General features: G+C 37.9%; 1 protein-coding gene across 8 annotated transcripts; it reads left to right on the top strand.

Annotated features, from left to right (window-relative positions):
• The first annotated feature begins 16,399 nt into the window (after positions 1-16,399).
• On the top strand, positions 16,400-97,850 carry RGS12 (regulator of G protein signaling 12). 8 transcript variants are annotated; one of them, XM_069856409.1, is made up of 17 exons: positions 16,400-18,339; positions 33,380-33,499; positions 53,667-53,688; positions 61,359-61,528; positions 64,483-64,575; positions 65,676-65,819; positions 70,406-70,585; positions 71,722-71,875; positions 73,107-73,183; positions 74,764-74,964; positions 75,871-75,944; positions 78,012-78,138; positions 79,494-79,590; positions 80,947-81,023; positions 81,536-81,689; positions 84,290-84,910; positions 95,707-97,850. In XM_069856409.1, exons 1-17 carry the CDS (start codon positions 16,483-16,485, stop codon positions 96,069-96,071), a joined length of 4,533 nt encoding a protein of 1,510 aa, XP_069712510.1. In that variant the 5' UTR covers positions 16,400-16,482; the 3' UTR covers positions 96,072-97,850. The 8 variants fall into 8 exon arrangements, with proteins under 8 accessions (XP_069712510.1, XP_069712511.1, XP_069712512.1 ...); XM_069856410.1 differs by lacking the exons at positions 84,290-84,910; positions 95,707-97,850 and adding an exon at positions 82,766-84,140; XM_069856416.1 differs by lacking the exons at positions 16,400-18,339; positions 33,380-33,499 and adding an exon at positions 34,598-34,671 and having other exon boundaries at positions 95,707-96,279.
• Positions 97,851-110,017: the final 12,167 nt, after the last annotated feature.

The raw sequence follows: 110,017 nt of genomic DNA, 5'->3' as shown, positions 1-110,017 counted from the left end.
ACAAATAAATTGTAGCACAGGAAAACAAATTTCTGATTTTCAGGGCAGTAACGGGGTCAACACAGTGTGATATCGCTTTCACTAAATGAAGCGCCTGTACTGCATATACACACAGATGGTGCAAATGGAAAAAATAAATAGGGGAGGAAATACACTGCCTGGAGGCAGGTGACTTTGTAAGTGATGTAAAAATAGAATGAAAGGAACCTGAGGAGGCAGATGAGAAGATGAAGCACTAACAAACATGCAAAGCAATTGAGGAAAAGTGGATTGTGATGAAAGCAAAGATAGGAAAAAAATATGTTGGGCAAAGGGGTAAAGTAAATGCCTCCAAATAAAGCTAGTAGTAGCAGGGATGAGAAAGAGCACATTTTAAATGTGCTTTTTTAATTTTAAAGTGAAAATGGAAGAAAAACCATAAAGTTGAAGGAGAAAAGTTATCGTATAAAGAGCTAACACTAATGAAATTCTGCATATTTTGAATAGACAGCTCCTACAGCTAGCCTGGAGAAGTTATAAACAGTATACAGCAAGTAGAGATGTTTCTTCCCACTAGAGAAAAGTAAGATTCTGGGCAAATATTTGCAAGCAAAAATAGTCTTCACAGGCTACAGAGGTTAAGTAAGTTGTAAGGAGATTCCATTATAATTAAATAGGGTTTATCATGTTGCTAGTAATAATTTGCTGGTTAAAATAGTTTGTAACTAATTTTTTTTTCTCCTTGACTTCAAGTGGAGAAGCATTTTAAGATTTCAGTTTATTTCAGGCTTGGCCAAGTTTAACGGATATCCACAAAACCAGGCAATATATTTATAGATATTGAATGTCTTCTAGAATTTTCTCCATAAACAGCTGTCTCTTGTGCAAAGTACAAAACCAGCAGAAAAACACACATACAGAATTTTTAAATTATTATTCTAGACTTAGTCTGCCTAATTCAGTGTAGGCAAAAGTTTACATCTCTGTAGGCTTATCCTAAGTTGACAGCCTGGTTCCGTGAATAGTCTCTTGTACAAAAGTTAATGGGACTCTTCAGATAAGTAGATTTATTGAACTGTGCATGTATATATTTGCAGGATCAGTTCCTATGCTGATACTGTAATGTGAAAGGCAAATTTGAAAAAGAAATTGAGGAACATTTGGTGGTGTTATGTCAGCAAGTAAACACTAACCATCTGGTCTCTTGATTGCTAATCTATTTCCCCTGATCTTATGAGTAGCAGACTTCCTGTGTGTGCAAGCTTGAGACTATATCATTAAACTTTTGTATTGATCTTTTTTGAGGGTTTTAACAGAAACATTGAAATTATTTTGCCAGTTTTGGGGTGAAATTTTATTTCTATGCATAATTGTTCTAGTTGGAAATTTTTCATTCTACAGCTTACTTTGGGGTGTTTTATTGAAACACATTTCTAATAAGGGTGAAGAATTTCAAGTATGTTCTTTGAAAAACAGATCAGTCACCTGCAGTAAATGACATCCAGTTATCTAGAGCTGAATAATTAATACAGATAAAATCTCAGTTTGATCCTGGTTGAAAGTTATGTCTTTGTAAAATATTTGCAGTGTAGCGAGGGGTGTTGATTGTATTCCAAATCTCTTGTTCAGTACTAAAATATTTTTTTAAAGAATGTAGCTCGTATGAAAATATCCTTCAAATCAGCTGCCTTCAGTCATCTGAAAATGAATCCTTTTATAATTCTGTTTTCTTAAACAGTGCTTCTTCCATCAGGTTCTAAGAATTTGGCAAATAACTCTTAAGATGTTTAAGATGTCAAACCATATGTATCTGAATTTGGATTTGTAAAAGTGTTGTTAACATTTTACTTCTTGACTATATGTTGTTTATCTTACGGGTAAGTTCTGAATTGCTTTGCATTACAAGAAAAAAAAAGAAATTGGTACGTAGTATTCAAAGTATAAAATTTGCTACATACTTAAATGTTGAGAAGTACTTATCACAGCTTGAGAAAGGCTTGTTTCACTGAGGGAAGCTATAGGAATATCAATTTTCTATGAACTGCAAAGTAAACATATTTAAAAAATTAATTACAACTACTTTAAAACCTCTCCATGATCCACATTCTTTCCCCTACAGGTTTATCTTTAATTCAATGTAATTAGATCAAATGCAGTCTCCTTTATGGATGCATAAATCCTTGCCCACATGAACTTGTCTGGTGTTAACTGTAATGGTATACTTTCTTTAAACTTACTTTATATACTTCTTTTTTAGTTAGCTTAACTGGGAACTTGAATAAATGAAGATTAAATACACCACTGTTAAATCTTAAAAAAAAAACAACCCATGGTTGACATAGGGTTTAAATGTACATCTCATCTGTCTTCAAGGATTTAAGCCTATTTAGAGCTGGGTCACATTGGTTAACATTCAGTAAAAACTACAACTGAATTTCACCACAGTAGAAATGGTGTAATACCATTATGCCAGATTACGTACCAGATTACACCAGAAATGATGCACTTGTTTCACCTCACCTTGCCAGCAGGAACTTCTTATGATTTGGTTTATACATTCTTACGTGAATAAGCCTTGACCTTGTTTTAACAAGGTGGTTAAAGAAGGTACAATATATGCTGAAGAATTTTATTCTCAAGTAGACTTCTCTTCTGTGTGACTATCTGACTGTATGTGTTCACTTGCACCCTGAACAACTTCACGCAACATCCCACACGCATTGTAGTTTGCTTACAGAAAAATACCAGCATCTTCAGCTGAAGACAGTCATCCCATGTGCTGAAACATCAGGAATGGCATGATGCCTAGTGAAGGTTTAAATTGCCTGAACGCTGGTACAGGGTTCCTCAGCACTAGAGGAAATTAATCTCTGATAGTCCTTATAGTCAGTCATCGGTCTCCATATATAGCTACACCTCTGAATCTCTTAGCTGGAGACACAGCTAAGTTTTTTGATCTTGCATATTTGATGTGTACAGTATGTGGTTCTCATTCAGTCTTAAGTATAATATGGTTTATGAAAAAAAGCATAGGCAAATTTTTTGTTTCTGATGAAACTGGGTTGTTATGCTAGGCAATAACTTGGAATAAGACAGTTACCAAGGAAAGGATGTTTATGGAGAATCAGCCGTAATCACCAGGATTTCAGCAGGAACCACATGGATCACCTGGCTCATGAAATAGCCACCCAGTAATGTTGTATCCTTAAAAAGGTGAAAGAGGAAGTTGGCTGCCACAAGGTCAAAGAAACAATCCATTGACATTCAACTTCTACCATGGAATACAAATTTTAGTAGGAGGCAAGACCTTAACCTAGTTCTGACAGGAACATTAAGAAGCAATGGTAAGAGTACTGAGAAGATTTCTGCACGTGCTGTCAAGGCCAAAATGACTCTTTACAAATGCACTTAATGGAGAAATCCATTCCAAAGTGTCATTTAGAATAACCTAAGTTTTGGCGGAGCACAAAGACATTATTCTACTTCGAGTAGGTACATCTCATTCGAGTTTTTATACTAATAATCATGTTGATGTTTACCCAGAATGAGCAGGTACCTTCCAATCTTAAAAGCCATTCAGAATCTATTTATGGGGTGGAGGAGGATTAAGTAAGCTGGAGTTAAGTCAGATTTGAGAGCTAGGGCAGAATCCTGTCATTCTGTGTTATTAGGCATGGAAGCTGTTAGCATCAAAACTGCCTCTGCCAAGGCAGATGTAAGCGTCACTGTGGTCGTGTCATTCCTTTTCAACAGAAATTCAGGAGAAGAGATTACCATGAGCAGAGCAGTGCTTCTGGCAGGGATCCTAAAGACAGACCAAACTTGGTCCAAGAGGACCTTATGTTTTCTTCAAAGTTTAGAGATATAAAGTTTGGATAAGGGAAAGAGGAAATGCTTGGAACTGACTTTGCCACATGCCAGGTGGAGAAATGGTAAAATGTGTTTTCTGATTCCAGGATTAACTACAGGGAGTAGAGGAGCCCTCCTCCTCACTTTAATGCTGCATGGTTTGTCTTAGAGTCAGGGTCTAATATAGAGGAATTATAGTTTATTACTCAAGTCACCTCTTCAGTGCCTCAGGCTCTCATTTTCACTCAGTTTCTTTTAATGGAATCATGTGTGAACTTGAAGAACTCGGAACTCCTAGCATGTCTTCCCTGATTTTTAGGGATTTGAGTGGCACTTCTATACTGACATTCGTGTATCATCACTTAGGAGATGTGCTTAGCAATGAACTTAGCCAGCAGAGTCCTGATATGTCATCCTTGTATGGTCTGTGAGTCTGAGAGCCACCCAAAAATGGCTTCAAAGAGGAAAATAAGGCGCACACAGCACTGGGGGATGTCACTCATGATCCCAATTCAACTTGCTGTTTAGATGCAAGGATAGAGCTTGCTGGCTCTGTGAGAAGCTATTGCTGAATACGATAATTGGATTTTTGGCATGGTAAAGCCTCAAGGAATACCTCCCTGAGATACCCCTTTTCCTTACAGCACCAAAAATATACAGTGCCTCCTCAGAACATGTAAATGAAGCTGCTAGATGATACACATTTTTAAGCCCAGTGGGACTGAAGACACTCTGCTTAAATGAGCCCAATGGGACAGAAGACACAGCTTAAAGGGAGCAGCAAAACCAAGGCAGTTTCATTAGCTGGGCGATTTTGAATTGCAAGATTAAAGCTCCAAGGCTTGAATAAATAACCCAAACCAAACCCTCCAGCGATGCCTCAGAAATATCCCTTCAGAACAAAAAGCAGAATGAAATACAACATCAGCAAGATATTCCTCAGGAACTGAGGCACTTAGGTTATACGGTACTTGCCCACAAGAAATGGCGATGTAGAGGTTTCAGTGTTTCCATTGACAGCAGCAAGGCCAAACTCAGTTCTTGGATCTCCAGTTCTTGGTAGAAGTATATTAGGTATGCTTGTACATTTGAAGTAGATATGTTGGTTATCTATCTTAAGCACTGGAGGGTTAACATGACACCAACTTTAGTGACATCTACTCATAGGTAAGGGAAGAAAAATGGAGATCAGTGAGCAGTAATTTGTGTTTCCAATTTCTGTATACAACAAAATGTTTAATTTGATTAATGTTAGTGTACTCAGGAAAATAACTATAGCACATTCTATTGCAGGGAAATAACTTTTCTCAAGATACTAAGTAATTTTATTTACAGTGCTGTGCAAAGGACCAGTCAGGACCATGGCATAGCTGTGCTTATTCTCACACAAAGAAAGATGTTCCAGAGTGCTTACCTTGTAAATCCTCAACTTTGCAATGGTGCCATTGACATATTTAAGTATATAAGAATCTTTCAACACAAAAACTATTTAACTATATTTTAATATTTAATTAAATAACATATAAAGTAAGAATACAATTACAAAGCCAAGTAGATGCTCAAGGTATATAGGTATATAAAAGGTATAGGTATATAAAAGGTATATAAAGGTATATCCTTTTATGTCTAAATAGGATTTAAGAGGATTTGTTCTCCATTGGCCAGTCAAGGTTTAACAAGATCATTAGTCTTACTGCTACTACTTCACAGTCCCTTGTAAAGAGTTTTTGTATACATTGTTATGCTAGGGTGGAAAACACCATCATACAAACCAAAATGCATTTATATTAAAATATTTCCTTCATTTTCCCACTGTCAAGAGTGTCTCCCAGTAGGGAAAAGACTATGTTTAAACTAAAGGAAGAGGTAGTTCCAAAGATGAAATTAACTAGTAAATCAATGGAAATATTGATGGCTGCGTGTTCAGCCTGCAGTCCTCAGTGCAGAAAACATTATCTTCACTGATCGTTTGGATTGGACTCTGATGGTTAACTGAAGGAGGATGAGCTTCTGGAGTGTAAGAAATCAGTTGTCTAATGAGGATTTTGCTCCTAACCATGTATTAACTGGCCAATACAAGCTAACTATAATGTATATACTATATAATCTTTCCTGATATTCAGAAAAAAAATAAACTAGGAAAACTGGAATAAAGTTTATATACTGAAGAAACATTTAATGCTGACAATAATACACAATTTATTATTTTGAACATGTTGAAAACATTAAATGAGAAAACTGACATTTATGTGAGAATATTTCTGTATGTCTAAAATAAAAAATTTTTTTGGAGCAACCAACACTTCCATTCCTTTAAACAAGGTAATTAAATAATGGGAATTAAAACCATAGACTTTGCATCAGATGCTGGACTAAGCTTATTTTCTGACTTTTCATCTGGTGTTTGTGACAGCAATAATCACACTCTATTACAGAATGCATTGTAAACCTCTCCAGATCAAATCCAACAAGCTATTTGGTGACAACCTCCCTCGGTGTGATTGAGATGTCTGTACACCCAACATTAAGCTACTTAGACTTATAAGCCTAAGCTTTCACAGCCCTAAAGCCACGAATCCTTCTCGCTTTGTTTCACACCCTTTCTTCCTTTATTGTCTCCAACACTGGTGAAGACAGTAAGAAAAGTCACAGGTGACACCTTGTGTGGAATTTTGAGGGACCATTAATCACTTTGTTCCAGATTCTCATGCAGAGTCGTAATCACCATTTAAAAAAACACTGAAGAAAAGCACTAAACTGATTCACAATGAGTTGGGTATTTCTGACTGCAAGTAGGCTGTAAGCACACCAGTTTCCATGTTGGTCTGGGTGATTACTTCTTCCTCGCTGAGCAATACTCATAGGAAATTCTGCTCTGCTACAGAGAAGTCTTCTGTGAAATCTGACTAATTATGAACTCCTGTGCTATTGCAAAAGTCCAATCAATTCTGTGTGCTATCACAAATAGAATAGGTTCAGCATCTGTGGAAAAGGTGATATGAGGCTGCTACAGAGTAATTATTTTATAGTTAGTAGATGCTGACACGACTTCCTAGTATCCCTCCTCTTTGAAACAAAATAAAGCATAATTTCTTTGTATTAACTTCATAAAGGCTCAAGGGAAGACCTGCAAATGCCTCTGTGGAATAGTTACAACTCCCCTTTACTCTACTACTTGCCACTTTCAAAGAGCTTTTCTGCTACAGCTTTTCACAAGGTCAGACTGAAATAGATGGTTAACCAATCTTCCCTTCTGTAGGCAAGGAAGAAGTGCAAGTCTGGGAAACTACCTGGCAGAAAAAGATCCCGGGGTGCTGCTTGACAGCCAGCTGAACATGAGCCAGCAGTGTGCCCAGGTGGTCCGAAAGGCCAACAGCATCCTGGCTTGTGTCAGAACTGGTGCAGCCAGCACGACTAGCAAAGTGATCGCTCCCCTGTACTCAGTGCTGGTGAGGCCGCACCTTGAATACTGTGTTCAGTTTTGGGCCCCTCAGTACAAGAAGGACGTTGAAGTGCTGGAGCACGTCCAGAGAAGGGCAATGAAGCTGGTGAAAGGGCTGGAGTACAAGTCTCACAAGGAGTGAGGGAACTGGGGTTGCTTAGCCTGGAGAAAAGGAAACTGAGGGGAGACCTTATCACTGTCTACAACTGCCTGAGAGAGGCTGTAGTGAGGTGGGTGTTGGTCTCTTCTCCCAGCTGACAAGTGATGAGAGAAAATGACCTCAAGTTGTGCCAGGGGAGGTTTAGATTGGATATTAGGAAAAATATCTTTACTGAAAGAGTGGCTAAGCATTGGACCACGCTGCCCAGGGAAGGGGTGGAGTCACCAGCCCTGGAAGTAAATGCGATGGTTCTGGACATGGTTTGATAGGCATGGTGGTCTTGGGCTGACAGTTGGACTGGATGACCTTAGAGGTCTTTTCCAACCTTAATGATTCTATGTCAATGCTAGATCTGCTGAGGTACCATGGGCAATGGAAATAGTGGCAAAAGACAAAGTCTTGACAACCTCATATGGAAGCTGGAAATCCTTGGGCTATTAAGGGATAGCAATGCGAAACACCACCTTTTGTTTGCAGAACATACTTCTCGCCCCTGTGAACAAGAGTGATGTTGGACTGGATGATCTTAGAAGGGTTAAGGCTGGAAAAGCTCTATGATTCCATCATTGCTCAGCGCCACTTCAGAGCTGCAGGGTATTTTAAGGAGCCTGTCCCCTTCCCAGTTGATATCATTGTTGTGCCTATATGAGGACCAGCTCCACTTCATCCTTCCAGAGCCAAGAGGACTGAATGACTTGTAGTGACCCAGCACTTCATAGAATCACCAGGTTGGAAAAGACCTCTTGGATCATAGAGTCCAACCATTCCTGTCTGCCACTAAACCATGTCCCTGAGCCCCGTCTACCTGCCTTTTAAACACCTCCAGGGATGGGGACTCAACCACCTCCCTGGGCAGCCTGTTCCAGTGCCCAATGACCCTTTCCGTGAAAATTTTTTCCCAATGTCCAGCCTGAACCTCCCCTGGCGGAGCTTGAGCCCATTCCCCCTTTTCCTGTCCCCTGTCACTTGGGAGAAGAGGCCAGCACCCTCCTCTCTACAACCTCCTTTCAGGTAGTTGTAGAGAGCAATGGGGTCTCCCCTCAGCCTCCTCTTCTCCAGGCTAAACAACCCCAGCTCTCTCGGCCGCTCCTCATAAGGCCTGTTCTCCAGCCCCTTCACCAGCTTTGTTGCTCTTCTCTGGACTCGCTCCAGAGCCTCAACATCCTTCTTGTGGTGAGGGGCCCAGAACTGAACACAGGATTCGAGGAGCGGTCTCAGCAGTGCCGAGTACAGAGGGAGAATAACCTCCCTGGACCTGCTGGCCACACCGTTTCTGATTCAAGCCAAGATGCCATTGGCCTTCTTGGCCACCTGGGCCACTGCTGGCTCATATTCAGCTGCTGCCAACCAACACCCCCAGGTCCCTCTCTTCCAAGCAGACTTCTCCTGGTCTGTAGCGCTGCACACGGTTGTTGTGCCCCGGGTGCGGGACCCCACGCCGCAGGTCTCGGTGCAGCCCGCTCAGACTCTGCCCTCGCCCCGCTCCCCCTCCCGCCGCGAAGCCCCGTTCGAAAGCGCGCGGCCAGCACGCGCCTGCGCGCGCCGCTCCCCCGCCCGCTGCCCACCGCGCCCCGGAGCGGCGGCTGGACGAGGCCGAAGAACTACAGCTCCCGGCGTGCCTTGCGAGCGACCGGCTCGCTGCGGTCGCAGGGATCGGGCCGCGCGGTGCTTGCCGGGATTTGTAGTTCTTTAGCGCTGGGTATTGTCTCTCCCCTTTCTCTGTCCGGGAGCCCGACCGCCACCCCTGCCGGGTTGAGCGCGGTGACTGACAGCTCCTCGCAGCCAGTGGCCGGAGCGCTGTGTGGCGGAGCCCGGCGCCCGTCTCCTCGGCGACCGGGGAGCCGCTGCCTCGCTGGAGCAGCCGGAGGTCCCGGGGGACGGAGGTGAGCGGGTCTGAGCCCGGGGGGAGGCGAGCGGGGCGCCGAGGGGGGAGGGGAGCGCGGTGGAGGGAACAGCGGGGCGGGCGGCTCCCCCCACGCCCCCCCGCGCTGCGACCCCCGGGGGTGGAGGTGGGGGCGGGAGCTCCTCGTCCTCTTTTCTTTTAGCGCTTCGGTTTTCCGAGACCCTGCGGGCTCAGGTGCCGCTTCTCCCGGCGGCTCCACCCTCCCGGGATAAGGGGCAGCCCGGTGGGTGTCCCCTGCGCTCCCCGAGCGGAGTCCTCGGTCCCTGCGAGCCCCAGCTGTCCCCAGCCTCTCCCCAGCCTCTCCCCCAGCGGTTTTATTCCTGCTTCGGGCTGGAAGGCTGCCCTGTAGTGCTGCCCCTTTGAGCGGCGTCCCAACAGCTCTGCAAAGTATTTGCAAGAAAAGAGGGGAAAACAGCTCCCAACAAACCATTTTCAGGTTTTAAGTGCAACAAGCTCCCAACGAAACCTTTTCAGGTTCTTAAACGCGACAAGCTCCCAACAAAACCTTTTCAGGTGAAGTGCAACAAACTTATCAACAAAACCTTTTCCAGATTCTAAAGTGCAACAAGCCACCAAGAAAATCTTTTCAGATTCTACAGTGCAACAAACTAACAAAAGCCCCTTTTCAGGTTATTAGATGCAACAAGCTACCAAGAAACCTTTTTCAGGTTTTTAAGTGCAACTAGCGACCAGCAAACATTTCTCAGGTTCTTAAATGCGACAAACCACCAACAAAACCTTTTCAGGTTCTTAAAGAAGAACAAGTCTTACGAGAGAAATGGGGTTGTTTAGCCTGGAGAAAAGGAGGCTGAGGGGAGACCTCATAGCTGTCTGCAACTGCCTGAGAGGAGGTTGTAGTAAGGTGGGTGTTGGTCTCTTCTTCCAAGTGAGGGGAGGAGAGGGAATGGCCTGAATTGGTGCCAGGAGAGGTTCAGATTGGACATTAGGAAAAATTTCTTCACCAACAGGGTTATTGGGCACTGGCACAGGCTACCCAGGGGGGTGGTTGGATCACCGTCCCTGGAAGTACTTAAAAGGCGGGTAAATGAAGTGTTCAGAGATATCATTTACTAGCGGACAGGTGCTGTTGGGCTTGATGATCTCAAAGGCCTTTTCCAACCTAGGGATTCCATGAAATACAATAAACCATCAACAAAACCTTTTCACATTCTTAAATACAACAAATCAATTAATTGAATGTGTAAACACATTTATACAAGAGCTTTAGAAAACTTTGCCCTTAGTCTCATTAGTCTTGTCAGAGCAAATGTCTTATTTGTGCTCTTTACACTTTGTACGTTGCCTTCAGTGTGAGTAGAGTACAGCTATTTTTTAGCTTGCTGTTACTAATTGAGGTCTGTGTTTTTTGAATGATGACGCCAGGTATGCCTAGTTGTTTTCTGGCAGAGCAGTTGCTGCTTGTAGAGGAAACATAATGGTATGTCTTACTAATTGTGAAATTTATTAAAATATTGTCCCACCCAAATTCTCAAACAACTGGTAGCTGTCTTCAACAGGTTGTGCTGTTATATTTCTCGTGTAACTTGTCTATAAACATGTACTGCATTTGAATAGTTAGTGGAATTCAAATTTTATAACTTCATTTCATCTTTGTAGTGGGTTCATTTGTGAAAGTCGGTTCTGCCTTAATGAGTGGTGCCTATGCTGAAGACTCTTGCATTACTTCAAGATGTGTGTGAGGGATGAGGGAACAGCCTCTTCCCTCTGTGCTTCCACTTTTCATGCTTTATCCTCTTACAGTCTCACTCTTGAGAAACAAAATGAAGCAAACCGGTTCTCTGCTTTTCAAGAAAAGAAAAGCACCTTAATGTGGCTGTTGTAGTGCTGAGTATCAGGTACATTTCCGAAGGCTTTTCAGGACGAACTGATGGTCAGTAATGTAGTCTTAACCTTCACCCCCATGCTCTCTGTTAAGTTTATGGTCTAACATAGTGTGTAGCAGGAGTATGACTCCCGTTTCTGTTTGCTCTTTTTGTTGCCATGAGTTAACAGGAGCAGAAGCAGGAAACAAACCACCTCTCTCCCCTGAAAGCAGGCAAATAAGTATTATTTTCTCTATAGCAGAGGTTTTGAAAATAACATGAAAAGCTAGTGTGGATATGTAAAAACTTTACATAAGGAAATGCAGTGTTTCTCGCATCAAGTACAATTCCACCATAACTGGTATTTTTGGTGTTTTACACTCCCCAAATGCTTGAAATAGTAGACTAGAATGTATGTTGGCAGAAAACTCAAATGTTTCTTTTGTTTTGCAGTTCTGTGAAAAAGCTAATTATATGGGCAAATTATGTTATTTCATATACTTGAACAACTCATAATTTGTATATGTTACTGTCTGTCTGAAGTGTCCTGTGAAATATTCTGTTGTTATTAAACTACTAAATTTGTTCTGTGTCATATTACTAAGCTGTGTTGGTAAAAATTTTTAATGAACTTTCTGAAATCATGGCAGTTATTTTATGTTTGCAATGTTTTTCAAGTGATAGTAGGAATTCTACATTTTCAGTCTTTTTAATGAGTATATTGAAAAGTCACAAAACTGTATTATTTGCTTAAGACTTAGTTACTAGGTAGGTATGTTTTCTCTTACAAAATGCATGCATCCTTGTGACTAATACTCACTAATGTGTTTTTGGTAGTGTACAGACTTTTTTCTTTAAAACTTATTTTATCGTATTTAGTGATAGCAGAAAGTCAAAGTAAGCTTGGCCACATGTAGTATCACAGTGTAACCATTTTTCTGACCTACTAGATATGACATGCAGATATGCTACCGGATTAATAAAGTTCAGTCCTATAATTATTAGAAGTAATTACAGTATCATAGAATAGAATCGTAGAAAAACCAGGTTGGAAGAGATCCACCGGATCATCGAGTCCAACCATTCCTATCAAACATTAAATCATGCCCCTTAGCACCTCGTCCACCCGTGCCTTAAACACCTCCAGGGAAGGTGACTCAACCACCTCCCTGGGCAGCCTGTTCCAGTGCCCAATGACCCTTTCCGTGAAAAATTTTTTCCTAATGTCCAGCCTGAACCTCCCCTGGTGGAGCTTGAGCCCATTCCCCCTTTTCCTGTCCCCTGTCACTTGGGAGAAGAGGCCAGCACCCTCCTCTCTACAACCTCCTTTCAGGTAGTTGTAGAGAGCAATGGGGTCTCCCCTCAGCCTCCTCTTCTCCAGGCTAAACAACCCCAGCTCTCTCGGCCGCTCCTCATAAGGCCTGTTCTCCAGCCCCTTCACCAGCTTTGTTGCTCTTCTCTGGACTCGCTCCAGAGCCTCAACATCCTTCTTGTGGTGAGGGGCCCAGAACTGAACACAGGATTCGAGGAGCGGTCTCAGCAGTGCCGAGTACAGAGGGAGAATAACCTCCCTGGACCTGCTGGTCACGCCGTTTCTGATTCAAGCCAAGATGCCATTGGCATTCTTGGCCACCTGGGCACACTGCTGGTTCATATTCAGTAGTATATTGTTGTTCAGCTCAGTAAGATTCAGTACTTACTTTGAACTGAAAATCAACAGTGCAAATAATTTTATCTTTGGTTACTCATTATGATTATCACAGGCTGAAGAGTTCACTAGAAAATATGTGTTTTAGTAACCACGCAGACACCTGCAGAGCTTTCTATCAGTGCAAATAAAATGGTGTCTTTGTTCCACTGGATACACTACACATTTTGTGATCTATTACAGGAAAAGAATATTCTGACATAAAATTGCTTTGAAACTGGAGAAGTTTGTTCCATTTTTGTGCCACATCTCTAGCTCCAGGTTTCAAATCTGCAAAGAAATTAAAAAAAACCAACAAACCCATAAGCAATTAGATAATTTGATAATTTAGTTTTGAACTGGTTAACAGTTTGTAACTCAAGTGATCTGGTTATAAGAAACACTGTTTTCATAGTTTTGCCATTTGCCTGTCATGCTGTTGCTGTAGTAAAACGTTTGAATGCTGAGAGTTTTTCCAGAAGAGCTACATTTGTCCTTTGTCTTGAGGCTTCCTTGATAAATTCAATAAGCTATTATTTGTTATGAGTGTAAATGGCACAAAAAGTTCACAATAATATTCAACTACTGCAGGAGGGAAGACATGGCTTTTCCAATGATGTAACAGAGTTTTGTTTGTTTGTTTTTTAAAAAATTTGTATATATACATTAATAGCAAACTGTCTTTTACTGTTGTTTTACTTCCTAACTTTACACTCAGAAATTTACACAGATTAATAGCTACAAGTCTTTATGCCTCTGGAACTTAACAATTAGAAAAAAGTGATGTATTAGCAGCCTACTCCTTTGTTACAATGGTCAGGATTTGGAATGATGGTCCTTTATCTGTGGTTGTCATTTGGAATAAAAACTTGATGTGTAAGGGGCACAGGTTAGGAATGCAAATAGATAAATTGGCTTGTGAACAGTGATAAAGGGGATCCTCTTGTAGCAAATGTGGAATCATGAGGTAAGACAATGTAGTGGTTTTCTTCTTCCCAAGAACAGCCTAACTACACTTTCATTGCGTGTTTTTGGTGGTTGCCTTTAGGGTACCTTTTAATCAATTAGAAAGATAATTGGAATAGATGGGTACTTGGATAGTTTTCTTATTGACCACTTCAATATTACAATATTGATTTTTTTTTTTGTCACTACTGTTTTTTATTTTTTAATCAGATTATTTATAATCAAATGCTCTTCTAATTGTTTCCTCTGCTCTTGCAAGCTAGTAGCAGACTTCTGAATGCCAGATACTACAGCGCTTCATGTGACCAGAGAAGCAGTGCAGGTTTGCAGTGTACCCCAGGGACACATAAGGGAACAGAAATATTCAGTGTAAGGCATGTGTCTATTTGTGCTCCTAGATGGCAGGGTGTTAATTACTGTTGGATATTTGTTTCTTCATTATTTTTGGTTGAAGAACTATATCTTGAAATGTTTAATGATTATTCTCAGAAAGTACCAGACCAAATTATAGCTGAATGCACTGTGATCTCTTGGTTTGAAAGTTTGGCCTCATCAGGAAAAGGGCAGTCTGTTTAAGGCATGAGATTGGATGTGAGTTGACAGGGATCTTTTACAGCAATGCCTGAGTTTGGTTAAATGTTTGCAAAGCATTTCTTATGTTGTGCTTTCCATTCAGAGGTTAAGTGTGAAGTTTAAGCTTCTTAAAGCTAAGTTATTCTCTCAAATAACTGCTCTCTGTTGTTATTGAAGCTAGGTAATTGCTATATTAAAACAATTTGCAAAAGCCATACTACATTGGACAGTCACAGCTGCACCACAGTGACATAAAAATGTGGTGTGATGTCCCTTTGTTAAAAAAATGCAAACTACAAACTTGAAATAAATCTGAGTGAATGTCTCTTTGTAGTATCTTGAAAGCTGTCTTATTTAGGATTTGAAAGGGTCGTGTAGTTTTGTATTTAGCAGAATATTCAAGAAACAACAGTGTCTTTTTAAATTTGGTAATCAAACAGCACATATGTAGTTAAATAGTTGAGACTTTGATCCTAAATTGTATTCTAGGGTGTTTTTTTTCTTGTGTGTGGAACTTTTGATGTTGTGGCCCCTCTGTTTGTTCTGTCCTGGGCAGAAATATTGTGAAAGTAGTGTGCTATGGATTGCATCACATTCTGAATGCAATTTTTTTTGTTATTTCTGTAGCTGAAGGCAATGTCAGATTTCTTGGCCATTTTTCCTCTATGCAAGTGGTAGGTTGGAGACTGCTCATTTAACACCTTTGGTACAGTAAATGAACATGTTTGTATATGTATCCATTAAATCTATTTTTCTAAATTGTTTTCTGTGTTTTGCCCACATATATATGATACTTGCTTTCAAGTACCTTATACACTTTAATTATGTTACAGAGTGACTGAGTTATGAATAAACCAGAGGACCAGCTCAGAGAAGTAGTTATTTTCAGATTAATTCTCACTTGCTCAGACTCAGTTTATTGCAATTTTATGTAGCTGCAGTCCTCCTGTTACTTCAGTCAGTCATCCTCCAGACCTCTGGAAACAAGAGTTCATGTTGTACAAGAAGGGGATAGTTCCAAAAGTTGAAGAAGGTGTCATATGTGTTCTTTGCATTAAAACATTTGAATGCATTTTAACATGCTTAGTAGATGAAGCTTCTCTAGAACAGTGGAATTTACCCACATATAGTTAGAATGAGACATGCAGACTTCAGTGTCAATGCAAAAATGTTCTGAAATCTGCTATTTATTGCTGTTCATATAAAGCTGTTTTATTTTAAATGTGAAGTTATGACTAGATTAATACTGGCAGCCTGTGGAGTTCCTTCTTTTTTCCTCTTTTTTTTGTACATTTTTATCTAAACTAAAACACATGGATGTAGGAATGACTGAAATGCACTTTTTTATAGTGTTTGTTTTCTGACAAGTTATTTTTGAGTAGATTAATTGATTGGTGTAACAGAGTAAATCTGATTTTGGATCCCTGTGGTCTAGTGCATGACTAAATGTTCATTTGTTGTTGCATACGGAACTGAAATATATGCCTGAAAGTTGAAGTTTGAGATACTAATTTTAACTGCCTTTACCTCAGTCAGTGGAGAGATGCAGGCAACTCTCGGGGTAATTCATCTGACCTGTTTTACATAAATCTGTTTGGTACCGGTTTCTGTGCATTGAGTATAAAGCGGGGGTAAGCTATAACTGAGTAGATACACATAAGCTCTAATTTTTATGTTATCGGGAAAGGGTAGGTGAGCTTCATCTAGGAGTTTCACTTCGCTGTAAAATGTGTAGTAAACCAGAGGTTAACTGAATAGTAGGTAACATGGTGGGTTTAGGAAAATGTAGCCTGCTGTAGTATAAGAACACAGGCTGTACAGAAGACTTAGATTATCTCCTTTGCTTTGCCATTCAGTTACTTTGTCATTTTGGACAGTCAATTTATTTGCTTTTGCTACTGCTTTCTCAACAGTAAAATTAAGACTGTGTTATGTGTTCTTTTTCAGTTGTTCACTAGCAATATTTCTGAATAGTAAAGATAATTAAAATGTCTTTTTCTTTCTTTCTTCAGAGTGTCACTGGATGAAGGAGTGATACTGTGGAACATGATAAAAAATTGGACTAATTAAAAGTTTTCCTATTTTGGGAAAAAACCCAAAATGTATAGACCAGGGGAAACGGTCAAGCGTCGGCTCAATGTGCATGCTCCTCCTCGGATAAGAAGTGTGGAAGTTGCAAGAGGAAGAGCAGGTTATGGGTTTACCCTTTCTGGACAAGCTCCTTGTGTTCTTAGTTGTGTTATGAAAGGAAGCCCTGCAGATTATGTTGGACTGAAAGCAGGAGATCAGATATTTGCAGTTAATGAAATCAATGTGAAAAAAGCCTCTCATGAAGATGTCGTGAAACTTATAGGAAAATGTTCTGGAGTCCTGCACATGGTCATTGCTGAAGGGATTAGTCATATAGATTCATGTTCAAGTGATGAAGAAGTTGGTTTTTATGATGGGAAGGGATGGCTGAAACCCAAACCTGACTCTAAAGCTCTGGGTATAAACAGAGCAGAGAAAGTTGTTGAAGAAATGCAGTCTGGTGGTATTTTCAACATGATCTTTGAGACTCCTGCTCTTTGTGCTGGTAACGCAGATAATTGTGTGCCAAAACAAAGATCGTTTTCAGATTCTGCTGCTATTAAATTTGAAACTGGAAATGAAAGTGTGAGCAGTCCAAACCTACTGTCAAAGGAGGAAATATCCAAAGTTCTGAATGATGATTCTGTTTTTAGAATTGGACTGGAGAGTGCAGAAGACTTTGGATTAGATGCAAGCATTTTAAATGTTGCCATGATTGTAGGTTACCTAGGCTCAATTGAACTTCCTTCAACCACCTCAAATTTGGAAAATGAGAGTTTGCAGGCTATTCGTGGATGCATGAGACGTCTGCGGGCAGAACAAAAAATACATTCACTAGTGCTGATGAAGATAATGCATGACTGTATTCAGCTCTGCAGTGACAAATCAGGTGTAGTGGCAGAATATCCTGCGGAGAAACTGGCATTCAGTGCTGTTTGCCCAGATGATAGAAGATTCTTTGGACTAGTTACAATGCAGACAAATGATGATGCAAGCTTGGCTCAGGAAGATGAAGGGGTTCTGAGGACATCTTGCCATGTTTTTATGGTGGATCCTGAATTATTTCATCATAAAATTCACCAGGGTATAGCAAGACGTTTTGGACTGGAATGTACAGCAGATCCAGACACAAATGGCTGTCTAGAGTTTCCAACATCATCTCTACCTGTTCTTCAGTTTATTTCTGTTCTGTATAGGGATATGGGGGAATTGATTGAGGGAATGCGTGCAAGGGCTTTTCTTGACGGCGATGCAGATGTTCATCAGAATAATAGTACAAGCAGTAACAGTGATAGTGGAATTGGAAACTTTAATCAAGAAGAAAAGAATAATAGAGTTCTGGTTGTTGATTTAGGGAGTAATCCGAGCAAACACATTCCTAACAGCATATGGGACAATCCAGTAGGAAGAGGACAAAATCAGCCTGTTTCCCATTGGAATGGCTTCTGTCATGAACAAGAAGGAAACATTCCTTTAGAAGTAATTCCCAATGATAAGTCCCAAAATGTGAACAAACACTTGAGCCCTTCTGCTCGTATTGAAGTTCCACTAGTTTCCTCCCGAAATTCTGTACCTCCATCAAAGAAAAACGCTGCAGGCGTCGGCAATCAAAGGTGGTTGCCTGTGCATGTTTTACAAGAATGGCAGCATGGAAATGCTAGCGATCAGGAGTCTTACACCGATTCTACAGATGGCTGGTCAAGTGTTAACTGTGGAACTCTTCCCCCTCCAATGAATAAGATTCCAGCTGACAGATACAGAGTGGATGGCAGCTTTGGTCAGCCGCAGTTAAAATCTCATAAAAGTGAATGGTCTAAGAAGATGGTTTGCATGCAGAACAAATTTGGCCCACCGCGCAATATTAGGAAGGCTAAAGAAGATAAAAAGGTAAGAATATGTTGATACTGTTTCCTAAAAAACCAAAAAGGCTACAGCTTACAGTATTATTACACCATGATATTTGCATACTAAAATTTAAACATGTATTATATAATTTACAAAATCTCAGATGAAGAAAAGAATATGTTTTTTTATCCTTTGCAGAGGCTTTACATATTCCTGTTTAATTGAATGCAGCTCTGGAATTGTACTTCTGCTGAAAGTGTTGTCTGTTAGAGCTTTCTCATATTTCTTCTTGTCTCTTCATTGTTTCCAAATGTTGCAGTGGCATGGCAATAAAAGGAGACATGACATTCTAGTAACTTCAGTTCTTTCTGACCTCTGGCAGCAAAAGAATGAAAATAGTTTGGATCTTCAGTCTGGTTCCTTTTTTATAGAAGACTGGATTGCAATTATTATTTTAGTGATATCTGTTTTTATAGATATATAGCCCAATCATTAGTCAAAAACTTGTGTTAGACACTTTTAACTTTAACTAAATAAGACACCTCTCCTACAAGAAGGGTTAAACTGACATCAGTGGATAGTCATTAGCATTGATTATAGAGTCTGCTATTAGGTCAAAAATCTAGCATTTTGCCGGTAAGCTGTAATTCATATTTTATTCCAAATTACTGCTTCATCTACTTGTTTTGTCTACTATTAGGCTTCTGTAAACCAAACCAAGAAGATCTAAAAAAAAAAAAAGTGTATGAGGGGTATCCAATATAATTACATGCTGTTCCCTTTGTCACATACACATTTTGCTGTTGTAGGAACTAATCTCATGGGTGTCTGTTGTTGATAACTTGAATTCTAGTAAAGTGGAGGTCATCGGTCATACAACTCTGCTACTAACTCTTTTATTGTATCTAAAACATTTGCTGACTCCAGGGAAAGGCAGAACTTTATACTCCGAGTAGTCTTCAAGAAGCATTGTCCTTACATGAGGAAGTATTGCTTATGTGATTGATTCAAGTGTCCATCATGCTATCTAAATCTGGCTTTGAACAAATGATTAAAAAATCCAACTGCTCCTCAAGTGGATCACAATAAGGTTCATTTGTTGTTTCATACTGTTATAAACAAAATCTTTGCATTGGTATGACCCTCAGGCATAGACTTCTGGGGGAATAGAATGCAGAACTTCAGAATGTTTTGGTTTTGGTGTGGAGATTACTTTTGATTATTTTCCTTGCACTGTGAAGCCAACAATATTCACATACATTCTTTTGTATGTTTTTTTGTGCTGAAAATAAAAAAAGAAACCCATAAACTAGCAGATATAATAGTTACACACTAGTGTGTTTTTAATATGAAGTGGCTGCTGCAGGCAGCAATGTTTTCCAGACCCACACTGGTGTATTATATTTCAAGTGATCTTAAATACAAAGTGATTAATACTTTTCAAAAAACAAATAGAAATTATCCAAACAGAAACACCATATTTGTAAACATTGCCCACCTAACAATCAGTTCTCTCTGCTGTCTTGAACACTACATGCTTCATGATCTCTGTGCTGATGGACCAAGGAAAAGTCCTCTTTATATGCAGTACCTGGTGCTGGTTTTGGTTGGAAGTGCTCTTTGGAAACAGGACCAGCTGCATGGGATGCTGTTGAAATTTCCTCAGACCTCTGCACTGAGTTTGTGTCTATAGCATTGCCCGTGATAGTAATATGATGTAGATTTTTTTTTTGATATTTGAAACTAAAAAATATTTAAAAAAATCTTTGAAACATTCATTTCATGGAAGTCAAGAATATTTTAATGAAAATCTCATGAGATTTTATGCTTAAGATGAAAAATGTTCTACGTGTGGATAGACAGTAATGATATTTCATCTATTGCATCACTCACATCTGCATATACCAGAATATATGTTCCAACACCAAATATCTCAATCTTCTCTTTTAAGTCTATTTATTAATAAGCATTCTGTTATTTGATTAATAACAAGTTTGTTTGCATGACTCATTTGAAATGTTCCTACACAGCTTAGGTTTTTAGGCTTGTTAAGGCCACAGAGCCTCTTCTGCATTTAAATTTTGTTTGTCAGTATTACTGAACAGTATTGAAACGGATGAGAAAAGCTCATTGAGCTCTTGAAATTGTTTGCAAGTGTGAGTTGCACTAATCTGCTTTTGTAAGAGAATGATATTCAGGAACTCAGACTCTCCTTTTGCTTTGTGTGAAGACAAGAGGTAAGATTGTTAATTCCAAAGCATTATTCAGATGGGTTAGATGCTGCTATCTAGGAAACTATACATCCTCAGCTGCCTGTGACCTTTTTAAGTGGTAAGGACTGATTTTACCCAGCATGCTCAGACATATTCCAGTCCTGGAATAAAGTATACGAAGTGGCCCCATGGGATTACATTCGCATTTTTACAACCTAGTGGCTGAGTCTAATGCTTCATTTGGCATTGCAGTCCTAAAACTGCTTTTTAATTAAGGGCAGGTTTTTTTGTCTTTTACTTTACTACTGAATGGTAATATATCCTACAATTGGGAATGTGCAGAAGCCCTAGAGGGAGAAAGGGCTACTAAAGCTGGAGGGGTTTTTGTGATAGGCTCTGCACATCCATATAATGTACATTCTTCCTTGGAGCTTTTGTTACACTCTGGGGAAAGGACATGAGTTCCTAGATGCAGTTCTGACCTAGCAGAACTTCTGTGCAGCTGAACAGTGATGATCACAGCATGTAATTCAGGATAATATGCAGTACTGTCCACTGCTGGTGAGCGTAAGAGGAGCATAAAGTCTTTCCTGATTTTATAGCTGCACTTGTGAATTGTACAGAGCACAAGAGCAGATGTGAGAAAGCTCTAAGTGAACGTATCTATTTAAAATTGCACTTTCAGAGCTGGACCTGGGAAGCATGTCTTGTGGGTAGGAACGGGTATGGCATTTCAGACTTAAGGTTATGAGGAAGTAAGCACGTTTTTCTGAGCTTTGTTTTCCCTTTAGTGTTGTAGTCCTTTTAGTGATCATGTTTTCATCTCACATTTCTTTTGTTTTTTGATCTTTGGCTTTTAAAAGGGCTTGGAACACAAGAACCAAATCAGGGAAATTTTCGTTCTACGCCTCCTCTTCTGACTGAAATTTACTGGAGGGCACCTCGGTCCCTGTGCACCTCTAGTATTATTTCCTGTACTGAACTTGACATTCCCATATTTCTTGAAAGTTTCTTGTGAACAGGTTTCTATTGAAGTATCTTATGAGATTTTTTGAGGGGGGTCTCTTTGACTAATGGGAGGCCTGATGTTGTTGCTGAAGTTCACTGAAGAGGAAGATCATGGAAGGTGGCTTTGAATATTGAAATGATTGAGGATGATTTCTGGCAGCTAGAAGCTCCTGAAGTGCTATAAGCCTGGTACTAGGTAGGAGTGTGTGAGCTAATGATGTCTAAAAGGCTAGTGGATGAAAAGACTGGTTCATGGTTTTGTTGGGAATGGAATAATTCTGGATTTTTTGTTTGTTATTCCTTTTGCACTATGTTACTTCCTTTGCTGATCCCTTAATATTTCTACCTGCTTCAGCATCCCACTGAGTTTCAGTCACTTGCCTACTCATCCTTTCACATGATTTTGGGTTTCATGAAAGAAAGGCACCATAACCAATATGGAGACAACAGGGAATGTTAGGATTGGCAAAGGACTTGAGAAATTGCTGAACAGGGAAGCATTCCTTTCCCCCTAGACTAAATTAATCTAATAAGTCTGATTTTGTTCAACCCTCACTTCTGTTTTCAGGCTAGTGCCTGGCCAAAAATATGTCTATCCATTACTGTTTTAAATTAAATTTTACTGGGAAAACACTCCTTTTTCCTCTGGAAATCTTCATAACAGTGAGATTAGTCTTTGAGTTTTTTATCCATGAGTACAGAAGCCTAGGCATTGACCTCACACCGTTCTTCTTTTTCAAAAAAGAAAGTATGTTTTAATATTTTGCAGGGAAGTATGTAATTTAAGATCACAAGAGGTTTTATAACCTGAGCTTAAAAACTATTATTTGAGTTCTGGGTCTATTCCCTATGAATATGACAAATCTATTAAAATATAATTAAAAACCCTTTAAAAATTTTTGCTGTTGATTTTTAGAAACTTTTCTGCTTCACATTTGTTGTAAGGCTTCTGTCTTAGAGCATATTATTGTTTGTGCTTGTGAAGAGTGTGAATTTGTAAATGGATCCTATTTGTAGTTATTAGTGGAAGAAAAAACAGATAATCTTATTGTTGGAGGCTCACTGGACAATGATATTGCAAACAATTTTTTTATAAACCAAAAAACATATCAACTGCTTTGTAACCTTAACCTCCTTTGTGACTTAACCTCCAGAAAATATGAAAAATATCTAGATGAAAGAAGACAGGTAAGCAATACCATAGGGCTCACCAATGCATCTTTTCTTGCTAATGTACTTTTTGGGTTGCTATTGTGGTTACTCTGTTTTGATCAGAAGTTTAATTGTAACTACTTCAGAAATGTCTATGTTTCCAAAGTAAGTTTTAGTGAAAAAGATATGCTGTTCAAGTTAAAAATGGAATAGGGTATTTTTTTTTTGTGAAAATTTGTTATTTGCTACAAATCCAAGAATTGCAGTTTTTGATGTTGGTAACTGAATTGTGCACTAACTGAAAAGCAGATATTTTCAATGCAAAGACAATGTTGGCAAAGCTGTGTGGTTCCCATATTTGTTTTTTGTTGTATAATTACATGTTTTTTTCCCTTTTCTCTACAATACTGTTTGCTCACTAGCTTAAATTGTTCCACTCCAGCTGTTTTATAAAGCAGAATTAATGGCAGCTGGATTGCTATTCTTATGCAGTACAATTTAATGTTAACCTTTGGAATTATAGGGTTTGATCTGCTTTGAGATGTACGTATATACCTTAAAAAGAACTCAGCTGATATTCCAAACACCAAGCTTGATCTGAGAATGTGCTAATGTGAATTAATCTGCAAAGAGGCAAATAGGTCCTCTGGTACATTTTGCTATAAGAAAATGAAAAGCAATTATAAATTTAGTGATTTCAGACAGCCTTTTCATATGTATTATGATCTAAAATAATTATGTTAAAATGGTCATTCTATGATCTTTAAAAATGTATTAAAGACAGAATAATGCTCAGTGCTTCTCTTTGAAAAAGAAATTAGATACAATCTGGAGAGTAAATGTCTGTAGAGCAGTGCTGACTTTGTGAAATTTCTCATTTCAAATTTGTGTGCTAGAGACTTAGAATTTTTCATTACATGTGAATTTTAATGTTTTCTGTACCAAGTGTAGGTTTGGACTCCAATTAATACCATGACAATTTTGGGGAGATTTCTAGGAATTTCTGAGCTATCTTTGAGTTGCAAAGTCGTAGGAGAAGGTAGCATCTTGAGAAACAAAGAGATATAATGAAGAAAAGAGTGTGGAGAAAAATAATGAGCACAGAATGAGTTGAAATAATGAAAAATGACTTTATTTTAAGTTTTAAATGTAGAAGCTTTGATACAAGAGATTATAAAATTAGTGCCTGAGCTTTCAGTTATATGAAGATAGACCCCAATCCCTTGCCTCTAAGAAAATTAGAGAAGAAAAGGAGCTGTAAAATACCAGTTCCTCACTGGAGAAGCAGTAGATCAATATAAAATAAAGGTCTTTAATTAACAAAAGAAATGATGGAATTGCTAAAACTTACCTGAAGTGTCTAAGTAGAAACATGGAGAAATGAAGCATCAAGAGAAAGACTTGAAAATTTATTCCATCAATAAAATGGCCATTAAGATATCAATAGGTTTGCAGAGATAGACCACAGAAGGATCATTCTAGCTCTTCTAGGTAATTGTGTCTTATCATGCCTTCCATATACTTAACAGCTGTACCTTCAAAAAAGGTGTGTTTGCACCCCATCTTCTACAGGAACAATATTCCATCACTATTGCGATGTTAGAAACTTTCATTTATTTTCCAGTCTCAGTTCTAGTCATGGCCACCTTATACCCAGTTCTTCTTCTGTTAGTGTCTCCTTTAGTACTAGTGTCTTTTCAGTGTCTACCTCTTGGTTTACGCATAGAACTCATATTTTTGCTTTCTTTTTATTTGATATAAAGCCATTTTTCATTATTTCAATTCATTCTGTGCTCATTATTTTTCTCCACAGTCTTTTTCTTCATTGTTTTTCTTTGTTTCTCTAGAAAGTTCAATATTAAGTGTCTAGGTCTTCTGGGAAGTAAAGTTTTCATACTCTTGATAACTTCAGTAGCCCTTTTGGGAAACTAATCAAGCTTAAATCTTCTTTCTTGGAGCTGGGTGACCAAAATTTTATGCTGTTATCCTGATCAGGGTTTTCTATAATGGTGGCATACATTTTCCTGTCTCTGTTGTAAATACCTCATACAATACCTCTTCATATATTATTTACTTTTTATTCTTAGCCATACAGCTTTGGCTAACCATAATCATTGATAGATAATACTTATTTTGTAATCAATCATCCATGTACCCGATGAGGTATCCAGTATTGAAGTCAATATCAGGAGCAACTGCTTTGAAAAATCTTGGAAGAGCAGTGAAAAATACATCTTTTTAATTTTCAGCAGTGTGGTTTAGAGGTTTTTCTCAGGTGCAGACAGCATCTGCATCATTGTTTGTAATAACCTTTGTGAACCCTGGTTCTTCAATTTGTTGTTTCTTAAACTCAGTTGTACTTTTTGCGTTCCTGGTATCACTTGACTTACATATTCTGCAGTTTAGTAGTGTGAAAGGAAAAAATTACATAATTGAATTTTCCAGATAGTTTAATTTCATACCTCCTAATATTTGTCATGAAAAATACTGAACAATCTCATGCCCTATTTATTTTCTCTTAGTCATTTTATTCTGTCTTAAACATCAAAAACCAATCAATATGGCCAAAGTCACTTGGTCCGTTCAGCCTGGAGGAGACTGAGGGGAGACCTCATTGCAATTCACTGCTTCCTCTCAAGGGAAGGAGGAGGAGCAGGTGCTGATCTCTCCTCTCTGGTGACCAATGATAGGACCCAAGGGAACTGCAGGCAGGGAGGTTTAGGCTGGATATTAGGAAAGAGTTCTTCACTCAGAGGGTGGTGGAGCACTGGAACAGGCTGTCCAGAGAAGTAGTCATGGGGCAGAGCCTGACAATATTCAAGAAGCATTTAGACAATGCCCTCAAACACATGTTATGATTATTGAGGTTGTCCTGTCCCTATGCAGGGACAGGAGTTGGACTCAATGATCCTTGTGGGTCCCTTCCTATTCAGGACATCCTATGAATTATTTTCCAAGCAGAAGTTGACATAGTCTCTTCCCATACCAAAGTTTTTTTCATAATTGTAATCTTCTTTTCTTGCTTGTATTGTATTATTTTGAGATGTGTTGACCAGAACCATAGGCTGTTTGAAAATACATGAGCAGACAATATATTCATCATGCTAATTCCTTGATTTCCTTTTCTTGTGAATCTTCATTTGCCTTTTTGATTCTTACTGATTATGGGGCCATACTGACTTAATGTTCCCAGCTAATGTCTAACTAATGTTCAAGATGATTTGGAACCAATTTTTATGTGTGTATTTGTAATTTTCTCCATGTTTTCCCCTAGTTGCTTGGTTTTTTCAGCTCCTCTGCAATTTCCTGCTAATAGGATTTCAAATCATACAAGAAATTATTATCTAGTTACACTGAGAGAATGATTCTACTATTCTATCTGCATTAATATAATCAATATGTGTGGGGTTTTTTTTAAACAGTATTAGGATAGTACTGAAATGTAGGTAGTCAGTGTTCTGTGCCTTGTGTCTGTAGTCCAGGATACAAGCAATACATTTTATTTTCTTGTATATCCAGTGCGACAAGACAACCTCTTTTCTGTGTCTTTTGTGAGCGCGTAGAACTTTTACATGAAGTTTTATGTCATTCTTGGTTATATTATTGCTCTAAATGCCATTAAAAATGCTACCGTAATGGTCAGAAGGCACTGAAATATGTCATTATCATCTGATTAGTAAAGAGATATTCTTACAAGTGACCAAATCCATTGACTGGTAATGGTGAATAATACCATTTCAGTCCTTTGTCACACTGGTGAAAAAAAGTCGTTACAGGAATTACAATTAATTGTAATTAAAGCCTGTGGAAAAGCTGTCTGTAAAGTCCGAATGATGTCAGACCTTTTGTAATTAGCCATCCCCACCTAATGGAATTTTGTGCAGTGTTGTCAATACGTGTTAATGGCAGTAGTGTAGGGCAGCCTGTTCTCAGGACCCTTAGAACCTTCCTTTACAAATCCTACAAGTCAGAATTGTTAGATTGTAGGTGGAGAAGCATGTGATGCTGGCTGATAGGCTAAGGGGTAAAGGGACATCATGATCTGTTCTGCATTGCTGTAGCAGGGTGCTCGCTCCGTTGACAGGGCCCGGAATCAGGAGAAGGGAACTTAGTCATGGTAGTGGATAACAGAGGAAGATAAAGCCAAGTGGTCCAGAGCAGAATTTGAGAAATGTTGCAAGAATATTAGTATCAACTACTTTGTTTTGTCATCCTTTAAGACCTGCAGTATTTTCGTTGAGATTTTGTGTACTGACTATAAGCATTACTATGGAATCCCCGTTTCCCATCCTTTTTCAGAAGCATCTAAATTAGGAACTTTCTATCTGAAGTCTCAAACCTGCATTTTTTGTAAATGAGCTGCTGTAAGTGTGCTGCTGCTCCAGACTGACTGTTGTGCTGTCAGCATCTGAGAGTAAATTTGGCACGATTTGGATATCCACAGAAGTTTCAAATTATAAGATCTGTGTATCTGGGTTCTGAACTATTATGCATTTTACCATAGAAAGTCATAGAGCCAAATCTAAGAGCAGTGAGAGTTTTTAAAAGCTTCAGTAAATGGAAATAGGAGTAGGACAAATTTAAATTTTTATGATTTTATAGTTAGTATCATCAAGCTCTGTAACACATAGAACTTTGCAAATTCTGTGTTAGTTGAGCTCCTTACACTGAGACATTTTAAATGGTGCTACTCCCTTTTTCTTTGCAATAAAATCTGTGAATATAAGCATCTTTCGTTATGTGTTTTTTAGAGGCAATTAACCAGAAATCAGTACTCAAATTGAAGCTAATTGTACACAGTCATAGACAGAGATTTTGTTAAAAGATTCTAATTTATTGAACTTTTTAGTGAAGGGAGGTGCTTACCTGCGGAATTGACTTTCTGGAGCAGGATGGCCAGTTGCTGTCTGAGCGATGGGTTGTTTCTCTTGCAGTCGTGGCGTAGCTGGATTATATGAGACTCCCTGCATTACTGTTACGGTGAATTTTTCTAACCCTTCTGGCTAGCAGTCCTACATGACTGTCCCAGCATGCGCGTGGTCCTTTTGTATTGCTATCTTAAATGGTCTGCACAGAGGATAGCTTACCCGTTCCACCTGGAAAGGAGGAGAAAATAATTTCTCTTACATTATTACATATCAGTAACTATATTTTTGTTTTACAGCTCATAGAACTTTGTATATGACATAAAATTACTTTCTATGTCTTTTTCCTCAAACATTAAACAAATTATTTCATTCTTCTGCCTGTGAATGTTATGAGAATAACTTTCACTGTGAAACAGTTTTGAAAGCATCCTTCTGTAAGTGTAGATGATCAGGTTTGTTAGAGTAGATTTTTATAAGCTGTTTAGATTACCTCCTCTTCCTGTATTTTATCTCTCTCTTCCTGCTCTTTCACAAAGCAGCCAGAATCTCTGTTCCATAAGTTTCAGCCCCTTTAGTTTACCGTCAAGGCCACAAACTGTAATTTTTTTTTGCATGAGAAGATTAAATTTGCTAAATGTTGTAAAGCTGGCCTGAGTCTCATGGTTTTTCTTTCTCTTTTCTGTATTCCTGCTGCCAGCTCCCTGTATTTTGTTGTCGTCAAGGATCCCTGAACACTTAGCAAAAATCTCATATTTAGTCTCTTGTACTCCAGGAGCTGCCAGTGTCCTCTCCTTGCTATTATACCTCCTTCTTGCTCCTCCAGCTGTTATATCAGAGGAAAGGAATCTCATTGTTCTAGAGATGCACAAAGACTATGTATTACAAAATGGGAATTTCAGGTTGTTATGTATGACAACTTGTTAAAAAGTTAAAATACTTGATATTTGCTAGAGTATGAAAGAGCATGATACAGTTCATGCTATACTTGGGAATTTCGGAATTTCTTTAAGCTAATTGAAGATGTTTTCTAAAGGTGTTTGGTTTCTTTGGGTTCTGAATAATTGACAAAGTTTCACCAACGTGCTTCTCTGCCCTCTAGCTCCAGGTTAGAGTATCATATTGAGTATCATAGTTTCAGGTTTCATTTCTTTGGTAGTACCAACTTAAAGAGTTCGTGTCACTCTCAGGTTGGAGTTGGCAGTAAGCATCATCAGTTAGGTTGACATGACTGTGGATCTGTGCTAGAAACAGGATTATTTCATTTCACTTCGCTTATTGCTAGTGGAGATGAGAGGGAAGCCTGCTGCAGTTTGGGAGCTGGCATGAGCGGTCAGAGGTACAGGTGAAGTCCTTTAAACCAGCACAGCTGCTGAAAAAAGTGTTATATGGAACTAGCGCCTAACTTAATAGTTAAAATTACTTCTGAGAGCACGTCCTTTTTCTTTCTGTCATTGAAGAACTAGATTTGTGCAAGTCAGCTTTTGTTGGATCTTTTTTGTTCTTTCTGTCCTTCTGTTTGGAGTCTAAGGAGTCAAGTGCTTATTCGTTTACTCCATCTTGCTGATACATGAAGTACAATTTCCACTTTCTCATTGATACTTATATTGTACACCATACTTCTTATCTGACAGAAACTGTTCTCACATGGACACATTCACAAACCGCTGCTATATCAATTCTATTCTGGTGTCTTCTGTTTTTAATACCTTTCTTGTCAAGCAGATTAGGAGGTAACATCCACAAGACCAAATAAACAGTTTAAAAATGGAATTTAAAAAAATGTATTTGAAGGTAAACATAGACTATAGTTTGGTCAGTGATTGATGGTTATTTCAGGGGAATGTATTTGCACTTGCCGTTTCCTTTTAGCCTAAAGAAAAGAAGTGATCTAGTCATACATTACAAAAATTATGCAGACCCATTCATTGTCCTGCTTTTATGATTATACATTTAACTGGTATTTCAGGCCATGCTAGTTCATAATTTTTACTTTGTTATAAGAACACAAAAAGGAATGGGTTTTTAGAGCACCAGTGTGCTAATTCCTTTAATCCTTTGTTTTTCCTCTCCATCTGCCAAATCTCTACAGGATGAAGGCTTTTAGAGATCTACTCTTATGTGCATTTAGCATGATAGGTAACAGTAGCAGAGTTGTAAGTATCTGTATGGCAAAATGCAGAGGATGTATCGTTGTAGCATTTGCTTTTCACAAAACATCTTGTTTTCACAAATTTCTGTGCTTCTCTGTTTGTTTCTGGGTTCTTAAAATGAAGCCACTGAAGGAAGTATGAAGACTTTAGTTTCTAATACTGTTCTGTGATAGGATTTCTTAGATTTTCTTGACCATCTTTATATTTTTCTTTTTCTTTTATAGATTCAGCAAAAGGGTGTTTCCAGAAGATAATCTTTAAGATATGATAGTAGATAGTTCTAGGGCTTATAGGCAATCTGAATTTTAAAAAAACCCATCGCCCAATGTTCATGTAGCAAAATTCAGTGATTTAGTTTGGCAGCCAACAGTGAATGAAATAGCATTTTGTTGGTTATCTAGAGTACTGTTTTGAAATTGTTTTAGGTTCCTTTAATGTTTTTTACTATCTGTTTAATAGTGTAATAAAGGTGTTTAGAAGTATGATCATGTATTTATGGCTAACAGACTGCAAAATTTACATTAGTATCAGTCATGCAGTAACAATCTCTCTTTGCTCAAATACTATGGATTTCTTTAGCCATGCTGATTGGTACATTCCAGTTGCACTGGCTGTTCTCTCTTCAAGTTGTGGATGCTTTTATTTCCAGCTGTTCAGAGTCTCATGAAAAACATTTGCCAAAATGTTGCTGCTATTTGCTTAAGCTGTGTGATTCTTTCTTTATTTGTGTGGGTGTATGTGTGCAAGATTTGCAGAAGAAGGTCTGCCTTCATAGTCTGAATGTCTGGAATAGAGTCAAGACAGGATGAAAAGGGAGACTTCTCAGCACCATTACCAGGAAATTAAATACTTTGCGAACTGAAGCCTTTTTGGTGGAGCAATGTCTTCCTTAATTTCCTAGGTTATTAATTTGATTCTTCAGAGCAAGGAATAGATTTTCATCAGTTGGAAATGTTTTCCTAATTGCAATTGTTGTCCAAGTGGGTCAGGGAAATGGCTAGATCAGTGAATGTTTATATTTTGTCATAATTTCTTAAGCTCTCTTTTATTCTCAGGGTATTTTTATTTTTTTTTTCCTCCTCTTATCTTTTCCTTCCATCCAGAGCTTAGTAGTGAGCTTTGTATAAGAATTTAAAAAAAACATAAATGAAAATTTTGATTGGATACTAATTTACTGTTCTCTTTCCTGCTATCACACAACTTGCATGTGGGTATTGTCAAGTCACCCTTTATATCTTTGTTATCTTTCTGACCACAAATAGAAGCATCTACTTCTAGAATGTGGCATCTGGTGATAATTAATCTTATCTAGAATCTGCTTCTCAGTGGAAACTAATTAGTTTTGTCTCCAGGCACTTTGTTGCTTGTCCATTAATTTGCAATGTTACTTTTTTGAGTGCACGTTCTCTAGTTGTATGTCTTAATTTCCCAGAATTGTACATGATAATCTCCTCTATTTAAACATATACTGGACACTTTATATCCTTTTGGGGCTGGATTAGAAAGAAAAGGGAAAATATATTCGTTATTCAACATAGGTATGACTGCTATTGTCCTTTGCTTCCTTTTACCAGTTTTCTTTTGCAAAAGCTGAAGTTCTATGAGGAGTGCATCTTGATTTGAGAAATACAAGATTAAGCAAAATCCACACTGTATAACACTTTCATTAGCTTCAAAATACCCATTGTGATCCCACTAGTGATGTCATTAATTTCACTAGCCTTAGAATTTGCTGAACTGTTCATAGTCTGATAGGTTTTTCACATATTCATGGATAAAAACTTTAAAATGGCATAACTAGTGCCATAACTAGATGTTCAGTGACTGACACAGGCTACTGCATTAAGTGTAAGTTTTCCATTTACATGGGAAAGACTGCTGTGACTGTAGGGTAGGAGCCAGGTACATATCCCTTTAGTGGTACCTACCTGAATGAACAATTATTTTACAACTGGCTCAGAAAGACCAGAACTGTCCTCATTCTGGTCACTGCTATCTGTGAACATTTACAGAGAGAGACTTTCCTGTCTTCACATTTGGTGATTTTAGCAAGAGCCATTATAGGTTGTTAATGCTACACTTTTATATGTTCTCTTAAATACCCTAAAGCCTAATTTCTGGATTTCCTGCCCAGTTTTCTTCTCAGCCACTAAAAAAAACCCCTTAGTAAATTGAAAATTGGGAGGGAAGGAGATTTCATATAAAAGTGATCACTTTTAATACTGAATGCAGAAGCCAGAGTCTCAGACAGTTGCAGTGATGAACCCTCTGCAACATACAGATTTTTGTATACTGTGTTACATCTTGACATTTCTAGGAGCTTGTAAATAGAGCTTGTTGTGAATACTGGTGACAGTCAGAGCCCTGTTGCTAAAGAATAGTGTTGACTCCACAGGAATAAGCACACAAGCAAGCATCTTCCATTAGGTACCTTATCTTTTCTTGCTGAAAGGAGGCATAATATTCTCGATGCTCTTCTCTACTCCCTATGAGTGGTTGTTAGCATGAGATTACAGGAATGGGAAATTTATGCTTATTCTTTTAGTTAATGTGATCAAAAGGATACCAAAATATTTCAGAATTGAGAGCACAGCAACTTGCCCAAAAGATATAAAAGCAAACATAAAATCTAATGTATATTACAAAGCTGCCAATAAGGAGTTATGAAAGTCCTAATTAATATATATTTATATATTTATATATTAATATATATAAAAATATATTAATATATATTTAAGCTTACTGTGATGAAGATAGATGCTGAAATTAAATAGAAGAAACTTTACTCTGAATTAAACTATTATTTTCTAAAGTGAAAAAGCACCAGAAGACAGGGAGGAATTTTCCAGTTTTCCCATTTCCATTAAATGTTACAGTGAAAAGAATCCAGAATTTCAGGCACATAATCACAACTTTTTCATAATGTAGTGAGTTTATGTACATCTGCTTAGCACCAGGCACTGACTGTGTGCCTACTCTTAGGTTTAAGCTTACATTTTGCCATTTGGCATAAAATAGTTGTGTGCATGCTGAGCTGTTTTAGCTTAACTGACATCTGGTGACTTTATAAGGAGAAAGAGAATTATTATAGGGAAAAGAGAAAGCCATTCCTTTTAATTATTGCAGCACCAGTTCTAGTCATGGAGCATCCAAACAAGGTAGCTTGTTTCCTCAGAACAAAAGTACCTGCATTTTGAACCGTGTGATTTAAAAAGTTGGATGGTAGCAAGCCTTTAAAACAAAATGAGGGCTGAAGTAAGATTTCTAAAATTGTGCGGAAATTATTTCTAGGATGGTAATTTCCTATAGAAAGAAAATAGTTTTTGTCATTGTAAGTATGTTCCAGTTAAGACAGTAAAGATCTAGGATTGCCTTGCTTTTAACTAAGCTCATGTGTACAATTCAGCGACCTAACTGATGACTCCTGTTTATACAGTACCTTAATGCTGAATACAATGTTTATCTTGACACTGGAAGAGTCATAACTTCAATGATTTTAATACATGATTTTACAGGATCATGGCAAGTGACCAACTTCTGTTGAAACTGTGGTCCTTATACAGGCTTGCAAATCCACCTCTTTGAACTTCTCGACTTGTCAATGCTTAAAGTTCAGATGGTCTCACTATGATCAACAATGTACTCTAATTAAAGAAGTAAAAAAATAATATATATTTTCTGTTTTGTTTAGGGTGCAAAATTTGGACATCCAATGGGACTAAATCAGGCTCCTCCCCCACGTTCTTCTGTTCGAAGATCATTTGGAAGATCCAAGCGATTTAGTATTACTCGTTCTCTGGATGACCTTGAGGTAATTAACTTTCACTTAGAAGTGAGTCCTGGAGAGGAACTTACAGCAGTCCATGCTGATCATTAATGAAAGAAAGTGAGTAATATCTGTAGTGTAATAAAGTTACTAATCATCGTATGACATTTATGTGGGAAGAATACAGATTTTGGGTATCGCCTGTGATTTTCAGTGTTACTTTACTAGTTTTCATTGATGCCAGCATTGGCCATTCTTTCTGTGGGGAATTTTGACTCTTATTTTACCCATCATAGTTGTCATGAAAAGCAAAATAATATGGTTTCGCTGATCCAAATATACATCACATCTTAGAAATCACTGTATCATGATATATAAAAAAAATCAAATGCTCATCATGTTCTTTGTTTTACTCAGCTGATGATCACTGCATTGAGAAAATTTTTTGGGGTCAATTTTGTTGCTGAACCAGGTTCTTTACATAACTTCCTAAGCAATGTAGCTTGCTGAGAATGGAAAAATGTTTTAAAAATACTTAAATATGTTTCCTCTTGCTCTATGTCAGCAGTTGAGAAAAAAGAATTCCCAGTCAACTTGATGTTGGTCATTGACTATGGTGATTTTTTGATAGAACAACGCTATTTCACATCTGGTATAACATCAGCTGATGCCTGAACCTCAGTGGCCAAACTGTATTAGTTTTGGTGAAAACAAGAAATGAAAAGCCATCTGAATGTAAAAACCTGCTCCTGCATCTCTGCTGAGAGCGTCCCTCAACCAGCTGTGTAGGAATGGCTTTGTTATATCTTCTCTTCTAGTGTGCTTCCTTGGGAAAACCTGACCCATAGTGCTGTGAAGGTGAATGGAGAGATTTTCCCTTACCCCTTTATCATGCTTACCTGGAAGAAGGTTTGTCCTTGGTGGGAAACAGAAATATGTGCGGAGCTCTTGGCGTAGAACCATGTAATACATATTATTCAGCTCTTCAGCATGGGAGGGAATGTGGCACACTGATTCCTCTAAATGGGAAGGAGGTGTTTGAAAAGTGTTTGAGATGGGAGGAGGAAAGAGGGAGATATTCTGAGTTTCCTGCTGTGGGAAAAAGTGGGAAGAATGGCATTTCACTGACTCTTAACTAAAGGACAGGGCAGCTCACCACACTGGATTTCTAAGGAAAAATATATGGAAGGAGCTTCTGGCGTGCTTAGGGAATGCAGGTAGGAACTGCAGTTACTCATTTATTTCTCAGATGTTTTAAAGGACGTTTTTCATGGCTTTCCATTTCTATCTTGTCTGAAGCTTTTAAATGTCTTACTTTTTTTCTCATCATGAAAAATACTTTTTCATTTCTTTGCACTCATTACTTTAATACAGTTAGTGCATAACTTTAAAAAACAGAGCAAGAGCCTCTAGATAAAGCTGTTTGGGAACGACGTAAATACATCTTTCTTCATCAGAAAATGGTGATTCTTCTAAATTCAGAAAGGCTTGCTGCTATATATTATCATTATCAGTTTTGACAAAATTTCTGGTCACAGTAAGAGAGAATGTCTGAGATTATAGTGCTAGTGATTCATGTGTACTAGGAAAAACACAATTCACACTCTGTTCTTCCAGATTCAAATTTCCTAGAGAATTACGTGCACATCTCACATTTTGAAGACTGAGAATATAATTTAATGACTGTTGTAGGAGCTGTTTTACGTTGCATAAATATTCATTAAAATAGGGACTTGGTACTTACGTTCCATTAAGTTCAGAAAGATGGTGTAGTCACTGGCCTAAAAAGTCCACTTTTCTCTCATTATGTCTTAGTTGGTATTTGTTAGTGTATATAAATCGAGTAGCCCCAACAGGAGGGATTGTGAGGATCTCTGTGTTACCCCATGTCTTAATTCTTAAAGCTGTTACTTTGGGTGGGGAAACTTAACATTATTGGTCACGATGTAAACTGATCAAAGAAACCATCTGTATTTGGATGAATGCCCTTACTACATGTAGCTCTTTGGGTGGGGACTGCTCCATGTCAGTTTCTTCATTTCACTTTGAAATATCTTTTTCTCCCTCTACATGCTGTAAGAGAATGATATTGTGGTCACCAGGAGGAATACCTGGCCAGAGAGAATTTTAAAAAACTTATAAATCAAAAAAAAAAACTTTTAAAAACTTTTAAAAACTTTTAAAAACTTTTAAAAACAAAAAAAAAACTTTTAAAAACTTATAAATCAAAGTTAAAATAGTGTTGAGGTGTTTCGGTTGTGGTTCTAGCTTTAACATCACTACTGCAGCGCTTTTCCCAAGCAATGTTGCACTCAGTGTAGCAGAACACAATGTTATTAGTACGTGCTTAGATTATTTCAGGTCATCTATTTAGAGTTGCTGGAAGAGGAAATAACAATACCAGGAAATTCTTAGAGACTCCACCTTTGGAATAATGATCATGAACATACTATATAGGCTACTCAGTTGGTTTTGCGTTCTTTCCAGTTATCTTAGCACAAAAGATAAGGTACTAACCTAAACATGAAGTTTGAAAATGAATATGCTTCTCTGATCTTGTGGGTTTTTCTTCCTGCTGGCATCCAACTTAGTCTTCTAAATTAAGCAGCGTAAGTAGGTTCCATGCAATTTCTCTTGTGGGCATAGGCTGAACAAGGTTCATTTGCTTATAAGTGAGAAGAAGGCTGTATTTTGATTTTTGATGAGAGTGTGAACTTGCTCTTGTCTTTGGAGCTGTTTTGCTGTCTTCTACCATAAGGTGGCGTGGTTTCTTTGCAGTTTTTTGAAAAAAAATCTATCCAAGAAGAAAACATATTTTTATATATTTTATTTTAATAAATAAAAACAATGATTGAAAGAAAAGAGTTTTAAATATAAATAAATTGTTTTAAATATTACATTATGGCTGTCTGTACATGCACAGACAATATTATTTTAAGGTTAGAATTAGCTGTAATGATACAGTTGCCCCTCCTTAAGCGCTTTCCTCTTACCTGCAGAAACTGGTTTATACATGGAAGAAAACAGATAAGTTTGTAGGATTAACCTCTAGGTGCTGTATTTACTAATAGGACGTGTATACAAGATAATTTTAAATCTTCAGGGTTCAAAATACAATGAGAATGCAAAATTAATGGATGCAGTTGTGCTATGACTGTGATACAGCAAATCTCTGACAAAATACACAGTTTTATTAATGAACTGTGGAAATTGTGCTTGTTCACACCAGAGCTGAATGTGATTACCTTGTAAGCTGGAATTGAATTCAGAAAATTAGTGTCTAGTATATGCCTTAGTTGTTTGTTTTCACAAGAAATACATTTAGAACTTTTCCTGTATTAAATTAAAAGAAATCTGTTTTTATTAAGAACAGATTAATATTTGTATGTAGTAATACACTTTACTATGGGAATAATTTGTTGTTAAGAAGTAGTGCCCATTAACAACCGTGCTAAAATTCTGTGATTTCCACTGATTTTACTTTATAGCATATTTCCTGGTTCAGATTTGCAAGGTGTAGCTTAAGCTAAATGGATCTTGCTGTGATTTAGAATTATTTAATATATGGACTAATGAGAGAGCATGATCCTACCTTTCTTCCTGCTTCTCTTCCCTGTAGGTAAGTGCCACTGCTCGTCCTCTTGCATGATTCTGCCCTGGCAAAGATATTGTTTATAGATTTAGAAACATTATAGGTGATTCTGAGACTGCAGAGACTAGAACACTGCCTTTGTAAAAACCGATATTGAACAGAGTAATCCCTTTTCTCATCAACAGTTTTGGAATCAGATTCCATAACACTTTCAACTGCAGCTCATTACATTCATATTTTATTTTCAATTGAGGTCTGTAAAAATGGGTGACCCTTGCAGTATTCCCTTGAAGTCAACAAATTAAGGTTCTTCCTCACCAAGGAGAGCATTCAAAGCTATTGTTTCCTGAAAATCATTGTGGCATTTGCACTTTTGGTATTTCTCTGTGGTTGGAGATAGGGCAGGGTAGTATCATGAGAGCCATAATATCTTAGGCAAACAAGTGTCAGGCCCTCTGAGTATTGTTAAATAACCTTTTAATGTAAAGATCTGTTTAAAATTAAGGACTATTTAATTCTTTTAACTAACTATCAGGACAAAAAAGATGGCTGTTGCTGCTTTTCTTCATGTCCTCATCCCATTTTGGAAAGCTTAAAACTAATTCCTGTATGAAAAAGAACATTTGTTGCATCAAATTTCTGTGTTTAGTAGTGTTTTCAAAGTTCGAATGTAACACACTTAAAAATCAGTGTGAGGAATTTTATTAGCATGTTCTATCTTAATTATAACCATTAATAATATAGTATTATTGACTGTTATTACAGTTAATAATACTTGATTTTTTTTTTTTATTTTGTTAATTCCACTGAAGGATTTTTTTTTTTTTTTGCATTTCATTTGCTAATTGAAAGTACACAACACATCTCTCTGGTATGAGGTTTTTATACTAATGAATGACATGCCTCTGCTGGATATTAGCTGTGGCATCTGTGGGTGGCAAAACCCCCTAAATGCTCATTTGACTTAATAATGAGTTTTTAAGTGGGTACCTGTCTTTGTTTGACTGATTTAAATAATCAGACAAAGCTTACACAAGGAGATAATAGCTTATATTACACCAACTAGTACACTAGAAAAATCAGACAAGAAGAGCTAAACATGCCCCAAACTTTTCCCACCCTAATGGTTGGTCTAATAAAAAGTATTAACTCTCCCTGCAGAGCTTGCCTTACTGATGTGTTTACATCATCGGCATGGTGACAATGTCACCACTATGGCTAGTATAAGTTATTATGTAATTTACATCAAGAGGCCTCATAATTCTCAGCTTATAATTGTGAATTTAAAATTTGAAAAGAGTATATACATTTTTAAGCTATGGTAACTTGCCATACACAGGTTCCACCATATAGTCCTTTAAGGACTGCATCTTTTGCTTGTATTTTGTCCTCATTTTTATCTGAGGTATAACTGACAAATTGACAGTTTTGCTGTCTGCTTTCGTGAAGGTGGAGGAAAGGCCAGTTCTGAAATAAAACCACATGAAAGAATAAAATCTCCATTGTTGTATGTAAGAGGTAGTTCTGTACTTTTAGCATATTATTAATAGAGTTCCTAAAGGGGTGCTCCTTTCTCATATACAGATATTCTGGAGTCTGAATGCTAACACAGTCTGACTCCTAGCACTGTTGTTCTGGAAGCCTAATGGATCTGTGACCACAGCCTGGGTTCTTCGTTTCCCTTTTCCCTTTGCTAGAACCTGTCTAGTGTGGCTGGGTGGAGTGGCAGTGACTACCATGTCCTATTCCTTGGAGTACGCCACCAGGGTCAGCTTTTGAACCAGTGCAAAGCCTAAAAGACGTGTCCTTATGGGTTTTACAATCACTTCTTATAGTAGCCGAGAACCTCTTGCTGAATAGTAACATATAGCTTCAAATAGTGTAAATTCATCATGACATTAAACATTGATTTCTTTACCATGAATTACTGTAGCATATGTGGTCACGGAGCTGATCAGTAAGGCTTTGAAAGCATCCAGTGGTGTCTGCCAGGCATTCTTTTGCTCTGTTCAAACCTTTGACTGTTCCCATCCTGGCTGGAGTTGTTCACCTGCTGTGCAGCGTAGAGGCTGCGCACCTCTGCTGGTAAATGAAGGAGTGCCAGAGCATGGAGGCAGGCAGAGGACTGCAGTGTTTGTACTGCCGCATGGCTAGGGTTGTCATTTGTGTGGCTTTGTATGATTTCTGGACATGGTTTAGGCATTAACCCCGAAGGGTAGCATCACTGTGCGCAGCAGGCAGTTTGGATGCCACCAGCTTTATTGCTAGGAGGCCGGGAGAGCTTGGCAGTATGATAGTGACCAGAAAGCGCAGCTGGCTTTGGAACTACACAATAGCTTATGGTGTTGTTTATTTGACTAGTACAGATATGGCCAGTGTGTCTCTACGTTACTATCATCCCATTGTGGATGATGCCTGTGTTACCCCTTAGGCATTTTTTTTTTTTTTTTTGCTTTCATCGTTCTTAGGATGTCTTAAAGACTTCCAAGAGCATCACTTTTCACATTTGGTTCTCTAGATTACTCTATTAACAATTTCAAACTCTTCTGGGCATCCTCTACAGGATCTTCTTCAGGCTTATACTTTGGCATCTGTGATCTTATTGGGTACTTTAGTTATATCCATTGTTACTCCCTAAAGAAATAAAATGTCACGCTAGCAATATACTTTTATTTATTTTCCTCCACAGATCATGCACAAGCAATAATGTTAAGCCTTTGCTGGTATTTTATACTGTAACATAATTTTTAAAACTTTGCCAATATGTGCTCTTCAGTTTTCCTTACTTTTATAGACTTTATCATGGAAAGTTCTTACACTCTTCACACTGTTTTGTAAAGTATCTAACAAAGGTGGGTTGGCCAACAGATGAGTACAGTTGCATGTGACCTCTTTATCATGAAGTGGAGACACTTATTTCTAGACACAATCCAGAATGTTAAACTGTGTGATATTTTTTCCAGACACCAAAAGTAATGGTATTTGTTTTCTGTTATTGCAATTGGTAAAATGACCATACTATTTTTACTGTTTGCCATGTAAATTTGCAAGCAGAAAGCAGACTAATCAGAGAATATGCTGAGAGCTGGATCTCATCTCAGCTTTCTTAGAGAGCTGCGTATGGCAGTGCTCATCACGGTAGCGCTCATCCCATACTTTGGTGCCTGAGAAGAAACCAGCGGTGTTGCCTAGGATGGATTTCATAGGGAATTAAGTCCCCATATGTGCAAAGACAGTTGGCACTGAATGGAAAAATTTCTCCCTGAGGAAGAGATCAGTACTTTGTCTGACCCTGCCACTCAAGCTCTGTCCAAGCTTTCTTGCCTCTGGGCTTGGCTCTCAAGCACAAGCCAATTTCTGTTACAGATCCAGAGACACAGTGTGTGCTTTCAGGGACTAGACACAAACTTGCATTCTGCTTAAATACTGAGGCAGCAGGCCTTACATCTTCTCAGCAATGTGATTAAATGGACATAGGTGAATTCATAAGCTGCCAACATCTCTGATGCAGTCACGTTTGTGGAATTAGAAGTGTCAACCAGGGTGAACGCATTACAGTAACCACCTAAAGCCACAAAGAAGTCATATCCCGTAGCTCAGCAATATAAGGTATCAGACCTTGGGTTTGGCTCTGTTCTTTTGGTTCTGGTTTCCTTGTGTAGTGACAAAACACAGTGCTTGCAGAACTGGGACTCTTCATAGGACAGCAGCCTCTCAGGAATATCTTTATAACCTTTGGTACCTGGTGTTATTTTGAAACTGGGCTTGGTCTCTTTGAACTAAAACTCTTTTCTCTCCTGGGTCTAATTCATGAGGTATGTTAACCCTCTGATATTAAGGCAGAGTAATAGATCACAGCACTGGGGTCTGTTTCTGAAACCCAGAATTATTTAGTACTTAAGGCTGGCTCTTGCTTCAGTTTCTTGTGTTACTGTTGATTCAAGAGCATCTTTTAAGGCTCCCCCCAAGAAGGTGAGCAGTGAGGTGAACTTACGCAAGGTAATAAGGACAAGAGCAGTCTCTGAAGATGAAAGCAGGCTGCTTTTATGGGACTGGATGACTGGAGAACGAAATAGCAGGTGAAAATGTATGCAGATAAATGTAAAGCAATGCAAATGAGGAAAAATAGTCCTAGCTTTATACATCAAATGATATGTATGCGTCTCTGAGACGACTGTTTCCTCTCGGAATTCAGGTCTTTGAGTTATAAGAGACAGTTGTGTGAAAACATCAACTGAGTACAGTCGCAATGAAACAACAGCTTACATTATGAATTCTTAGGGAAGGAGAAGAGGAAAAAACCCAGTGATTCCATTGTACAGATCTATGATTTGACCACACCTTGAATATTATAGTCTGGCCTCTTTATTTCAAAAAGGTTTTGATATATTAGAAGTAGAAAAGGTTCAGAAAAGCCTAACGAATACAAATTCTTCTGTGGCATTGAAGTAGTAGTTGGGATTGACTGCTCATTGTCCCCTTCAGGACAAGAAGTCAGCATCATTAATTAAAGGTAGTTGGAGCCAGGAGCAGAACAAACAACACGATTGTTCATGCAGGAGGTGAGTCTGTCTGTGGGATGCCTCAGCACTGAGTGCTGTGGATTCAAGAAATTTGCATGTCCTGGGGGAAAAATGGACAAGTATTTGGAAAAGACAGCCACTAGGGCTTACTTAGGAGAAAAGCCACACCAGGTTAAAGTAATCTCCTGGACTAAAAGTACCTGAAGTCCGGGGGAATGTCATCAGGGAAGTGTCCTGTGCTTCTTGTCGGTAGATATCTATGCATGGCCACCACTGGAAACTTAATACTGGCTTTTATAAACCTGTGTTTTGAACTGATTCTTAGACTCAAGGATGGATGTTACTTCTCCTTAACTGTGGGATTATGGATTGTACTCTCAGTATGGGAAGCTGCATTACCGTTCACTTGGTGTAAACTTGTTTGTTTGTGAAGCCAAGGGCTCGCTGACCACAGCATCTCCTGGTGCAGTGTACCTGCCGTGGGCTCTGGGAGCATTTACTCTTGGTGCTGCAGCTGTCAATGGGGAGGGCAGCCGGAGCTTTCCTGGGCAGAGCTGCTGCTACAAAACCGGTTGCCGGTGCAGTTCCTAGGTGGGAATGAGGAACTGGGTGACTGGTTTCCTGCGTCTGTTACTGCCCTCCCTTGGCTGCTCTTTCTGTTACCTGGAATGTCTTTTTATCGAGTCGTGTGCTACATGGTGGTGAGGAGGGATTTTGGCTCTATATGATCTGGTTAATGTTAGGGAATGAATTAAGGCCTTGTTGAATTAACTGATTTGCATCTCTAGAGTAGAATCACAGCACAAATGATAGCACTGTAGATATCCTGTGAGATGTTTCTGACACTGTCTCCATGTTTAAGTGCTGAGATTTTGGCTAGGAGTTGGTACCATTTACTTTTCACCATCCTCATGGATTTATCAGTCCAGTGAATTTTAAAAAATTGACTGATCTTCTCCTAGACAAGCTGCTGCTTTTTGTTCAATATTAAATCCTCAAACCATTTCATTGTTCTTTTGATATTTAAAAACACACAGTAAAAATCCATCCTCTTTCACTCTGGACCAAGAAACTGCAGAAGGATGGAATTTAAGCATTACTTGTTGGGCAGAAAGTGTGTGCATTTCTTTCTGAATAGATGCAGATATTGTTGGTCTGTCTGGAGAGTAGGTGTGGTATTGAAAATTACAAGAATCATGTTTCTCTTGGAACGTGATCCTTGTAAATGCCAGTGCCCTGCTTACTCAAAAGAACACAGAGCGTTTTGGTAGGATGGGATAGATTGCATAAGATGTGTACATGTGATTGTAATCGTACTGAGACACGTACCTACATGCCAGAAACTGAAATAAATATGCTGTGAAAAGTTGTAAAAATTTTTTTAGGAATATTTTTCTGTTATATTTTAAGTACTTTTAACAGGGATAGATGACCTACTTCATTCAGGTAATGCACTTATCAAAGAGGAACGTATTAAAGAAGAGAATACTTTGGAGGAGAAAATGATGTCGACTCCATGCTTGAACAAGTTAGGACAAACGTTTAAGACAGAGTCCTGTAGGCCCTTACCAAATGCATTTTACATTAGCAGATTCCTCAGCAGCATGCTGTTGTCTTTCAGAAGCTGTATTGTTTCACGGGACCTGCCTAAACAACATTTTAAAAGCTGCCTGTTCCTTTTGATGAGAAGATACAGAACCAGTATTGAGGGCGGAGAATGAGCTGGGGAGGGAGGAGAATGGGAGAGGTGTTGATAGGGCAACAGACAGAGAAGCCTCATTTTTTTACTGGACGCTGGAAGAAGTAAATATGTGTTGAGAAAGAGCGTAATAATAAAGTTGGAGGGACTGTTTCTTAACAATGAACTATTAAACCATTTATACATGGAGAAAACTTTTACTGATAGTCAAGTGTCTGTAAGTATAAAGTTTTGTTTGTCTAAAGCGAACAGAAAACAGGAATATGGTTTAATGAATAGCCTTCCGAGCTAAGAAATCTTACAGTGAGATATGATAAAAATGCTTCTAAGGATTCAATGAGGTTTTAAAGAGACAAAGTTTGTAAGTATAAGTATTTAAGTTGACTTTCTATATAAGCTGCGTTATGAAATTAATAATACAACTTTTATATATATATGTTTTAAATCTGTCTTTAGCATTGTGTTGTTTATAAAATGTGATGTGAGTTTAGTAGATATGCATCTACTTCTCTAATAAGGTTTTTAATAAATCTTTCGTTATTATTCACTACATTTGCACGTGTTTCCGTAAAGTAAGAATGTCATGTTAAAGTTACCTTTTAATTGTTACAGCATCTTTTTAAGGTATGCATTTAGTTCTTTTTTTCTTCCAGATGGATTTTTATCCAGTAAAACAGAATCCAGGTTGTATGAGTTATTCAAACAACTGAAAATAAAAGAGAATTTATACAATACAAAATTTCTGAGGCTTAAAGACTTTAGACCAGCCTTAGCTTTTTGTTGCCCAGAAAACACATTTTGTAAGTAAAGGTCCTAGCTGTGTTATCAAATTTTGACGTTACAGTCTTATTCTTTGTGTCTATATGTCTGAGAGTATAATTGGCTTTAATGCTAAAAGTATAGCAGCAAAACTATCAGTTTTTAAAATGACAAGGAAAGAAACTGTTGCAAGGTTTAGAAGATATATATGCATTGCTTACTTAATTAGTAGTTTCCATGCTCAATTTTACATTGATTTCCTCAAGACCTATTGATTCTTAGAGGCTCCATCTACAGCAACAGGAAATTCAAAAGTGGCTTAATGTGTTTCAGTGATCTGTCACTTAATCATATCCTTCTTAATATGTAATTTAATTTTAATTTACTATTGGGCTGCAAGTTGCCTTCTGTCTGGATGTGCAAGTTATACTGTTTCTGCATGTTTTTCTTAGTGGGAAGAATTCAGTTTTCTTAAAATGTTGATCAGCAGGAAAAAAATAGTGATTATTTAAAAATTATTTGTTAAAAAATATTTTTTATTATCAGGCTCTAAGGAAGTGTTTTTTGAGGTTTACAATATGGCTTTCAAAAACAAATATTTGTTTTTAGAGTAGATTTCTGGATAACAAATCTTCCTGAACTTGATGCTTTGCTGAGAATTTCAGTGTAGGCAGGCAGCAGGGGGCACTTGGAACAGTGCTTTGCATCCAGTCTCACTGAGTTTATTTTATGAGAAGTCTTGGTATTTAACAAGACGGCTAGTATTTCAGTTATTTATACGAACAAATTTTTGGCTTGCAGATATAATTTGTTAATATTGCCATGGAATAGGAAGGATGTTAATCTTTAAAATTGACAGAGGGGAACCATGATGCTGTAAATATGAGAATCTTCCCTTTTTTAATCAGTAGTATGTCTGGGATCTGTTTACTGTTGTGTTACTGACAAATCATTGACAAGAATGAATCGGGTCAGATTATAGAAAATTTGGAGAATTAGAAAAAAGAAGTATTTTATAGTAAAGTTTTCTTAATTTGTGTGTGGGCTTTTTGATACACCTGGTTTTTATAATACAGAAAACTAGGGTCAGTGAGCTAAATCATTTTCTTAACAGGTATTTTTTCTCTGTCTTTCATGTAAGTAGTTGTTACTTTATTTAATATGTGATTGAAAAAGGAAATACTTGATATTGATGAAGTTTAAGATTTTTGATGCATTCTGTTAATGTCAGACTTACTTTAGTAATTTGTATGACCAGGAACTGGTCCAGAGGATTGCCTCTATTTTAGTTGCCTGGTGTTTTTTGTGTGTGTTTTCATCTTTTAGGAGTCGGGGATATATTAAGTCCTATCCATATTTTGACAAATTAAAACTTATCCAGGCTTCTTGTCATTCTGTCTTTCTCTTTAGCTTTTTCTGCTGTGAAAACAAATGTATAAAAGAAAATAGGAGCAGGAAGTGGAGGGAGGGTAGAAGAGAAAAACAGTTCAACCATATCTGGGGTCTTTACCCCTTCCCACAGTTTAGCTTCTAAGCAGATGGATGTGGGTTTATAAACGTTGTCTTTGGTATATCTGAATAAGGTTTTTAAAGCTGTTGTGTCATATTTTAACACCTCCCATTAATAGTTTTGCAAATTAACATTCCTTCTGCATTTGACCTTTGAACTTTAAGTTGCCTGCCTGGTTTACAAATATAGTACACAAAATCACAAGATTCTGAATCTGGCAGCTGCTGAAATAACCTGTGAGAATGTAGAGGGACAATTCTTTAAAAGGCTTTCAGAGCCACAAGGCATTTCATAGCAGTTATCATCGACTGGTACTGTATAATCGGTAGAGCTTATGTGCAATGCTAGTAGAGTCACTGGAAAAAATGTAGACGTGCAATGCTCAGTTCAGTGAACTAAAATCAACAACTCTAAAGGTCTGTTTAAACTAGGGGATTATTAGGTTTATAACACCAAGTATGAGTGCCTAGAATGTATAAAGCATTGCCCACACACAGTGTTCCTATCAGTGTTCGCAATTGTTGCTCCAGTGAAGGGCTAATCTTGCAGCTGCATCCCATTGCATGTGGGGTTATTTTCTTCATCATTCTTATGTTCTTGTGGTTAACATCTTCACCTGTTAAAACTGTGCTTGTACATTTGATCTTTCTAGGTGACTTCCAGGGGACTTAGGACTTTTATCAATAGTGTTGACTTAAACTTTTTTTGGGTTACCCCAAGGGGGTGTTCACAGGAAGGTTCTCTAGCCATTTCTGATCTATTTGTGCTTTTTACTTAGCCAATGGAAGGATTATAATGCACCTGGTTATCTGCCTGTTTGTAATGGTGTTAATGTTTGGTTAAGGTATTGACATCCTGCATCCCACTTGGTTTAGTGTCAAACAAAATGTAGTATTTAAACGCCTCTGTTTTGCATTTTTTCTTTATAAAGTTATAAATTTTTAATACTTATCTACACATAGTGAACTTGTTCTTCTGTGCAAGTATTGTAGAGTATTTCCTTTTTAAGTGCTAAAATGGGGGGATGTCATTTGTAAAACACATGCCTTCCTGTCTACCCACCTATTTGTGCCATTGCATTTCTTCATGGTGTTAAATACTTGTAGAAGACAGCATTTAAAAAATGCAGTGGTGTGCCTATTCAAAGAAGTAATCAATCATAACATGAACTTTGTCCATTGCAGCAATTTGCTTATGTCTCTGGAGTGCTTGTTAAAGCTCCATTTTCATCTGCAATTCGCTTAAGATTTCTCCTCTGGTCACTGTAAGACAGGCTGAGAAGACAGATATTTTGTGTTAACCAAGTCTCTTCATCCTAAATCCAGAAAGGGGAAGATGTGTGGACTCTAATTGTCTTTTGCAAGCCAATCTTAGTGTGAGATCTCGAGTAAAGGATCTTCACTTCTTTTTCCTCATTTTCTCTCTGTGTAAGTTCAGAGTAATGTTTGCCTTCTTCATAGGGTTGTTTCTGTGTTAGTGGCTTAGCCTAGGAACTGTATGTATGTAGGGGATTCCACTTGCTGCATTGAACAAAGGAGGAGATTCCTCTTTCCTAAACTACTACTACTAAGTCCACCTTGGCTCTAAGGACATGCCACTAGCATAAAAATGTCCACTAATCATTCTCAGTTTGCAATTCTGATGTTTATTTTTAGCAGAAAATTGTATCCTGATTGCTTAAAAAATAACAGCAATGAATGCTTTGGGTACTACCGCTATTTACTGGTGGATAGCTGCAAACTTTGTGAAATCCTGTGCTTTCCATATACAGTTCCTTGAAGACACTGCTGTCATGGGCAAGGTAATAGCACTTCCCTCTTACATTACAAGTAGCCTAGTTTGCTCTCTGTTCCTGAGGCACCGTGCACAGAACTGTCTTGACATCAGTTGAGCACAGGGTAGTGAGGAAGGAAGGGGAGAATCTCAATTGGTTTCTGAAAGGAGAATTTTGTCTTTAGTGACAGCCAGCTGCACCTAGGTTTAACCAAATATGCCAGGTTTTCTTGTACTGCAGATTTTTACATGCAATTTAGAGTGTTAATCCCAAAAAGATAAGTAGAATAGACCGTTTGAGGTCCTGCTTTATTCTGGCTTGCATTATGTAAACCTCTGAAAATAGTGGTTTACTATGTAAATGTTTCTATAACTAATGTTAGGGTGATTAATTAATGTTTTTCTGAAAACGGTCCTGGAAATCTGTTTTATTGAATACAGGACTATAACACACTTCAACGTCATTTTATTTTCTGATTTTTTATAGGAAACGTTTTAAAATACAATCAGCATGATTTATATGAAATGATCTAGCTTTTCTGGTGAGAGATAATTGAGATCTAATCTGAATCCCTGACGAACCACAGCTTCCTGCATTGGCCTGTTGCTATGGGTAACATAAAGGGAGTAAAATAGAACTTCATACGAAATGCCTTTAAACTTTACTGGCATGTACAGGCATGGAACAAGGTTGAATTTTTGAGTTTAATCTTTGAGAAGCTGGTGTGTTAAGGAGATGCTTTTTCCATACTAAGTGAAGATGAATTTAGGAAGAGTACTGCTAGGAAAAATAACTGCTGTCTCTTACGAAGAGCGGGTAAGTGATACAAATTATATTTAGCTAAGGCAAGGCATCCTTGCAGTGAGAAATTAGAAGAGGCTATTGTTATTGGCAAGAAATTAGAGTAGAGTGTTATCAGCTTCAGAATGCTTTTTGCTTAGCCTTTAAGCTTTTTGACTTTAAAGTATTTGAGTCAAAATTCCTTTGTAAATGCAAACGTTGGATTTTATTATCAGAGAAAAGGGAATCTTATTGTAGTAACTAACATCCAGATTTTGAGATGAATTTATGAATATGTATAAAGCTAGAAAATCAGTATGTTTATAATCTGTGCCTGTTTTTTAATTCTGTGCAATGTATTTTGTATATGCTTTCTGTACCATTATATAAATGTTATATATTCAGGTAGAAGTGTATATATTTTGTATATATCTTTATCATAATTTTAGGGATTGATTTGGCACTTAAGGCACTGTGTTTAAGTGTGATAAAATCAGTTTTGTTTGGGGTAAGAAGTTGAACAATTGTTTCTTAAAGGATTTCCAAATGTCACATCATTTACTGTTCATATGCTGTTTTCATAGAGTCAAATATTTGACAAAAATATTTAACCTTCAGAGAAAAATGTATTCTGTAGAATTATTGTGCAGTAGTTCTACTGTATTTTTTTTTCTTGGGAATTCTTACATCTATAATACTTCTGTTTTAGCTATTATAAATGGATCTCTTTAATAGCAGAGAATTGAAAAGACAATTTCTGTAATACTCCTCCTTTAAGAGGCACTCTTAAGGGTCATTCTCATGGAATTCTAAATCATGAAATTAATTGCAATAATATTTTGATATGAGGGTATAAGTGCTGTAATTTTACTCTAATACTTAGATGCGAAGTGCATTTGAGATTATTTATTAGAGGGAAAATTTAGCAATAGTTTATAAGTAATATGGCTTTATTTTTTATTTAAAATGTTAGAACAGTGTATACCATATTTTGAGATATGATCTCCCTTCCAGAGATCATTGGAGTTCATGGCACTTGTACAAAGTTAATGCTGTAATGTATTAAGAAGGATAAAAATATATGTATGCAATGTAAGTCCTGGAGTAATGTGACTGAAGATCTAGGGATCCGCTCTTAATTAGTACCTTGGCAAAAGGAGAAGTTGCTTTGGGGGATTTAGTAAGGATTTTGAACAAAACTGGATGCAAGCAGACAGTCGACTGAGTGATAGCTTTCCCTAAGCTAGGTGACAGAACATTTGAAAGTTGGCTATTTGTATTCAGTGTGTAAATCTTTGGTGCTTCATCTCTTAAAGAACACAAGTTTCCCAAACTTCTTTTGTATATTAAAATCATATAAGAAAATAAATTTAGAGGTTTGGTGGACTAGGTATTCTATTCCCAGCTCAAAGGCTTAATTAGAGGGGCTTTTGTAAAATAGAGTGGTGTCTAATATTGTGTAAGGTAAGCCTGACAGATTCTGAAGGCAGCAGTCAGAGAATTCTTTGGATGCAGCAAAAGTTGATGCCTGTATTGGAAAAATGTGCCTTAGAGAGGGCACATCGGGAGGTCATTTTTAATCTCTTTTTCTCTCAATTTTTCTGGATGCCCAGGAAAGAAGTGGATGTTTCTGTTTAATCTGTGATTTTTATCACTGTTAGGGTAGGAGATAGGAATATGTCTTTTCATATAGGTTTTATCCCTCCGCATTTCATCTCAGAAGGAGTTGGCAATAGATAGGTCTTTTTTTGACTCAGGAAGGCACTCACCCACATTTTATTAGCACAGATGATTTCATGTTGCTTCATTTTATTGCTAAGGCCTGGCGTTTCCCTAGTATGTGTCACTCTCCTGGCATCCCCGCTTTCTCTTTGTTCTGCTCAGGTACTTGAGCATGACTTTGACTTAAATGACAAAACTTGAGGTGCAGAAAAAGGACATTTTTGCATTGTATTTTCTGGGTAGTCTGTACACAAGGATTTATTTGTGCAATGTAATGTCTGGGGTATGTATTTTGGGGTTTTCTTGGTCATGGTATTTTGGCAGAGAGTATTTTGGGGTTTTCTTGGTCATGGTATTTTGGCAGATTTTGACAGTACTTGATTAGTTTCTTGATCCATGTAAAGTGGAACATGTAAAATGGAACAAAGTGGATTTTCTGGATGAGAGTTTCTGTCGACTGAAAGATGCCATCACACTAGTTTCATGCAGTGGTGCATGAAACTAGCAGGTTATAGACCATGAAAGCTGAAAGATAAAGCCTCTTTCAGCCTTATGAATTATTCTCCTTCATGCTCTTTCTCCTTTTTCACCCTGTCACTGGTGCAAGATAGTCTGTTGTTCATTTCTGTTCTGAAGAAAAAAAGTTTATGTGCAAAGTATTTTTCTCCTTGTTAATTATTTTAAGCTAAACCTCAGATCCTGAATACAACATCAAAAAAACTCATGGGCTCTTCTGGTTCTTCCACTAGAAAAGAGAGACAGTACAAAATGAAATTTGGTATGTTTTTTCCTAATCAGAACTTTATGCTGTCTAATACATGCTGAAGCATTTGCCAGTTTACAGAGACCTAGAACATCTTTTGTGGTGTATGATAACTGGGAAGTCATGGCTCAGCTTGCTGACCCTGGCACTGAGCTCCTCACTTGGATCACAGAGATCGAGATCTTGCCCCGAAGTCTAGGGAAGAGAGTTGCATTCTCCACCTTTGTGAGGTGTGTGTGTCTGTGTATCTCCGCTGCTAATCCAGCTAGATGAGCAGACAGAGTTCCCATGAAGAGATATACTGGAAGACATTTTGGTTTTCCCAAACTAGATTTATTTTAAAAATCTTGGTAACTTGTTACCATCAGACTCCTGGCATGTACCATGGGCATTTTCCTAGCCCAATTTGGAAGTCAGAGTAATTTGAAGAACTAATTTCAGTTCTTATCTGGTTGTTAAAGATTTGAGAGTTGAATAAAATTAGATTTTATCTCTGGGTGATAGTTTATATGTACATTTGCAAAGTGAATACATATACATTCTGTCATTTGGAATGAGATGCTTAAATACTTTTTCAGTCTTCACCTTAGCCCTAACTGGCATGGGGGCATACCCTATTTCTCCTCATCTTTCAGAAACGGCTACATGCAGGAACTGTTCAATTTTATAGCTTTTAAATATATATGGTTTTTAATAGGTAGCTCTTAATACGTGTGCAGTAAGTGTTAAATTTCATCAAACAATCAAACTTTCTAAGTTCAGTAGATCAAATTTTGTCCTGAAGAGCCTCCAGTGGTGGTAAGCATGAGTGCTGAGGAATGAAAACCAGCCCCCAACATATAGTGAATTTTTAAAATGAGATCATCATAGTATTCAAAAAAATCTGGTCTTGCAACTTATACCTTTGGACAAATCTAGACAAGTTTCAGCTGAACAGTTTAGAAGAAAAACTGCTTTGTCTAAGTATGGACTGCATGCAGTTTCTGACAAGTTTATGTTAGGGTTTCTAAGTACTCATAAACATGTTTTGAACATATTACTGCAAAGTCTTACATAATAGTTACAAGCTTTAGTTTCTACCTGGTTTTGTTGAATTAAGTGGATTAGAGTTCAGTTACATAGATGAATTTAAAGAAAAATTCTTAAAATAAATCTTACTGTCTCATCTGCAGAAGTAAACTGAAAATGATTGGAATGTGTTGTGTAGTTCTTGTAATATAAAAAAAATTACCATGTAGTTGGATATATCAAAACCAAAGGGAAATTTATGTGGTACTATTACTGTAACATTTGAGCATTTCTGTGAAATCACATCATTTTTTCTTAACATGATATTTTACAATCGTTAACTCCCCAGTTTTTGAAAAACGTAAAGATTCTTTATACCATCATGAAAATCCTGTTCATTTTATTTGATACCTTTTAAAAACATGAAGGAAAGTTTTACTTAGTGTGTGAATCTAGCTTCATGCAAGCTGCCAAAGTAAATGACCATTCAATAATATATGTATTTGGAATGTATTTTTTTTTCCTATCTACTATGTAAACTGATACAATTACTTTAACTTGAGTCATCCTTTTCTTCATTCTTTGGAAGTGGCATTGGAGTTGTTTATTCATCAGCTGTTCTGTACAGTATATGAATAAGTAATTAGAAGCAATTATATTTATAAAACAGAGTTCAGTAATGTAAATTAAATGTTCTAAATTACAAACATAAATTAAGTTATGGCCTAACTGAACATATAATATGCTTGCTAGACTTATGTGCAAAACAGAAGAAGAAAAGAAGTCCTAAGTTTGCCGAAGAACTGTACCCAAAACAGAATTACTTTTTTTTATACCTGAAACAGCGCAATTTAAGAAAGTGAGAGGCCTGGGTACATTGGTGTTTATATTACTGCCCTTCACAGATGCAGAAGCATTGATGTTTTTGTGTAGCTGAACAAGAAGTGCCATCATTTTTTTTATCTTTTCCATGGAAGATGTATTTGTATTTAGCTGAACTAGCACAAGAAGAATGAAGCAATAGCGGCTAGTTTAGACTTTGAAAGTTCCAACATACTTGTATTAAAAATTAGATCATGTCCTCTGCTGTTGAGTTGTGTATAGATGTATGTTTTTTCCTTCTATTTGTATTCCATCTTGAAGACACAGTAGGTACACAGGGGATTCTTCTCTAGCTTTTTAAAGAACAGTACAAAATAAGAGTTTCTTTTTAACTATTTATAAAGTTATTTAAAGGTTCAAGGACACTTCAGTTTACCAAGAAAAGATTCCCCAAGTTAAAATAATATTTTTTAATAGCCATTAACACTCAATAGAAACTTAAATCTAAAAATCAGCTGCCTTTCCAGTTTTTTCACTCAGCTGAGTGTTAAGGTGCAAGCTCTGGAGTACATATTTGGGAAGTGGTTAGCTACTTGGTTTTACAGAAATGTTAGCTTCCTTGAAGTAATTAGTCGTCAAAGATGAGAAGCTTTGGGTAGATAAACTCCAGAATTTCATTAGAGACTAGTTGTCCTTGAAAATTTGATGTAAAGTAGTGGTAGAGATGCTGAGGAGTTCTTACCTAGCTTATTGGAAACAATCTTAGATCTGTTTGGCTGTGTGGAAGTCAGAAATTTTCAGAGTCATCTGACTGACAAAATGTCTAAATTTAAATTGTGATTACAAATATCTCCAGGTATTGCAGCAAGATAAAGTATATGAGGTGTTATTTTCATGTAAAGTCTTTGCCGATCACAGTTAAGAAACCAGCTTTTGCATGTGTACCAACTGATAGACTCTATTCATCTTAGAAGGACTGCTGGAATCAGTGTAGCTTCTCACAGGAGGAAGGGCTTTGTCCATCCAGTAGATGCTAGTGGGACCAAGTTCCAGGACAGTGGTCAAAAGGCCTGGAGTCAACTTTATGGCAGGGAGGTAACACCCTTGGAAACGGCTGGCTTCTTTAGATTTTCCTCTCTCATGTTACCTGTTGTTAATGAGATGATAAAAGTAGCTAACATTCCAAATATGATGTGAAGCTCAGAGATCTCCAGTACAATGAAACTTAAGTAACACTTCTTTTTCTTTTTCTTATTGCAGTCAGCAACTGTTTCTGATGGAGGTAAGCTAAAGCTTGTTTTTACTTTTATAATGAAAAAGAATCAGTTTTTCCCATTAAACAACATCCTATGCGGTAAATAAGGTGATATATTAAAAGATGTGTGTCCAAAGTGATGCAGAACTCTGTGGACTCTTTGGGAGCTATGCTAAAGAAAATATTGTGGTATTATGTTCACATACTTTCACTGATTCATTTGTATGTTCTTTTTGTGGCATATCTCTCTCTCTATATGCACATTTTAATTATAACCGGTCTTCTTTGTTCACAGTAATAAAGAGGCAGAGCTGGTAGACTTTTGTATAATTGGATGATTGCAAATCTTATTCTGCATTTTATTGTCCTTTACATACCCTGTTTGCTTGTGAAGAGAGATGCTCTAGTTCCTAGTTTGTAAGCTATACTGGTGCGTTTGCTGAGGGTGAAATTTCTTTACAGTGTAGTACATTTTGAGAAGGGGGTAAGTAATTTGATATTTGTAAAATCCCAGCATGAAGCTTTTGCAGTTCTGGAGTACTTCTATGTCAACTCCTCTTGATGTCACCTAAGCTTCTTGGTTTTGATTTTAACATGGCTTTAATGTTTTAAAGGATGTCCACTCTTTGTTAAACGTTAGAAGATGATTTTTCCGAACCGTTGAAGTTAATTGAAACATTTTAAGTATGCTTCCTTAATGGAATAAAGGAATTTGTGTTGTATAGAATGTACAAGAGATGGCTTTTCTCAGTTGTTGTGCTCAGTAGGAGTTGGTTCACTTGGTCCCACAGAGAAACTCACATATGTATTATTTCTTTTGCTATTCTTTGACAACAGTACTAGACAATTTTATTAAATTAAAAGAAGTCAAACTGTGTTGCTTTAGTTAGTGCAGTGAAATTGAAGAAATATTTTGAATGCTAATTATAATTTTTTGTATTACATGTAAATGCAAATGCAAAATTAGCAATACTATTCACAAAACTCCATCATGTCCTAATTTATGATTCCCTGCAAAACTAAAACTACAATTGAGAGAAACATTACTGTTTTTGTCCTTTTGACAGAGCCATTTTCCAATGGCTGGCTACCTTTATCAGGTACTTTCCTTCTTAGTTGCTGACAAGAGCCAACAACTTTAACAGTACTTATGTCTAGATGAGAGGATAGACTCTACGTTGTATCTGTCTTGTCTACAAAGTGACAAAAGAACGAAACAGAAAATAGTTGCATCAATTTTATTCTCTCTTTTTAAATTGTCACCTATGTTTATGTGGGAGAAAACAAGAAAAAGTGTAGACTTTTTTTGGTATGTGTATGTAGTTGAACTAAGTCCCAGGTGCTGAAGGGCAAAAAATTTTGTTTGACTTGCATCTTGTGTCCGCAACGGTTCTTGTTCCATGTTAATGAAAATTATTGCACTTCTGTTGCCCATCTAAACTTGGAGATCCCTGTGATAGTACTCATATCATGCCAAGCTTTTTATGCTTCCAGCTGAAAATTTATTTTAAAGATCTTGCTTATTTTCAGTTCTTCCAATATGACTTTTGTATTTCATTCAAATTCCATTGGTAATTGTTCATTCACAGTTAATTCTATACAGTTTTGTGAAGTCATGAATTCTAAGGATCATGTAGATTGCAGAGGTGAAAGAACAGACAAGTAAGTTACATGGATTTTTTTTCTGCTGAGTTGTATGACCTTCTCAGCTACTGCTGAAAATTTAACATGGACTCTCTTTATATAGTTAAATGCTACTCAAGGGGGACTGTGTAACTTATGTAAAAAGTGGTAGTTGTACTGAGTAAAATTGAATCAATTTTTAAATAGCTAGAAAGTGGACTGGAAAAATAAGAGCCAGAGACTGTAACCAGAAGAAGTGAAATGAAATAAAATCCTAATTCATTTCATTTAGAGTTGCATTGATTGGAAAGCTCTGATTCATGTCTGAATTACATTTTCAGGCTTTCGTTTTTATTGACTGTGTCACAGCACTGAAATTTTTCTAGTCTTCTCTAAATACAGTGATTCATTAATAGATCCAGAGATTTACAGATGTGGATAAAAGAAATCTGACTTCCCTTCCTAGATTAAATTTTAATGTTAGTATTTGTATGTATAACTAGATAAATACTAATAAATACTGTTGTTAAGCTTTAGTCTGGGGAGGGAAATTTATGTGTAAAAAGTAATTATTATGTGTTTATATGCATCTCCTCAGTGTAACTGTAGGCATGACAGCTCTCTACATTTTTTTCCCAAGGTCAATGAAGCCTCATGTCATATAGCTTCTATTACATCAGAGCCAGGCACTGGAAACCATTTATTTTGAATGGTAACTTAGCTTGTGCAAGGCTGGGTTGTTCTTTCTAGCCAAAACTGTGCACTTTGGCTGTATAATGTAGGTAATGTATTAAAGACAGAGGTACTTGAATTAGTGTTTATTTCCAGAGATGCTGACCAGTAGCGACTTTTAACTGTGATTTGCTAAATGAATCGCAGATGATCAGAATGCAAACTGTTTAAATGCTTAGATGCAAGATCACTGCTACAGATCAATTAATCTGAAGCACATATGCTCTAGGAATAGCATAAAACATTTTATGTTACTACAATGGCCTGTAATTAGCAGATTTCTCCTACTTCCCATCTTGGAAGCTGTCCATTCTTGCTGACTGTAGGAACAGTGAGAGCGCGTACACAACATGCAGGCTGCGGCTGGTGTTTTGAACACTGTGCAGCCTAAATAATCACAGGGATGATCAATAATCCCCAGCTAATGTCTGACTTTGCCTATTGATACCTAGATGGAACTTTACAAAGGGAGAACCTTAAGGTCAAAGAACATATAGTGGAAGAACATCATCATTCATCTCCCAGACAGACAGGCAGTGAGGTGTCTGAGCCGTTAAGAATCTCTAAGGCAGTTCTTACCTGCTGCTCCCTACTAAGATCAGTTCCACAAAGCTGAAGTATATTAATTCCAAACACTTAAGCATGACAGATACTATATACATGTTTTTTCCCTAAGATACTATTTTGCTATTGTTTCTGCTGATTTTTTATTTCTTTTTGTGTTCAAAAACCTGGAAGGAATTTTTATAAGAGAAACTGACTTTTTTGAAAGGGATCTGATGTTTGCCATAATAAATAATGTAAAACAGTATTCTAAAATGTAACTAAAGAAGGGAGAGCAAAAAACCCACAATGAAATCCAAAATAAAACAGAGCACTGTTGTTTACACTATAAATACTAATGAGTTATTTCCTTCAATGGGTATAAAACTTATTTTTCAGCTACACTGGCAACACACGCTTGCTGTAGCTATGTTCCACTGTCACATAAATAATTCAAGTTTCTTTAGCGGCAGTGGTGAAAGGTCCTTTCTTTAAATTATTTATGTAGCATTTTATAATGCTTTGTGTTAAGTATACTATTCCCTTCCTCTGCTTGAAGCCATGTGAGTAAAGAATCGATTTGCTTAGAACGGTGTTGGAGGCTACCAGGAACTGCTCAGGGGAAATGCCTTAGCTTCCCTTATCCCAGAGTTGTGGGGGAATAATGTGCCATATAGTAAGATTAACCTGCACCCAATGGGTCCCGGGATGTTACAGCTGAACTTGGTATGGATTCAGAAGGATGGCTTTCAGTGAATGGCTTGAAGTATTTGATTAAGTGGCACCACAGTGGTTCTTATCAGCTTTATCCAGGTAATGTACTTAGTGATTAACTGGAATATCTTAACTGTATGTGCATTTTTATGATTACAAGGAATACATGTAGCTTCTCATGACAATAAAAAATGTTCATAGGTCGAAAAGTACATACAGATTTTATGAACAAATGCATACAAAAATATCCTTACGTAATTCTGCTCAGACTTACTGCTTTATCTTATTTAAATCAAAAATTTCAAAGCTGTCTTATCCTGTATACTTTCAAGATTTTAGCTGATTAAATGCCTCCATCTTCTTATGTAATGCTGGTTTTGTAAAACAAAACCAAGAACCTCTACAGAATGTGTAAACACAAAAGATGTAAAAGATTGTTTTTCTGTGGGATTTTAAAAAAACATTCTATGTCAATTCTCTATTTGAAGAAGGTAATAAATAAAACTGGATGAGTTTGAAGAGAAAGTAGTGCTTCCTCACAAGGTGCAGTGGTTCTTGAACAGAATAGAAATTTTAGTTCCCCAGGATTCAGGATGCTTGAGTAAGGAGCTTCCTTTACTAGGTGAGTGAATGCTTCCACACAGTGAGGAGAAGGCAATGCAGACATTAGGAAACTTCACACACTGCTAAGTCTTCTGTGCACCTGAGATGGAGTTTTCACGGTAAACTCCTTCAATATCCTGAGATTGCCAGTAGCTAATCTTCCTTTTTTAAAAACTTAACAAGAAGGGGAAGGCCACTCTGCACCACAGCCTTGCAATAAGAACATTTGAGGGTAGGAATCAGGATTTCCTTTGATGTTCATCACAGAGGGCTTATGAAATGAAATATATGACTCAGTTGGAAAGTTTCTCCATTCCTGCTTTACAAGGTGAGCTGTGTGTACCTAGGGATTGCATGAGTAGTGAGAGTTGGGGAAACCTGACACTGAAGTCTTACATTCCTCTGCAAGGGGAGTGGAGCAAAAGTCACAGCTTATACATTCTTCACTTAAGCACAATTTGGATAAATTTTGTACTAGTGTTCTAGTTCATGGGCTTTTTTCTTCCCATCTGACCTTTCTTTTTCTCTTATTCTAAACAGCACACCTGCACCAGGCTGTAATTGTTCTAATTGCAACTGTTTGTATATTATATATACATATATATAAAAAAGAAACTAGAATAACAAAGACATTTCTGGGAAACAACTTTGTTCTGTATTGTTTTCAGGCTGACAAATACCTCAGCACAAATCAGTACAGATTTTAAAAGCAAACTGACTGTTTATGTTTTAAGGGAAGACAAAGCATTGTCAGCGTTAAGTATGAATTAAAATTATTCTTTCTGGAAAAAAATCTGATTGAGAAAAATCCACCAGAACAGGGACGGTTTACTGTCAATAACTAATCCCTTAATGCTGCGTTAAGACTTTGGAAGACCTGTGCCAGTAGCTCTCAATGTTGTTGAAAAAGCAGTCTTATTTTGGTTCCCTTGTTTTCATGGGACCTCCAGAGTCAGCAGCGTATCAGAGGAAAGGGAACTCAGTGTAGTTTACAGCAAATGTAACTCTGACAAGCTGGAGAGTGTGAGCAGCTGCTAGCAATTACAGGTAGTTAGCAGTCACCCACTGGTGTAAACACTCAGAGACTGTAATTTTGGATTGGGCTTCCTGCCTGCCCTAGGGAAACGGAACAGCTACCACTTGGAGGGAGGAAGGCAAAGCTGACCCACTAATGACTGCTGTGCTTACTATTTTGCAATCCCTTCTGAGCCCTAAGGCACTGGGACTTTTGGATTTAGGGTTGAGCGCTTTGTGTGGCTACTCCCTCATTTCCCTCAGCCAAGCAAGTTTAAACTCTTTGGTTTTGGGTGAGTTTACCTTTCTGATTCTGCCTGGAATGAACTAGGAAATTTTCATTGTTTGTCACTGGAGAATGCTGGGGACTGAACCCTCTGAGAGTGAGGCAGTATCTGAAAGCATTCCAGATATATCAAGAAGTGGATGTCTATTTATATCCTTGACTGTAAAATAAAACGTATCCACCTGCAGAGTTAAGGCAAAATACTTCAGATAATAAATTTAGATACAGTTCTCTTCAGAGTCACATTAGCTTCTTTCACAATAGTTTCACCGTGGTGACAGGTATTCTCTAACGAAGCTAACAGTTGGCTTGGTTATGCTTTTTCATATGTCTGAAAGAAAATAGCAAATAAATATTCCTTGTAAGAAAACTTGGCATTATTTGCTGAGTGTTTTTAATTATCTTTGATTAATATGATAATTAGGCAAAGAAAAATTATGTATCTTATGTGTTATAGTCCTTAAATGTTATCATTTTTGAAAATATAAAGTTGCATTTTCATTTCTCTCTAATCTAATTCTGTATCTTTGTCTTATTTTGTCTTATTTTTCTTTTAAAACAATACCTTTGCTTACAGAAATTTGCAGTACTAAACTGTTACTTCATAGTAGATATTTCTAAGCTACAAAATACGTTTGAAAATGAAGTTTCAAGACTATTTTTTCTTTACTTTTTCTTAAAACTATCTTACTTTCTTCATAACTATCTTTATAACTCTTTACTCCTTGCTTTAGTTAGTCCAGGTGGTTAACTGAGGAAAATAAACAACAGTAAAAATGTCCCTGTGAAGAACAGGCTATTTCTTGCTGGTTGTGAATTCAGTTTTCTCAATCAGTTTATATTTTAGTGAGCTATATGTTTGCTTTTCCATCTGGCACAGAATTATTGAAGATATAGTCTATTTTATTTGAGGATATTATTTTCTCACATCTATTGCTGCTAATTTTTCAAAGACTTGAATATCTGCGTTTTTATCCCTTCAGCATAGGATCAGTCAGATTGGTGTCTCTCTAGTGCAACCTCCTGCTCAGAGCAGGGTCTGTTATGATATTAGATCGGGTAGCCCAGGGCTTAATTTAGTTGTGGCTTCACAATTAATTAATTAAACCTCAGATCACCTCTGTGAAGTGGGTATCTGTGAGTACTACTATACCAATTTTAAATTTATGTAAGCTGAGAGATGGAGAGAGTGATGATTTGTAAAAGGAGATGCAACAACTAAATGACAAGTTGGTGAATAGAACTGTGTTGTATACAGTTCCCTTTTTCACTTAGACCAGCCATTGCTTTTACCATTCCATTTCTGTGAGCAAGTGGGCACTTCTTTATGATTTTTTTGTGTGTATTCTGTTTATTGATATCTGACAAAGATCACCTGGGGTTAAAATTTGAAATTATTAGTCATACTACTACACAATGTTGTGTTCTTGTTAAGTTTTTCTTTCAGAATACAAAATTAATCCCTGGGCTTTTTTGAGACCTAGAGAATCCTATCATTTTTCAGCTTGAGGTTTCCAACTGCACTATGTTGCTCATGTCTGGAACAGATCCCTGTTTTTGTCAAAACCTTGATAAATTTAGGACTTACGGTTTGGTACCTCTATTTCTCACAGATGTGGAAAGCATCCATTATTAGCTCATTTTCCTTGGTATTTTCCTTGGTTGACTCTGTTCCTAAATTTTCAGCATCTAACAGGGATCACTCATTTCTATGAAAAACTTCAGAATCCCTGCCTACAGATTGAAGCGTGTATTAGATTTTTTGTCTCTTATCACTAAAGAGGATTTTGCCCACTTTCTGGTGAACAGTGGGTTCTTAAATTCTACCTTCCTTGGATAATGTTATAAAGGATTGCATTCCATGGAGTGAGGAATGTCAGCAGAAAATTTTGTCCAAAATATTTATTTTGTTGAGCAAGAAAAGAGATTTCTTCTTGTGCCTGCTTCTTTTGGTTCTAGGTGGACATTGCTCTTTAAGTTACTTTGCAGTGCAACAGAAGAAAATTGAGAGATGATTTGGGTACCTTTTTCTATGCAGATGCTCCTAATAAAAATGGGGAGGGATATTTTGAAGTCTGCACTACTGTCAGCTTCAGCAGGTTTGATAAATCAAGTAAGCAATGCTTAAGAATAAAGCTGAATAATATTTTATTGACAAATTTGTTCTTTTTCTCTTAAACAGAGTTGAATAGTAGTGATTTAAAAGACTGCATCAGTGAGAATAGCCTCAGTAGCAATGCTAGTCTTCCCAGTGTACAGAGCTGCCGACGACTTCGAGAAAGAAGAGTTGCAAGCTGGGCTGTTTCATTTGAGCGTCTTCTTCAGGATCCTATTGGTGTTAAATATTTTTCAGTAAGTTTTGAGGGGCGGTGAGAGGTCTTTCAAATTACACGATATTACTGCAGCAATTTTTCTATATTCTTTTTTCTTTCTTGGCACTATACTTACACAGGACAAGAAACAGGAGTTCATTGTTACACAGTTATCTGAGTAACTTTCTAAGTTTAAACTGGTTTGCATTTGAGTAAGATTTCATACTAATACACATATTGTCATGCATTTCTGAATAGCAAAAGTTTCAGATAAAAATGAAGGCTATCCTTTGCTTTGTATCTGAATTTCTAGAAAGCTTCTCCATTTTATAGAACAATTCCATTTTGTTTTATTTGTGTCTGTGGCCTTTGAAAGAAGAAAGAGGCAGTAGTTTCACTAGTTTCCTAGGAACTGGTAATCTATTTGCTTTTGCCTTCTGAAATATTGGAAGCAGTGTAGAATATTTTTTCAATGCTACGGTGGCTTATCCTACTGCAAAAGGTTTTTTAGATGTATTTTTTGGAAGTAATTAAGGTACCTAACAACACTTGTTGAAACTGCAACTTGCAGGAGTAGTGTTGAGTGCTTGCAAAGCATAACTTATGCTTCTTCCCAGCACATTTATGAAGTTTTAAGTAGTATCATCTGTTTTATGTGTGAGGAAATACATGTTTATAGACTTCTGCATTGTTGCACTAAAAGTCTGTTGCTGAATATGAATTACAAGCACATTTTGTGCTGCCCAAATAACTTTCACAAATTGGATGTAAAGAAACCAAGGGTACAAGAGACTTACATTGTTGGAATCTGTAGTAATGCAGACTCCTTTACTTGATAGAAAAGTACATTAAAATATCTATTCCATCTTAAATGGTGTAGGAACCCAAAACCCCATGTTAAAAGGGGATATCTATTTGAGGAATCAGAGGAGATGAAAGGAAAATAAAGTATCCTGGATATTATGTTCCCTGTTTCTCCATTTTTCTTAGGATAGTAGTCTAAAAGTTACTAGCTTTTATGCTTGGATATCGAGACTTCTTCTCAGACTGAAAGAAAAACTAGAATTTTAATTTGATCTTAGAATAAAAAAATAAACTATGTAGTTTGGGGAAAAATTATGTAGTTTGGAAGAATGCCTCTGAAAATGTAGTTGTTTTTTCTCATTACATTTAAGCCACCAGTAAACTTACATAAACATAAGAGTGTCAGCTCTGGAATCTGGCATAACGCAGAGTCATGATGCCTAAAAATATGACTTTTCAAGTGATAGGTTAACATTCAAAGAGGAACTCGGAAATCCCACAGACTGAGAAGGGAGGAATCTAAAACTAGCCATAAGATACAGATTTCTGCCAGTATTCAAGAACATGGGAGCATGAGCATTTAATTTATGATTGCATAGTAAGCATCTTGGTGAATTTTGAATTAGCATGCATAGGCCTTTCCTTAGGACAACTTTGTCACAGAGCAGGAATTACTGTTTAAGAAGAAGTGTTTTTGCATATTTTGCAAATAGTCACATTTTGCATAATAGTCTGCTGATTAAAGCAGTCATCCAGGAAGTGAGGGACCTGATTGCAAGTTCCCTCCTCAGGTGGTTCAAACCAGCATCTCCAGCTTCCCAACCATGTGTGACAACTGCTAGGCTATGTAATGTTCCAGCCGGGGCACCATTTGGTCTTCCTGATGAAGTTGAATTGTTTTACAGCCAGCTGTGCCCAAATTGTGTGGCCAAAAAGAAAGCAAACAGGAGATTGACTAAAGATTCATAGCGAAGACACTGAGTGGGGAAGTAGGCAGTTGGGTTCCAGTTCCTGCTCACTAATTTATTCTCTTTTTATCTATAATTACATGTAAAATGCAGAAATATTCCCTGACTACTCTCTTGTTTGTCTTTGGTACCTGAAGGACTTCTAGTTTAAGTTGAGAGCTTGCTAATAAATTTAGGCCCCCTATTTTGTAGTTTGTCTCAATCACTTCCTTACAGTTGGACTCCCTAAATTCTGTGTAAATCTTAAAAGCACAATTAAAATTAAGTTTAAATTATTTCTGTGAAGATTCCTCTTAGACCTTTTTTTGAGACTGCCTTGTATGCTAAGGAAGCTTGAATGACACCAGTGTGGCACTTAAGTAAAGGTTGTGGCTTGTGGGCTGACTTAAAGTAAAATTTCAAGTTAAACACTAATACCTAAAGTATAAACAAGCATTGTTCCAATTATATGAGTGCTCAGATAATTTTTTCTGAGGACGAAGTTAATTTTTTTCATATCTAATGGTTAAAAAGCTTTCAAGAAAAATATGCTGAGAGAATATTGAATTATACAGCTTTGAATCAGGGACAGTTGGTCGTTGTACAATTTCCCAACTGAATGGGATCACAATCTTTGCTTCGACTTTTGGATGCTATAATATAAATATCCTGATGATTGTATGTTATACTGGGAGATAATTTTTCCCCTCTAAGAATATATTTCCGAAGGAGAACTCATGTAACCATATCAGCAAGTGGTGGTAAAAGATTTCTTGTAGTTGCTATGTGACGCAGAAAGATGCTGTAAGGAATACAGAATTGATTATGGGCACTGCTCAATAAACATCTGCACTATTATGTGACTAGACCTACAATTAAAGAGTGCAAGTTTACAGTATAATTTTTTAAAATATAATTATAAAGCATTTAGACTTTTATTAAAAGTTTAATAACTAGTTCATGTGCTACTTAACGTGAAGTTTCAAACTTTGTGCATGCAAATGATTTAATTGTAACTTGGTAGATTCTTCTCAATTTTATACACTTAAAAAGACATGAGAAACTGGAGAAGCACCAGGCATATACTGGACACACTGACTTTCGCTTTGGAAGAATACTGGGCTGTGAGACTGATTGAAATGCTATTGTTATGCCAATTTATCAAACATTATAAATACATTGTTTGAAATGGCAAGTAGCTTCTGTTTTTTGAGGCATATTTGTTTATTTATTTTCCATCTAGGAATTTCTACGGAAAGAATTTAGCGAAGAAAATATTTTATTTTGGCAGGCCTGTGAATATTTTAACCATGTACCTGCACATGATAAAAAAGAGGTAAGTCAGTGTTGTATTTCATTACGTGGTGCTGTTTACTAAAAACTGTTAATTCTTCAAGGTTATTGAAATTATTGGAGCTGTGCTTGGTCTTTGTACGGTCACTTCACTAAAGTAGGGTAGGGTTGGAGCCTCCGTCCAATTTTCTCAGTCTGATGAGAGCACTATCCCAAGTTTAAGATGTTGGATATACTTAGACTGCAGTGGAGTGCAGAGGTAGTTCTGTAAAAGTGAGCTAAGGTATACTCAATGTTGAAAAATGGCTACCTGGAGTAGCCCACTGCAGAGCAGTGCAGACCAACTTAATTTAATATATCCACTAGTCAACATAATGAGTTTACAACTGATTCAAAAATATCTGCTGCTGTAGGTGTAGTCATTGTTCACAAATTACCCCTTTAAGACAGTCCTATGTTGGTCAGGCAATTTCAGTGAATTTTGTGCAGGTTGGCAACAGTTCTGTCTACACCACAGCCAAATATAATCAGGTTTCATCTTGGAAGTTCCTCTTGCTCTTTTGTGTACCATTGAGGTTTTTCCTATATTCTTCTGTCTTCAAACAGTGTGTTTTCTGAACTCTTCCCTTTAGGACTGTGAGAGCAGTTTGGCAGTTGTTTCACTATTTCCAGAATGTGGGTGTTTCAAAATAAACAAGTTGAAAAGAGAACGTAAATGTTTTTAACAGTAAATATTCAAATATATGTTTACTTATTTCTACTTTCTAGAAATTGAAGCTTAGAGGATTTACTTAAATAGTAACTGTTATGTAAAAGGTCCAAAATCTAAAAAGAAAAATCTCTTCTCATTTGTAGGAAAGCATTTGATGTGCTTCACCTTTATTTTCATAGTCTGATTAAGTTTTATTTTGATGGCAACTTTTACTGCTTAAGAACTATCTGATGAATATTTGTAATTTTAAAGGAAAACACCTGCCTATATGTCTGAAACTTAACAAAAGCTATTAAGTGAAAAACGCTGATATATTAAGGAAACAAGAGTGTCTGTATATTTTTGTATGGAATACAGTAGTGTGAAAAAAAATACCTGCATAAAAATATTTTTACAAGCCAAAGAGAAATTTAGCATTTCTTTTTCTGTAGCTTTCTTACAGAGCTCGGGAGATCTTCAGTAAGTTCTTGTGTAGCAAAGCTACAACTCCAGTTAATATTGATAGCCAGGCACAACTGGCAGATGATATTCTCAATTCTCCACATCCAGATATGTTCAAGGAACAGCAACTTCAGGTAACTGCTGTAGATTTTATGTCTATTATCTTTTCATCTGAAGTGCTTTAAAATCTATAAAAGTGATTTCACATGCTGTATAGCTTACTGTGCACAAAAAGACAGAGAAGTCAAGATCATACAGATTCTGTTAGCTTAGTAGAAAGAGGCTGTATAATGGAGTACTGCTTGCCTGTTTTTCTGTCCGTTTATGTATGTGTGGAAAATCAACAGTAACTAACAAATAATCTGAAAAATACTATTATTGAAAGGAAGGTTTAGTGCAAGTAAATAATGCCACGTGGTGCAACAATACTGCATGTGGTGTGTGCATATGGTTGCCTATTCTTTTCTTTAGTGGACAATTGTGTACACAAATAGTGTCTAATTTTGGTTAAAGTGGTTTGTACAATATGTCTGTTGTATTGAAGGAGCCTTCCCTTGTGGTTTAATAGAACTGTCAAACAAAGATCTTGTTAAAACTGTTTGTATCTGAAGACCTCTAAAGTGGATGCGTTTGAAATAGTTTTTCATGTGCAGAACAGAACATTTGAGTAACAACAGGATACATTTCATATTTTCTGGAGAATTTAGGTTTCTTCTTTTTCGTCCTAAATAATCTCAGAAACACAGAATCACGGAATAACCAGGTTGGAAGAGACCCACCGGATCATCGAGTCCAACCGTTCCTATCAAACACTAAACCATATCCCTCAGCACCTCGTCCACCCATGCCTTAAACACCTCCAGGGAAGGTGAATCAACCACCTCCCTGGGCAGGCTCTTCCAGTGCCCAATGACCCTTTCTGTAAAGAATTTTTTCCTAATGTCCAGCCTAAACCTCCCCTGGTGGAGCTTGAGGCCATTCCCTCTTGTCCTGTCCCCTGTCACTTGGGAGAAGAGGCCAGCACCCTCCTCTCCACAACCTCCTTTCAGGTAGTTGTAGAGAGCAATGAGGTCACCCCTCAGCCTCCTCTTCTCCAGGCTAAACACCCCCAGCTCTCTCAGCCGCTCCTCATAAGGCCTGTTCTCCAGCCCCTTCACCAGCTTTGTTGCTCTTCTCTGGACTCGCTCCAGAGCCTCAACGTCCTTCTTGTGGTGAGGGGCCCACCATCTCTTTGGTAACTTCACCTTAACAATTTATTAGTAAGTTTGTGGGATTATGTTGTTTAGAAATCAAGGATATAGCTTTAACTGCATAAATGAAGGAGGTCGCAGCCTTACTGCAACCTCAAATGGAATGTTTTTGGGGTGTAAGAGCAGATGGGGATAGTATCTTCCTTCATCTGCAAAGTGGAGATAGAAAGGTAGGTCTAACTGCTGCCATGGTCTTCCCAGGTATTTTCATGCATTCCTTATCTTGACTTTGTGGAGCCTGTACCTGAAATCTCTCCCAGTTGTTTGGTGGAGCAGATAGTGTTCTTACGAGTTTCATGGCTGGGCTAATGCAGGTTTTCTACCTTCTTTGAAACACTGAGTCCTTAGGTTGGAGGGCTTATAAAGTGTGTGAAAATGTTGATGTGAAGTCTAACCCCAGCCATGTGGCCTGTCTGAACCTCAGCTGCTTCTCTCCAATTATCAATGCCTCTGTATTTCTCTCATCAATCAGACCTATTCCTCCCACTGAAAAATAAGCTGAAGCAGGTTCAGAGTTACTTCTACCAGAGTAAGCAGCCTTGGAGCCAGGTGTGCAGCTGAGATATCAATGGTGTGTTGCCTGGCTGAGGTCAGTGCTGGGTAATCAACTGCCTTGATGGCCTTTAGTACCTCACTTTCACTAGGTGGTGGTTCCACAGTATGTCAATTTGTGGTCCTGATGGGTGGCATGACCTCAGGAACACAGAGGTGTAGGTGTGTGTAGTTATTGCAACGTACCCACAGATTTTCAAGCTCATGGTGGTCGTATCATCTTAATAATGGGAATGCTCTTCATTTGTGGTCTTTCACAAGATTTTTAAGATTTCAGCACTGAGCATAGAGTGGAAGGGTGATGATCTGTGGTGGTCATTTGATAAGTGTTACGTGATACTGGGGAACAGTGAGTGTTGCTGTAAGGCTGCAGTGAGGTTGCAGAAATCTGCATGGGAAAGCACTGCTTAGGCTGTTATCTCTCAGGCACTGCTTGTTGGGAGTGCTGCTGGAAGTTGCTTGCTGTCCATAGCTTGACATATTTGCTCGTGAGCTTCTTGTGAGAGGTGTAAAAGGACTATGGGGATGCAGCAAAAATACCTAGTTAGGATTTCACTGTTTCTTATAATAGAACGAGAATAAGCTTTTTGAGTGTTTCCAGATGCAACACAATATAGGTCACTTGAAGATACTAAAATAAGAATAAAATATCATTTATTTCGTATAAAGTTGTGTAAATGGATGTAAGTTTTTCTACCCTTGTTTGTGTGAAGTTCAAATTATGCTTTTATAAGCTATCTTTCTCCTTCTCATTTGTAAGAAGAAGAAATAGTATCTGCTATATTTTTACAAATAAGTAGAAGCTATTAACATGTGTAAATTAATATGATAATAATGCTAAATATAGGAAATTGAGGATGTAGTGTGGGCTAGCAGTGTGGCAGGGCAGATGCTTATCGGCTCAAGGTAAATTAGTTAAGCTGTCATCACTCTGACCAGCAAAGTTAAAAGGATGGAATGTTGTTGCTGTATTAAGTATATATAATCTGCAGTGTTCAGCTCTGCAGTAACTCTCTTTGTCTGTCTTAGTTCTCTGCAATATTTTCCTTTATTCTTCCTACCAAGCATTGAATAACAATTTCATCATCTTTCGGTGCTAGATTCTGTGACAAGAGGCAACTCTGAAAAGCTTCGGTTTTCATCCTGATACTTTATTAAATTTAAGGTATTAGTGTTGCCTGTGCTGCAGAATAGCATCTTACATTCTAGGGGCACAAACTGCATTTAGCTTAAAATATTGTGATTTGTTGTTAAGTGTAACCTCAATACATTTCATTTCCTTAAAAATGTCAAGGACAGGTGAAGTATTTTGTATTTTCAGTTTGCAGAATCTTGGTTTTTGCATCTGTGTTGGTGTTTGCAGACTGCACTTAGTGTTTTTTCCTAAAAAGCTTGCATTGGCACTGCATCTGCAAGTCCATGAGATTGAGGCATTTTAATTTCTTGTACTTGCTCCTCTGGTTTTTTTTTCATAGTGCGAGAGGGAGAATCTCCTTTATGAGCAATTTTTCAAGTAGGAAAAGTCATTGACACCGGATTCTCTCTTTGACACTGCGTTAAGGTCACATCTGACTTTGTGCTGAGCTGTTTCAGCATGTTACGCTGGCAAAACTAACCCTATAGAAGTATTTTCTTCCATAGCTTAACAAGTGCAAAACAGTGCATTAGAAGGCCCGACAAACACGACCACATCTAAGTGGGAATGGAGATATATGGGTGGAAGGCAAGAATGTGAAAGTCAGAGTTCAGTTTGAATTAGGTTTCTCTGATGCTGCAGTTCAAGTTCTCTCTGTGTTATCGTGCTGTTTGGGCTAGTGCTTGTTGAGAAGGGTGTCCGCACAATCTGAAAATTTGTTTCATTATGCAATTGGGCCACTGTGGCTTTGTGATGGACTTCCCTATAGACCCTTGGGAATGTCGTAACCAGTTGAGTGGTGTATACTGTTCTTGCTTGTAGGGAATTTGTCATGTCCAAAGAAGATGGCATTCATACTGTTTTTTTCAGATCAAGTGAATCACTGGAGAAGATATAAAGGTAAAAGTATAGACTCACTTAAAACTATAGGTTTACGAAAATGGAAGAAGAAATTCAAACGTTGTTTATCATTTCAGAAAGAACTTTTCTTCATTTAGTTTTATAAATTTAGCTTTGGCTAAATTGGCCTCTCATATTTGCTCCAGGCCTGTTACAGTGCTGCTTCCTTCAGATGTAAAGATAATATGTTTGTCTTACCCAGAGCAGCCATTTTATGTAAACTGTTCTTTTTCAGGATCTTGATTTTATGGCACCTTGATTATTGAATCTTTCAAGGATACTGATGTTTTTTTCACCTTATGATTGGGTACATGAACGTTACATATACTGTAAAGAACTTCTTTGCTTCTCCCTACATCAGTGATTACCCTTGTGTATCTTGTACAACGGCATGCTATTGCACATTGTGATTATATCACACTCGTGAGTTTTAGATCATAAATTTTTTTCTTATTCACTGCTCCCTTAGAACACGCTTGTGTAATTTAATCCTGTCACATATAGTACTGATGTAATAATCTCTACAAAAATATTTAAAATGGCCAGCTCGCTACACGCTTTGCATAGAATGTACAAAGGCACAAATGCAGTAAAAGGCCAGGCTATGAGAATGGTTTTGTCAAGACTCTACAGTATCTCAGCTTTTTGTGCACGTTGTACAAATCATAGCGTTTTTCTGAACCTGTTCTAAGGGAATAGTTCAAATTCTGTTTCATCTTAAATTGGTGCGGTTATTTAACTAGATCTAAATAGAGTCGTGCCCACTGCTGTTTACAGGTTGATGTCCTAAATTTTGTGGGAGTTGGCTGTTGTGAAATAGCTTCATTTTCTCAGTGTGTTATTTAAGCTTATGTAACCATTATCCATTGCATTTTAATTTCAGATATTTAACTTGATGAAGTTTGATAGCTACACTCGCTTTCTCAAATCCCCCCTTTACCAAGAATGCATCTTATCTGAAGTAGAAGGACGTCCTCTTCCTGATCCTCAGCGCGTTCCCAGCAGCCCTACTTCTAAACACAGTATCAGTTCAGAGAAGTCCAATATCTCAACACCAAAAAAGGTTGCCTTTTTGTTGTTATCTGAAAGCTATATTCTTAAATATTGTTTTTCAAGTTCTTTGGAAGATCAAAGATAATACATAAAAGCAATATGAATGTTTGTTTAGTGGGTCTGGCAAATATAATTACAAAATCTTTATATACTCAGGAAAATACATTTGTTAAATCCACACCTTTGAATCAAATTTCTAGTTATTGACTTCCTGAATATAATTTTAAATCTTTGTTATTATTTGGAAATATGTGTAAAACCCAGTTTATTTTAATGCATTTGTTCAGAAGTTTATTTTGATTGAATATTGATATTAAGATGTGATGTTTTAACCTTTGCTGAGAGCAGACATTTTATCAAAAGTTTTTGGAGAAAGCTTAACCTAATCTAACTTATCTTTGCAGTGGATAGTTTTTTTAAATTTTGTAGACCCTACTGAAGTAATGCTGGGTAAAACAGATACGTATGTTTAAAAATTAGACCGGTAGTCTTACTGATCTCCTAACATTACGTGTGTTCTTCACTTAGATCATGCCACCATAGTATTACATAACTGTATGGGTAAATTATAACTTTGCATTTTTCATGTCAATCACTACACATTAGCCCATCTGCTATTATGTATTTTTATGACTAGGAGCCTTTATAAAAGTAGTGTTTTAAGGAATACTCTAATAATCTAATGAGAATAAAAGCTTGGTAAAAGCAAGTTATGTTTAATAACATAATAACTAATTAATAAATACTTTGATTATACTTGTAAATGTTGAACAATAACTTGTCATTGTCTTTAAATGCAAGTTCAAGCCTAGTATAGAAAAAATACACGAAATAACAAAAGCGAGGCAAATGACCTTTCCATTTTAACTTAGGCATTACAAGTGAGTTGTGGAGAGTTCTTTAATGTTTGGAGGAGCTCTTTGTGGCTTGTTTCCATCTACCATTTTGTACTCACCAAACAGCACATTTCCATCTTTTTTTTTTTTTTTGATTGCCACTGAGAGGGATGCTGGCATATGCACTTGTGAATGGGGTAAAGAAGACAGCTAACTGACTTTTATTTTTGGAAGTGTGGGAAGATTTATTTTAGGTAATATACTTAAGACTTATGTTCCAACCAATGATTTACTTGTGTTTTGGTGTTAGTTAAGTGGTAAATCAAAGTCAGGAAGATCTTTAAATGAAGAGTCAGGAGAGGAGGACACTGAGAAGAAAAAGAGGGGAACATTTTTCTCATGGTCAAGAAGTAAGAGTTTGGGAAAATCACAGAAGAGAAAAGAAAATGGTGATTATCCAAATGGTGAGTATTCACATTAAGTTTTGTTGAAAAGTTGTTTCAGCAATAGTTGTGACCAATCTCATTGTGTTTGTTTTGCATCTAAGTGCATCCCTTAGTGTGACAGAAGGAAAAGAAACTGTCAAGTCAGGAGGCCATAGCGTGGCATGGTTACAATCACTGGAAGTTTTGTGGAAGCAGATGTACAAATAAATACATAAAAGTATGGGAATATTTAAATTTGATATTAGTAACTTCCAAGAGAGGTTTTTTCTCTACTTTCCAGTAGACTCTGCTTTTCTGTGTGCTGGCATTTTCTTTTTCAAGCTGAGAGCTGCTACTTTTATAGTAAGATAATTTCAGCTTTTCACAGAGAAGTTCAGGAGCTGCACAAGCAAATGGTGCCAAATTTACAGCTTAAAAAAAATTCCTTCAACTGCATTATCCTACCTTTATTTCTTTTATTAGTATCATACAGGTACGTTCACTTTTGAAGACACTCACTGCCTGTTTCTACCTTTATGACTCAAATTGAAAAAGAAGAGTCAGAGTTGTGGAAACCTTTGTAGTCTGCTGGTTTGTTACACGTTTTTGAAAGTTTAAGGAAGAGTTGCCCTATGAAAGCATATGTACATAGCGTCTAAATACAGACATGAAAGTTTTGCATAAATTCATTACATTGAGTTAAAAGTAATAGAGAAATTCCACTGAAGCACCAAATTTGGACCATATTGTTAAAGGGATTTTTCCTTCTCTGTTTTCTAGTAAGGGCCCAGACCCACAAGATACTTCTGGTCATATGGATAGTTTAAGTGTTCTTGTTATACTCATATATGAAAAGACATCAGAGGTATTTGCTAAGATTATAAACTTGAAGTTTTAGAAGTGACTAGTAATTGTCTTGGATTTTAGTTTTCTAACACCATACTTGCACTTTAAAAATATGTATTGCCCTTCAAAATATCTGAAGAGGCAGAATAATTTTTAACTTTTAAAAAAAATCTCAATATTAAAGAAAAAAGCTTTTGTTTTCTTTTTTTTATTTGTAGTAATATAGAAGCAAGTAGTATTATCCAAGTATGTAACCAAAATACACCTGACCAAATATTGTTTTGTTTTTCCACGCTTCATCGCACAGTATGAAGATTTGGTGGTTTTTCTGACCAGAGAAGCTAATATTTGAAATAGCTTTACGTATTATAATAAATAATAAAAGTAAGCCTTTTCACTCATTGCTGATTCTTTCCACAAACAGATTCTGTTCAGTCCAATGGATTATCATACAGGCGGGAATCACAAGGCTCCATGTCATCAACTGCTAGTCTTGACTTGGTAATGGCCAGCTCTTAATAATTAAGAAGTGAGGAAGCAGTGAAAACAGTTGATCACTAATTTTCTTAGTCATATGAAGTAATTTGTTTGAAGTAATACTTGTAGAAAGGGTGATGCAGATAGCGGGCAAGATGTAGCATTAAGCAATTTTAGAATACTAGAAATGTAATTGAGATTGTATTCATATATTGCTTATTTAGTCCTTGTAACAAAAAGTTATCCTTTGTATCTTTTATGTCTTAACTTCAGGCACCAGTAAACTTCCAGAATAAAAGTTTACCTTTCAAAAGGACATACTGTAGTTTTTTGCACATACCAGAGCTTTGAGGCTGTTCTGAACAACATGTTAAAGCTTTCTCTATGCTTGAGCTGTAGGCAAGTTGTGTTGGGCAAGTTCTGTGGTACCAGTGTATGTCGTGCTTATTTCCCCTCTGTTTCTTTTATATTTGTGAGTGTTTCTTCTCATCGTTATGACTTAAGTCTGCTCCTAGAATCTGAGAAAAGAGGTGTCAGGAATTTCATTGCAAAGGCTGTGATTTTGTCATAGTATGTAGTAAAATAATCAATGAAGATGATTTCTAGCCATCAAAGTCTACCTTTGCAGTGTAAAACTAATGAAATGCAAAATTAAAACAGTATTAATTAGAACATAAATATAATACTTCAAATTTATCTTAAGAGTGTTGATCTAGAGGAAGAATATAGAGAAATTTTTAAATGCTTTTTGTATCCCTCTGGTAGACTAGATATCAGAATATTGATAGGGGAAGCAAGCATGGCCGTCACGATTATTTCTGTTGCAGAGAAGTCTTACCTAAAAAACCCCAGAAAACGCAAAGCCTCCCTAAAGCAACAACCCCTCTTTTCTCTCCTACTCCAACTGATCATTCAAAAGTTACCGCAATATGGATGAGAAGTAGCAAGAGAAAAAGCACGTTGCGTACCCTAAAAGACTGTTGAAAACAGTATTTTTGTACTGTCCTTTTAAGTTATAAGTGAGCTTTTCATTAAATTTTTAAAGAAACTTTTGGTATTTTGTAGCAGTATTACTATTCTACTGTTACTCTAGAATAAAGGTTAATGCTGTGCCCTTTAGCTTCAACCCGTAACATTGTATTTGCATGGGTAGCATTCATATTATGTTAAAAGAGGACAAAATTTTGTTTGAGGGACCTACTGTTTAAAGGTGTTCCTCATCACTTGAATGCTGATGTACCAATCGTAATTTTTAGATCAGATCATTATTAGGTATAGACAATTAACAATTAAGAAGCTAAATAAGATTTTATTTATTTATTACACTTTTTGATTTGGAGTTGTGATCTATAGTTTGAGAATCTTGTAACCTATGTTTACACTTGTTCTCTAAGATTTCATTTGTGCAGTGCTTGTTATCTTTATCCAAAGTTTTTTTTCCAAGTTTTAAATTTATTTGATATTTGTGATATTTGGAAGGATTTCTAAACTGTAAACATGGTAGAAAGGATACTTCTTGGATTGGTTTGATTTGTACAGACTCTAAAATGCATATTCCTAATTTTCCCATTGGACTTTGACTTTTCTTTCTTTCTCTTGTCAAGTCTGAAGCCTCAAGACTACCTGCATTTGTACCAGATAAAGATAAATCCCCCAAATACTGCTGTATAAACCTTCCAGATGGTTCATCCAGCAAAATGGCTGTTAAATCCGGATTCTCTATCAAAGAGGTGCTATCTGGGCTCTGTGAGAAGCACGGCATTAACATAGCTGCAGTGGACCTTTTCTTAGTTGGAGGTGATAAGGTATTGCATATTTCTGTGCTTTTTTTAAAGTGCTTTCATACTTATTATGCTAATAAGGAATTCTGTTCGCTCAATGGTAGTATGCATCTCCTAGTTCTACCTCCAGCTTTACATTGGCAATGCTAGTTAATTGAAGGAGAATTTTGGTGAAATTAGAGCTGTTGGAGTGCTGTGGTTGTGGCATCTACATTACAGAAAGCAGGAGAGAGCTTAGGACAAGGATTTCCCTAAAATAATGATATAAGTATCTAGTCCATATAGTTTTTCTGGGGGAATGGTTAGCTTGTTCTTAATTGGAAGTATCCACAAAGAAAACAAACAAAGAAATATAATGATATTCAGTTGTTCAAAGGTGAAGTGAGATGAATTCACGCTAACGTGCGTTTTAATATTGAGGAAAATTTCCAAGACAACAGTCTGTGTTGGTGGAGGGTGATGGCTTTTATTCCTACAGAATTAACCCCAATTCAAAGAGAAGCTGTGGCTGTGAAATATTTATTGTCTGAAATTTGTGCACATGATCTATCTAGATTATTACAATGACAAAAATCAATGAATGTGCATAGTTATATGCCTGTTCTTTTTAATGACTGTTAACTTACCATATTTTCTCACACATCATTCTATGTAATTATTTATTTAAGTTGAAGGACCTAGGCTTGTTTTAAAACACTGAGTTCCTGAATACCTGCTGACTCCAGTGGAAGTTGAAGTTTGGTCATTGCCTCACAACTAGCCAAAACAAAATACACTTTAATCATGTTTATATCCACTAGAATGCACACAACAAATATTAATAACTTTCTGAGTAACTGGAAAATTTTTTAAGCACTCAATTGTTCCTTTTTTACGCATTTTAAAATTAATTTGCTCTCTCTTATTTTGTTCCTGATATGTGCTCTGTAGCCACTTGTATTGCACCAAGACAGTAGCATCCTGGAGTCTCGGGACTTACGGTTGGAAAAACGCACTTTATTTCGGTAAGAGTCAAAAATAGTATCTTCCTCTGGCATTTTCCACCCCATTTTCCAGTTTACTTTTTACTGTAAGTGCACTGCAGTATATTGTCAGTTACTTGTGCGGCAAACCAGTATTTAATGCCGAAAAAGAATTTGTCTGAATCCAGTAAAAAATCCAGTTCTCCATGCAATGCAACATCTTAGATTGTAATCCAGAATCTAGCATTAGGGGATCTAAGATTCCTGTTCGTTGTAGAGACACATGAGAAGAAACAAGGTCATAGAATAGTTTGGGTTGGAAGGGACCTTAAAGATAATCCAGTTCCAACCCTGCTGCCAGTGGCAGGGTCATGTTCCACTAGATCAGGCTGCCCAAGGCTCCACCCAATCTGGCTTTGAACACTTCCAGGGACGGGGCAGCCACAGCTTCCCTGGGCAACCTGTGCCAGCGCCTCACCACTCTCATGGTGAAGAAATTCTTCCTTATGTCTAGTCTAAATCTGCCCCTCTCCAGTTTATAGCCATTGCCCCAGTTCTGTCACTACAAGCCTTTGTGAACAGCTCCTCCCCAGCTTTCTTGTAGCCCCTTCAGGTACTGGAAGGTTGCTATAAGATCTCCTTGGATCCTTCTCTTCTCCAGGCTGAACGAGCCCACCTCTCTCAGCCTGTCCTTTTATGGGAGGTGCTCCAGCTCTCTGATCATCTTTGTAGCTTCCTCTGGACCTGTTCCAACAGCAAGGAAGTAGGGCTAATTTCTTTTTAAGGGTACTTGAGATTCATAAATATGTTACAGCACATTGAATTTCAAAATTGCGATTGAGCAGTCTTTTATTAGGTGTGAGTGTGTTGAGTTTCTAGGTTAAAAAGGAACTTTAAGTAGGCAGTACATATGTTATTTGTGTGTTAATTAAAATTTAGAAATGTTCTACATTGTTTGCTTCTGTGGGTAGACACGGTGTAAGCAAAATATTTTCAGACATAAGACAAATACTATGTGGAGATAATTGATTACCTAAATGTGTGCCACTTATGTGTCAATTACCAGTTAATGATTAAAATGGATCATTTCTATTTAGTAGCTGTTGTATTCAAAGAAAATTTGAAATAAAAAGTTTCAGTTATTCAGGTTTCTTGTGGAAGGGAAAAGTCAGTAAGACCAAACACCTCATATATAAGTAATTTGTGCGAGAGAAAAGATGAGGTTTACGTTTAAACGTGACTGACAAAATCAGTAGTAATTTTCCTTTCTTCTGCTGATGTACATTTCTTCTGCAAGTTTTGGTAGTATAAGCCTGCCCTTGTTATCATACTATAGTGCCATTGTAGTCAAATGTGGCTGTTACTGAGAAATCAGGACACAGATGAAGAACATTTAGAAAGAACAATTAAGAAAACCTAGGCATAGTTCTCTGTGGGGAAATAGATGTGAATGGAATAATTGGGTTTTAAAACATTTTTCTTGTTTAATTACTTTTTGACTGTTTTGATGAAATGATATAAAATTGCATAATAGACTCCAAAGAGGGCTGAATTCCAACTGAATTGCTTTTACAGCTTTTGCGTGTAAGTTTCTCTTAAAGCAATATTTTGTGATAAGGTAGCATCTAGCTGGAAATTAGCATCATCTGGAATTCCACTGTGTTCATTCCTGTGCTTAAAAATAAAAATTCCTGTCCAAGCCCATCTTGACTAATTGAATGGGATGTTGTGAGTCTCTCTTGTGGAACTGGGAAGAAATATTTTTCTTGCAACCACGGCTGTAGTACAGCACAGAGTCAATTTGGAAGCACTCCTGGACAGTATGGTCAGAGCAATCACTGTCAAGTTGAAAGTGCTATGGGATGTATCTAATTGGTGTGAGGCTCACCATGCAATTACATTGGCTCATGGGTTCACTCAGCTCTGGAGAGTGAAACAGCAGAAGCTTTTTTTTGTTCTAAATGTGTGTAATACCTTCAGGTTAGGATAGATTTGTGCTAGTGAAGTTTCAAGGCTACTAGCTGTGAACTGTTGATGGGATTTTATATATTATTTACATTTTGTTTATTGGAATATTTCATACTTCATGTTACAATTGATGTGTTTCAGGCTGGATCTTGTTCCAATCAATCGCTCTGTTGGTTTGAAGGCTAAACCGACCAAACCAGTAACAGAGGTCTTAAGGCCTGTGGTTGCAAAATATGGTTTAAATCTTAATGAACTTGTGGCAAGACTAGTAAGTATCTTTTGATGTAATTCAAGCTGCTCTATTTTTTGTCAGGAGAAGATCATATGATTGTCCCTGAAATTATCCCTATCCTTATAATTAGTCATTAAAATCTGTATTTATAACTACATGTTGAGATGAAAATGCACAGTAGTCATAACCATTATGCTTAATAGTAACTATGTCAAAGCTTTAGTCTGCATCAGTTTTATAGTCTCCTTCAGAACAAATCCAACAACCTAAATAACAGATACTGAATTTAGCTCCTTCCAGGACTCAACTTTTCCCATTATTAGTCAGGGAAAATTGATTGACATTAAAGCTATTAGAATCGTAGAATTATAGAATCCCTAGGTTGGAAAAGACCTTTGAGATCATCAAGTCCAACCCTACCTGTCTGCTACTAAATCATATCCCTAAGAACTTAATCTGCCCATCTTTTAAACACCTCCAGGGATGGGGACTCAACCACCTCCCTGTGCAGCCTCTGCCAGTGCTCAATAACCCTTTTGGTGAAGAAATTTTTGAAGAAATTTTTCCAAATGTCCAATCTGAACATTCCCTGGCACAGCTTTTGGCCATTCCCTCTCATCCTATCACTTGAGTAAAAAGACCAACACCCACTACCCTACACCCTCCTTTCAGGTTGTTGTAGAGAACACTAAGGTCTCCCCTCAGCCTCCTCTTCTCCAGGCTAAACAACCCCAGTTCCCTCAGCCCGTCTTTGTAAGTCTTGTTTTCCAGCCCATTCACCAGCTTCGTTACTCTTCTCTGGACACACTCCAGGACCTCAATGTCTGTCCTGTAGTGAGGAGACCAAAACTGAACACACCAGCGCTGAGTACAGGGCCAGAATTGCTTTCCTGGTTCTGCTGGCCACACTGTTTCTGATACAAGCCAGGAAGCTATTGGCCTTCTTAGCCACCTGGGCACACTGCTGGCTCATGTTCAGCTGGCTGTCAGCCAACACTCTGTGGTCCTTCCCTGCCAGGCAGCTTTCTAGCCACTCTTCCCCAGGCCTGTAGCACTTACACAGAGTGGTTGTGTCCCAAGCGTAGGACTCTTCAATTAACTTGTTTAAACCTCATCATTTTGGCCTCAGCCCACTGATCCAGCCTGTTCAGATCCCTTTGTAGAACCTCCCTACCCTCAAGCAGATCAACTCTTCCTCCCAGCTTAGTGCCATCTGCAGAATTGTTCCATTGTCCTGGGAATCCCCTCTCAGAAAAAATTCTGATACATTGAGCATACATTGAAATGTAAAAATGGTTTGCTCATTTTCTTTCAAAAAAATGTCAGACTGCATAAATGTGTTCTGAAACCAGCTTTTTCTCTATTATATACAAACTGTGATTCGACTTTAGAATGGTGAGCAGGAACCACTTGACCTTGGTGTCCCTATATCTAATCTGGATGGTCAGCGGGTTGTTCTAGATGAAAAAGAGCCAACAAAGGGTAGAGGTAAGTTGACACGAAAGCTTTTATTTATGATGTCTAGTCGGTTTCATAAACCCTGACTTTGGTTAGTTTCTTCTGTTGTTGCAAGGGTGAGGTAAATGTGATTAGATCTGGATATGTTACATATAGCATATATTCATTTTAACTGAAATGGAGTCCAATTTCTAAAGTTTTACTATAAAATGCCAAATAACTTCTGTGAATTTGGCAATTAATTCAAATGAAACATTCTGTATGAGTAAAACAGATGTTGTTTGTGCAGCAGCTATACGTATTGCTGTGATAATCACCACCTTTAATGTGAGAAAGTAGCAGTGTCTACATCTACAGTTTTAGGTGATAATTTCTGGAGATAATACTAAAAAAGATATATATTTTTTTATTTCCCTGGACAAAATAGTTTGAAAAGTAGAAGTTGATCAACTGACCAGCTGACAATCTTTTGGCACAATTAACATGCCAGATTAATGTAAGCAGCCTTGAAAGTAAAGGTTCAGTTTTATTAGGAGACCTTTTTATAGGCATAGAACACTTTTAGTTTTAAAAATGAAATTAGATGCGGTTAAATTAAATGGACTTGGAACAGTGATGGTCTTTGAGGAAGACCTAGGAAAAAGCAAGGAGGCGTTTTTTGAGGACAATCAGATTTGTCATTTTTTCTAGGAAACAGAACCACTTGTCATTCTGAAAAAAATGTAAATCTAAATACAGTCACAGATAATTAGTTTAAGGATTAAAAGTAAAACATTAATCCTGTGTGCTGCCGGCTGCTATAAAATCATTCTAGCAGTAGGCTGATTCTGTGGCAATACAGAAACCAGTGAAAAAGGGCCATGATTCTATGTTTGCAGCTCAGTCTTTGGTTAGTGTGTTTGTTTTAGGCAGATGTAATTTGAAGGAGACATTTAGTTACTTAGAAGTAGACAAGGAGGACATGGCAATGTCTAGAAAACAACTGATGCACAAAACAGGTTGGAAAAGAGTTACATGACCTTTCAAGGGTCTTCTCTGCTCAATTGTTTTTTTCTTGTTTAAATTCTAACTTTGAGAATTATAAACTGAATTATTTGCTGAGATTTTAAAAACTATTTGATCTAAATCAGCTGAAAATTTAGGAGAACTTAAATGAAACTTTAGCATCTTTAAACTTTTGAAGTATTGCCAGCATTAGGAAAATTTGAATGAGAGGAAATTTTGATTGAAAGTATCAAGGATATCAACTGTGCTCACTCTATTTTGTGTGCATGTCTTTGAGAAATTTTAAAGCAAAAACATCTGTTTTGTGCATCATTGTCGCTTAAATATGACTTCTTTGGGAATTTATAACTCTGTAGTTATAGAAGGTATATTTATGTTCAGTGTTTACAGATAAACAAAAAGGTGCATCAGTAAAACAGAGTGCAACTGTAACTACTTCAAGAAATCAAGTATCTACTGTAAGTCTTCTGCAATGATTTTTGTCCCTTAGATCATCTTTTGTTTCCTTCTGGAATTCTATGCTAAGAGCTTCATTCATCCATGATTTTGAATCAGCCAAATTATGTAACTAGATTGAGTGTAGCTGTAATTCATCTGATGTTTTTCCACTGTCAACAGCATTTGCTTGTGAGAACTTTGTCTTTTTGATAAATCAAATAGGTCTTTCACTGTGTTGTATTTGTTGTTTTGTGTGTCTCATTGTCTTATCTATACTTGAAAATGATTGAATTACTCTGAAATTCTGTAATGTGAATTCTTCAGAGTAAACAATTTTATATTTATATATAAATTTTTGAATAGTACTATGACAAATGTTCTTTGCAATGATCAAGATTAAACTAAAACATTTATTGTGGTGGTGTTAGAGAAATGTGTTTTCAAAATAACTTTTTTATTCACTTAGACCATATTGTGTACACAATAATATAGCCCAAATGTAAGCAGTACCTTAACTTTCCTTCTAATGCAGGGAGAGGGAAGAACTCTAGGAAAGTCTAATTCTATCAAAATGAAAGGCGAAAATGGAAAAAATGCTAGGGAAGGCCGTCTATCAAAGAGAGAAGACTCTATTGCAAAGATTGGGAAAAAAAAATGTCAGAAAATAAATTTGGATGAAGCAGAGGGTATGTGAACTTTATGTATTAACATAAGTAGTCTTAGAAAAATGAGGATTTTGTATCTGTGTAGGAAAAGGTATTGTGTGTTTGATACTGCATTGTGAAAATCATGGTCATAGTCCTCATATTTTTGTTTGATACTGTGTTTGAATTGTAAAGTTTTTGAAGCTGAAGGTAAAATTTTAAAAATATCCAAAGATAAACACAGCTGCCTAGTGGGATTTTCAAAAGTGAAAGGTACCTAGTTCCAGGTAAAATAAAAGGAGTTAGTTACTCAACTGCAGTTGAATATCCTATTTGATCCACTTTGCAAGCTGTGTAGAATCTTGCCTTTCTGTTCACCTTTACGTAAGAGTCTTCACCCACTGAAAGGCGTTCTGCACTATGGTGTAGACCCTGACTTACTCAGGTAAGAAGTTTTGAAAATGTTATGATAAAGTCTATAACAGTCAGGGCAGTACAATGTGATGACTGGAGGAACTGTGATGGGCAAGAGTAAAAGCTTAGTTTACATTCAGTAACTGCTCTGAAAAGATGTTTTGAAGTAGAAATAAGCAAAGAGATTATTGGCAAACTTGTATGTGGAGTCCTTTTTTTACCTTCCTTTACATCTTAATAGTTTTGGTGATATCATTGGAAAAGGACTCATAAGAGGATTTGCTTTCTTATTGAAAGATGTTGATGGGAGAGAGAGGGATAGAAATGACGGAGCAGTAGAAATCTTGACAATCTCTGCCCTAGGGCATTAACTGAAACAATCACCTGTCTTATCAGCCCTACACACTCCTCTCTATTTTCCCAAGCAGAAAAAAATCAGAGAACATACTTTATCCACAGATTAAAATTTACTGCTGATGTTACCTAATATGCATATTCAAACCTATTTATGCACAGATATATAGCAAAGGAATGTTCATTTGTGAATAAATGTTCACTGACTAGAACTGAAAAAAAATGCTGTGGCTAAAACTTTTATTGCAAATTGTTGTTTGTTAATATTAGTGCATTTTAAATTATTTTCTGTTGCTTACTATTTTGTTAACTTGTTTTCCATATTTTAATATTTTCATTTTTCTTCCTAGGGCTGAGTAAAACATTAACATAATTTGAAAACTTCAGAATTCAAGGCTTTCACATTTTATTTTGAATTTTGTGAAATTTGTCCAAGTTCGGAAAATAAATACCAAATGTTGTAGACTGTTTTTTAATGAAAAAAAAACAAACAAACCCTAACTGTTCTATGAAGTTTGATATTTCAGAAAGGAACATTTTTGTATAACACATATTAGAAATATTGCATGTTTTAATATGCATACTGCCATTTTGTAAAACTTTGGCAATAAGAAGCATTTTGAAGCTTCCATCTTGGCTACATTCAGATTTTATGGCATTCAACAAAGCATGTTAAAAATAATTTTTACAAATATATTGCAAAGGCTGCCAAAAAATGAATAGAAGACTAGGAATAATGTCATATAAGTGCAAGTGTATGACTTTATATTATGCTAAGTTAAAACTGATACTAGCATCCTGTGCTTTGTTTGGTAATGGCTTTCGCTTCAAACAGTATTTATAAGCTGGGTGGAATCTTTTGATTTTAATCCATCTGTTGGAGATGGCCTTTTGAAGCATCTTTCGTATTCTGTGGTTTCAATGCTTTCTTCTTGAAAAATTAGGACATGCAGAGACCCTATATTAAGAGTTATGTATTTTTATATTTATATATTTTGTACCAAAGAGTTTGTCTATTGTTGCAATGCTTCTTTTTTGAGGAGTGGTATGATTCTTGGCTTATGATTGATAAGTTTCTTGTTGCCAAGTTTTGAGACTTTCTAGAACAGTAGTGATTTACTATGAGTATTTATATATATAGAAACATATCAAACCATTGGACATCATTAAGGACATGATCAGAAAGTCACTTCTAATTGTGTTAAAAACTCTATAAAGAAGCTGCCCCATCGCTTGGCTCCTTTGATGGTTGTTGATTATCTGTATGCTACTGATTCATTGTAGTGCAATGTAAAATGGGGTTACTTAAGTCATCGTCTGATCATGCCCTGTGATGATAACATCCTGAATTAAAACTACACCATGAATTGAATTTAGAATGTGATAAAATATTAACTGAGAGAAATTCAATATAAGAAGGAACTATGCAACATTTTGAATCTTTGAAGTTTCAAATGGCATGGCTATTTTTGAGTTAAGATGGGTAAAACTCATCTAGAATATAAAAACGTGCACCCATTGTCAGTAAGACCAGAGCCTTGTTTTGTATTAAGAATTTAAAAAACCTCTGTGTGTGAACAGATTTATTAACTGCGTAAAACAGAAGATGTGTTCAAGGCTCAGTGAACTGCAGCTGTTCTAAACTGCAAAACTCTTACAATAGCAATCCTGATGGTCTTAATTATAGTGATGCTAGTGAACATTGCTGCGATTGAAAAAGTTCCTAATTAACATGGGATCTTATTTCAAGGCAGCATTGAAAGCATTGAAAGAATTGAAGATCTTCATGGAAAATAAATGTGCTGAAAAATTACATTTTAATGACATTGCACTTTCTGACAAAACCTTGTCAATTTTGGGTTTTTCCCCAATAGAATTTTTTGAACTCATATCCAAAGCTCAAAGTAACAGAGCAGATGACCAACGTGGACTGCTAAGGAAAGAAGACCTTATTCTTCCTGACTTTCTTCGTTTACCACCCACTGGACCAGAACCATGCTCATCTACTCCCACAGGCCCCAAAGGCCTCAACAAGCGAGCTTCAAAAAATGATGGCAAGGATGGATGTACATCACCAGGTGGAAAACAGGAGTCTGTACAAAACTTTAATGAAAATTCAGTTAAGAAAATAGGTTACTCAGAAAATAAACATAAATCTGCATTGACAGCACTCCACAGTCAGAAGACTTTCAGTGTTCCTTTCAGTACTCCGTTGTCTCCAATTCTGCATGCACAGGAAAACAATGTGACAATATGGAAAAGGCAGTCAAGAGAGTTACAAGCTGAAGGCATACAGATGGTAGATGATGAGAATGTGGCAGACTTGACTCTTGTGGCTGAAGGAGATATTAGTAGCCCTAACAGCACTTTGCTACCACCACCACCACCACCAACACCACCGTCAGACATCAGTAAACTCACAGAAGCCAACTATCCACCCCCAACTCCTTTTGCAGGTAATCAGGAAAAGTCTGGATTTCAAAGATCCAATTCAGGTATTTCTAGATTTTAATAGTCTTTGCTTTCATGTAAAACTACTTTTCCTTGGCACTGTTAATCAGTATTTGGCACTCGTTCAAACAGGAAAGAAAATTCTTTCTGCACCTTAATTTTTTTACAAAAAAAAAAGAAAAAAGGAAAATTTTTCATTGCCTTAGTCTGTGCTAACTGTAATATTTCTTGTTGCCTTTAACAATGTAGTTCTGTTTGGATTTGGCATGTGGCCAAAAATGGACACATACAGACAAACCTTTAAAATACATCCACATGCTATAATTATCTCATTCTTTACCCTAGCATTTTTGAGCTGCATAACACTGTTGCATTCCAGATTTTCTGATCCATTTGTCATAATGAGATACATGATTAGGGTTTGGAAGTTTAAGTACTTTAGCTGTAACCCTAATTATGTGTTGAAAATTGCAGTACTGTTTATAATTAAAATATGAAATGGATAAACCTTAATTTTAAACCTATTTCCCTAATTAATTAGTTATTTGAGACTAAAAATAAAAATGCTACTTTTTTTAACCCATACTTTGCTACCCTGAAGAATAGATAACGTCTATCACACTTTCTTCTATTCACATGTGAAATAGCTCCTTCTATTAGATGATTTTAAAGAATATATGTAATTTTTTTTAGGATGTAAGTTTCATGGTCTAGCAATATCACAGAGCAATATTAGCCCAAGGCTGAAGCATGGAATTACTTTATAAACACGGACTCTAATACTAATTGCTATTACCAGAAACTAGAGTTTGGAGACGATGGGTGTAGTGACACTGACATTTTACAGTCATTGTACAGTACATTTTAATGTAAAATATAAGAAAAGGTATCTATGTGCTACATTTATTTTTGATGTTTCACAAACATATGGTGCCATAATTTGTATGATCACATTTCTTCGTGAGGTGGGAATATACATTTTAATTATTTATCTTTTTACACAGAGTATTTGATACTGTTCTTTATCTGTATGGTTGATGATTTGTAAATACTACTTTGGTTGTTGAATGCATATCAATAACAATGCAAATTATTTCATCCTCTTGGTATTTTAAAATCAAATTCCTTTATTCATAGTATTTGAGAAATGTTCTATAAGTGCTACCACTTAATTTCTGAAACTGAGTATTGAACAGACTTGTAACCAGTGCCTACAGATAACAAAACCACAAAATGTACTTCAGACATATTGATGTGTGTATGCATAGATTTGTGTTGGTGTCTTTCTGATAATATGACAAGTGTACAACATGGGTATCAATTTGCATATTTTTTAGTGAGAACTGTTATAAAAACCATTTGCACTTAAAAAAAACCTTCATGAATTTACAGTATTTTAATGCATGCCATACATTTCTGTGTAACCACTGAACTGTAGCTTTCCCTTTTCCCACTTTCTACTTTTTACTTTGTAGAAATCTTTGTGTAGTTTTCACATGTATTTTGTATCTTTGTTCTCTCAGGAGTAATAAATTCTAGATCTAGTTACACAAACTGGTTTTAAGCTTTGATTTTCTTCATTATTTAAAAACAGTTCTTTAAGTTTTAGATTAAGAATTCTGATTGAAATTATCTTCTAATAACAAATAGATTAAAATGTGAACTACCAATTGCTGTGAGACAAAGTTGACAAATGTTATAATCTAAATATCGGAAGGCAAACACTGTCTTGAGATGCTGATGGGTCACATGTGAAATCCATAGCATTGACATGTGCACCAGAAGGCAGATAAGACAGGAGATTTCTTTTAAATGAGTCATAACAGAAACTCCTGAAAGGAGCGTCTCTTCTGTCTTTGGGCTCTTGGGCTACACTTTTATATTAATTACTTTCCTTCTTATTTTAAACTAAAGCAGTTCTTCCTTGGTTTTAAAGAAATGAGCTGGTGATCTCAGTTCATTTCATGTGGAATAACCAATGTAATAACCTCTTTATTTGGTAGTCTTGGGTGAGAAATGAAGGGTTAGATGGGTGCTTGAGAATGCACTACGCTTTTCATTCTTAGAGATGGGTCCTACATAACAGTACTGTGAAGCCTAATGAACAATAAAGTGCTGCAGAAAGACTTGTGGTGCTGTTACGTAGGTCTCGTGGTGTTCTGGGGGCTGAAAATGTAATTTTTCCAAAAGTCACTGTGTTCCCATGTAGTCATGGGCCTCCATGGAAGAAAATTAAGCAGCTGAAATTCCTGCAGCAGTTCCCCTGTCCAAACTTTTCCACAACAAATAACTAATAACCTACATAGTAAATGATTTTAACTTTTTTTTTACAGATTTTCAAGTATTCCAACTGGTCTACTCTGCTTTCACTGGTGATTGTGTTTTATTTTTCTGTCATAGTCACCTATGAGAGACCTTTAAGTAATCAAACAAAGTAATTTTGCAAAACCGAAACCTTAGTTTTTCTTAGCTTTGTGACAAACCAGATTCTATCTTTTTCTTTTTCAAGGAATAACACAAATCTAAAATGTGTGAAACGCCTTCCTTTTGCTACAACCTTATTGCGCGCGCTAACTCTGGTCTACACTCCTCTCACAATACGCTGCTGTTTTATGGGAACTGTGTTCTGCAAAAGAACGGTGATTTTATGGAAAAAGTGTGGTGTGGGCTGAAACAAAACTTTTCTGTTTTCATCATTTCATGGAGTTTGCATGGAAAGACCATTCAAAGATGTACAGTAATTATAATAAAGACCACTGGACACTATCTCCAGCCAATAATTGATATTTCAAAGGACTAAATCATTAATAATGGTTGCTTTTTTAAGTGCTCTAATGGTTCTCCATTCATAATCTATTAACAGAAAATGTATTTCTGATTCATTTATTGAACTAAAATGTTGGATAAAAAGAAAAATAAGTACTACATAATTTGAAGGGATCTATAATCTTAGTTTCAAATTGGTATAAAAGCAGATGGCATGTATGATTACGCTATGCTTTGTGCTTTTATACATTGGGTTTAGATGTGCTGGGAAAAGGGCTGTGAGTGTGTGAAGCAGTCACTTGTGTTCTGCAGGGCTGATGCCCTAAACGCAGGCTGGTGTAGCAAAGCCCTTTTATTTTCACCTGAAGATCTAGAAAGCAAAATATGAGTAACGACAAACAGCAAAATGAGGTTTACACCACACAGAGCCGAGGACAACTTGCAGTAATTCAGACTGAAGATGTGCAGACTGTAGATTTGACTCCATCAGATTTTTCTTCCTTCTGTTATTAAAAAAGAATTCATCTGTTTTCTAGATGTATAGACTGGATCCAGCAATCCAGTTAGATCAAGAGTTTATTCAAAACTTCCTTTTATTGGCAGATAATGTCATTGGTTGAGATAGAGAGCCAGCTAGGGAAGAAAATAAAAGCATGGTGAACTCTCTGGAACTATACTTGAATAATAAGGCTTCAGATGATCAAGGGTGAATTTAGACTATATAAACAGTTACTTAATTTGTTCAGAAGATGCTGCTTTGTTTCTGAAATAGATGGGCAATTGTATCCTCAAAATAAACTTACTTCCTTTCCTATTGAAAGAATTCTTTCAGAAATGGGAGAGTTAGTATCAATGCTAGAAATTTTTTTGCTTCGAAAGATAAATTATGCAGAAAAAAAATGCAGGGTGGACTCTCAGAGCTTGAGGCTGGCTATTGTTCCCAAAGACAAAAAGAAATTCCCGACTGCTCTTTCTTATTATTCACAGTGCGGACGTAGTATGCTACAGCTGAGGAATAAAGATTAGCCAAAATCAGCAGCATTTCTGTGACTTTCGTTTTTTGACGACTGAACTTTTCAGTTATAATGAATTCTAAAGGCAATAAATTTTGTGATAGCTAAAGAGATTAAAACCAATTATATGTACCTTCAAAAATTCAAAATAAACTTCTAGTTTTGTAATAAATGCTACAGTATTTTACATAATCCCTTAATTCACATGAGAACAGGACTGAAATAAAAATTTAAGAAAAGGAAGGGATTATGACTAAAAGATGTAAAAATAATAGAAATAATTATTTTTAAGAAAGGCTGTTGTCCTGCTGTTAATTATATCCTTACTGGTTCTGTGTAATTCTATAGGAGATAATTGGATTCTTGATCTGTATAAAGAAGCACTCATGGGGATCCAGTAATACAAAGGCCAGAACCTGTTAATCCTCTTTTAATCAGACCATGATTAAATGGGAGAATTACATGTAGTGCATAACTGAGATCATAATAAATAAAGGGAGAAGGAGAGTTTTGTTAAGTGTAGACAACTGGGAAGCAAGGAAGGCCTTGAGAGAAAATTGTTTGCAATTTATGCTCATTTCGATCAAACAGCAAGATAGATATTTTAGAGAGAATTACAAATTTTACCACTAGATAAAATGTTAGAAAAGTTACAACTGCTTTTTGAACTGAATGTACACAGGATAAAGCCAGATCTACTCAAACACATGACTTACATCTGGACTTTGAAATGAACTTAGTTGAATTATTAGTTGAAATGTAACTGGTTGCCCTGCTAAGCCATGTTTTAGGATTTCTTAATTGAATAATAATACAATGAATGGCAGATTAAAACAAAACTGATTCAATTAATTCAATCCATAATTTCCGAGCATGTTACTCTCTGCAATACTTTAACCTGCTGTTACTGACTACTGATGAAAAGCAAAACCAATGCTAACAGTAAATACAGGAAAATCAAAGGGAGTGCTGAGTACTTTTGGACGGTTGCAGAGATGTTTTGTCACACCTCTTGCCTGGAAAAGATTAGAAAATTCTTTCAGTTTCAGAAGTGGAGACACAAAGTTTAAGGAAATTGGCCAGCATAATTGAGGGCATGCGTGTCACTTTGGATCAAGATTCAGAATTTCTTATTTTATTCTCAGACTGTTCTTGGCTGTTGAATGAGTTTGTGCTCGATTCCTTTTAGCAGCTACTGTGTCTGTGTGTGCAAGAGGTCACTGCTGCCAGCAAACATGGTTTGCACTTTTTCCTTTTGATTAACTATACCGCTGGTGAGCAGTAGCAGTCATACCAGCTCTCTCTTCTAGGTAATATTCAGAACTTGTCTTTACAAATATGTTTTCTGCTTTGCTCTTCCTTTGAATGCTTTTGGGATGAGCACAATGAAAGAATTTCTATCTACTCTGTGTTTCTAAACTTGAGGCAGGAAAAGTATTCAAAAAATTCCCAGGACAAAAGTATTGCTGCTTTGTAGGATAATCCTTTTCCTAGCTTGATGCCCTCTTTGTTACTGAGTCAGACTTCAAGACTCTGAGCAAATGCTGCAGTTGATGTTTCATCACACAAGTGAAATACGGCGTGTAAAGTCCAATGGCCTTTGAAAGGATTTAGCATAAAATGTAGGTAGGAACCTTTTATTAAATCCTCTTTCTCCTGGGTGTTGTATCCCTTAAGAGATAAAAGGAAGGAAACTTTTGAAGGGAATTTAAGCTGCAGGATTCTAAATCTTAAATGTAAAGTATCCTTTTCCCTTTGGAAGCATAAATCACTCTGCAAACTTAAAAAAAAATAAATGCTTCCAGTCCTAACAAAACATCAGCCAGTTTGCAAGTAATTTATCCACCACTTAAAATGATCCACATCTGAGAAGCCTAAAATTTTGAAGTACTATTTCACTGTTCAGGACAGGAAGGGAGAAGTGTATTTCCCAGAGTGAATCTACCAGACTGCATGTATCTTCAGGAAAAAGAGTTACTCATACTGAAATATTTCCAGGACATTGAGGTGAGCACCACTGCAGAAATGACCATCACAAGGCTACATTTTTATAGCTTCATCTAAAAAAAAGGCTCTCTCGGCAATCAGAGGCAAGAGCAGTATCTGCCCAATCTCCTATATCAAAGAACACACCAGTCTATGAATTTGGGGGCTGAAAATGGCTGATTGCATTTAGAGGTGGTATATGCCAATAAGTCATAGAATCACGGAATGGTTTGAGTTGGAAGGGACCTTAAAGATCTAATTCAAACCCCCTGCCATGGGCAGGGACACCCTCTACTAGAGCAGGCTGTCCAAGGCCCATCCAACCTGGCCTTGAACACCTCCAGGTGAAGGTGTCACCTTCAGTGATTTCAGCAAGAAGAAGCACTTGGCAAGAGTTACATTATAAGCATTATGAAATAATTCAAACAGATTCTTATCTGCTCTAAGTCAGCACAAAATCATTAAACTGAAACTCGTCTTTTTAACTGAATATCTGATGCTCTCAGACATTAGAAATTGGATGCCTGGGATCAACACTACAGAACTCAGTGGAGTGTCTTTGCTATCTTTCAGTAGAACTGAGAGCCATCTAAAGAGTAAACGGTTTTGACAAGAGCAGTAGGATTTTATCAAAGGTAGAATGCTGAGTGAAATGCTGAATTTGCGTGGAAGAGGTGTCTGTCTATGGAGATGGAGTCAGGAAAATTATGGAATAGAATTTAGCATCTAGTCATGCATGAAATCTGCCAAGTATGGACTTACAGTGAAACTTAATAAACATCTAATATCTTTTATAAAAAAGATAAATATGGTGTGAATTGAACTATATCAAGTATTGATCACCTAAAAATAAAAGTGCTGAATTCCAGATCAGATCTAAATTATGCTTTAACAAGTGAATCATAACTAAAATTAGTACATTGAAAATAAACGGATATAATAATTATAGTGTAGAAATAATATTGCAAGATACTGTGGGTGGACTTTTAAATCCCAGGCATCTGCATTGAGATACGGTTATTCGATCCTGTCATCTATATTTGACATTTAGTGCTGCTCCTGAAATTTCCAGGTTCTCGGTAACCTCATCTTTGCCTGGAATTTGGCCAAATCCTCACTGGGTCCTAAACTACGTGGAAGACAAAGTCTTCTGACATCTTGCTTAGATCTTACTTAGAGATGAGGAATATTTTACACAGAAAAACAAAATTCCCTTTGCCTTCATCATTAAAGACACTTTTCCATAATCCTAAAGTTAAATTAAGAGGGCTTGAGAATAACACACAAGATCAAAATTTCAGAAAAAAAGGGAAATATTGGTGAAGGATATCAGGAGATTGGCCAAAACCTGCTGCCTGAGTATTTACCATTTTGAAGATACAAACCTGTACCTCTGGACTTCTAAGCAGTCGTTTACTTGCAAGTCCATGAGATAGCGGATCTCCAGTTAAAAGACAGAAGATGGCATGCATCATCCCATCTTAAAAGCAGATGGGACATATTAACGGGATCATATGCATGAGAAAATTCTCTTAAAGCCGTGTGGAATGCTTGGCATGGGAGCCAAGGATTACCAATAGCTGTGATTATGCTATTCCAAGCTATCTGGAAATTAATCTGTCCAACTACTGCTCTAAGCACTGTCTTCCTTTCCTTTCTGAATTTAGGGAGGACGTTTGACAGATTAGATTTGGGACAATGTAATATCTTCCCTGCAATAATTCGTGGAAGGCAAAACAACCCACAGAGATATCCATGGAGGTTTTCATCACGTCAGTGGAAGAATATGTGAAGAGAAATTTTATTTGTGAAAGCTTTCTGCACCTTAGGTGGTGCCCTGTTTAGCTAAATCTACTCAAGAGTTTATTACTCAAAAAGAAAGTATAAGAAAGAGACCAATGTGGAAGTATTGTAGCCATCATTTAAGCCTCACTATAAAGCTCCATTGAGTTCATGTGAATCTTGAGTCTACTTTAAAACTTGCAGGATACATTTATACACAAGCTAGTTTAGGCAATCTCTCTGATTATTTGTGCTAAATAGCTTTGCTTCACAAATGCTTTGTTTCTAAAGAGTACTGCTCTTGAAACCATCTTTCCGTTGGGTCTAGATGAGACAAGATCTTTTCTACCCTGCCAGGAGGGGAGAAGTCATCTCCACAGTACCATCCCTCAGTAATACCATGTTCTTTTGAGACAGTATTTTAAGTAATACATTCTCTGTTACTGTCCTGTCTCTAGTAATAATAATTTGAATGCTTCAGAGACATTGTTCATGAGAAAAGTAGTAATAGAAAGAATTGCCCATAGTAGGGGTTTATTCTTCTTCAGATATTCTTGTGTCTTGTAAAGGCTGAGAGCTAACATTGACCTTATTTTTGCTTTGTTCCTATTAGACAACTTGCAAGCCCAGCTGCTCCGTGTGGTGACTCAGTGACACCATGATTCCAAGACTTAATGGCATTTCTTACATGTAGCCGTAGAAAGACTTAGCAACCAAATAAATACAGCAATATTTACACCTTCCACAGTGTTCCTTAGCAGCTCTTTCTTGTGTTGTAGCCTGTTCCTGTGGGCTCTTATCTTTTGACTGTGGAAATTATCAGCTTAGTTCAAGTCAACAGAGCCATGAGACCTTACACCAGTGTCAAAGATGTTTCTCTATATTACATTTAGTAGAAGAATGTATTCTCAATACTAGGACAACTGGATAACTCATGCTCTGTCAATGTAAACTATTTGGTGTTATTTCTCATTAGTATGGCTGTTTTGGAAATTAGTATCTCTTTTAAACCAACTTGGAAGGAGAATCAGAGATCTTCCTCAGTGGGCATGGAATAGTAGATGAAAAATATCAAGAGTACAATTCAGTACGTTCATGTTAAAATAAACGTTTTAGAATAGAAGAATAGCATTTTATAGCATAGCCATGCAAACAGCAGTAAAAATTATACCATTGTTCGGCTGCAGTAGGAAGATGCAAACATGGAGCATAATATAGTTCCACTAAACATTAGCTGTAATTTAGTAGTTTGGAGTCATGCTGGGCTAACAGGGCCGAGAAAGCTTTCTGTTTTCTTCCTGCTATTGTGCAGCTGATTTTGTTGGAGTTTCATCTACTTCCTCTGGATGTGAAAAAAGGCAAGCATTAGTGATGTGGAATATCCATGTATTAAGGTGGGACTGCACTGTGGTTAAAACACTAAAATAATATTGCACTACTTAGAATTTTAACTTATTTTCATTAAATAGAAAGCTTTAACCCTAGAGAAGACCCTGGAGTGATTTGATTGAAACAGTATGAAATTACTTTCTTTGTTCTTTTCATTTGCATTTTTCCCTTTCTTCATATCAAAAGCTCTTGATTACAATGATTAAACATTAAAATTTATTTTTCTTGCAAAAAACACTGTACACATCACTTTATGGAACAAACACAAAAATATTTCAAAGCCAGTTATGGAATTTAACCCCACAAGTCTCCTAGGATTTGTGTGGCTAAATGTGCCAGTCAAACACTTGTGTGTACTGGAGCAAAAAGTTTAAAAATGGTTTGGGTAAGGCATGTTGGACAAGAGAGTATCTTTTAAAAGACCTGTTGGTGTACACGGGAAAAAGGAATTAAATGTGAAATTGAAGCCCTTACTCAGGTCTGCATTTGTGCCTTCAGAGTTTCTGTCTTTCTGTTGGGTAACAGTCGGTCTAATAAAAGCAGTTCTCCTCTCAGTTTTGCCCCTTTTTCTATCATGGTCAGGACACCTTGACTACAGAAATTATATTGATAACCACAGTGTGAATAATAAGATCAACACATTCTTCATCCAACCCTTCTTCTTACCTGTCGAAACAAGCAAAACAGCTTTATCTGCATTCACTTTAACAAATACATAGCAGTTTGCAGTGTCACACCCACTGCAAAACTACATTTTGGAGGTTTTAATCTAGGGTTGACTTGGGATAGTAACAACTTTGCATGAGTAGTTCTAAAGAATAGGCCCAAATCCTAACAACAATTTTAGAAGTGCTGTACCAAAAAGAAACTTCAAGGTTAAAAAAATCACAAATAACTCAGGTGTTTCAAGTACCTTCCCTAAGAAGTCAGGCTGAGAGAGCTGAGGATGTTCAGGCTAGAGAAGAGAAGGATCCAGTGATTACAGTTGCCTTCCAGTACTTAAAGGGGGCTACAGGAAAGATGGGAAGATACTCTTAATCAGGGAAGGCAGTGGTAGGATGAGGGGTAATGGTTTTAAGCTGAAAGAGGGGAGATTTAGATTAGGTATTAGGAATAAATTCTTTACTGTGAGGGTGGTGAGGCACTAGAAGAAGTTGTCCAAAGAAGTTGTGGGCGCCCCATCCCTGGACATGTCCTAGGCCAGGCTGGATGAGGCTTTGAGCTTCCAGCGGAAGGTGTCCCTGACCATGGCAGGAGAGTTGAACTAGATGATCGTTATGGTCCCTTCCAGCTCCTACCATTCTGTGAATCTGTCCCTTCCCAATCCAAACCATCTTATGATTCTATGATTTCTTGAATATTTAAAGCTTTTCAGCAGATTAAGGTATTTTTTATTTCTTCTGCTTTATACTGTGGCCCATAATTGCTTAGTTACAGTTTAGCACAGTAAACTGTAACTTCAAATCATCCTTTCTTAGTCTGCTTCAGAATTTATCAATAGACAAGTAAGGGATCTGGTATTGGAGGCCAGTTCAAGTCACGGAACATCTCCCAGTCTGCCCCACTGCATGTTCTATGTTCTCCTCCTTCAACCCTGAGTTTGCTGATGTGTGAGTTTTTGTTCTAGAGGTGTGCAAATTTATACTAAGTAGTTACTTTTAACGAAATATTTTTAAAACCACTGAAAAACGCTATATTTAGACAGGTACGTATTAATGTTCTGTGTGTATCTTTGAGATCTACTGTTTCCTACTTGGTACATCGAGTCTCCTGTATAAGGCAGAGGAATATCCCAGCTGACTATTCACTAATAGGACCTCGGAGGCTGAAATATTAAAATCTACTAAAAGCCAGGAGATACATAACTTTATTTTGTGTTTTTTTGTTTTTAATTCTTCTGTTAGGTGCAAGCCACAAAAAGAAAAAAGATTCACAAGGGACTTTGGGAAATACTTGTGAGCAAACCTGTCACAAAGTGAAGACCACTAGAAGCTTTAATCCCCCTGGTGCGAGAGAGAACCCCAGTACGGAGCTCCCTGTAAACAGGATAATTGATGTGGATGGAGTCAAACTGGAAGACACTGGTACACGTTCCTGTGACGATTCTGAAGGGAACCTCAGCTTTGAAGGTTACATCTCTGAACTGAGATCTTGCCAAGGGAGGATGAGGACTGGAGTCTATAGGACATCAGACCTCCCGTCTCTGATTACTGTCAAGAGTGAGAAGAGTAAGGGCACTGAGAATCAGTATAAAGCTACTTTTGTTTAAATATCTGTTTTTAATTAAGAGTCTGGTATTTTTGCTTGGCATCACCACAATGGAGATATCCCTTAGAGATGTGTTTCTGCAAATTATAAGTTGTTTTCAGTACCCATTGCCTTCAACAAGCCTGCTGGACCATCTCTTCTGAAATGTGTTAGAACCCATAGAGTGAAAAAATAGTAGTTCAATGAAAGTATTGAGCTATTTGTTTTTGTTCTCTTACCACGTGGAATTCAGTCTTGTCTAATGCATTACCTGGGTGTGTATGTGCAATAAGACCGTTGTTATACGAGAAGCCAGAAGTGAAAAAAAAAAAAAAAGCAAGCTGTGAATCTCTTGTGCTGGGAATAATAGTTTCTCCTGTAGCCAACATTGGGGTGTTTCCATACCAGAAATGCATACTATAATTACACAGTAGTGGGAGGGTCATCCAGGTCCCTATTCGTCACTGCTCTCAGTGTCTTAGCTTTGGGGGAAGTCAGATTTTGTTGTTGCTTTTTCAATAAGCAGTTAAGTGCCCCTCATTCTTCTTGTCATTAATTCTAGTTTCAGTTAATCTTCTAGCCTTGGGCAGTTTTCGAGAAAGAAAAGACACTTAAGACTACTGAACATGTTGCTTTTTGCCATCCACTCCTTTTCCTCCTTTCCCATTCTTCAAAAGAGGTTATGAGTCTGGACAAGCAAAAAGATACACAAAAAATGAGAGCGTTGAACCTCTGCCCATCAGCGTGGAACAGTATTACGTATATATATTAAGACCTCGTGGTGGTTCATGCTTTGAAATTATTGTGACACTTACAAAGTCATGTTGCATAGCTCCTAGACTGCAGATCCACACAGGCAGTAAGTCTAAAGCATTACAGTAATTATTCTGCAGGCAGCCACTCTGTTTCTTAAACTCAAATCTGTAAGATGAGACAGAGGTTTTATAACTGTAAAGTAAGATTCCTAAAGCTTAAGGGTTATACATCAAATACTCCAGTGATGTAAATGGACACAGCACCCATTAGCTTTAATACTCAAATTCTTTTCTACTGCTAAGTGATTTTGCTCTGGGTGCTGAGGAAAACCCTTGTTTAACACTAGGCTTAGCTCAGTGTGTGACTGAATAGGGATATATCCCATGGAATAGATGTTCTTTTAAAAACTTTCAAGATTAAAACCAATTTAAGAATCATCCTAAATTCATAATGGTGTAGTGATTTCAGAGACCTGAGGAAACATGGTGGGCAGCGCCTGAGACCAGAAGTAGGAATGAGTGAACAGGTTTGGAATCTGATGTATCTGGGTACCACACTGCAGTGGAGTGAGCTGTTCAAATACAGCCAAAGCAACGTGTTTGCAGCCTGATGTTGGAAGCACTCAGGCTATACCTGTGCTGAGCATCAAGGGGGAAAGTATAAATACTGATCATAGGATGAGTTTTGTGTTGTACTATATATCACCCGTGTGGGACACAACATAACAAATACATAAATGTCTATGTATTTTTAAATTGTTTTTTTCCTAATAATTGCCCGTGAGAGGATTTTTCTTTGCACAGTGGCCACATTTTTTTTCTTATCATCAAGGAAACAAATAGCTTTGTTCCGATCCAGACCAACCATACTGGTACCAGTCAAATTCAAGAGAGGAATTTTTGACCTGTGATACACTTTGCACCTTTTGAGTGTCTTGGCAAAGACACATACTGACTTCATACATGTAAAAGCTTGAAATTGAAATACAATAATTATGGTCTTTATTCATTTCTGATCAGTATTTTAGATGAAGCGAGGTTGCCTGTCTTACATTGTACAAATAACTTAAGTGTGTACAAATGTGCTTAAGTGACTTGCAGTGAGCAATAAAAAATTCTTGGAAAAGGAGACAGCTGAGGGGAGATATAATGCAGTCTGAAAATCTTGAGTGCCATTTTCTAATATAAGAATTAGTGACTATCAAATGAAGCTTTAAGAAGCCAGGTTCAAATCAAAGAGATGGTTCTTCACCTTCTCCCATTTTCTTTCCACAAGCTGCTGTGCTCAGAAAAAAGGCAAACAAAACCTCTGCCTCAAAATTCTGAGCACAGCAAACTGGTTTTGATTGTATCAAGAATTCAAAGAGAGTTGGACAGCATGTGAGGGTCAAGCTGTGTGCAGGAAAATGAAGGATGTAGAAGAATGGAGTTTTCTTTAACATAGGGAAAAATCTTGGCACAATGCCTGGAAATTCTATAAAGGGACATGGGAAAAAACATTCCTCTCCATGCTGCAGTTATGCCAGTTATTGGCATGTTGTTTAAAACAATGACTTCTGAGCTAGGATTCGTGGAAATCCATTATTTAGAAATAATTAATAATATTAGCTCTCCTAAACCTGCTGGAATCAGTTGCCACGGATCATGAAGTCAATAAAAATGAACATGGACAGGCTGTCTCTGGCTGTTTTCCAAGATTTTAGTAAGGATGTTGTCCAGTTTTAATTACTGTGTGATTTCAACATATATAAGATAATATGATTTTAAGTTCCTTATTATACTGTGATTTCCACTACTAATGAAATCTACTTACAATTAAAAAAGGAATGCAATTGAAGCGCTGTGTGATAGCTTTATTCTTCATCTTGCCAGATAATATTTTATGAGGTTTTATTTCGCTTTTACTTTTCCTAGTTTTTCCTGTTGAAACTCCACTGCAAGCGAGTTACTCTTATGCCTCCTTAGTCCCAGAATGATAAATAAAAGGGGAATTCAGTCTCTCCATCTTCTTACATGGAAGAGGGAGATCCACTGATCTATATAGGTACTTAAGCCTGAAACTGTAACAACCAATGATATAAAAAACCCTGAGACTTAGAAAATCCTGCAGCATTCTAAATCTTATTTAATATGTCATTGCTCTCATATTTCACCTATTCTTATGGTATCTGATTTACAAATGATAGTAGGTTTGGCCTCATATGCTCCAAAACAGTCACAATTTCGTTGGATTTTTTTTGTTTGTTTTAAAGGCTCTGGGAAGAGCAGAAAATTTACATACAGGCGAATTTGCAAAGGGACTTTCCCCTTAGTATTAGGGTTGCTGTGTGCCTTGTCAACAAACTTGTGTTAAACACACAGGCAAAATAAACTGCTCCACAATTTAGCTCTGGGGGACTACATGACAAATAACCGATGTTTTTTGAAGGCACATAATCAGGCTTTGCAAAGAGACTTTGCAAGAGATTTACTGCTGTGTGAGAAGGAGCCAATACCTGACTGTACCACGTCCTTTCTCATGCCCCTGGAAGTCTTCTGGGGACTATTTGATGTCTTTCAAGGATGCTGGGTCCTTTGTGCACTACCTCTCTGCCTGAAAGTTTTGGCCTCCTTTCATGCCTTTACTGAAGCATGCATTGCTTTATTCCTCCTCTTCTGATGCTGGAATTTTCTGTTTTTAACACAGAACTATTAAAAGACGTGGCTCAGCTGGTAATCTCCTTGTCTCATTGTAGCAGAGATCATCAGGACTTCTGAGCTTTTTTTTTTTTATTTTTTGGAAGAAGCCTGATTTTCACCACAAAAAGGAAATATTTTCCAGTAGTTGTTTCTCAATAGTGGTGCTACTGCTCACCCCAGATCTCTCCAACACAGTATCGATAGTGAATAATGTAATTTAGAATTGTCTCTCCTAAGGTACTTGGTAGCTTGGAGACCTGACAAGTGTGTGGTTGTCGGCTGTAGCGCCTGTGATGCAAACACCTGGAGGCATCTTTTCAGAATTTCTCAAAGATTTTGAAAAATTTCCAAAGGCTCAGTTAGACAAAGGCCACAGCCCAATGGCAGGTCTTTAACGAGAGGTGTGACAAGCCCGAACACTTGCAGGTCCGAGGCACTCCTCCAAATGCTCAACCAGAGCTCATTGTGTTGGGTTTAGAAATGACTGTATTTTCTCCATCAACAGGCAGATTTCCAAGCTTCGTGGGAGTGTAGCAAACCCTTTTGACAGCATTGTTGCTCTGTGGAGTGCGTGGGTGTTTACCCTGCAGCAAAACCAAGTGGTGCCTCCAAATGCTTTTCCCTGCTTGTGCTCTTGGAACAGCCCCCCAAGTGTAGCATCACAGGGTACTGAAGAACCGGGAGATTTGTGAACCCTAATCCAATGCCAATTGAAACACAGGAAAACCTTCCATTTATCTTACTGAAATATTTCCCTGCTGTAGACCAACTTTCACTGTTAGCCAGATTGCTCTCATTATTTTTCTGAAGACTTTTAGCAGCTGAGAAGTGCCTGGTGACCAGGTGTCTGCAAATCTTGCCTGCATTACTCAAAAAGCTAGCAAATCCAATATGTTACACTGGAACCAACATGTTTTCTGAATTGCTTGTGTGGAAGATAAGAAAACTGTTTATATTTTTTCATCTCAAGTGATCATTCTGTTGTACAGTCTAAAAATGACGTACAGAATTTGATTAGTATTCTCATTTTGTTTATGTTTTTTTTTTAAACTTATGTATATAATGACTTTCTAATATGAAAACACACATTGGATTTAGTTCTCATGCCTTATCTCCCCAAAGTATTGAGAAATTCTGTACTGCACAATAATGTTTATAGACTCTAAGTGTGTCAAACTCATTTACAATGTTAATTGTGTATGTAGTAAGCAATTAATGGAACTGTTAATGTTTCATTGATATCTAATTTCAATGTAGGGAAAAAATGTGAAAAAGTTTGTTTCAGATATTCTGGGATCTGTTGCCATTCGGACACCACAGCTTCAATGGAAGTAGGAGACAATATAGGAGATGAGCTGGTAGGAAACTAGCCTGCATTTTATTTGATTTTGCAAAGATGTCTTCTTAAACCTAGCTTACATAAAGAAATTCCTTTAAAAGAGGATTGTTAAGAATTTCTGCCAAATGTTTATATATCTAAAAAAATAGCTCATCCTCTGGAATTTAATAATACTGGGTTAGGATTTTAGCCTTTAATTAATTCCTTTTGCTCTATTCTAGCATCACAAAGGGGTTGCAAACCTGAAGTAAGGCAGTAGCTGAATATTTTCCAGGCACAGCGTGACCTACCTCTGGCTTCCCTTCTCCATTGTCTTGGTGGGTTATCTAGGTCTGCAGTTTCTTAGTGGACAAATGCATCAGAACTACTCTGCCCTTGCAGACAGCACTGCTAAATTATACAAAGGACCTATCTACCAGGGAGCAAGAGTAAAACAAACTCACAGCCCCACTGGCTCAGTGTCTGTGCGTGTTAACCTAAGTCAGTTATGTGATGCTCCTTAATTGATTCTCCTCTCATTTAACATCCTTTTCATTTGTGCTTTGAACACTCTGTGCCAGAACAAAGGCAGACAGAAGTTTGAGTAGAACAGTAGCCAATAATGGCTGATGGGAATGGGATGAAAGGTAACTCCCTAGGGCTCAGTGCTGGGTCCAGCCCTGTTCAATGTCTTTATCAATGACCTGGATGAAGGCATCGAGTGCACCCTTAGCAAGTTTGTGGATGACACTAAGCTGGGAGAAGTGTTGATCTGCTGGAGGGTAGGGAGGCTCTGCAAAGGGATCTGAACAGGCTGGACCGCTGGGCAGAGTCCAATGGCATGAGGTTTAACAAGGCCAAATGCCGGGTCCTGCACTTGGGGCACAACAACCCTATGCAGTGCTACAGACTAGGAGAAGTCTGTCTAGAAAGCTGCCTGGAGGAGAGGGACCTGGGGGTGTTGGTTGACAGCGACTGAACAGGAGCCAGCAGTGTGCCCAGGTGGCCAAGAAGGCCAATGGCATCTTGGCTTGTATCAGAAATGGTGTGACCAGCAGGTCCAGGGAGGTTATTCTCCCTCTCTACTCAGCACTGGTGAGACCACTCCTCGAATACTGTGTTCAGTTCTGGGCCCCTCACCACAAGAAGGATGTTGAGGCTCTGGAGCGAGTCCAGAGAAGAGCAACAAAGCTGGTGAAGGGGCTGGAGAACAGGCCTTATGAGAAGCAGCTGAGAGAGCTGGGGTTGTTTAGGCTGGAGAAGAGGAGGCTGAGGGGAGACTTCATTGCTCTCTATAACTACCTGAAAGGAGGTTGTGGAGAGGACGGTGCTGGCATCTTCTCCCAAGTGACAGGGGACAGGACAAGGGGCAATGGCCTCAAGATGTGCCAGGGGAGATTTAGGCTGAACATCAGAAAAAAATTTTTCACAGAAAGGGTCATTGGGCACTAGCAGAGTCTTCCCAGGGAGGCGGTAGAGTCCCCATCCCTGGAGGTGTTTAAAAAACAGGTGGGTGAAGTGCTGAGGGGCATGATTAAATGGTTGATAGGAATGGTTGATCCTGGGGGTCCTTTCCAACCTATGGATTCTGTGATTCTGTGATTCCTCCAAGTGTGTACCCACACTGTATTGCTTCCCATGGTAGTCTTGTACCAGTTTCCAGTGATGCTGCTCAGTCCCACTTCTGCAGGTGCACAGAGCTGCAAAGCCTCTAGAGCATTTCCAAGTGCTTTTAGCCTGCATCAAGCCTAAGGATGAGAACAGTAAAGACGGCTCACCTACCTCACTGCAGAAGGCCCTAAGTTCTAGGTTTAGGAAGTGTATTCTTAAATACCTTTTATCTGCATTGCCAGTGGCATCTTCTTAAATCAGGGTACAAAAATGAATGTAATACCTGTTGCCTTTCCTGCAAGAGATAACTGGGGCCTTAACAATTTGAGTCTTTCTTGGAAAGGTAAATGCATGTCATGAGAGGAAATTTCCCTTTACTTACTCTTCTTCCTCATTTATATACTGGGACAAGTATGCTTTTCAGTAGTTGTAATTGCTAGTATTTGCTAGTATACGAACTACATGATCGCGAATACCAACAATATCTACATAACTTCAGCCTCTTCCACATTTTCAAAATTTCCAACGTAAATACTAAAGCCAAGGTGAAACAATGCTCCACTGGGATCAGGCCTCTATGCAAAGCAGTTAGGCAAAACCTGTTTGCAACCAGCAGTGATGGTGGGTACGTATCTTTGATCTTGCTCTTGCTCATTTGAGCATTGAGTACAATGTGTGTGTGAGTATTGGAAAATCCAGAACAACACATGCTACAACTTCACTCCGTGGTGAGAGTGTGGAAGCACAAATAGACAGGTTTTCAACCTCCCATTGGAAGGTGCTGGATAGCTAAGCAAGCAGAATTGATTTTACACCACCTCAGTCTCCTGGAGAACGCTGCTCCTCCCATTGCATCTTGTTTGTTTCACGCTATTGGGGCAAAGGGGCAGATACAGAGGCATGAGATTTTACTGCCATTCATTGCAACAACATTATCTTTTACCATGAAAGGACCCACTCTGTGGTGCTGTAAGTTGCAATTTTCCTTGGTGGGCACATCCCAACCCGGTTGGGATCTTCTTGCCTAACTTTAGATGTTTACTCCAAAGCTGCCTTTGTATCCTAAATTAATACTGTCCATGGGGAGGCACTTTTTACAAGGGCACGTAGTGATAGGACGTGGGGGAATAACTTTAAATTGGAAGGGGTAAGATTTAGAGCAGACACAAAGAAGAAATTCTTCAGGATGAGGGTGGTGAGGCACTGGAAGAGGTTGTCCAGAGAAGTTGCCCCTTCCCTGGAAGTGTTCAAGGCCGGGTTGGATGGGGCTTTGAGCAGCCCTGTCCAGTGGGAGGTGTCCCTGCCCATGGCAGGGGGGTTGGAACTGGGTGATCTTTAAGGTCACTTCCAACCCAAATCATTCTATGATTCTATGATCCCATGATTCTATATAAAGAATTATTTTTTTCATCCCTGAATTTTAACACACTTTCGGACAGGTGACTCATACCTTAAATTTCACTCTTTAGTTTCTGATCTCCATTGCTTATATTTGGAGCCTCAACACCAACCTCAGATGTAAATACACATGCAGCAGGTCTCTGGAGCTAGGTGGGGTGACTCTGATCTGCTGGTTTCTCCTGATGTGTGAACAATGGAAATCAATGACAGCTCAGATTGTTTCTGCAGCAATTACACAGAGCACCAATTACATTTCTGCAGCAATTACAACGAGTGGCACAGGAGGTACAGGGAAATGAGGGGAAATAAAGAGAGTGCAGGAAATACAGCAGGGATACTGGCCACCTTATGAAACGGTTAGTCTCAGCCTGTTCTTGGGGCCAGTGGTGAGGTAGTGAGTGACCCACAAATCACTTCTGAAGTCAGGATTGTGCAGCAGGAAGAGAACAGCTGCTCACCGAGAGGGACCCCAGGGTATAACTCTGCCTTCCTTACTTTTGGGAGTGTGGGGAAAAGGGCCTATAGGTATCTTCAGGGAGAGAATCCTTACTGAGCTGGTGAAAAAACTGTGCAGTGGTCTCCAACAGATGAGACAACAAACAGGAGAGAGGAGAGGGAGGTAGCAGAGGAGAAGAGGAGGCGATGAGCAGTGGAGGTTTTGTATGCAGGGAGGTGTGGGGGGGGGAGGGGCTGGTAAGGGACATCCATGTCCCTCTGTCTGGGAGGGAAGCTTATCTGTCTGCCTACCCATTATGTTTGTTACCAGGTCTCCCAAACACACCCCAAGGGATGGGATTAGGCTCCAAGGGTCCTGTTCCTCTGGGAAAAATATGTGTGTATATATATATATACACACACACAGAGGTTTCCATATAGGGCTGCAATCAGAATAATTAGAATAATTAAACTCTGCTCTCCATTCAACCATAGGTGATAACCCCAAAGCTGAGGCAGGCTGTGGGGCTGGTGTCCTTCCTGTGGGGCTGTCTCTTCTCCATTAGTGCTCTTTCCCATTTTGATAGGAAAGACTTAAGCTGCTGTCAGCTACAGCAGTGGAGCCACCTTTACTCACACATGCCTGACTTATAGACCATTTTAAAGTATGCCATGGGGGCGTCTAATATGCTAATGAAGAAAGTGGGTGGAATAGCAGGAATTTGAGCAGAGCTAAAAATGTATGTGCCTAACAATTGCAAATCAGCCTGTGCTGAAGTTACCTAAATGGTTTGGCATTGGTGGAAGGTGGGTGCCTCTACACCTCTTCTTGTCAGTTTTCAGCAAGTACATGGCTAAAAAAAATCACACGCCTCTGTATACGGGCCTACTGTTTCAGCCAGCGTTATCAGCAAAGGTTTACATCAAAGTCCTTGAAAAATGCAGTTACCTATTTTCCACTCTTATTCATATACAGTAGGAAGAACAGTGTCTTCGTGCAAACACATCCGAGACTTGTTGCAGGCATTATATTTTAGGTATGCCATGATATCTGGGTGTATAAACAGAGCTAAGTATCATCTTGAAATGGACTTATAAAATCTTTCTTAGTTTTTTTGCAACAAGGTCCGTGTCTGAAGTGTATAAATGAAAGTTCTGCATATTGTGGCTTGTAGCAGAGCTTTGTGTTACACAGATTTGTGTGATTAGGGGTGCAATACTACAGTCCAGTTTTGTTTCTGCAGCTCAAGCCTTGCTTTTCCACAGCTACTTTTATATAGCTTGATTTTTCAGATCAGAGCTAAAGTTTTCTGGATGTATGGAAGAAACATTTGTAAGCACAGCTGCAGGTAAGGGCTTTTAAAAAATATATCTGCAATTGCAGAGGCTGAATCTGGGTAAAAATGTGATTTCATAAAGAAGGCATGAAGCCATTACAAAATCAGTGCACACAAAGTTGATCAGTTGAAAACAGAAAAATCACAGGCAGGACATTGTCTTACAGTGCATCCTGCCACGGCAAAGCCACCCACTCCAGTGGGAGTACACAGGAGGTCATGCATGCAGAGTTGCATCCTGATCAGTGTGTTATATGCCTCTTCGGGAAAGTAAATGTTAGCAGCAAAGACTCGTGTGGGAATGGGTGAAACACAGCTACAATTTTGGGGGAAGTGCAAAAAATGGGGATAGCGTTCCAAGGAGTCCTGGAACTGGTGGAGGAGATGTCCAGAGTGTTTGCTGCTGCGGCAGAGAGCCCAGTTGAAAGACTACACCTTCTGTTTGTTGTGCGGTGGAGGGTCCTGTGCCTGCTCTTTCCAGACACAGGCAGTGAGGAAAGGCTGTGAAGTTCTGGGCTTGGGAAGGAAGACAAATACAACAATCCTCTGACATCGGAGGGAGTCACAAGATCTGATACTTCTATCTGAAGGAAGGTATAGCTCTGAGCACTGACCCAGGGGTGTGGGAAGAGAAGATGCAAGATGAAAGGGTCCACGTCTGAGGAACAGCAGTGAGACAAGGGGTAGAAGTGGCAGATATGGTGCAGAAGTGGCAGAAGGTGCATCCATGATGTGGGATGTGCTGAAGAGCAATGTTCAATGAAAACTTGCCAACTGAAGGAACCATGGGAGAAAGTCCAGGCGTCCAGGGGCAGATACGTTTCCATGGGGAGCTGGGATGGTAGTGTGAAGGTCTGCAGAGCTCCCTAGGGAGTGCCCTAAGCCCCACAGAAGGCAGAAGGGAGAGGAAGACTCAATAATGTAATGAGATCTGCTTATGCATGGAAGGAAGATGTTCACTCCACTGCTGCATGCTGGGGAGGCAGTGGAGGCTGCTGGCAAAGGTCATGGTCCATGATGGGACATCTACGGTCAGTGTGTCAGTGATGGATGAGCGTAGTGAGGGAGTGAGATGGAAAAAAAAAATAACATGATAGGTTTGAGAGCAATTTCAGTCCCTGGAGAGCAGAAAAAGGAAATAAGTGCACAAAACCCCAAAGCTGTGAGTTTGCAGATGAGGGAAGCCAGGAGAACTGCTAGAGGTGCTGGAGGAGCGTGGGAGGTGAGAGGAGTGAGGAGGAGTAAACATTCGTGTGAAGGCGTATCTTTCTGTCCCAGGATTATCTGCTAAAGTGCAGCAGTGCCAAATCTGTGTTTGCTGGATCCCAGCTGCCCAGCAACCAGCCTTCTGCAGCTGCACTTTTATCAGCCTCACTGGCTCTAGGAGAGAGGAGGATGGTTTGTAAAAGGCTTTGTTTTCTCTGTTACAGTGTGGCAGGGGTTATGCACAGCTTGGGGCCTGTGAATACTAACAAAAGACTGGTGCAGGAAGGGACTCCAGTCCCCTCTAAATGCCAAAACCAATTAGGTTTTTTCTTCCCTCTAGAATTTCTGAAGGTCCCAGGGAGAAGAGGGAGTGACTCCCAGAGGTGTTTGTGGTTGCAATGTGGTTATGTGGAAAGCAGTGCTACACTGGTTAAGATCCATGTGAATAACTCAACTTTTCTGTTTGATTCGAGCCAAAGCTTTTCTTTTCTCTTGCTGAAATAAGCAAACAAGTAAGTAAAATGATTTCATCTTTCTTCTTTTGCATGCGGGTTTAGAGAGAGGAATGCAATGGCTTTTCTCTAGGCACCACTCCAGAACAGAGAAGAGGAGGTGGATGTTCAATTCTTACCCAGTGGTGAAGATGCTGGTTTTGGATGTGAGTAACCAGACTGAACTCGTACCATCTCCCAAGACAGATCTAGCCTGTGCCTGCCAGTATCAGGGCAGCCCTGAGCAGTAGTTGTTAAAGTGAAGGTTCCACACGCTCTCCCAGTGTTGCTGCATTGCCTTATTTCAAAATCTTTAAAAAGTCACTGAACTTGGAGCCCTTGCCTATTCACCTCAGTTCTGGTGAGTGCGATTTCATGAAGAAACAGAGAGAGCTGAGTTATGGTAATGGCTTCCAGGGCCAGAGGATAGGAATGATCTCAAGCAACAGAGATGGAGGGAATCCCAGTGAGAGCAAGGTTTGAAGCATGGTTTGCAGGTCCCCCAGAAGAAAAGAGAGCTGGGAGGGTTTGTACATCAGTCTCATGCCGCCACTGAGTCCTTTACTAGTACACCAGGAGCAAATTGCCACACATGATTGCTTGCATCCTACCCATCCCTGAAGGATAAATCAGAAGTTGTATCTTTCATGCTAGAAAAGGTTCTAATTATTTCCAATTCACATGCACTCATGCCGTAGCCTGCAACTGTCTCCTTACCAAGGAAGCTGGCTTTGGGCTTTGTAACAACGTCAGCTACAGCACAGGCATCAGATCACCTCAGGAGGCAATTCTGCCTTCTTAGTTAGCTGCCATATGTTACCTTCAAAGCAGATGAAGAACTTGGCTTTGAATGAAGAAAACCTTATTATTTTTTTACTATGAAAAATCATAGAATCATAGAATAACCAGGCTGGAAGAGACCCACCGGATCATTGAGTCCAACCATTCCTATCAAAAAAAAAAAGCATAGATATTTGCAAAAATGCCTGGGCGAATCAGTTAGCCATTAGAAAAGGTAATAATTTTTCACCCAAGGGTATTGAAGGAGCTGGCGGATGTGCTGGCCAAACCCCTTTCCATCATCTTCCAACAGTCCTGGAAGACTGGGGAAGTCCCACTGGACTGGAGGCTGGCTGATGTTGTGCCCATCTACAAGAAGGGTCGCAGGGAGGATCCAGGGAACTACAGGTCTGTCAGTCTGACCTCAGTGCAGAGGAAAGTCATGGAGCAGGTGATCTTGAGTGCTGTCATGAAGCACATGCAAGAGAACCGGGTGATCAGGCCCAGTCAACACGGGTTCACAAAAGGCAGGTCTTGCCAAACTAACCTGATCGCCTTCTATGACAAAGTGACTCAGCTGCTGGATGAGGGAAAGGCTGTGGATGTGTCTTCCTGGACTTCAGTAAAGCCTTTGACACAGTTTCTCACAGCATTCTGCTTTGGAACTGTCAGCCTCTGGCCTGGACAGGCGCACACTCTCCTGGGTGGAAAACTGGTTGGCTGGCCGGGCCCAGAGAGTGGTGGGAAATGGTGTGAAATCCAGCTGGAGGCCAGGGACAAGTGGGGTTCCCCAGGGCTCAGTGCTGGGTCCAGCCCTGTTCAATGTCTTTATCAATGACCTGGATGAAGGCATCGAGAGCACCCTTAGCAAGTTTGCGGACGACACTAAGCTGGGTGGAAGTGTCGATCTGCTGGAGGGTCGGGAGGCTCTGCAAAGGGATCTGAACAGGCTGGACCAATGGGCAGAGTCCAATGGCATGAGGTTTAACAAGGCCAAATGCCGGGTCCTGCGCTTGGGGCACAACAACCCTGTGCAGTGCTACAGACTGGGAGAAGTCTGTCTAGAAAGCTGCCTGGAGGAGAGGGACCTGGGGGTGTTGGTTGACAGTGACTGAAAATGAGCCAGCAGTGGCCCAGGTGGCCAAGAAGGCCAATGGCATCTTGGCTTGTATCAGAAACAGCGTGACCAGCAGGTCCAGGGAGGTTATCCTCCCTCTGTACTCGGCACTGGTGAGACCGCTCCTCGAATACTGTGTTCAGTTCTGGGCCCCTCACCACAAGAAGGATGTTGAGGCTCTGGAGCGAGTCCAGAGAAGAGCAACGAAGCTGGTGAAGGGGCTGGAGAACAGGCCTTATGAGGAGCGGCTGAGAGAGCTGGGGTTGTTTAGCCTGGAGAAGAGGAGGCTGAGGGGTGACCTCATTGCTCTCTACAACTACCTGAAAGGAGGTTGTGGAGAGGAGGGTGCTGGCCTCTTCTCCCAAGTGACAGGGGACAGGACAAGAGGGAATGGCCTCAAGCTCCGCCAGGGGAGATTTAGGCTGGACATTAGGAAAAATTTTTTCACAGAAAGGGTCATTGGGCAGTGGAACAGGCTGCCCAGGGAGGTGGTTGAGTCACCTTCCCTGGAGGTGTTTGAGGCACGGGTGGACGAGGTGCTAAGGGGCATGGTTTAGTGTTTGACAGGAATGGTTGGACTCGATGATCCGGTGGGTCTCTTCCATCCTGGTTATTCTATGATTCTTTATTTTTGCAGTGGTTGAATGGTAAGTTTCTCAGAAACATTCACAATGATCAGGAAATAACATAAAAATGGAGACTACTGATGACCTTTCAGTCATTGGATAACCCTCCTCCAGTCTGCATGGTAGCCAGTACACAGGAATGAATGCAAACCGATGTCTGTGCGTTTAAACTTGTCTTTTCCAACTATGACTAGTGAATTAGCTGTTGAAAA

The sequence above is a fragment of the Phaenicophaeus curvirostris genome, chromosome 4 (assembly GCF_032191515.1).
Source record: "Phaenicophaeus curvirostris isolate KB17595 chromosome 4, BPBGC_Pcur_1.0, whole genome shotgun sequence".
In the NCBI taxonomy this organism is placed as follows: Eukaryota; Metazoa; Chordata; class Aves; order Cuculiformes; family Cuculidae; genus Phaenicophaeus; species Phaenicophaeus curvirostris.
This window is presented reverse-complemented; position numbering and strand designations above follow the sequence as displayed.

Excerpts from the sequence above, each read along its gene's own strand:
- RGS12 (XM_069856409.1), top strand. The coding sequence starts at position 16,483 with ATGTATAGACCAGGGGAAACGGTCAAGCGTCGGCTCAATGTGCATGCT. Across the intron at positions 18,340-33,379 it reads AGGCTAAAGAAGATAAAAAG|GGTGCAAAATTTGGACATCC; the intron begins GTAAGAATATGT and ends TGTTTTGTTTAG. Across the intron at positions 33,500-53,666 it reads GTTCTCTGGATGACCTTGAG|TCAGCAACTGTTTCTGATGG; the intron begins GTAATTAACTTT and ends TTCTTATTGCAG.